The 144,179-nt window shown below is 40.9% G+C and overlaps 1 protein-coding gene across 2 annotated transcripts; it reads right to left on the reverse strand.

Moving 5' to 3' along the window:
• Positions 1–19,976: 19,976 nt before the first annotated feature.
• UACA (uveal autoantigen with coiled-coil domains and ankyrin repeats) lies at positions 19,977–109,351 on the reverse strand. 2 transcript variants are annotated; one of them, XM_080808092.1, is made up of 19 exons: positions 109,068–109,351; positions 62,944–63,077; positions 58,971–59,059; positions 55,742–55,806; positions 54,886–54,943; positions 51,431–51,501; positions 51,221–51,327; positions 48,406–48,587; positions 47,233–47,270; positions 44,391–44,459; positions 40,824–40,931; positions 40,056–40,088; positions 39,457–39,555; positions 34,187–34,223; positions 33,063–33,115; positions 28,165–30,903; positions 26,230–26,382; positions 24,315–24,380; positions 19,977–21,394 (listed from the first exon to the last, which is right to left on the reverse strand). In XM_080808092.1, the coding sequence occupies exons 1-19, from the start codon at positions 109,146–109,148 to the stop codon at positions 21,323–21,325; spliced, it is 4,254 nt and encodes a 1,417-aa protein (XP_080664218.1). In that variant the 5' UTR covers positions 109,149–109,351; the 3' UTR covers positions 19,977–21,322. The 2 variants fall into 2 exon arrangements, with proteins under 2 accessions (XP_080664218.1, XP_080664219.1); XM_080808093.1 differs by lacking the exon at positions 109,068–109,351 and adding an exon at positions 65,280–65,745.
• Between the last annotated feature and the right edge of the window lie 34,828 nt (positions 109,352–144,179).

Below are 144,179 nucleotides of genomic sequence, written 5' to 3' on the forward strand. Positions count from 1 at the left end.
ATCTCAGAATAACACTGCTAACCCACAATGCAAGACAGCTGCCCATCATTTCTTGGGCTCTTACGGTGAGCCAATTCCTGTCCAACACACTCCATGAGGATTATTATCTTCATTTCCCAAGTTAGGTAACTGGCTCTGAGAATTTAAGTGGCTTGTCCAAAGTATTAGTATATAGCCAGTGTGGGATTTGAAACCAAGTCCTGGTTCCTGTGAACACCTGGGACTTTGCCCAAGAGCCAGGGAGGGTGCGCAGGGTGCAGATCTTCTGCCTCCAAAAGCAGCCCGCAGGGCAGAAGGGTGCGGGCTCTGTGAATACAATATGCAGTTCCTATTTCTAACTTCTGTGATTCACACCGCCTTATACAAATACAGGCCTAAGAGGGGACTTGCAGACTATCTTATTTAACTACCTCCATTTGTATTTAATTTTATTTTATGGGCCCTCAGGGCTAGGGTTTTAAGATCCATCCCGGTTTCTAAGTGAACATCTGGTCTGTTGCTTTTAAATGCTTCTAAGCGAGCCTCCGCCCTGGTTCACGGCCCACTGCTGCAGCGAAGGACTCCCAGATCCCAACCCGCTCCACAAAAGACACTGTCCTCACCCACGGTCATGGCTCTGTTTTTAAAGGTGAGGGGGAAAAAGGCGAGGGGGGGGCACAAGGAGGAGAGAGAGGCTGGCAGCCAAGTTCATCCATGGTGAGCATCTCTAGTTAGCTCTTAGCAAGCCTGGGGTGGGGGGAGACGGAGGGGAAAGGCATTTCCCTCTCTCCGAGTCTCTGTGTGTCCATTCAGGAAGGACTCAGAGTGGCCTTGCTTGGGTGTTCACACCCATGATGAGTCCCCAGGGCTCTGGCTTCCTGAGTTGGGTCAGGGGACGTCCAGTGCTTTGGGATGGGTGGAGCTGCTCCTTAGCTCCCTCCAGAGGACAGATGCAATGGGGAAGGGACGCTTCCTTCTTCCAGGAAAAAAAAAAAGGAATTCTGGCAGAGAAAAACAGCAGGAGTCCTCACAGGGACTCGGGATCATTCCTAGGCTGAGACAGCACTGAGAGTGGCCATCTGGGCAGAGCCCTCCGTGGGGACGGAGCGTAGTGGGACTCCCTGGAAGGAGCAGGGGGTGGACGCACGTGGCCAAGGCTGGCGCGCATCTGGAGGGGCGCGCTCCCTGCAGTGAGCTTCCACAGGGGCCTCTGGAGCCCTGAAAGCCTCTCCGAGCCGTCTGAAGTGCTGAGCAGGGAGCAGCAGGGCCCCCTCACTTACCACAAACCCCCTCTCCACGTTGGTCCAGCCGCAGGGAGGAGAAGGTGGGACCTCTAGGAGGAGGGTCACTGCGTCTGCGCAGAAACAGGTGCAGGAGCACTGAGAATCTCCTGCCAGGCAAGCCGGCAGGGAGCTCCGCCCTCCATCCACTCCGGAGAGTGTGGCCTCTGATCCTCCCTCAGGGCTACATCTCTCAGAAAGTGGAGGAACTAGGGTGCCTGGGTGGCTCAGTTGGTTAAGCCACTGCCTTCAGCTCAGGTCATGATCCCAGGTTCCTGGGGTCAAGATCCGCATCAGGCTCCGTGCTGGTTCGGGAGCCTGCTTCTCCCTCTCCCTCTGCTGCTCTGCCTGCTTGTGCTCTCTCGCTCTCTCTGTCAAATAATTAAATAAAATTAAAAAAAAAAAAAAAGAAAGAAAAAGAAAAAGAAAAGAAAATGGAGGAACTAGATCCTGCTTCCGTAGACCTAATTATGGTCAACAAAGCAACCCACGACCACCAGGGACCAGGATTCGGGGCATCCACGGCCCAGCGCCCTCTCCCTCTGTGTGGCTGCTCAGAGGATGCGCTCCAGCGCCTCCCAGGTCTCACCGCAGGGGGACTGAGCCCTCGCCTTCCAAGTGCACATGTGCACTGTAGCCCAGGCTCTAGAAGCTTCCTCCCTCTTTGCCTCACTTCCCCACTTCCTTGCCTGCCTTTCCCAGGATCGCTTTCCAAAAAAACCCACTTTCACTCAAATCTTTCCCTCCAGGTCTCTGTCTGGAGGGACTCTAAGGTAATGTGATAACCAAGAAAGTAAATCTGGAAAGCAACCTGGACGCCTAGTAGCAGAGCGGGGATCCTGCAGGCTGCGGAGTCGGACAGTCTGTGTTTGAATCTGCCTCTAGGAGTGTGTAAACATTTAATAGTAAAATGAATGCTATTTAGAGATTTGAGGAAGTGGATTTCAGAACAGGCAGAGCTGGAAACTAGAGGAACAGGAAGGGAGTTCAAGGATGGGAGGGAGGCTTTTACAAATTCTGAGAAAACACAAATAATCCATTCCTCAGTGGCAACTAGAAAGGCTCTGGCTTCCCAGGATGCTCTGGGGGAGGGAGGGCAGGTGTTTAAAAGGACAAAGAGCAGAAGGAGTGACCCTGGCAAAGCAGAGAGCAGAGGCTCCCACTCCCAGTCCGAGCCGCTGGCATTGGAAGGCCAAACCCCAAAATGCACAGGGACTTGCTAACAGCCCAAGGACAACGGAGAAGGTTCTTCTGTTCAAGACTGTCCCACAGGAGCTAGAGGGGGAGGAAGGGACAAGCCTGTGCTTGTGGCACAGTGGGCTCCTCATGGGTGACAGGGGGAAAGCAGAACCTCTTTCACTCCTGTCTTCCCTATCAAGGCAACCATTTTAAAAACATAAAAGGTGAAGACAGAATTAAAAGAAATCAACACTCAACTAATGTGCCCACAGGCGGGAGGGAGGCTGGCTTGGGCTCTGCAGCCCCCCAACAATTTGGGCTCTGAGGGCAGACGGGCGAGCAGTAACTAGGAGTGGGCTGCAGTGCTCGGTCCTGAGTCCCAGCATGCTCTCCAAGAAGCGTAAGGAAGGTTCCAGGCGTGGTGCTTGTCACACCAAAGGCTCTAAGCCAGCATTCTCTCCCTAGGACATACAAGGTCTGGAGAACACATATGGTTGTCATGACTGGGGTGTGGGGGGGCGGGTGCATTGACATCTAGCAGGCAGAGACCAGGGAGGTTTTACTCCCTACAAGGAACAGCACAGCCCCTAGCCACAAAGAATTCTCTCTCCTAACAGGCTGATCTTGCGGAGGCTGAGAGAGCCGGCTCTAAATGGGCGACTGTTGAATGAATGAGTGAGCCATTGCGCGCCCACAACATGCCCTGGGACTGCACAGATGAACAGGACACAGGCTGTCCCCTCGAGAGCTTACCCTCCGGTAGAGGAGACAGAGGCAGGTGGCTGCTCACTATATAGAATGTGCTTTCGTGGAGGGGACATGAGAACAGAGATACAAGAGCCCCAATCCCATGAGAGCAAAGGTGTCATGTGAGCTGGGCTTTGAAAGATGAATGGAAGTGTATCCAGGACACAAGGCAGAGATGAAGGTTAGAAACGTCTCCGTGCTGGGGATGCCACAAGCAAGCCAGTGAGACGAGGGTGCTCGTAAGGGGGAATGACTGGGGACAGGGCAGGGGACACCACATGCCTTGGTAGGGCCCCTTGATTGAGTCATGCCAGCACAGGGTTCAAGAAAGCTGTTAAGCAGATGATAAGATCAGATCTTTTTTAAATAAGAATATATGCTTTGTCTCTTTGGTTAAAAAAAAAAACAAACTTCCCTTCTGTAAAGAATTATTGTAACATTAATCATGTTCATAAATGCACCATAATGACCAAAACACAGTGATCCCACTAGAATCTTCTAGAACACACCAGAACATAGCCCCATCCATCCTCATCAAACCCTCCCATTGCCCTGTATATGTGCCAGATTAAGTGTACAGTTCAATAATTGCCAGTAATACAGGAGTGTGTGACAGTAGCATAATCCTGTTTTAGAACATTTCTATCACCTCAAAGAGTCCCGCGTGTGCACTGGTAGTCAATCCCCATGACCACCCCCACTCCCAGGCAACCACTAATCTGCTCTCTATTGCTATAGATTCACCATTTCTAGACACTTCCCGTAATGAAAGTGTGTAATGTGTGGTCTTTCGCTAGGGGCTTCTTTCCCTCAGTGTTGTGTTTCACTCAGCTCGTGTGCGAGCATGAGTCAGTCGTCTGTTCCTTTTTATTGCTGACTGATATTCCAGTGAGAAGTCTGAAAGATGGTGCCCATTGAACGAAACATGGGGAGGAGGAGGAAGAAGTGAGAAGCCAGGAGACCCTCTAGGAGACCACGGTGGTTGTTCAGGCTGTAGGTGAAGGTCTGAGCCGCAGGGTGGCAGTGGGCCTGGAGAGAGGGAGGGACTGGAGGCCACAGGCCCTGGAGGCAGTTCACTCACACGAGGCTGGGTGGGCAAGGGGAGAAGCCTGGAGGCTGAGAAAGGGGCAAAGCGAGCCGAGGGCCCCTCTGGGCAGATTCACAGCTGGCTGAGGGGGCAGGGTGTCCACGGATCCAGTCAGCTCTGAGGACCCTTGGGAGCGGCCACCGAGGCTGGCTCCTTAGGCCAGTGGGATGAAGACACTGAGAACAAGTCTGTCAACTGTGCTGATGACACAAAGCCATGAGGGGCAGCAAACTTGGGATGCCCAAATTCAAAAAAATCCTGGCAAGCTCAAATGATGAACCATGGCAGAATCCGGGCAGCTCTTGGGGGAGACCTAAAAATGCCAGGGGACTGTGGTTTTTCTGGATCCTTGTCTGTCTTTTTCCCGCGATGCTGGGAGCTTTGTGAGAACCGGGACAGCGTCTGCCGCATCCAAGGGGGATCATGAGAAACTGACCCCGGTAGCTTGCTCTGGGTTTTGGGGCCTCCTCTTCTCAGCTTCCTATGGGACCAGGACCCCCTGTGCTCCAGCAAGAGGGTTGGTGGCTGCCTGAAACTCCCACAGGGCCCCAAGGTCCCCAAGTGGAAGGCGACTGCTTTCCTCCATCTTTAAGCCTAGCATGCCAATCCATGGGATGCGGGGAAGATGGAGACCTCATGTCTCTTCTTGCTGATCTCTACTTGCGTGTTTCTCCCTATAAAGTCTGTCCCTGAACCCTGCCTGTGTTTTGTGTGGGAATTTATCCCACGCCCTGGTAGACAACAGGTGATCAACAAAGTAGCAATAGCATGACAAGAGTGATTTCTTCATTTCGTCCCTATCCATTCCAGCAGAACGCCTGGCCCATGCTACGCTGACGGGCACATGAGCGCACACACCACCTTGGTGAAGGGTACCTGCCCTAAACGGGGAGTCCCCCTTTCCCGGCAGCAAGCAGGGGTCCTAGTGCTATCATCTAGTCATTGTGCACTAATTCTTGAAAACCGGAAATTCAATGACATGTACTGTAATTTTTTAACTATAGAAGTCGCATCTGCTCTCCAAGGCCGATCTAGAAACTGTAAGCAATGTTAACTTTTTTAGTAATTTCTTTCTCTCTCAATCTAGAACGTGTGTTCAGAATATTCCTTCATTCATGCATGTATAAAACACGTACATAGTATATCTACACGCAGCTCACAGATCTTTACTACAGAATTGAGTCAATAGCAGCATTTTTCAGTTTCAACGGAACATTTTTCTGTCGTTCAGACTCTTTGGAAATACCTTTTATAATTGGGGCAAAGTGTTCCATTGTACGTAGGTTACCCGACTGACTGGACCATCCCCCTCTCCCTGCCTGGGGAAATTTGCCTCTGGGTCTGGGGACTGGCTTCAGGGATCCCTGACCTGTGCTCCCACCCGTGGGGCTCAGGAGTCCTTGCCCAGCTACCTGCTTCTCTCCCCTTTGCCCTGCCCACTCTCTGCACCTGCAAACAAACACCCCTCTTCCGGTTACCTTGCTCAGGGTCCATGAACAGCCTCCCCTTTGCCCTGCTCCCCATCCCGGGGGTCCCTTGGCCTGGATTCCCAAGTTCTCCCCACCAGCTGCTTTCCAGAACTGCACCTCTCCACAGTCCTGGAGGCCATGCTGGTCATTCCCGGCTCTCTCCTGCCATCTCCTGCCCGTTTGCAACACGTCTGGCAGTGGGCTTCACTCCCACGGTGTTGGAACCAACTGGGAAAGGACAGGCTCGAGCCAACATGATGCCATTTGACATGTTTCACGGTAAAGTCCCGTACTTACTTTGTTCTCAGTTATCTACATATTCACACTACGAGAGGCCTGATCTCATTGCTTCTGAAAATAGTCCTAAAGGTTTTCCTTGGTAATAAGCCCAGGAAGAATCAATAATGCAATGTGGCTGTCAAAAAAAAAAAAAAAGAAAGAAAGAAAGAAAAAAGGCTAATTTCATTTCCAGCTAGAACCGACAGGGGGATGTCACAGGAAGGCAGTTTCAGGTCAACATAAGGAAAAAGTTTTTTAACGGGAGTTGTCCTCCTATGAAAAGGACTGGCAGTAAGTGGCCCAGAGCTGGCAATGTTCTAGAAAAGATGGGATTCCCTAGGCCTCCAAGATTTTATTGCTACCCCCACATGCTCATTGTGCACACTCAAGTGACTACAGAGAGAGAGAACACTCAAACACCTATGGAAAGCGTGAGCTCTGGTGAATCTTCATTATGCAGCTCATACCCTGGAGTCACTGGCGCCCAGAGGCCTTGGAAGACCCAGCAGGTCCTGAACAAGCCCCACTCAGACTTTGCACCACAAGGAGCTGGGCATGGCAGAGTGGGGCAGCCCCCGGTCTCATTCACTAGGACAGTCCTGGGGTGGAGTGAGGCACAGTGTCCTCCACTCTCCCTGGCAGGCAGGCAGAGCTCACGGACCACACGTCCCCTCCCCATCAGCTCTGGGATGCTTTGCGGCTGTCACAAAAAAAAAAAAAAAAAAAAGAACATGTGCAAAAATAGGGAACAGGGAGGCGGAGGGGCTTGGGACAGGTTGTTGGGGAAGAAAGCATTCAATATGGCACACGGCCACCTGGCTGGGGCTGCGGTGGGGATGACACGAGGCTGCAGGGACAGACAGGGCTCCTAATGAGAACAGCCATGCTAACGAACTTGGACTGCAACCTGAAGGCCATGGGAGACACAGAGAGCTGTATGAAAAGCCTGAAGAATTCAAGGACTATGACGTGAGGTGTTCCTTTTAAGGGTGAAGACCAACTGAAAGGATGAAAAGCTTTGATCCCTACATTTTTTTTTTTTTTTTTTTTTAGGTAGCTTCATGCCCAGCGGGGCTTGAACTCCTGACCCTGAGATCAAGATTCAGATGTTTAACCAACTGAGCCACCCAAGTGCCCCTGATCCCTACATTCTTGATCTCATGGGCTCCCCTTGCTGTCAATGACCAACCTGAGACATCAGACAGCGCCATATGGAGAGGGTGATGCTTTGTTCTCACTGAAACACATTTTGATTTGCTTCCTGTGCCCCCGATGCTTCTGCCAGCATAGCTGTCCGTAGACTCACCTTCTACACAGACTTCATATCAAAGACAACATCGCTTCTAAGGAACTCATTTTTCTGCAAAATTAGAAAATCGGTTGATGGTCTTCACTGATTAGTTTTTGGCTGGTACCAAATCACCCAGAGGCCATTGGCCTTCCAGAAGGGTGTCACCTATTGAAAATCCCAGTTACAGCATCATTGGAGAAACAAGATCTTTGAGATCAGTGCGCTGATCTCCAATACACAGCACATGTCTTAAGCCAGTGACCGCTTCATGGTGCCCAGAACCGAGAAGTGGAGGGGAACCAGCTATGGCTTGTCAGTATCATGTCAGTATTGACCCACTCACAAAGTGTTTGCTTCCCACCCCAAACTCAGAGCTCTTTTGGTTGAAAGCTTTCAGTCTTGAAAGAAGAGTGCTTCCACCAGAAGACAAAACAATGGCTTCTCGTACATTCGCCATTTCACCTCCTCGTGCTGCTGTGGTGGTGGAACGGAGCTACTGCATCATGCAGGAGGAGAAAGGGGAAGTTGGATCGTAGAAGATCCCATGGGACTCCTCTGGACACTGCAATGATCAGTGGTAAAAATGAACGGAAACCACAGCCAGTGGTACGATTGTTGTGTTTGCCCATTTCCTTAAAGACTCCTACCAGGGCCAATTTCAAGCTAGCAGTATAACATCACCACATTAGGAATGCATACGTGGGAAAAGGTGAACAGTAACACGCCGTTATATGGCATTTCTACCACGTATATAAAAGATAGAACTGATCTCCAAAGGATAGAGTGGTCAAATAATTAGGAAGTAATGAGTTTGGGGTATTTATTGCATTGTTTTTAATGTAAGTTATTTAATTGTGATTTTATATAATTTAATTCTTAATAATGGCTATTTTTAACAAGCGAGTCCTACCATTGCCAAAAATTTACCACTCTCACAAGGCGGGGCAAGGTAAATCCAGCACACCACTGATAAGCAATTCCCTAGAAAAAGGGTCATTAGCCTCAGATGCCTCAGAAGAAAATGAAAGTTTGGATCACCTTTCCTGGTTAAACAATCCAACCGAGGTTCTGGCTGAAAGCAAAGAGAACCTTAAATATTGTGGAGGAGAAAAGTCACAAAACCCAGTTCTGGCCTTTGGTCCATTTGCAAAAACTAAGGCTAGAGCGGTTACCCGTTTTTACTTCCAGTCCATGTATACATTTGTGCGTTGTGATTCATTTCCTTGTCTTTGCTCCACTGTCCCCAGCTGGGGTAATGAACTTCACAGGTTAGTCTCTAGGTCGGGTCACAGAATTCTGGGAAGAATGTGTCAGGACTGGAAGAGGAGGGCATCCCCAGAGACCTGGGATGTGGACTTGGAACTGGTTACAGCCCTTATGAGATGCTGGGTGGTCTCCCTTTGACAAATGGACGAATGCAATTTTTATCATATGAGGGTTAGGACGGGAGGGGGCGGTTTGTTTTGTCATACTTTGTTTTTGAAGCAATCATGTGGGAAGAAGGAATGATATTGATATACAGTGACACGTGATCTCATGATGCAGCCCTGGATATAGCATGATTAACAATTGCTCTGTCTTCTGCCCAACCTCTGTTCTCGAATGGGGGCAGGTATAACTTATCTTCTGCTTCTGCAGCAGGACTGAGGAACACGGAAGGAGGACCAAGCCAGGCCCGGGAACAGCAGGCTACCCTGGATGGTAAAGGAGAGAGACAGGGGGTACTCTGTTCCATCATTGGTATTCCTTCCAGATCAGGACAATGAAGTGGAGGGAGGTTTACAATCACTGCACCTGTTCTGGAATCCCTTCCTGCTGCAGAATCCAGAATCGCTGCCTTGATGTTTAAGCTGGAGCTGACGCCTGTCCCAAATGGCTCCGTATGGCAGCCAGGACCTGGACCCAGCTGGGTCATGTCGGGGGGGGGCTCTCAGAGCTGCCACCCAGCCAACCACTGCCTCACCGTTATGTAATTTGTTTCACGGACATACAGTTCACATCTTATAAGGCTTGAATTTTCTTGGATAATGTATTTGCATTTAGTACACAATGGTACACATAGTCAATACCTAGTATTACAACAGGGTATTATGGTATTGGACACCAAAGGGAAGTTAGTGGATACTCGTGTTCTGTTTGATTTTTGGCTTCCCAGAATTTGAGCCCATGTCTAGAATTAGGAAATTCCCACCCTGTGAGTGTTAGACTGAGCCAGTGCTGACGAGGCCCAAGACCCACTTTCTAGTCTCCCTCCCATTTCACACAGGCAGGTGTAGCCAGGACCAGGCACTGTGTGATAATGACAGTGAGCGTCTATGCTGAACCAACTCTCGATAATGACAGTGGCGTCTACGATGAACCAACTCCACAACATGGTTTGCTGCATAGGCCTTGCACTTTGTCTTTCCATCTTTCCAGGGATTCTATGAGCTTCCTTATATTTTTTTCAATAAGTTATGTTTATTCTTCAATCAGGCAACTGTTTTTGTAACTAAAATCCTCGGTGGATACTACATGCATAATTTCTAAGGGGAAGTAACAGTCTCATTCTAACTCCCAGACTAGTGGCCCAGGATGTAGGGCCACCCCCCAACAGAGTTCTGGGTTGGAGTGAAGTGATGAGCCAGTTTGAGCTACTGTGGAATCTTTTTTGAATGAGTCTGCTTCCAGCATCCATTTGCTACTTCATTGGTGAGCTCTGTGAACTCCCGGGCTTTAATCTCTCCTCCTTTCATATGGCTTGTCTCCCAGCCACAATTGGAGAGGCGGGAGAGACGCCCTTGTGTCTACAGCGGCTTGTTTTATCCCCTGAATGTCTCCTTTCTTGGTTAATGCACACAAGCAAGGACTGACCGCACAACACCAGTGGTGAGGGGTTCATAGACACGCATGCAAGCACACACACATCTCAACCAAACAGTGTCAGAAAAAGCAACCTGAAATCCATAATTCAGAGAAAACAGTAAGAGCATGATTGGTCCAAATGCCAAGACAAACCAACAATCACTCCAGGAATAGAACCTCATAAAACTTTTAGGCTGAGAATTACTTATGTAAGAATCAAAGCGTCTCTTTTCCATTCAGGTCTAGATACGGGAGTTAAAGTGTTTACCTGAGGTCTCACTGGTAATCAGGAGCATACCCAGGACCCAGCACCAAATCGTGCTTCTATCTCTACTTTCACAAAATTATACATTCTCTTCATTAAATGTGTTAGCTATGACCTAATAATGTAGTCTCTCTCTCTCTCTCTCTCTCTCTCTCACACACACACACACACACACACAGTGTCCAGTAAGATGAAACGATTTTCTACAGAAAGGCAAGCCCAATTTCCAACTGAGCCCACACTAATCTTTAAAAGACACCCCTCACTTGATTTACAGTTAATTTCTCTCCCCAAGACATGAAACTGTTCTGCAAAGTGCCATTTTAGAAGGATCTCGGCAAGTTTCGCACTTTGGAAATTTTATTGGGCTGGTTTTTCCACCATGGGCCCTGGCTTTTCCTGCTGATCTCACGGCCATGGCAAAAATAGGGCCATCCAAGTTCTTGACTTCATCCCAATCCCCACACAGACAAGAAAGGATTGATATGGGCCAATGTTTTCAATGTAACACACAATGACAGAAAAGGCTCTTCGATTCGCCCAGGTCCTAACAGCGCTGTCCTCTGGATTAGAGAAGTAGCTTGGGGGGCAGAGACAGAAAACCCTAGCAGACTAGTTTTCCTTTGGTCTTTAGAAAGCTCAGAGTTGATTTTGCAGGCTAAGTGTAGTTACCATATGAGGACTATAGCCCTACCTTTATCTGAACCTTCAATTTCCTTATGTAATTACTTTTACTTTGTCATGTATGTTTCTGCAAGTCAGTGCTTACTTTTCTGAAGAACAAAGTGAATTTATGTTTATGATTTTAACATTGTGAAATAATTAAAGTCACCAAAAGTTTTAAAGATATACAGAGAGGTCTTGCTTACCGTTTACTTAGTTTCCTCCAGCAGTTACACTTCAGCTGAATAAAATATCCAACCCAGGGACTTGATGTTGGCACAATGTGTGTATAGTTCCAGATCAGGTTATCGTGTGTGTGTGTGTGTGTGTGTGTGTGTACGTGCGTGCGCAGATCTGTGTAACTATGTAATTTCCACTGAGGTCAAGACCCAGAACATTCCACCCCAGAGAGACTTCCTTTGTGCCATTCCTTTCTAATCACTTCCCCACTCCTAAACTCAATTCCTGGCGACAGCTAATCTGTTCTCCATTGCTGTAATTTTGCTGTAATTTCGTCATTCTGAGAATGGTATGTGAATGGGTTCATGCAGTATGGGAAAGTTAATGTATTTTTGAAGTACATTTTGTTCACGCGTCTCTTCTCCAGATCATTTTCATTTGCTATTTTATCCGTACATTCACTTATTCAAGCGGAAGCTTCTGGGCTAGGGTAGCCACTGCTGCAGGGATTCAAAGTTTTCTGAGTATCCCTAAGCCCAGCAGTTTATAATTTGGTTTAGGAGATAAAAAGACAGTAAAATGGATGTTGGACGTCTGGCTTCCAAAACTGTGAGAGAATAAATTTCTGTTGTTCTAAGCCACTGTGCTTATGGTAATTTGTCAGAGCAGCCATAGGAATCTGATATCTGCCCCATCAACTAGGACAGTGCCTTTCAGATACATGGCAAGTACTCAAGAAATGTTTTATGAATATCTCGAGTTCAGAATAAAAGGAAAGACTAAGACTCTTCCAGGGGTGCCTGGGTGGCTCAGTTGGCTAAGTGTCTGCCTTCGGCTCAGGTCATGATCTCGGGGTCCTGGGATGGAGCCCCTACTCAGCAGAGAGGGAACCTGCTTCTCCCTCTCCCTCTGCCCCTCTGCTTGGGTGTTCTCTGTTTCTCAAGTAAATAAATAAAACCTTAAAAAAAAAAAAAGTAAGATTCTTCCAAAAGGGGATTCCTTGAAAGCTTCATGGAAATAGGATTTGGGGATGTTCCTTGAAGAATTAGGTAAATTATAATGGCAAGAAATAGAGTAGGGGATCATTTCAAGTGATGGGATAAAATGGGCAAAGCAAAGAAGCACGCAAGCCCAGGACGATGAGGGCTGTGACGTGGACCCAGTTGGGCTCGGATAGAAGATACAGATGTCCTGACTCCCTCATTTACCAGCCCTTGTATGGGTTTTCATTTGCTTTCCTCCAATACGATCAATTCTACCAAGGTGGGAAACATGTACAGATTATTCTTCGAAGACTGTGGTGTACTATAGAAATCCAAACAGGTCCCCTTGACTCGCCAGCAAGGAGGCTATTTGGAACCTAGCAGGATTGAAAGATACTTTTCCCTCCTCTGGGAACTGGCTCTCTAAATTACCCACCAACTGTTTATGATTGTTTAGCTAGTGTTCTGTAATAGTTCTAACTCACCAAGTCCATTCATCAGCTTCGTGTGAATGTGATAATTTACATAGCAAACTGATAGACTTGTCCTCAGTCTCCGAGGACCCTAGTACTCACTTCACTCCTGGCATCCAAAAAGAAAATAGAGTCAATTCTATTTTATCCAATATTCTGTTCGGACTCTGTTAATGAGCACATCACTGTATCTATAGCATAAGGATAACCAGTGTGTGTGTGGTGTTGCTGATGACCCTGAGATACCATAAGGTCTTGACAGGTCTTGTGAATTCTCAAAGTTAAAATCAAATTACTTCAATACAACTGTTTATTTGCAAGAATTCTTCATTAACCAGAACATTCCATTCCCTGTCTACATTAAAGAACAGAGTTTTCCATAATGACAATCCCCACCTGATAGGTCCCCCCAAATCCCTGCCTATTTAACCTAAGATTGTCTGCCCCCCGCCCCGCAAGAGCAACTACAGAAAGATTTGGAACTTGAGGGAACATACAGATTTTGAAGTGGAGGTAAGAGATAGGTAGACCGGGGCACCTGGGTGGCTCAGTGGGTTAAAGCCTCCGTCTTCAGCTCAGGTCATGATCTCAGGGTCCTGGGATTGAGCCCCACATCGGGCTCTCTGCTCAGCAGAGAGCCTGCTTCCCTTCCTCTCTCTCTGCCTGCCTCTCTGCCTACTTGTGATCTCTGTCTGTCAAATAAATAAATAAAATCTTAAAAAAAAAGAGATAGGTAGGCCAACGAAACAGAACAAAAAGTCAAAAAACAACCCCAGATAGGAATTTAGCACGTTCCTAAAGTGGCATTAGAAATCAGTGGCAAAAACACAAATTACTGCATTGAAGATAAAAGATAATTGAATTAATCAAACTATGTAGCAATATAAACAATAATTAAACTGAATTTTAGCTCACGTGATATCCTAAAACAAATTCTGAGTGGATTGTGTGTTTAATATAACCAATAATACCATAAAAGATAAAATGTATATCTCTGTGTTGGCAAAGGATATTTAAGGCATGACACCAATGTCACAAACCACAAAAGATGGCCAAATTTGTACACAAAATTTAAACTTCTGAATGGGAGAAAAAACAAAGTTAATTAAGCACAACTGACAACATTAGAGGGGAAAAATTGTCAACCTACACAGCAAAGAGGTGCCAGCCTTTTGTAAGCGATCCTTTCATTAGTTATGGGGCTTAAAAGCAATTCCAGCCCACACAGTCCAATCCGACTAAAGCACTCTTAACCCTAGGCTCTTAAGACAAGAGTAGGAAGCCTATATACTGGATTCCCTGGACAAGGAAGAAAGTGCCCTCCCAAAATCCTGTATCATTATTTTTCAACAGCACGGTCGTCCTTGAACTGAATATATACAATGGTATTAGAAAAGATACTTTACCAAAGCATTAAAAATATTGATATCTGGGTTTGGGGTGAATTGAGTTCTCCTTTTTTCCTGATTGTATTTTCTAAGTTTCTAAATTGAATATACTTTGCTTTGGAGATAAGGGGGAAATTTTTATATCAGCTCAAGTTTTTATTTGCCAGAAACAGAAACTCATCTTGTCGGTTATAACCAAATAGGGGATTTATTATTTATTACGAATCTACTAGGTTAGCTCACTAAATTATAGAGAAGGCAGGAGACCAGGCTTGGGCCCAACAGACAGAAAGAGCTTCCAAATCATACAGCAGAGTCTGTCTGGGTAGAAAACAGCGGCCGTCCCAGCCAAGCAATAGATGCTGAGCTTTGGGCCCCTCCATCTCTGCACCAGGAACTTGATCTTGGAGCACACCAAACTGTCCCTACTACTGGAAAGACGTCACCTCTGCCTCTTACCATCACTTAGTGCCCCGAAGTTGAGGGCACAGTTGGCAAAATGACCTGGCCTGGGTCATGGGTCTCCATCCCGAGATGCCAGGGAAAAGCAAACATCTCTCATTTCTAGCCTCTCTAGTGGGCGGACGTCTCTTCTCTTCATCTCATTAAGGCTCATAAGACAATTTCCTAAACACGCAAGGACGGTTCTTATGTTGGGTGGTCAAGAGAACAGTGAATGTCCACTTCTTAATACACTTTAAAGAAAAGATCTTCATCAAAGATAAGAGGGCGAGGGAGGACTCTATGAAAAGTAATAATAGTTTAGAGGGAATTACGAAGATGGGGTGAGCAAAATTCAACCAAGGACAAAGGCCTCCTCTACCTGCTGCAAATTTTCTTCCTCACCCCTTAAAATGTGATTTCCTCTTAATTTTATTATTCCCCTAAAATTATCCAGTTAGTACATGATGGGGAGCTAAGCATGTTGTTTTTTTTTTTTTAACTAAAAAATCATTTATAATGGAAACACTGGGGACCGAGAATAAGAGGAGAGGAAAAAACCTTCTTCTTCATGGGCCCAAATGGACCACAAATGTGGGCCATTATCGCTGACTCCATCATCTCACCAGCTACAAATGATTGCAAACCAAAAATGTTATCCTAAACTAGCGTCCGCTTCTTACCATCCAGTCTGATGCAAACACTTAGTAAGTAAGACACACTGCCAGCCCCCTGCACGTGCCCCAGAGGGAGCACACACTCCCATGGGGGGACAGGCTGGCCTGCCTGAGCACCAGGGCCAGCGGCGCTCTAGGGAACAGATGCTGTGTTCCCATCCATGATGCCCAGTCCTTGCGGTGGCTGCTAGGAAGTTGAGTCACATCAAGGCAGCTCCAGAAAAGTAAGCGGTATATCACGGTGTCTCTGTCATGTGTTCTGGATCCCAAGCTGCTGCTTATTTTTCCTCTCCTTTTGGTATTTACATCCCCCCTTCTCCTCTCCCATATTAAGGGAAACACTGCAAGCCACCTTAACTTCCTTTTAGTAATGAGGCTGGGCAAAAATAATAAATGTGCATATTGACATTTGTTTGGGAACCTCGAATTGTAAATTCGAGGCACCAGCTCTTTATGCTGGTTAGACATCAGATCACAATTAAATCTTCCTCAAATTCTCTGTCGTCCTGGTAACTGCTCTCTACTTAGAACATGAGGGCGAGATTACCCAAAAGGGTCTGGAAGGGGAGCAAGAGCTTATTAAGTTCTTTCCGATGCTCAGAACCACACGAGCGGTGCTGGAGTTGTAGCGAGGCGCCGGGAGAAAAGCCCCCGCTCAGGTTATCCCGATTGCTGCGATGTATTTGCGCTCTGCTGCCGTTAAGTAGTTATGTACATTATAATAACAAGATTGGCTATGGCACACCAAAAATATTGACAATGAATAGTATTTTGGATAATCACAGATTGCAAATCCTCTTAAACGCATTCAACTCTAACAGATATATTTAGACTTAGATGAACAGTAGTTGGAGGAATTTCTTAAAGCGTCAATTGGTGTGAATGAATAAAGATGGTTTTCAGGGAGCCATATTGCTTAGGGATTAAGGCCAACTGGAACAATTCACTTGGGAAAAAAAAAAAAAAAAAGAGGCTCCAAGCTCAAGAGAGCAGCTCCCCTTTATCTGATGGAGGCATGGAGGCTTCCGTCCTCAGGACTGCTCCTGGCAGCCCTGCCGTGATGGTTGGGGCCTCTCCATTTGCGTAGAGAAGAGTTTGTAATTGTGCATAAATGGGAACGCACGGCTCCTGTGAGACAATGTTTGCAGCAAGGATGAAGAAAACAAAATCTCAGGAGCAGTCATTTTTATTTTGGCTTAACAGATTTTAGCAGGAAGACTGAATATGAATGGGCTTCATTTTTAAATCCTGAAGACAATTTTTGAAGCAGCCCATAAGGTGCCACTTTAGTCGGAGGCAATTAAAAACAGCCTAGAATAGCAGGAAAGAAAAATCACACCATTTGTTTGGACATTGCAAGGGGGAAAAGTTACGCATGAGATGAACTCCATTCCTACATCCTCCCTGTATCTTTTTGCTTTTATACTCTTCCCGGGGTTTTGGAGGTGGGAATGGGACAGGAGGCATGGCGGAGAAACAAGTAAGAAACGTTTCGAATGCTTAAGATATTGCTTGTCGTGTTTTAATTACCATAACGAGAGGTATGTTACAAGCACTTAATTAAAAGAAAGGCGCGGACTTTATCCCCATGGGTCTTCTCAGGAGTGGATGCCCTCTTTGGTAAGTTGGGCATTACTTTAAAAAAGTAAACACTTATTAGAAGTAAATTCTCTTTTGTTTCCTTTCATTGTCCTTAAAGACCACTAGATAAGGCATTTTTGAACTTAAATTCTTTATGATCTAGAGCGACCTGGAAACTACTGGAAACCTAGTTTCTCAAAGTGAAATATCCAGAGAGGGTGCCCAGGTAGTTGGATTTCCTGCAAGTCCACTTTTAGAGTGCCCTTCACCATCCTCTTGTAGCCTCTGAGGCGGCCACTTGATGAGGAACAAAACTAATTAGTTTAAAGTCACACTGAATCTGTACGGTAGCTGTTCACAACGTGGAAAATCACTCTTTTTTCACAGCTTCTTTTCTTTTAAAATGTATGCCCTTTTCCTCGTCCTTAATGCGTTCTATATCTATGACACAAATACTCTTCGCCACGGGACCTGGACTCAGAGGCGTCGGAACCCAATAAAAGAGTCCTGTAGCTTAATGGTCCTTAAATGCTCGACATCTTTGTCACTTAATGTAAAATCCATCCGATCTAATAGCCATGACGGAATTAAAGATATATAATTTTTTTCCTATTAAATGTTAATCTTCTGACTTGGCAGAGCAATAGAAGCTCTAAATTATTAAGAAGGCAATAACCTCTCAAAACACTTTCCTAAATTCAGAATACTCCCAGGACCGCTATCTCAAAAAACAAACTGCAAAGCTGTTTAAAATATAAAAATCAGGCCCATTCAGTACAACAGTTTGAGGCCAAAAAGCAATTATAATGGGCATTATTTTTACCGATGTCTCTTCTACTATTTCATGGAGTCGAACGTAAGTATGTATATGTAGGTGCACACACACAGACACACACGCACACACACACAGCTACTGGGGAAGCAATCCTCACAAGTCTTGGCTCTTTCTCATTTACATATGACATTTTTGTAACCTTCCCTTTTTGGTTGAATCCATCCCTCACCGCGGTTTGTTCCTGCGGGCATAAATAACGAACCTGGCCTCTAATGCATAAGTGACACCACATGTCCAGTAACACTCACCACGAGGGCACTTGGTGCTCGTGCCCTGCAATGCCACCCCTGCTGCAGCTTCTGGGCTTTTTTTTTTTTAAATCTCTACCATCATGACTCTTGCAAGGTGGAGGCCCCTACATGTGGCCAGAGACATAAGCCGTGCTAAGACTGCAGGTTACTATTTACCTGGAGAGGTCTGATCAAGAGGTCTGATCAAGTCGTGTTTCAAGTCGCCAAGGCCCAAACCTGGGAAAGAACTTCCAACAACAAGGACTCTGACCCAGCTCAGCTGGGGAGATCACTGAATGGAAGGGAGCGGAGATGCCCGTTTTCTGTGTTGTATTTTGCATATACGTATTTGATGGTGCCATTTTTTCCCTTTTCTGAAACGTCATCGTTGCTGAATATCACTCACAGCACGCAGCAGCCAGGAGCGAGGCCGAGGCTCTTCCTTCTCTGGCAGGCGTGGGCCGCCATATTTTTGCCTGCTCATCACAGGCAAGTCTCTCTCTGTCCCTATGTTGGTACCAGAGGTACCGCCATTACTCTGACGCACAGAACTTGTGAGAAGAAAAAAGATCACGCGAGGCTGCAGAGTCCAGTGATGAGGAGAATGCAGAGGCAGTAAGGAGGAGTTGTCTTCCACTGGGGTGAAGTGGACCTCGAGAGAAGCTTCTGGCCATTGCCACCTAAGGTTTAGCTTTATGTGGGCAGGCACCAATAGGCCTAGTCATCGTGGGGACCAAAAACGAACATAAAACCCTTCCCTTTTCTACTTTGAAGCAAGTAAACCAAGAACAGGAACCCTCCAGGTAGGTGAGAAGCATGTGTAGAACAGTTTTTAGGTGCTTATTCGAGGAAAGCTGGTAATGCACTAGTGTTCTGAAACGGCAAGATTCCTAAAGCAGCAAAGATCTGACGTCTAAGAGTTTTAAACCATGGAATATTTGGCTAGGGTCAAGAGCAAAGGTTGGAATAAAAAGCAAGCCATCAGAAAGATGAAGCTACATTCACCTGGAGTCTTAGAACAGCGCAGGTTTAGCTAGTGAATAAGTCACTGTAATATTACAATTTAAGATGTTTGTTCAATGAATATTCGACTTTAAAAGTTCTTTATAACATGGATCCTCTGGCAAAAGGAATGAGCTTTCCCGATGAAGCAGGAATGGTAAGAATGAAACAGTGGGAAAGTAATAAAGCTTTCAACAAAGGAACGCGCCCCAGTAGGAATTTGGTGACTTTTTCCCGTTCACATCTCAGACACAACTGATCTTCCTTCAGATGTCCTAGTTCTTCTGAACACAGAACAGCAGAGACCAGCATCTATCTACTCTGTACATTTCACTGTTTACTATCTAAAAAGCTTTAGCCTTCAGTGTCATAAAGGCCAACTCTGCCTCTGATATCAAAAGGTGGGTGAAGGAGACCATGGGATTAATTCAAGAGGGTTCCTTGTTCCTCCATGTGGTGGACTGAAAATGGGCGACACCATCGGTGGACCCCGTCGTTCTCTACACCAAATTCTCCAAAGTGGCACATGGCATAAATGACCTTGTAAATCTTTTACGAGGATGCTCAAAACAATATTCCACATTTTACTGGTGATTGGTGACAAAATAAAGCACATATGAGGTTCCCTCCCAGCTCTATTAAGGAAAATGCAGCACTGAAATGTGACTATTCAGTAAGGAACGTTTTCTACTTTAGAGCTTCAAAGGAGACCTAAATAAAACTGATGAAACAGAACTCATGCCAAAAGACAACATCAAATATGAAAATTAAAGAATCCAATTTTTTTACATGAAAAAATATTTAAAGAATTAAAAAATAAATCCAATTCTGACTTTTCACTGTTGTTCCTACACTGAAGAAATGTGATGGTTTCTGGTGGAAGAAGCTATTTTGATGGCTCCTTGTCCTTGTTACTATACAAAATTGGAACCAGAAAATCTGGGTGCCTGGCTGGCAGTCAGGGGAGCATGCAACTCTTGATCTCAGGGTCGTGAGCTCAAGGCCCATGCTGGGCATAAATAAATAAATAAATAAGAAATCTGGTCCAGAATGTTCAAAGATTATTGCTAAGGCACATTTTGCAATGAAAAGAAAACTTGGTTGAAAGGATTCATTTGTTCAGTTTATTTGCTAACAGTCAAATTAGTAATCTTCAATCTGAATGGTAAACAAAATAGCAAAACACATAAACTCTTCTTAAGGAGATGTAGTTAATAAAAATGATTGGTTACAATATTTACTAAAACATGGCCCATTTTATTTTTTCCTTGTGATCTACATTCTTATGGTTTATTATTGCCCTTTCACCTAAAACCTGAAAAATCTGTTTTTCTAAAATCTGTTCTCTAATTTTGCAGGAAAACTGCATGTTATTAATTTCATTAGTGCAATTTTCCTATAAGTTAAGTACAAAGCATTTGGAGAATGTGTGTATAGTGAGTGTTTGGTTACTATAGTAGCAAATGTCAAAGTAGTTGCTTAAAAAAAGCCTATAATTTTTGACACTTTGAAAAATCTAGTATACCATTTATCATAGTTCTCTAAATACTATGGCAAGAGAAATCACAAGTGAAAATTAAAATGCTATTGTGGATATTATGAGGCCATTTTAATATAAATTCCTGATACATTCTACCCTTGCCTGTTTTTAATCTAAATGTAATTTAGCACTGCACACCGCTTTATAAAAAGAAGTGTATTTAAAGGGGCATAAAAGTTACTAGGTAAGAAGAAAAAAATCTGTACCTCTAAAACAAGTTAAAGGCACTCATGAAGTTACTTCAGTGAAAATGCAACTTGGCCAGCCAAGTTATGATGCATTCCTTAAAATCACATTCGGTCTCATGGCTTAGCTGAAGACCAGAAAGGTCTTTTGATCCACTTACCAAATTAATTTCTCTAAAAGGAATCTTTAAAAATTATTTCAGCCTGACCCCTCTTCATATGGCCCTACGAAGGTGGCGTATGCTTTATTACAGACTCAACAGTTTAAAAATACATAGTCCATCTGAGGCAGTGTTAGGTTGTTTGCCTGACCATAAAATTAACATATATAGAATATAAGAGTTGAACTGATAGGGAAAAACTCAGTAACATACCCATCTAATTTAAAAACAAAACAAAACTGGGGCGCCTGGGTGACTCAGTGGGTTAAGCCTCTGCCTTCAGCTCAGGTCATGATCTCAGGGTCCTGGGATCAAGCCCCACATCAGGCTCTAAGTTCAGCAGGGAGCCTGCTTCCCCCCCTCTCTCTGCCTGCCTCTCTGCCTACTTGTGATCTCTGTCAAATAAATATATAAAATCTTAAAAAAAAGAAACTTGCTGATGAAACAAAATATATTTTATTTCAACTATAACCAGCACAAGCCAGCTGAGGAAGGCCATGGAGTTGTACTGGGACTGCTGAGCACCAGCAGCTAAAGCAAGCCCCAGCTGGTCGGGACTGCCTTTAGCACACGAGCCCCTGCCGCATCTGTATGATCTGGAGTAAGGCCGCCTGCACGTCTTCATCCATGTGACCCTGGAGAGAAAGAAGAAAGGCAGAAATATTTTATGTCATCCTCACGGACACAAGAATTCTAAAGCCCGAGGCTTTGAAACAGGGCCTAAGTGGTTGTGATTCACCAAATGCTAAAGCCTCATCATTGCAGTGATATTCTAAAGGATTTCCTGAAAAGGAGGGCAGAGCTGTGTGATGGAAAGAAAGAAAGTCCGCTTAAAAGTAGTAGAAACCAGCTGCTCTCAACACTTATTATCAGAAGACAGATGGACAAACTTCTCTCCTTCTCTCTTTTTTAATAATGGCTCAGATAATAGGGGCAGCATGAATTGTAGATAAGCAAAGTCAGCTACAAGTTAAGTTTTTTTCCTGCTCCTGCTGAGAAATGTTTTTGTAATTAGAAAAGTAATTAATGAGAAAGACCCCATACTTATATTATTATCCTAAGTAGAATCACATGTATGATTTTCCAACTTGCCCTTTCACCTATTGTCACAAAGTCTTTCCCCAGCTGTATCCCTAATTATTTTAAGTTATTGGATAATAACACTTATGGATATATCATCATTTCTTTACTTGGTCCTGCAGTGATGCCCATTTAAGGTGTCGCCCATCTTTATAGGCAGATTCCTAATTGCCTGTTCAAAAAGCAGGCTCAATTGCTAATTTTGCTAAGCACTACAAAACTTCCCCTACAGGCGTTGTAACAATTCACACTCCCACCAACAGGGTATAAATGCCAATTTCCCAGACACCTTGGCCAACACTCCAGACGATCATCTTGTTTAGTATTTGCCAATCCTCTCGGTGAAAAATGGTACCTCCTTTGCTTATTCGCATTTCTCCATTATCGACAAGGTTGAGATCTTTTTTATACGTATGTTAGCCATTTATATTTAGGAAGAAACACTTTGAACTTAAAAAGATGGCAAGAGGTTGATTAAATGCGAGTCAATATGGTAAGCTTACAACACCCTCTTCCCCTTTTTCTTTGCTTGAACACTTGAACAGGTTTTAGCATAACACTTCCTATTAATATAAAAAGTTATGCTTCCAAAATCTGTTTCTATAACAGCAGGATGTTTAAATTTCAAACATTAGCCATAGTTGACTAAACTGAATTTCTTAGTTAACTTTATGATGCCAGAAGGCAAGACTATTTCAGATGCCAGTTGTTTTTGTTATGTTTCATTAGGAGTCAGTAGAATTTCAACTTTTGGAAGCAGACATTAGACAAAGTTGAAAGGCTCGTTAGTTTGCAGTGTCTCTTGGCGAGAGCACACTTTTCCTCTTCTGGCCAGTTACCAGACCTGAATGAGTTCCTCATCCTCTCTGATACACATCTTCAACACTTTTCTACCCTCTCCCTCCTAAAGGTCCCATTCCACTGTCTGTCAACTGTCCTCTCTAACGACCGCAATATACAGTTCACCCTTGAACAGCAGGAGTTTGAACCATGGGTCCACACAGACACATATTTTTTTTATTAATATCATATGGTATATGATATTAATACAAAATACATTATTTTCTTTTTATGATTTTCTTAATAATATTTTTCTCCAGCTTACTTTATTATAAGAATATAGTATATAATAAATATAACATAGCAACTGTGTATTAATTGAATCGACTACTTATATTATTGGTGAGGTTTCCAGTCAACAATAAACTATTAGTAGCCAAGTTTTTGGAGGGATCAAAAGTTATACGTGGAGTTTTCGACCTTGCAGGGTTCGCTCCCCTGCCTCCCACTGTTCACGCATCGATGGCACTGTGAAATCCCAGCTCATCTTCTAGCTCCGCAAAAGAAAGTAGCCAATCATACCATAATCCATTCTTTTCCTTTTGTTACCCCTTTTATCTCCTATAGAAAAGGAAGGCTTTTTGGTTTTAAGAATCTGACACTGTAAAGTTTCTTCCTTTTTATTATTTTACCTAGTTCCTTTTATTAAAAAATGACCTTCTTGGAAGCTTTCTCTCATCTCAACACCTCTTTAAAACAAACAAACAAACAAACAAAAAAACCATGTGGACTGACACTTCAAATTCTAAACAAGTCCTGTTACATCTCACCCACCATTCTAACATTGTCTCTTTTAATACGTCTTCCTCAAAAATCTATTCTGAGAATTTTGGAGATGCTGATCATAGGATTTCTACAGAGCATTAAGTATGGCACTCTTCATATGTCAAACATTTTCTTATTCTTCTAAAAAAAAGCTTTCTCATTATACCCCCAAAGAAGGGAATTCTTAATCTTATGCTTCACTGAGTTTAAGCCTCAATAAATAAATGTTATTGGTAATCTCCTACCAGAAGAATTTTTTCCTTACATTCTTACAATTTTGTGCACACCTTGTCATTTTTGCACTTTTATAGCACTACATGTCAAAGAAATACTCCCGAGAAACAGTGAAGTCCTTTCCACTCTCTTTAGTTGAGAGCCAGGTATGGATGTCAAGGCGCTATCTCCAGCTAACAGTACCACTAGCACGGGCTGCCATCAGATGTTGCCAAACTGTCTATAAAATGAGTGACAAGCAGATGGAGAGAACACGAAATTTAAGATGTTGTGTTACCATACAGCTTTGTAAATTTTGCTGGGAGATACACAAGCCATGATTAAAAGACACACAATTATTTTTAAATAAGCATATGGGGTACAACTACTTTACACATCAATGACTTTCTCATAAATGTACTTGCAAATAAAAAATGGTCTTCTCCAAAATGGGATCAAGAAGTGCGGCTGTACTGAGCACCAGATGATGTATGGAACTACTGAATCACTGTATTGTACATCTGACACTAATACAGCACTGCATGTTAATGACACCGGAATTTTTAAAAAATAAAATGGAAGGACTCTTAGGATGAAAATAAAAATGAAATGAAATCTTTTCCAAAGGAGGAAGAGTTTTTGTTTTTTGTTTTTTACCTGTGCAGCACTAAGAAGATGTGTCCGATAAATTGCAATCACCTCTTGGTGCTGTCTGTCAGCATCCTAGAAATGTGAAAAGACAGACAGGTCAGAGCATCAGCATTCACATTTTCAAACGTACAGAGGCTTGTAGGAATGCCACCTTCAGGCTTGCCACTACATAACAGTAGTGTGCTCCCACCATGTTATGCTCCTGCCACACCTTGTAACAAATCACCTTGGGCCCAGTGATGCAAAACCTTGTAGCATAACAGTAGTATAGACTTTCCTAATCAATGTGTGGGAACCTAGTGAAAGCAATGCCACTTGTCCTCCGTACTGGGAAATCATTGCCTTAGTTGACATCTCATGCCACGAGATCATCCAGACACCTACTAACTTCTACTTCGGATTATTGCAAAAGCTTCCCATTTTGTCTCCCTGCCTCTAGATTTTATTTTCTTTCATGCTCCTGAAATTAAGGTAGCTCTTTGCTCATATCACTTTTGGCTCAAAAACCTCAGGAGAAACTTCACTCCATATAAAAGAGAATCCAAACTCATCCACTTGCTTCTCAACAAGCTCGGCAGTTTTGCCACAAATGTTAACTCTGGTGACTAGCCAGGCTGAGCAGCCTCTCACTGCCTCATGGATATGCCCCTTGCAATCCACTCCACCCCCTCCTTCCTACAATTTCCCTTGCCTGGTAGATTCTCTATGTTCCATTCACCTACCAAAATGCCATCTACCTTACAGGTTCAGGCCAGTTGTTCCCTTCCTCTTTGACTAGCTCCCACCACTACACCAGGGATCCTTCCTTCCTACGAATTCATAACCACTTAGAATCTGGGATCTTATTCTCAATTCTATATTTGATATTTTGGGGTTTGTTATTTTACTTTTCGTGGATCTGTGTTTTGCCTCTCTAACTTTCCAGAACTCCCTGGGACAAAAACTATGTACTTTCTCTATCCCTGACAGTGTTTAGCACAGTGTCATGAACATAATGAATAATAAACCAGTATTTCCAATTATTGAAGGGACTACCATAGCCTTTCAACAAGATCCAAATCAGTAATTTGTCATCATTAATTTATAGGCCAGGGGTGTTAATAAAATGAACCCTTAAAAAATAGCTTTCTTCTGTTCAAAAACAACTCCTAACCAATTCCTATAAAACTGGAATTTATTAGCAACAATTTACATTTGAGCGGGCTACATTTTCCTTAGCATTTCCATGCACGTTATATTATCTCATCTGATTAAGAAAAGCAAACAAATAAGTAATCAGTTCTTATTAGCCTATTTTATGGATAAGGAGGCCAAGGATTAAGGGGAATGTTTCATGTCACTCACTTTTAAGTGGCAGAGTTTAGAACAAGCTCCCATCTTCACAGTTTCTCAATTCACTTGCTTTCTTTCCCATAGAAAGGAGATATATATATGGATATATATATTTCCAGATGTTTTCTTTTAATATATAAGGTTTAAAACCAGAGGGATGCCTACCTTTATTTGTAAGCATAAAATATCATACTCCTTTAGTTGAGTGGACCAGTATTTTAGAGACTGTGCTGCAGTTAGAAAGATACCAGATTTGGAGTCAGACAGTCCCAGATTAAATTCTAGCTGAATGTCCCTAGGCCTCAAGTATTTTCATCTTTGCTCCCTTAAGAATAAAGTGGGGGGCGGGGGGATAAAACCTTGTAGGGCCGTGATAAAGATCAAGGTCAAAGTATGTAAAGTGTTCAGGGCCATGCCTGGCATATCAAAGGCAGCACATCTACCACTAGTACAAGTAACTCTGAGCAAACGTGATTACCTTCCTGGACCTGAGCATAGCCACAAATTAATGTGACTTCTAAATAAACTTTTACCAACTAACGTGAACCCGCACATGCGGGCATGAAGCCTCCAAGGGAAGGCTACTCACAGCCAGCTGCTGCTGCAGGGACTTCACTTGCTGCTGCAGGGTGTCGACCAGCTGGCTCTGCCTTTTGCTGGGGCCCCCGCTCGGGGACGTGAGCTGTGAAAGGCCACTGAGTGCCTGCTTGAGTCTTTCCACGTCATTAAGCAGTTCTGTTATCTTATAAAGAAAGAAAAAAGGTATGGGAGAAACCTGTATTATTCACTTATTTGATTCTAATGAACACCTTTACACAAAAATCCCTCCTTGAGGCACACAATTCATCTTTATAGACCAGAATATTGAGGAATGGATATTGTCAAGATTATGATCAATAGTACATAAACTATATAAGTTTTTTCATTAAATTCTTCTCAGTAAATTCCTTATAAAAGCATTACCAAATTGAGAATAAATATATATCCTAAGATTGGACTGTGACCTCAGTCTTTTTCTTCTTAGATAATACTTAAGTACTTATGAAAGTCTGTAGATTATCTTCTAGGTCATCTGAAACAGGAACTTATGGGGCACTGCCTCCAACAAAGTTTGAAAAGAGAGCATGGCTCATTTAAGTCCAGCACTAACTCATGTCCCTAGTTTGTGTCAAGAACGTATGATTTTAGACTACTTTATCTTAAAAAGGGGAAAAAAAAATCAGGAGGCTCTTCAGACCAGTGGAGAGAGCAAAGGCTTTATTTAAGATCAACCTGATCTGTTAGTGATTAGCTCTGTGAGTTTGGTCAATTTCCTTTCTTTCCCTGAGCTTTAGTTCCTTTATCAGTGAAAGGGGGGGAAGTTCTTTCATAGTTAAGAAAATCAAATGCAATCATAAATACATGCCTGGTATGTAGTATAAGCTCAATTAAGTGGCAAAAATGTTAAGCAGTTATTAAAAACTTGCTCTTGTAATTATTCAATGTTACATTTGTAACATCCTTCTGAATAAGCGGAGCATTTAAATTCTGGGCCCTCGGAGATGGGTCAGGTTAGTACTGGCACTTCTCCAAGGAGGAGGGCTGGGATGTGTCTGCTCTCAAGTGTCACTGTACCTCCAGAACTCAACACGGCACCCGGCACATAGAATGCATTCAATAATTATTTACTAAACTGATAAAAATGCACCCAACCTTCCTGATTTCTTGTCTTCACAATATACACTTTACGCCAACTACCAGTTTCAAAAATATCGTTGGGCACCTATTCTGTAGATTGTAGCATGAGAATGAAAGAAGAAAAGGTAAGTTACAAACCTGAGCTTACAAGCTGGTTGAGACAATCAAGCACATAACTCAGTAATCAAGATATATGAAATGGATGGCAGCACTAACAGAAACCACGCATTTTGGGAGAGGAAGAGTTTACTGGAGGCTAGACGAGACAGAGAAGGCTTCAGGAAGGAGGACACGTGTTGAAGTGGGCATGAAGGAATGTATGGGACTTAACTCAGGAGGCATGAGGGGCAGGGCATTCTGGGTGAGGAGATCAGGGTGTGGAAAGACACAAGGACAGACTGTGCAAGGAACTGGAGGGCTCGGTTATTGGTATGAGTAAGTGCCAAGATCAAGTCTGGGGTGCTCCCCCATGTCCTTCATTTCTCGGGGCCCCGAAACAGCTTTCTTCCCCCTCTCTCTCATCATCCTTCCATATCCTAAAACCCACTGCACTGACCACTCACTTATGAGGCCCAGGAACCTTGAGTCTCCCCATCTTTCCTCAATTCTTGGCTCTACCAGTTGAGGAAACCAAAGGAGAAAAGCTTTGCCTGTATGACTTGACTTTTCCTTCAATCCTGAATTTCTTTGCATACCAGCAGTCTAACCGGAAAGGTGGCATTTAGTGGTCCCATAGTGAATGCTTTTGTAGTCCCGTGGGATGCTGTGGTAAAGGGCCCTGTCCTACTCCGGCAGCTTTGCCCTGGGGCCTGCCAACACCAAGCCATGCACACGCCTCAGAGCCTACCTTATTATCTTTGGCTTCAATCTGTTTGGCAGATTCTTGTATTCTTTTCTGTAACTCCGCGATTGTGGTCAAGGACTTATCGCACCGCTCCTGCTGATCCTTGATTTCTTGCTCAATGCTGAAATGCAGTAATTCCTTCTCATCTTTGGCACAAAGTTGCTTCTTTTGGGCCTGCAGCACCTCCTCGCAGGCTTCCTCGTACTTTCTATTCAGATTGGCCAGTTTTTCGTTGAGGCTGGAAATCTGGGTCTCCAAGTCACTTTTTGTTGCTTTGTATTTAGACAAATCTACCACCTCTCTTGTCTCTAGCTTTTTTAATGCTTGTTTAGTGTTCTGAACCTCAGACTGGAGTTTGGAGACCTCTTCCGTTTTGTTTTGGCTCTCCTCTTCTTTCTCCCTCAGGCTGGCCTTCATGATGCCCACTTCCTTCTCAAATGCTTCCTTAATCCGCAAATGCTCTGCCAGGGGCACCGAAGAGTTCTTTTGGTTCTCCAGCAGCTGACGCAGATTGGCCACCGTCTGCTGCTCTTTCTCGTAACACCTCTGCTTAGTCTTCAGTTCCTCCCTGAGATGCTCGATGGTGCCGTTCAGAGATTTTTTCAGGGCCTCAACCTGCTCCAGGGGAACATGCTGCTTCTGCAGAAGGGTCTGGGCTGTGAGAAGCTCCGAAGCCTGTCTGGCATTTTCGTCCGCCAGCTTCTCCTTCTCGGTCTTCACCTCTGTGTACTTCTGTAACAGGTCTTTCAACTGTTTGTTTAGCTCTTCTGCTTTCCTGTTCAGTGCTCTCTCTGTGCCGTGAGAGTTCTCAACGAGAACGTTCTTATCCTTTAAATCCTTCTGAAGAGCGCAAATCTCCTTCTTCAGCTTGTCATTCTCGTGCTTGCACTTCTTGGCCTCTTCTTCCCTGACGTGGTATTTTTGCGTCTGCTCTGAGAGCTGTTCTTTTAGTTCTTTCTCTGCTGCTTTAAATTTTCTCTCACACTCTTCGAAGCTGACGATTGGAGCGTATTTGAGCTTAATGCATTCCTGTATCGTGTCAAGTTCCTTCTTCTGGGCTTCGATTTCGGCATGCAGGGTCACAATCTCGTCTTGGCCCTTTCTGTAGTTGGCCAGTATTTCTGCACTGTCATCCTGTACTCTCTGCAGGCTCTGGTTTACGGCACTCATCTTCTCCTCGTGCTCTCGGAGGCTGATGTACTCGGCTTTTATTTGGCTCTGAGTGTTTTCCAGGTTTCTCCTGAGGATTTCATTCTCACCTTTAGTTTTTACAAATTCCTGATTGAGATCTTCGAGCTTTTTCTTCGTGTCTAGTAACTCTCTGTTGGCCTTATCCACTGTGCCACTCAACGCGGTTTTCACCTCCTCATGGGTTTTAGCCGGCACATACTGGGTACTCAGGGTTCTTTTCAGGTTAGTGTTTTCAGACACAAGTACATTTATTTTCTCTCGGTCTTCGCCGCTCTTCTTACTCAGTTCAGACAGCTGTTGTTTGAGGTCAGCGACACTGGATTTTAGAGCCGAGACCTCTTTTTGGTGCTTCTCGGGAGGCACAAAAACGGTTTCCAGGCGGCTAACATTCTTACTTAAACTGTCATTTTCCATCAGCAACTTCTCCATTTCCAGCTTCCTGTCTGCATATTTTTGTGTTACATCTGAAAGCTGTTTCTTCAGCTCATCAACAGTGATATCATATGACTTTTTCATCTCTTCGCTGACTTGTAGAGGAACGTAATGACTTTTCATTTCACTTGTTAAGTTCTGGACTTGCTGGTTGAGGGCCTTGTTCTCCAGATAAACCTTTTCAATGTCCTTTTGCAAGGTCTGATTTTTCGACGTGAGTTCGGTGACCTTCTTCGCCAGCTCTCCTGCTCTCTTCTCCAGTCTGCTTCTGAGCTGCTCGTGCTCCTCTGGCTTGATGTGCTGAGCAAGTTTGGCCTTACAATTCTCAAGCTCTCTCTTCAACTGTCTGATTTCCGTAAGTGACTTTTCATACTCTCTTTCTGCCTCTCCTATTTTTTTCACCTTCTCGTTTACTTCGCTTGACAACAAGCTCTTCATGCTTTCAAATTTTTCCGTCGGAACTGAGAGGGCCAACTTGGCTAAGAGTTCTTTCACCTGGCCTTCCGCCTCGGCGACCCTCCTTCCTTTCTGGTCTCGCTCCGTTTCACACGTACTGAGTTCCTTCTGCAAGCGCTTATTCTCTTCCACCAGCCTGTCTTCGTCCCTCCTCAACTGTTCTACTACCAGCTCATTTTGTTTGATTTGGTTTCGCAATTTCCCCACTTCGGCGGACACGCCCTCATACTTCGCCTTCATGTCCTTCAGCTGGTCCTTCAGCCCCTCGGCCAGCCTGTGGCTCCCTGTGGCTCCTTCACTTGTCAGGTGCTCCTTAAGGGCAAGAAAGTGCGTCTGCATCTGTTTTACTTTACCTTCGGAGTCATACATTCTCTTCTGCACGTCCTTCAAGGCGTCTTCCAACTGCTTTATCTGCTCATCGGAATCCGCCTTGACCCGTTCGCACTCCAGCGCTAATGCCTTGCACTCGGCCACCTTGTGTGCCAGCTCGTTCTGCAGCTTGAGGCGGTCTTGTTTTGCTGATTCGCAGAAAGTTCTCATTGCCTCTAACTCTTTCTTTAAAATGTCATTTTCGGAATATGAGGTTTGATTGGTTAATGACAGCTCCAGTGGTCTTAACATGGACCTGCTCTGCATGTAGGCTGGGACCCCTGGGGAAGGACACTGAAAAGGGAAACAAAAAAAAGATACTAATCACAAAAGCCTAAAGAAGAAAACAACTTAATTGCGAAACTTACAAAGTTCCCACATCATCAGCAGTCAAGGGGTTTTCAGATAAGCACACTGGAAAACTACAGTAGTGATTCTGGGTATGAGTCCCTTCATATGCTCTCAAACAGTGATACTTAGAGAGTCTGTTCACTTTAAGTGTATTTCTGGCAGAACAAAGAAGGTAAATAGTTGTGACCTCTGGAGACTAATTCCTCTTCCTTTCTCCATACACAGTAACTACCCACAAGTGATATCAACTTTATCAAAACTCATTATTATTTCTATGCTTTATGGCACATAATGTGCTTAGAACTTCCAATTCTGAACAAAGTCATCAGAACCCTCGAATCAAAACAAGTATTGCAATTTTAAATCTGCAAATTATTTCACAGAATGATACATTATATAACTTCTAATAAGATATATAATTTCTGAATATCCTCGTTAACTCCAATGTAATGTTCTCTAAGTTATAAAAATACCACCAAAATAAGCAGCACAGCTAGTATGAGTTGTCAAGAGAATATTAGCTCACAAAAATGAAAACAAGTTTTCTTCAGTCAAGTAGGGTGAATGAGAACTTAGCATATGATCTTAGTACAAAATCTGACTGACATCTCATTCCCTCCACTAAGAGTTGACACAAAAAAATATAATTAAACTTCTCATGAAATAGTTCATAAACAGAACATATAAGCACGAAAGACTAAATTCAATTATTTTATTTTTTCCCATACAGCCTATCACAGTAAGGGCCTCTTACAGGTACTAATTCATTGATAAAACCTATGTGCTGTGCACACATTCCACTATTTTAATAAGCAGGTTCCACTGTTGTTTAGTTAAATCTATACTGCCTTCCCCAGGATCAAGAAAGAAAATTAACAACATGGAAGAATTTCCCAGCCTCTCTGCTTCTAAATTATCTTTCAATTTGTCAATGATCTTTGGACTAAAACTGCAAAAATTTACCAATTACTTACACATCTTTAAAATTTCCAGACTTGTTTTATTATAATCAAATATTTATCTAATCTTAAATACTTTTCAGATGATATCCATTTTCTCAACTTAGAATCTTAGAGGCTTCCAGCTTAAAATGATCCTTTTTTTTTTTTAAAATATTGTACTTATTTATTTGAGAGAGAGAGCACACACAAGCAGGGGGAGTGGCAGGCAGAGGGAGAGGAAGAAGGAGGCTCTCCACAGAGCAGGAAGCCCGATATGGGGCTTGATCCCAGGACCCTGGGGATCATGACCTGAGCTGAGGCAGATACTTAACCGACTTAGCCACCCAGGTGTCCCTGCAGCTTAAAGTGATCTTAAGACATCATGAAAGCTAACTCATTCTGCTTATAAATGACAGAAAGTAAAAAAGCCTTTAAAAGCCCAAATATTGGGGCACCTGGGTGGCTCAGTGGGTTAAGCCTCTGCCTTCGGCTCAGGTCATGATCCCAGGGTCCTGGGATCGAGCCCCGCATCGGGCTCTCTGCTCAGCGGGAAGCCTGCTTCCTCTTCTCTCTGCCTGCTTGTGATCTCTGTCTGTCAAATAAATAAATAAAATCTTTAAAAAAATAAAAGCCCAAATATTATGTCTTCAGTCCACGGGAGGTGCTAAAAATGCAAACTTCTATCTACTGGAAAGTAAAGATGAGAAGGGTATCAACAAGAAAATCAGACAACACTATCTCTTAGAAGGTTTTCTTATTTTGAGGTGAATTTCCAACACATAGAATAGATATTTGAACATAAGGAAAAATACACTTCAAAGCCAAAAAAATTACTTCCGAGTTATTCATAACCTGTCGTCCCCTCTATATGGGCAAATATGAAGAGATGACCAATCACTGTTAATAAATACAAGGCTTACTATCCAAGACAATGAAATTGTAATTCAAATCTCTTATTTAAGCTACTGTCATCAGAAACACTCTAGAGGGCACTAGAAACAGTAATATCTGCTTTTATTAAACTCAGAACACCAACAACAACTTTTCTTTGATAATGAAAACCTTATTCAATGTATATGTACTAATATAGAATGCTGTTTTCCTCTTTTTAAAAAGGCACAAATGTTTTTAATAAATATTTTTAAATTAAAAAACAATTACCTGTGAATCTGCCATGTACATTTGACCCTGTTTGAGAAGCATATCTTCTTTTCCTACATAAATCCAAATAAATGATATCTTAAATATCCATACCAAAGTAGGCTAAGAATTGATTTGGTGTTATTATCTCTCCTCTATTAGTCAAACAAAAGCATGAGTTACAACATAAAATTATCCTTGTTCTAAAATATTCCCGTTTTTCATTATTATTTCTATATATATAAGGAAAGTACCCATATTCTTCTGACTAGATACTAAGTTGGTTTTTAGAAATATGTAAGACTGGGGCACCTGGGTGGCTCAGGCGTTAAGCGTCTGCCTTCGGCTCAGGTCATGATCTCAGGGTCCTGGGATCAAGTCCCACATCGGGCTCCCTGCTCGGCAGGGAGCCTGCTTCTCCCACTCCTACTCCCCCTGCTTGTGTTCCCTCTCTCTCTCTCTCTCTGTCAAATAAATAAATAAATAAAAATCTTAAAAAAAAAAAAAAAGAAATATGTAAGACTGTTAGGTTACATAAGCTACATGATTATTATAAAATGTATCTTATAATCAGTCAAAAAAATGGTGTTCTTTATAATTTATAGGATAAATGAGCTTGAGGATAATTTAGTATTTCCTAGGAAGGAAAAAATGGATTTTCTAGAGGAATTACTTAGAATTAGCAAACAATACACAAAAGTTAATATTAATTACACAGTCTTAAAATAACTAAGAAATAAGTACTTATGTAACTTCTAATTTTTAAATGCCTCCCTGCATTGAAACTACATCCAAAGATTTCTCCAAATCAGAAGTTACGTTTCTTTTCATAAAAGACAAGCTCCAAATATCACAAAATAAATGTCTACTAATGAACAAGGTAAGTTTGGTAACTCATATAAGATACAACTTAAAAATACAAGTGGCTAGGGAAAATCAGAGCCTCGGCATTACCGGATGTTATGCTAGAGGCTACAGTAGTATCATTACCTCTTCCTACTTCCATGTGTTGAGGTATAACACACAAGTGGTTGAAATTGAGTGGCAAGAATGTCATATACAGTTAGACAAAATGAATAGGTATAAACATTCTTCTTTGTTTGAACTGGGTGAATGGTAATAATAATCTATGATTTTATACTTACGGTTACTGAAATGACTTCCTGATCCTAAATGATCGGTCTGAAATCAGAAGCATAAATTTATGATGAATATTGCTTCATTTTGTTAAATTCTGTATCTATTTTAGCTCTTAAATGATCCAATTATTAAAGCCACATTTTCAACATTCCTTGTTTCTCTTGAGTATGACTCTACTTGAAACCATAAAAAGACACAGCATTGATGACAATTCGAGAGACCAGTTGGGAATAAACTACTTCACTGAGCATTTTAATAAAAGCAGCCAAGCATTTCAAGGAAAAACTTCTCTGCTCAAAAGAAAAAAAAAGTGAGCCCCAAATGAACTAAAACAACTTTCAATACATAATCTTCACTGCTTCTTTACCTCAAAAGGAAGAAAATACCTTCCCTATCAAATGCAATCTATATCAAAATACCAAAGCACTTGTCACAGAAGTAGAACAAATAATAGCAAAATTTGAATGGAACCACAAAGACCCCAAATAGCCCAAGCAATCTTGAGAAAGAATAAAGCTGGAAGGATCACAACCCCAGATTTCAGGATATACTATGAAGCTATAGTAATCAAAACGGTACAGTAATGGCAGAAAAACAGACATGCAGATCAATAGAACAGAACAGAGAGCCCAGAAATAAGCCCAAGCTTATATAATCAATTAATTTACAACGAAGGAGGCAAGAGTATATAATGGAGAAAAGACAGTCTCTCTTTAACAAATCATGTTGGGAAAACAGGACAGCTAAATACCAAAAAAAAAAAAAAAAAAGAAAAGAAACTGAACCATTTCTTACACCACACACAAAAATAAACTCAGAATGGATTAAAGACCTAAATATGACATGTGAAACCATAAAACAGGTAGAAAAAAATAGGCCATAACCTCTTTGACATTGGCCATAGAAATAGTTTTCTAGATAGGTCTCTTCTGGCAAAGGAAACAAAAGCAAAAATAAATTGCTGGGACCACATCAAAACAAAAACCCTTTGCAGAGCAAAGAAAACCATATAAAGACCATCTAGTGAAAGGGAGACGATATCTATAAATCATATATCTGATAAGGAATTAATATCCAAAATATAGGAAGAACTTATACACACTTCCAAAAAATAATCCAATTAAGAAGTGGGCAAAGGACCTGAATAGATATTTCTACAAAGAAGGAATACAGATGGCTAACACATGTAAAGACACTCTACATCACTAATCATCAGGGAAATACAACTGAAATCACAATGAGATATCACCTCACACCTGTCATAATGGCTAGTATCAGAAAGACAAGAAAAAACAAGTGTTGGCGAGAATGTGGAGAAAAAGGAACCCTGTGCACTACTGGTACAAATATAAATTGGTGTAGCCACTGTGGAAAACAGCATGGAGGATCCTTGAAAAATTTAGAAATACCGTATGATCCAGTAACTCCACTATTGGGTAATTTACCCAAAGAAAACAGAAACACTAATTTGAGAAGATATATGCGCCCCTATGTTTACAGCAGCACTATTTACAACAGCCAAGATATGGGAGCAGCCCAAGTGCCCATCAATAAAAGAGAGTATAAAGAAGATGTGGCGTACACACACATACACACAAAGAAATATTAGCTGTAAGAAATGATGAGATGTTGCCATTTGCTAAACATGGATGGACCTCAAGGCATTATGCTAAGTGAAGTAAATCAGACAGAGAAAGACAAATACTGTATGATTTCACTCCTATGTGAAATCCCAAAACAAAAAAATGAACGAACAAACAAAAAGCAGAAGCAGACCCATAAATACAGAGAACAATCTTACGGTTGCCAGAGGAGAGGAGGTAGGAGAACGGGCAAAACAGATGAAGAAGAGTGGAGATACAGGCTTCTAGGTATGGAACGAATCACTCATGGGGATAAAGGGTACAGTATAGGGAAGCAGTCAAGAGTATTGGGAGTGGCGTTGTATGGTGGTAGCTACATTTGTGGTGAGCACAGCATAATGCACAGAGTTGTCAAGTAGTACACTTGAAACTAATGTCCCATTGTGCATCAGCGATTTTAAGTTTCTAAGAAAAGATGGGCAGATGTAGTTCATGTTTGTGTATCTGTGTGGATTAGTACTAAGAGCTGTATGTCAGACTCATAGAGGTGACCACAATAAAAACGGTGCACAGTTCTGTGACTAAATCAATGCCACCTCCACTAATCCACAGTGCTCCAAGGGTACGGAAAAATGTCTGCAAATTTAGTTAAGCTCATTGTTCTATGTAATATTGAATACAAGAGCTTGCAATAGTTGCTAAATCGGCTTCTACATGTATGGGTGGGGGGAGGCCTACATACATAAGGAGTTCAAAAAACTTGGTTTGGGTTTATTACCTTTAGTAGATTACTCAAATAAACAGGGACAGATGAGTTGTAACACAAAATCAGCTTCATTCTAAAGTACCCATATTAGCCTATATTTTCCCTATAAACATAAGGGAACTGCCTATATGTTATATATTACACATAAGGCAGCATTTCTGTTGGCAGCTTATGAGGAATTTTTAGCACACTGAGATGATTTGGGAGTGAGTACTCAATATTTATAAATAATGCATTTTTAGTTTTTTTTTTTTTTTTTTTTTTTAAGATTTTATTTATTTATTTGACAGACAGATCACAAGTAGGCAGAGAGGCAGGCAGAGAGAGAAGGGAGGAAGCAGGCTCCCCACTGAGCAGAGAGCCCAATGCGGGGCTCGATCCCAGGAATCTGGGATCATGACCTGAGCTGAAGGCAGAGGCTTTAACCCACTGAGCCACCCAGGCGCCCCATAATGCATTTTTAGTTTTAATGGCCGCTTTCATAAATATTGGGTCACATATAAAGTGCACCCTCCAATTTTCTTCTTGAAAGTAAAAAACTTATTTCTAGTATAAAAATTCATCAAAATGAATATGTATCGACTGGAGAAAATGTCCCCATTAGCAAATGTGAAGAAAGTTACAAAACAATATTCCCACCTGTTGAATGTGTATGTACCACTAGCTATGCACAAAGGAAGTTGTCAAAGGAGATCAGTCAGGGGCTAAGAGTGCTGGCATTATAGGTGTGTTTATTTTCTGCTCTTAGTTCAACTATATTTTCTCAGCTTCCTAAAATGTGTTGTTTTTATAAGAAAAAATGTGTTATTTTTCTACAATATATTGTAACCTCATTCAAAGTTATAGACTTGGCTGAAAGTTTGTTGAAAGCTACAGAAAACAATTTTATTCTTGGGGCGCCTGGGTGGCTCAGTGGGTTAAAGCCTCTGCCTTCAGCTCAGGTCATGATTTCAGGGTCCTGGGATGGAGCCCCGCACCCGGCTCTCTGCTCTGTGGGAGGCTGCTTCCTCCTCTCTCTCTCTCTGTCTGCCTCTCTGCCTACTTGTGATCTGTCTGTCAAGTAAATAAATAAAATCTTTAAAAAAATTTTTTTATTCTTAAGATGTGAGAGCCCACTCTTAGCAGAAAAGTAATACATAAATAGTACCCAATTTCATATATCCCAACTTTGACGGACACTTCAAAAATCCCATATGCACAAATGTATTTTCTCATTCAAGCTACTCTGAGCATAAAACTAGTCAGACTGCCTGAGTTCAAGTTCTGGTCCTGCCACTTCCTATTTATAGAGCATCGCATGGGTAGACTGCTCTGGGCCTCAGTCTCTTCACTCACAAAGTAGAGATAACAGTAAGATCCACCATACAGGGTTGATGTGTTTATGAAATACAGGGCCATTTCTTGGCACGTGGGCGAGGCTACGAAATGTTAGCTATTACTAGTTTCACTATTAACCTTAAAAACAAACATCTTCAGATGTGAAAGACAGAAGCCACTCCACTAGTTCATTAGTTTATAAACCTGTATTTCTGAATAATCCTCAGAATTCAGTCATATCAGTGTGAACATGCATCAAGGCAAAACTCGCTTGCCTGCAGTAAAGTACATGAATGTTACATGTACATTGCAGTAAGTGCCTGCATACGTATACCCCATGTCATCACAACCCAGATGAAGACAGAGAACATTCCCAGTGCCCTCAGACACTTCTTCATGCCTCTCATCAGTAAACCCTCACCAAAGGGTGGCCTCTACTCTGACCTCCATCACCACAGATCAGTTTTGTCTAATTCTGAATTTTTTCACAGTTGCACACGTTTTTCATCTCCAAAGGAAAAAAAAACTACTTTCATCACGTACTTTGGAGTTATACTCCCCAGTAAAGATAAAAGATTCACACTGGGGGCACCTGGGTGGTTCAGTGGGTTAAAGCCTCTGCCTTCAGCTCAGGTCATGATTCCAGGGCCCTGGGATCGAGCCCCACATCCAGCTTTCTGCTCAGCGGGGAGCCTGCTTCCCTCTCTCTCTCCGCCTGCCTCTCTGCCTACTTGTGATCTCTGTCTGTCAAATAAATAAATAAAATCTTAAAAAAAAAAAAAAAAGATTCACACTGTATCAGCCACCTTCTTCAGTGGCATCAGTGATATATAATATATATTATAAACATATATAGTAAAATGTATATTATGGCCTTGCAAAACAAACCTCTGCAGGTAAAAAATCAGGAGAGTGGTCACCATAGGTGCTGGGAGTGTGGGTTGTGACAGGAAGCAAGTGTCAGGAGGCTTCTAGGTACCAGGGATGTTCTATTTCTTGATCATGGTGTGTCTGACTTACGAAAATTCTGCAACATGTACACTTTAACATGTGTGCTTTATAATGTACACTGTATTTCAATAAAAACTGAAAAATACCATGACTTTGGAAAAACTAAGTGCTAAGTTATCCAACCAAAGCTGAGCATATGAACTGAATCTTACTGACACACTCCGCTCAACCTTAAGTGTTGTAACTAATGCAAAGATACACAAAATTCTTTCTGAGATAATCCTAGAAATATACTATTCATTTATGAGGCTTTGTTCTTTTCACCGTCATACACATTGCAAATTTACAGGTACAAGTGTGAAGTTTTGTAAAGGTAAAGATGGACAAAGAGGAAACCAGGGAAGAGAAACAGGTATGGAATGCCAGGCCCATGCAGGTCAGTTTCAGTGGTGTCGTTTAACATTTGCAACAGCTCTGTGGGGAAAGGGACGATCACCCCCATTTTGCGAAAGTGGCAGCAAGCTCAAAGACTTTAAATAAACTGCCTGAGGTCACATAATAAAGAAGAAAGCGATCATTCAAATTCAAGTCTGACTCCAAGCTCCTTCCACTGCCCATTATATGTTATATAAAAGAAATTTATTTAAGCTTTCTATACCTCAAAATATTTAAATCTATTTTTCAGAGTCTCAATAGTTCTTAGGCTTTCTTCATGTTGCTTTTCTTTAGCCACCAAAAGGGACTTCAGCTTTTCTTTCTGAAATGGAAAGGAATAAATACAGAGCAAAATCACTCCGTGCTTGCAACTAGGTTAAAAATATGTTTCAGAAAATGTGAATTAGAATAACTTTGATTTTTTAGTATTTTTAACTATTAACAGAGTTGAAAGTTTCTACAAATATACAATAAAATATAAAATATATAAAAATACTATGAAAAATTCACATTTCTGCATATGTTTCAAATCTTACTATTTTCAGACATTTACAATGTTTAGAATTTTATATCTTTTTGTTAAAAGTTTCAGAGAAAATGAGGCATTCAGAGGCAATAACAACAAAATACTTACAATAATCCATGCTACTATCCTTAAAAATGTATTTTTATAGTCACATGTAGGTTTTGTTTTTCCCTTTAACCAATAACCAGAAATCGAATCCTCATCCCCATCTCAACACGGGACTCAAAACTCTACTGCAAGGTCATCTTCAATTGACATAACATTTTATAGCTTTAAAGTAAAATTTATCAGCCTACCTCACTTTCCAGATCGTCAGCAACCATCACTTCCTAAATTTAAAAAGAAGAGATGTATTTTCATTATTCGAAGCTTATTTTTGAAAGGCATGAGCTCAGCGAGTAACTTTGTAAAAGGCCAGCACATATCTTTAAGATTGGGAACAAGGGGGCACCTGGATGGCTCAGTGGGTTAAGCCTCTGCCTTTGGCTCAGGTCATGATCCCAGGGTCCTGGGATCAAGCCCCAAATCGGGCTCTCTGCTCAGCAGGGAGCCTGCTTCCCCCTCTCTCTCTGCCTGCCTCTCTGCCTATTTGTGGTCTCTGTCTGTCCAGTAAATAAATAAATAAATAAATAAATCTTTAAAAAAAAAAAAAAAAGATTGGGAACAAGGAGGTGAGGAGAAAATGTCTCTGGATGACCAGCTCTGTGGTCTGAGCCATCACTCATTCTTCTCACTGACCAGGTTCAGAAGCACTTTGATTCTTCTGAGAACCCATCCATTATCAACTCCTCTCTCTCCAATCCCATAGCCCCCAACCATAGGTCAGTGCTTTGCTATTACCATACACCACCAGTAATCTCTGTTCCTACGTGTGACACTCCAAGTTTCACATGAAGATCCCAGGAAGAAAGAACTTTCTTGAAGGGCAATGACCTCATTGTACCTCCTTTTGCATCTAGCACCATGACTTGATGTGGCAGGCGATCATTAATGATTTGTTGTCAATGATGATTATTGGTAGTAGAACATTTTTTTTGTTTTTTTATATTATGTAGATTATTTACCTCATTCAGCTGTAGCTGTAAACCATTGACTTTATCCAGTAATATTCTCTGTTCTTGCTGAATTTTTCTCAACCTCTCTTTCAAATCTTCATTTTCAATCTCCAGATCCTTAAACAGTAAAGATAACAGGTGCCAGACCAGCCTTAAAAGAGCAATTCTTATGGAAGAAATTTTCAAAAGCAGCTCACTACCATAGTCAGATATATACCTATATAAAACAGTTTTAAGTCCAAAGACACAATATATTGTGGCTTAAATATTTAATGGCTTAAAATTGATAGATCAGAAATAATATACAGGCATACTCATTTTATTGCACTCTGCTTTCCTACGCTTCACAAATACTGTGTTTTTTCACCAGTTGAAGGTCTGCGGCAACCCTGCATCCAGCTAGTCTATCAGCATCATTTCTCCACCAGCTTTCACTTACTTTGTATCTCTGTCATATTTTGGTAACTCTCACAATTTCTGAAACTTTTTTACTATTCTGTTTGTTATGGTGACCTGTGATCAGTGACCCTTGCTGACACTACAGTAACTGTCTTGGGGGCACCATGAACTGCACCCATGAAAGACGGCAAACTTAACCAGTAAGTGCCAGGTGTGGTCTTACTGCTCTACCCACTGGCCATTCCCCCATCTCTCTCCCTCTCCTCAGGCCCCCATTCCCTGAGACACAACAGCATTGAAATTAGACCAATTAACAATCCTACAATAGCTTCTATGTGTTCAAGAGAAAGGAAGAGTCACTCATCTCTCACCTTAAATCAAAAGCTAAAAATGATTAAGCTTAGTCAGGAAGGCATGTCTCGAACTAAAAAAAGCCAAAAGCTAGGCCTCTTTTACCAGTCAGTCAAGTTGTGAATGCAAAGGAAAAGTTCTTGAAGGAAACTCAAAGTGCTACTCCAGTGATCACATGAATGACGAGAAAGCAAAACCAACTGATGGCTGAAACAGAGAAAGTTTTAGGTGTCTGGATAGAAGATCAAACCAGCCACGACATGCCCTTAAGCCAAAGCCTCATCCAGAACAAGGCCCTAACTCTCTTCTATGAATTCTATGAAGGCTGCTAACCCAAAATCCATCTTGCAGCCCATGGATCAAGGAGTAATTTCAACTTTCAAGGCTTACTATTTAAGAAATACATTTTGTATGGCTGCCTTGAAGGAGATTCTTCTGATGGATCTGAGCAAAGGAAACTGAAAACCTTCTGGAAAGGATTTGCCATTCTAGATGCCATTAGGAACATTTGTGATTCATGGGAAGAGGTCAAAATACTAACATTAACAAGAGTTGGAAGGAAGTGTTTTCCAACCCTCATGGAGGACTTTGAGGGGCTCCAGGCTTCAGCAGAGGAAGTAACTGCAGATGTGGTGGAGACAGCAAGAAAACTGGAATTAGAAGTGGAGCCTGTAAGAGATGCTTAATGTCACAAAACAAACTGAGGGTGGCCGGGGGGAGGCAGGTAGGGAGAGGGTAGTGGGGTTATGGACATTCGGGAGGGTATGTGCTATGGTGAGTGCTGTGAAGTGTGTAAACCTGGCCATTCACGGACCTGTACCACTGGGGCTAATAATACATTATATGTTTATAAAAAAATTAAAAAATTATTAAAAAAAAAAACGAAATGGAGCCTGCAGATGGGACTGAACTGGTAGCTACTCCACAATATAACAAATGATTGAGGAGTTGCTTTTACAGATGAGCAAAGACAGTGGTTTCTTGAAATGGAATCTACTTCTGGTGAAGACACTATTAAGATTATTGAAATGGTGACAAAGGATTTAGAATATGACATAAAGTTAGTTGATAGGGGAGCATCAGGGTTTGAGAGGATTGGCTCCAATTTTGAAAGGAGTTCTATTGTGGGGAAAATGCTACCAACAAAACTTTTATTAAAGGAAGAGTTCATCACTGTGGCAAAACTCCTTGCTATCTTACTTTAAGAAACTGACACAGCCTCCCCAACGTTCAATAATTCACCACCCTCATCAGTCAGCAACCATCAACATCAAGGCAAGATGCCCGCCCAGTAAAAAGATGACAACTCACTGAAAACTCCCATGATGGTTAGCACTTCTTAGCAATAAAGTATTTTTATTTAATTTTTTTCTCTTTTAAAAAATATTTATTTAGGTAATCTGTACACCCAACATGGGGCTTGAGCTCACAACCCCGAAATCAACAGTCACATGCTCTTCTGACTGAGCCAGACAGGCACCCCAGCAATAAAGTATTTTTAAACTAAGGTATACACATTGGGTTTTTTTCTTTCTTTTTCTTTTTTTTTTTTTTTAAGATATAATGCTATTGCACACTTAACAGACTACAGTATAGGGGCACCTGGGTGGCTCAGCCAGTCAAACGTCTGCCTTCAGCTCAGGTCATGAATCCCAGGGTCCTGGGCTACAGCCTCATACTGGGCTCCCTGCTCAGCAGGGAGCCTGCTTCTCCCTCTGCCTCTCCCCCTGGCTGGTGCTCTATCTCTTTCTCTCTCTCCCTCTCAAGCAAATAAATAAAAATCTTAACAACAAAAAGACTACAGTATAATGCAAATATAACTTTTATATGTACTGGGAAACCAAAAAATTCATTTGACTCACTTTACTGTATTTGCTTTGCTACAATACTCGCTTTATCGCAATGACCTGGAACTGAACTGCGCTATCTCCAAGGTGTGCCTGCAGAAGGTTATGGTCCTGTTATCTAATTAATATGAGTATATACAAGACAACAAAGCACCATGATTCTAACAAAATAAATAAATTACCTAGAAATAGAAAATAGCAGAAGAATATGCCATTTTAACTTTTGCTTAACACCTCTCAAGTTTATGAGCAGGTTCTAATGCTTTCGCTACACTAATTATTTCCATGCTCTGATGAAGCCCTTAAGGTTCCAATTTAGAGTTCACTTTCTTAACACTACACAGTAACTTTTAAAAGCCCAAATAAAATGCTTTTGCCTTATCATATGGAAAACAGCTATACAACTTATTTTTTGTTGTTGTTGTTTTTTTGCAACTTGTATTTTAATGGTGTTTTAGTCATAAAATAAACCATTCAGTTATGGAATCTTCCTCCCACATAATCCACATAAGAATTATTTTCTGAACACTCTGATTAAAATAGAACATTGCATGGTTAAACAAAATGATTTTTCTTTATCAAAATGAAAAAACAGTTGTATTAAACTAAACACATTTATTTACATTAGTAACCATCATTTTTCATCACAATACTTAAGTTTTCTAAAATGAATACAAATTTAGGATTTATGGCCCAAAACAGATTTAAACCAACAGAAAGTTATGTAAAGTTGTTTAATTATTTCCTTTCTAATACATATTAAAACAATAATTTCTGTAAGATAATATGACCCAAACATTCCTAACAAAAGTCAATTCTTCTGGAAGGGACTGGGCAAGAAAATAGAATCACAAAATATAGCAGGCTGCTCTTCCTTCCCCTGTTCATTTCCCCATTTCATGCTCCTCTTCCCACCCGACCCCACTACAAACAACACAGTAATTCTTTACAAAGAGGATACCAATTTTCTTTTTTTTACCTGAATGTTCCGATGCTCCCTCTGACTTGACTTCATATTTACTTCATCTAGTATGTATGGCAAATTTCGCTTTGGTGAAACATAAGAGAACACGGGTTAGCAAGTATGAAAATACAGAAAAGTACATTTTCCTCAGTAGGCAACATACCCAGTTAGGGATGTGTGGCTTACCCAACATGACATTTTACTGTATACAACACAAGGTGGCAGTGTTTCCACTTCGAACTCCAAGTGAAGAGCATCTTTGATTATAGGTTTTAAATAAATCAAGTATGATTTAAATAAATCAAGTGTGATTTATTTAAAAATACGAAGACATAATCAAATTTAAAATCCTAACTGTTAAACATTTATTTTTACTAAAGTTACCAAGACTTGGAAAGTAGAATTTGTACTCGACACAAACCTAGAGTTGCACTATAAGACATCAGCAACCAACCCCAAAGGAAAAATCTAGTACTTAAAAAGGAGGGGGAGTTACAGTAATGTTGAAAAGAGATACGGAAATTATTTATTTCTTTAAGCACTGATAAAATATCAAAGGATGTGGTCAGGAAGAGACAGATAATCCTCTAAACAACTTAGTTCAGTACATGTTCTGTTTTGTACACTTACTGCTTTGAAACCGTATTCCAGCCTAAAGATTTGCTTTAATAAAACCATAACACAATCATTAAACAAGAGAGCATATAACTTTTTTTTGGCCAAACTGACCTTTACTTCTACATAATAATTTAGAAAGCTATGGTCTTTCTGAGAGCTTTAAAAAAAAAAAAAAAAAAAAGCTAGTGTTTTAATTTTCCAAGAAAATTTTTTTATGTTTTACATTATTTGTTGAGTCTTGTTTTAACTGTTATTCTAATCAGTTTGGATTTAGAATTGGAAAGGAAAGGTCCTATTAGGAAGATATTCCATACCCACAACTTGGCCCAAACTACATTTCTAGCTTCATTCCTTCCAGCAAAGGACTGTTCTTTGTGTGGGATCTGACCCATTTCCTTATTATACCTTCATCCCCGCCTTCCCTCTAGAGGGTCTTTCATCATCTGGTAGATGTTTCCCTCACCTGCCTTTCCTCCTCGGTCATGAACACATCACTCCTCCATGCTGTCCTTCTACTGCCCCGTGGATGTGTTAAACACACTCCTGCATCATGGGGTTGGCACCTGTCCTTCCCTCTGCCCACTAAGGCTTCCTCTACAGAGCCCGGTGGCTCCCTTCTCGCTTCTTTCATGCCTCTGCTCAAATGTCACTTCCTGAGAGAGGCCTTTGCTGACCACGCCTTCTAAAATAGTTTCCCGCCCTCTCCCCTCTTCATCCCCTAATCCTGTTCCACTTTTCTTCAAAGCAGATGCTATGATACTAAATACTAGCATTTGTTTATTGTTCATTTCGCTCACCAGGCTGGGAGCAACGTGAGACAGGAAATTTGCACACTATGATTCCCCAGCACCTAGAATAGTAATTGGCATATTGTAGGTGCCCCAGAGAGGTCTGTCAAGCAAACAACTGAATAAGTCTTATTTTTAAAACTATACTGCACTCTTCTTGATAACAGGGACTCTATGTCCTTTAGCACAGGAACAAATGCTATCTATGGTAGCTATTTTAAAATGTATTCAACTAAAGAATGGAAATATTGAGTTTCACTGTTCCTAGCAGAATATTAACTCCGTGTATTCATTTAGATAACTCCTAGAGCCCTAAGCAGAATACCATTCCCATATTAATATTCAATAATTCTTTATTTTAAATATGTGTATATTTCAGAAATCACTTTCTCTGCTTCCATATAAGTTTGCTGGTATAGACGTTACAGGGTGCATTTTTATCTACTCTACTCCTACTTAGATCGTCTGAGGAACAGGAGAGAAGGTAGAAACGGCTGCTCCAGATAGAAAGGTAAAGTGATGGTAGACATGACCCATGCATGAATGTATTACTTAATTCTGATGGACTGGAGGAGAAAACATGCTTTCATATAACTTTCAGATTCCGGTGAGAGGTCAAGGAATGATGTGCAGAAAGGATGATGGTCAGAATTTCTCAGCAGGTACCTGATTACTCTCCTCAGGGTTTGGAAGGGCTCAGGTTCCTCTCACTAGAGAAGAGCTGAAAGCCTGGAAGGGAACAGCCAACGGAAGAGGAAAGGTGCCTACTACGCTAGCTCTTGAGCAAGATGGTGACAGTGCAGAAAACCAGCCCCACTTACGCTAACCTGAAGAGATTAGGGGAAAACAATAAGATATTTACTGAGACTGGAACACAAAACCAGGGTTACATAGTGATTTGATAATAAAGTTAGGGCAAAGTATGAATTCTTTCATATACTGCTTTTTTTCCGAAGTCCTACCAACAAGGTGGAAAAAATACAAAGAAAGCAAAATCGTAACAGCGGTATTGAAATCACAATATATAATCAGTTTTGAATTCTGTTCTCTTCATTTCATAAGGCACTGGAAGAATTTTCCTATAACAGTAAATATTACGCTCTATTAGTAAGGGAGAAATGTTTATGTTTATGATCTACTAGGCTAAAATTAATCGTTGAAGAATGTCAACAAGGTACCATATCCCATATTTGAAAGTGCTGGAGGCTCAAGGCCAGCAATCAGGAGGATATTTCCTACTGGATGTCATTGAGGTCCACTGTCTCATGCTGAGGGATTGCATCAAAGCCTCAGGATCTTAATACCTAGGTTCTACATGGGCAGGATTAACTGAGCAGAGAGAACAACATGCACTTAAACTTGAAACAGCTGCATATAGTCATTAACCTATAAACTCTTTACTGAAATTGCACAATATATATAATTTTTTAAAAATTTAAATTAAGATCTACCTGCTGTAAAGATGGTCCTTTCTTCCAAAGCTCTCTCCCTAAAGATTTAAAGAGAGAGAAAGAGAGGAGGAGGGGAACAGTAAAACAGCAGGTTACCTTGGATAGATTACAGATTATGAATTCTCTAAGTATATAATTAAGTCACTAAAGAAATCAGTTTTAAAGCTCCCTCTAAAGCTTAACTGCTCTACAGTTAAAATGACAGTGATCTATTTTTACCTATCAAACTGCAAAATTTTTTTTTTGTTAGGATTACATTCAGATGGATAATATTCAATGCTAGAAGGGGAAGCAGTTGAAAATAGAAAATTTTAAACACTCCTAAACAGAAGGCAGTTTGTCAATATATACCAAAAGCTTAAAGAAATGGGTATATCCTGAAATATAGGATTCAATTTCTAGGAATTAATCCTAAAACTATAATAAAGAAACGCTAAAATATTTACACATCATGACAGTCACTAAGTTGTTATGTATATTAGCAAAAACTGTAATCAACTTAAATGAATGTACAGAAAATTGCTTAATTCAATTAAATATATGGAATTTTATGCATTAATAAAAATTTTACACAAAATGTTTATCTATGAGGGAAAACCCTTCAAAATCTATTACACAAAAAGTAATCTGCAGCTCACTACAAGTGACCTCAATTTCCCGCATAGGGTAAAGACAAGGATATTCCTTCCTGCATAGGGAAAAGACTGGAAGGATATTTCTCCTTAATAAACACAGAAAAATACCTGATACAGGTATCTGATAAATACTGATTGAATATTTTATACACATTTTCAAACAATGATTCTTTCTTTAAAATTTTGTATCAAAGCTAAGTATTACAGTCCTCCTCATCAAAAAAAAAATATATATATATATTTATGTATATATATATATATATATTAGTAAAACACACTTGATTGGGCTCTTTCTCCTCATTCCTTAACCTACTCCATAGTACAGTAGGGTCTACTTGATAAACTAGCAAACATACACAACAGGCACTGCCTCAAAGTGACTAACACAAATACACAAAGCCACAGCACAGAGGGAGAAAGACCAATGATGTGTAGCATTAAGGACTGCTTTGCTTCTTAAAACCTGTAGTTCCATGGTCTGAGTCTCTAAAAGCTGTTCTTTATTAAGCTAGACTTTTCTAGCTACTTCGCTACCTACCTTTGTTGGTATTTTCCGACGCAGTCTTCAATAAAGTTAGAATGTCCAGATTGTCCCCGATTCTTGCATAGTAAGAACAGTCATGGCCCAGGGCATCCAGCAGGCTGACATCAGCACCATTTTTAAGTAAGACTTCTACAGCATCTTTACAACCATACTCGCAGCCTAGCATGAGAGCAGTTCTAAGAGGGAAGACAGAAGCATAAAAGATGTTGAGAAAGACCCAAGAAAATACTCCAGAAACCTTCCAGAGGCCCCTTCTTAAAGAATAGATATTACTTTAAAAAGTCATAGTTGTTGGGCGCCTGGGTGGCTCAGTGGGTTAAGCCTCTGTCTTTGGCTCGGGTCATGATCCCAGGGTCCTGGGATCAAGCCCCGCATCGGGCTCTCTGCTTGGCTGGGAGCCTGCTTCCTCCTCTCTCTCTGCCTGCCTCTCTGCCTACTTGTGATCTCTCTGTCAAATAAATAAATAAAATCTTAAAAAAAAAAAGTCATAGTTGTTATACAGATTTTATTTCCTATTTTTATCTTATAGTTTAACTTCATCATATTTATAAAACATTTGCTTTCTTAGTTTGCAGAGCTAAAAACCTGGCATCACTTATAGACACGTGTTACTTCTACTACCAAACTAACCTCCTTTACTCCAGTCCTTCTGTGTTCTACAAGTAAATTACCACAATATTCTCCCATCACTGATACTGTTACTCCATCTGCTCAAAACCTACAGCTATAAACCCAAACTATTCAAGTCCTTCATGAATAAACCTCATCATGTAAACCTCTTCGACCAATCCCTTCCACTCCAAAACAAGAATCAGATTCCAGTTCTGACTAATCTCCTTAAAAGAGCTTTCCTTCTCCTAACTGGAGACCTTCATATCTTCACACTTCATTTTAAAACCTGCCTCCTCCATAAACCTTCCTTAATTATCCCCATTATCATGGACCACTGGTTTATTATGCCTTGGCAGGATCATCAGCACTGAAACACTTAACAAATAGCAATAATGCAATTAAACACTTGAATCATCATGGAAATTTAGAAGTAACTTTGAAATTATTTTGTCCCATTCCTATTTTTATTGCTGAGGAAACCAAAAAATACCTCATGAAATGAAGTGACTTATCCTATACCTAACGCAGTCTTTGTGAATATTGGATTTCATAAGAAAACGTATCCTTGCTTTTATTCTATGCATATCCTATTTCTCTTTCATACTCCCCAATAGTTGCTGGAATACAATTTTATATACACCGGGCACCACCAACAAAGTTTTTTTATTAGAGAAAAAAATGTTATAGATAAGACCAGCAAAAAAATACAGAGTTTTAATTTATTTTTCATTTCTTCTTATATTTAAGATTTTGAATTTGAGAGAAAGAGAGCATGAGTTGGGGGGTGGTGGGATGGACAGTGGGAGAGGCATAAAGAGTCTTAAACAGATTCCATGCTGAGCATGGAGCCAGATACAGGACTCGATCTCATGACACTGAGATTATAACCTGAGCTGAAACCAAGAGTCAGATACTCAACCGACTGGGCCACCCAGGAATTCCAAATTTTAAATTTATTTTTAAAGCCATCTGCTACCTAGCCTATTTAATACACATTGTCCTACCTCATCATGTGTGTGTGTGTGTGTGTGTGTGTGTGTGTGCACGCGCCATTCCAAAGTGCTTGGGAAAATATAGGATCTTTTAAAAAAATTAGGCATTATACATGGATCAACCAGATCATCCCTCTCTGATCCTAAACTTTATTTTTAAACCCAATTTTCTTAGTAATGGTTGAAACCGGATTATAGTATCTGCAAAAACAAAGTAATGCAAAAAAGCCACTTCCTTAATAATCACATTAATGACTTAATTGCTTAAGAATTTCCTCCTTTGAGAGGTCTAAACAATAAAAACAAGTAGAGCTATAAAATCTGACATCTAAAGACTTTTATTATACCTATTTACTTCCAGTGAACTACAAAAAAAAAAAAGGATACATGTTTAGAAGAATAAAATTAAGTCAGAAGAAACCAACAGTTTTACTAGTAATCATTTACAAAATCCCCAAAATTTGTAATGAATTATTATAATGCTCCAACTTGGGGATAGGATGTATTTCAGATACATCACTGTTGGAAACACTAGAACCATAAACATGAAAATTGTAATAGCAGCGCCATGATACACTGGACGTGGAGAGGGGAAGGAGAAAGTTACAGACATAAAAGTATTAGTGTGCACCAACTAAAATGACATGAACACAGAAGCAAAAATAAGTGTAGGGAACCTCAGGGTGTGGCAATGAACTTGGTTCCAGAGAAGGAGATAGCACTATGCCTGGGCAGGGTAAGCAGAACCAACACATGGAGAAAGTCTATATGGAAAAACGGAAAAATGGAAAAACATCAAGCTCCAGGACACCCAAGAACATTTACTCCCAAAAGACTAACTAACAAAGAAGCAGACCGTAGGTGTGATTTTTTATTGTTCTCCCTCATCTTATCTGACCCCATTTTTCACAAAAGATTGTTTCAAAGCTTTAAAATAAATAACTGGGATATAATTCCTTTCCTCTGTTTTCTGACCTGAAGACAGGCTCTAATCACTGCTTGTATTCCACATTTACCCTATTTCCCTCTTCTTCCTTCATCAGACTCTGGGGAAAAAAGAAAGAAAGAAAAGAAAAAAAGAAGTGGGTGCTAATTCCAAGGAAAGAGAGATCCAAAGGGGGATGGAAAAGACAAGTCACAACGGCAGAGTTTCAGAGTCACTGTGAATCCAGCTGGTGTCTGTAAAGCTGTGATAAAAGAATTACCTGTTTTGTTTGTCTCTGGAATTAATCTCTGCTCCTCTATCTATCAGCAGTTGACATATTGTTGGCCTACACATCTGAGTAGCCAGAACCAGTGGTGTCCGCCCATCCTAAGCAACAAGAAAAATAAAACAGCATTAAGACAACAAATCTCCCAAAACATAAAAGTTTGAATACACGAGTTGAAATGACAATAAACATACACGGACTCACCACATCTTTGGCATTCACGGAGGCCCCATGGTCACAAAGCAGCTGTATGCTGGAAGGACAGTCTGCCATGGCTTTGAGGAGCAAAGGAAAATGATAAATGGTGAACATCTGTTGGTAAGACACATGGTGCTTTGCTACGTCCATATAAGGCATAAGTTCTACAATTTCTAAACTACCAAGCTTCACATCATCCACTTCTTAGTTTAGCATTTTAAGTACCTATTGTAGAAAATGGGTTAGACCAGATCATTTTATAAATGTTGTACAATTTATTGGGACCAATGAATATTGTCACCTTTAAGGGTGACAATATACTTCTACCCTAAGTGGAAACATAGAAATAAAAATCAAATTTAAATTTTCTACTTAGAATATATTCTTAAATGTGGCTACAACTGACTTGATCCTGGAAGGGTTAGCTCAATTTTTGTCTTTTTTTAATGAACCATATTCAGGTCTTTATAGAAGAGTCACAGTAAAAAAGGTTTGACTCATATAGTTCATATTTTCTTTTAAAATCAGAGATTGCAATGATGCCTTTGATGATGCAAGGCAGGGTCATTTTGCTAAAAATTATATTGTAAAACCACACACTGCTTTTTTTCCAACCAACACTAGAGTTCATATTTGTATTAGGAAAAAAATTATTAACATCCTAAAATAGGATAGTGTTTCAACTCCCCATGATTTCTTATTAAAAGTTTTTATATTATTATTAACAAATACTTCCTTTTATATTATTATTAACAAATAAATACTGTGAGTATTTATTATGAGTTGAGACTAGATTATTAGCCACAAAAAGTACTGACAAAGTCAGCATTCTTTTGTGTGTGTGTGTGATATTCCACAGACTAAAACAAAATACACATAAGAAAATCAAGTAAATTTTCATTTCTGCTGTCTTTAATCCAACAAGTCTTTTATATAAAATATAGTTTTTTAAAAAAAGATAAACTGAAACTGAATACATTAATCCAGGAATTCTAAAACCAACAACCATTCAGGCCCAATTGAAAATAAGAATGAAACAATGTAAAGCATAATAAATTCCAGAGCTACAATATATTGAACTAGTAAAGTCAGCATTAAAGGTGCTATGGTGGAGAGTGGCAGCCATTCACCCAAGTGTGGTCACCCTTTCTTCCATGGTAACAAAGCTGGGGGGAACTGGGGGCTCACTTGGAGACCACAGTTCCCAGACTCCCTTGCATGCTTGCATGCAGGCATGACCATGTACATTAAATCTCACCAGTGGAATGTGACAGGAGAGATGTGTGCTACCTTCTGACTCTAGGGCTTAAAAGAATGGTTTATACATTCCTCCATGATTTTTCCCCTTCCTGTGAGCAGGAAAACAGAAGTCCCTGCTATCAGCTTCAGCCTTAAAGATGAGGACAACACCCTAGCTTAAGGCAGAATGGAAAAATGGAAGGAATCTGGGTCCCTGAATGGCCACAGTGAGCAGAGGCACAAGCCCCTCTGAACACCGGGACTATGACATGAAAGAAAGCAATCCTGTGGGGTTTGTTAAGCCAGTGTTCTTTTATAATGTCTTTGTCACAGAAACCTAGTCTTATCCCTAACTGAGACAAAACTGCTATCAGGAGTTCGGTGCTGTTACAATAAATCCGTAAATCATAATGGCACTGATTTAGTGGTTGGGAACTAAGTAGTAACTAAACATATTTCAGGCTAGAAATCTTGTGATTTTTCTCACACTGTGGCAAAACATTTGAACGAGCTACATCGTCCACCATTATTTAGAAGGTGTACCACGTGACGATGAAGCCTTTCAACGTGAAGCCATAGAAAACAGCCAAAAATTTAGTGCACATTACTTTCAGCCAGGTCTGGTGAGAAAGAGACAGGTCAAGCAAGAATTAGCCAGTTTATGAACACATATATTTGGGACCGCAGAGATGCGGGGAAGCCAACTGCTTCTCTGTGTCAAACAGCAAGATATACCATTATTGTTGGTCACAACTTTTCTCCCACTAAGGAGAAAAAAAAAAACCTGGTCTTGCAATAAATATCATGGTAAGGACATTATAATCCCATTCAAGAGTATTATTTCAGATGGCTGTGAGGTGGCAGCCATTAAACGAGGCAGAGTCATGACTCTACAAACAAGGACGAGAACTAAAGGATGGCTAAGAACTTCATGTCCAGAAAATAACTTTGGAGATGGACAAATGGAAAGAGCTGGCAACAAATAAACCAGAAAGCCGACCAAGGTTTTATGGGAACCGTACTACGCAAGGTCCCTGAAGGCCCTTGCTAACACTCATGATTGTTCCAGCCCTTAAGCTCCCTCTACAGAGGACATGCTCGCTGCCATGCAATTTACCTGTGACCTTAGAGAATAATGGACAAGTTAGAACCTCCCAGAAGGCAGAGCTAGGGCCCATAGAGAACAAAGGATAAGGCATTTCTCATCAAACACAAAAATCACACTGGGGTCATTGTGAGGTTCAAACAACAATGCATATGAAAATACTCTGCAAATACCACAACTTTATACAAACAAAAAAACAAAAAAAACCCTTGTGTAAAAAATTAAACTATCACAAAAGCACGTAAAACATAAGAAGAAAAAAGCTGAAATAAATTAAGGTCCCGAAGTTTGAAGGAAATTTGCGGTCTATTTCATTTTTAATGAAGACCACTTTTATTTACTTCAGATATTCCATAAATATGACAAGAGAGGGTAACTACTTTACTTTGGCTTTCCAGTAAACAGTAGGAATGTCAGACTAAGAAGAGTCAGGCCAGAGGTCAGACTGTGGTACAGTCCAAAAACACTTAATATCTAACTTTTGTCTTTAAGACCACTGAAGAATAATGCAGATAAATTTAAATATACAAGTATGATCAATAAAATCTATGAAATTATGAATATAATTTTTTTTAAATACAGCACATAACAGTGATATGAAACTTAGCACCAAGGCCTAACCCAACAGCTACCGCCACCATTAATTACGAAATTATGACATACCAGGCACTATTTATAATTTAATTATAAACCACTTACTGCAGTAGTATTAACTTTATTTTGCAGATGAGAAAAATGGTGTTCGGACACGTTAATTAGGTAAATGTAGTTTTTAAGGAAAAAAATCATCTTCCCATTTCTCCTACCAGATCCCTCCCCACCCCCCCCACCCCACCCTCCGCCAACATAGAGTGACACAGTGCTTAGAGCTTCCTTGAGAGCAGGATCATGTTTATTTATCTCTGGACTTCTAGGATCTAGCAAACCAGCCTTGGCCAAATGAATCTTTTTAAGCTGTACAATCAAATAAATTTCATATTCATGTATACAAAAACTTCATAATATAATGTTTCTCCATGAATTATACAAATATATGCATATTAAAACTTGGAAATGAATTTCAATGCCGAGCCGTTTTAACAAATACTGGCTATATCCCAGTGAAACCCTCACTTACCTGCATCGTGAAGTGCAGTTCTTCCCTGAAGATCTACGTGTTCAGTGGGACAATTGTACTATTAAAACACAGAAACTTAGCTGGGAGAGTTTTACTTTAAAGTTAAACAACTAGACTCAGATGAACAGCTGTTATTTAATCTTAAAATATTCCATTTATCAAAAAACCTAAGGACTACTAGACAAGCTACTAAATATTTTGACATGAAACAAATCTAATAACATTATACTGTAAATTCAAGTTTTCCACCGAACCGGAAACCATATGGTACATTATAATAGCATGGGATGTAGAAACTGTTATTGTTTGGGGTTTTTTTCTCACCAAGAGTTAAAATTTGAACAACTGAATCAGGAAAAACAAAGGAGTTCTGCTATGAAACTTAGTGGTAATAATGTTTCTAGAAATGGTGGACTGGACCCTTTAACTGAAAACTTTCTTCAGCCCACTAGTTCAAGGAGTTCTGTGGCTGCCTGACTACAAATTTAACTAGCGGTGTCAATATCATATCACGTAGTCTAAGTGACTGATGTTTACAGAGAAATATATAGCTCCTATGCCGTATCACTTTATGTCATAGACCAGACAACAGAAAATTCCAGTCTCCTGCTAATGTCAACAGGAAGGTCAAGCCTTTGTTATTTATTTTTAATACAGTGAGTTATGTGATTCACTTCCCTCAGAGTTTTTGCTTTTTATTGTTCACATTCTTTCACAAATGATGGAAAAGAAATTACGTAAGCTAACAGTCAGAATTAACCTACTATTTTCTTTGATCTCAAATTCCAAAAACACACTGAAAACACATTATTAGCAGTCAAAATAGTAAAGCCAAAGTATTAACCACTTTTACTACCTGTAGAAGTTTTTGTAGACACAATGCATGCCCGTATTTCGCAGCCAGGTGAAGAGCATTTCTCCCTATTAAAAAATAATTTAAGACATATATGAACAGTTATTTTCTCCACAAGCGAATTTTCCATAGAAATGTGATTCATTTTTCCAAGATTAGTTGACAAGATACTTAATTTGTAAGCACGCTTTCACTCAGGTTGATATTGTAGTATGAGATAATGTACACACCAAAACAATGAAGGTGGGAAGAAAAATTAAATCTACAAACCCATAAAGAGCAAGAACTTTCTTATTCACCACTGTATCTCCAATACCTAGAGCAGTGCCTGGGACAGAGTAAGTAATTAAAGTCAACCAGGAAAGACGGGAGGGAGGGAGAGGAAGAGGAGAAAAAGAGAATGGGAATTGGAGAGCAAGAAAGATACCTAGATTTCTCATAATATTTCTAAACAGGCAGTGTGGACGCGAAAATACAGGTAGTTAAGAGAGGTAAGTCAAAGAAACTAATTTTCAACTTAAATTCAAAGTTCACTAAGACTGTGTCTCTGAAAATCAGACAACTCGTTCAAATATAATGTGTATTAAAATGTGCCATTTTAAAGGAAACAAATCATCGGAAAGGTTAACTCTGAACACTGAAAAAGGTGAAGTTGCAGACAACATTCTACCTCCAAACATGATTTCTCCTAATTGTATTTCTTCACGCATACATCTCATTGGATGGTGAAAGATAAAAGGGTTTCACCAGGCCATTCCATCTTTCAATGTTTCATGCTCTTAACTTTCCTCTCACTTCACAAACCTCTCAAAAAATGATCTGACTTCACTGACAGACCCTTTTGTTAGAAGAGAAGTCATTTGTATTCTGTTCATCCTAGGTGAAGGAGTACACTGACTTCAACTTCCAACCTTCACTCAGTTTTATATGAGTTTAGGTAAGTGGATTAAGTTTTCCTGGATCTGATCACTTCTGTGTACTGACCAACCAGGTTCTAGAACAAACAGCAGTGAGTCCAGGCCTTTTTAACCAAGTACAGGTACAACACATTCATCCATACCTAAACATTCTCTAGTTACAAATAAGTCAGATGTAATGATTTCAAATTTCAATTTGCTACTGACTGTGAAAAGTGACAAAGAAAACTATCATTTACATGCAAAGTAAGAGAGAGTATGGAGTAGAATGGTAGGGACAGTCCCTGGTGTTCAACACAATGGATCACATAAAAACGTCCAGTGGGGTATTTCCTTAGCCAAACCCAAATCCAGCCACTTGAGATAATGCAGTAAAAAAATGAAGTAAATATCAAATCTAAAGCACAACACTATGAATTACACCCAAGGTGCCTATCTGGTAAGACCTGAGTCATAAATACCTCAAAACCAAAACCACGCTTACTTGAAATATGATTATTTTCAATATACTTTCGTACTGCTAGCAAATGAAGGAGTTAAGATAAAATACATAAATTTTTTTATCAAATTATTATTGAATATCCACATCTGGATTATAATAGACAATATTACAGCAAATAAGACAAGGTCCTTGTCCTCAGGAAAGGACAACGCTAAAGACAAAAATAGTAAAACAAGGCAAATACAAATATAACTAAACAACAGCAAAAACAGAAGACGAAGACTTTAGGCACAGTATGTCAGGCTGCAGCATACAAAATGATGTCTGCTGCGCCTGGGAAAGCATTTAAGCTTGATCTGCACTGAAGGAGGGAGGGCAAAAGTCACTAGGCAAAAATATCCAGAGCAGAAAAAATACAGACAAAAAATAAGATAGATACTTGTTTAAATTAGAATCAGAACAACAAATAAATGAAGTCTAAAGAGGTATATGGTTAGTCCAAAATTTCTATAAATATTCCTCTACATCAATGGAATGCTTTGGTAAGTAATTTACATTTTTTTTTTTTTTTAGATTTTATTTATTTGTCAGAGAGAGAGCCCACAAGCAGGGAAAGCAGCAGGCAGAGGGAGAAACAGGCTCCCTGCTGAGCAAGGAGCAGGATGTGGGACTTGATCCGGGGACTCTGGGATCATGACCTGAGCTGAGGGCAGATGCTTAACCAACTGAGCCACCCAGTCGTCCCAGTAATTAACATATTCTTTTGTTCCTCCTTCAAAAGTGGCAGATAGAGTTTGGTCTTCAATACAAAATTTGATAGACCTTTTGGTAAAGATTCTCCTCATTGAGATCTCTCTTTTCCTCTGCCTCCCTTCCATTTCTAAACACAGTGCTGGTTTTATTGTAATGTGTTCATTATTTGTCTCTATATGGAATCATAGAATAAAATATTAAAGTTGTTAAGGAAATTCTGGTTCTAGGTCACCGCCTATATTTGATTGAATAACAAAGCAGAACTGCAGAGAAAGAAGCTGTCAAGAGAATTGAGAATGGTTATTCTAAGAAAACCAGCACACGAACTGAAGAGGTCTATCTTGTGCTGTGCAGACAAACTTACGCTGTAAGATTTTAAAAGCCAGACATGTTACAACTAAGTTTAAGCAGAAGGCACAGTAAGATACAGACTTAAAACTGCCTACAAGAAATAATTTTTTTACAAATAGAGCTAACCAAACACAGAACAGATCTCCTTGTAAAAAGCATCCCATCCCAGATAAGGACACAGACTCCGACTGCAGAGCATCTACTGAAGGACCCCGGGCCAGTTACTGAATGGCTGGCTAAGGGCCTCGCAGCCTCACTGTGAAGGTATGAGGAAACAGGGAGTTAGTGCGTGTAAAGTGCGCAGCAGAGTGCCATGTGCCATGTCAGCTCTTCTTGCTATGATCATTCTTGGTCATGCTGTGCTGTTGCGAAGCAATTAGGTTCCCATCATGAGAAATGTCCAACCAAATACCAAACGACCTCATGACAGCAAGGATTCATAGAGTCAAGAGTATATGAGTACAAACTAAATGGCCCCTAAAGGTTCTTCTAACTCTGAGACTTTAGGATCTTATAATATTACGAAGACCAGCACTGGACCTCAGGTCTCCAAATGCTCATCAGATCAGCAATCCTGTCTCAATTTCCTGTGCTTTACCTCTCCAAGACCAACAATGATACCTCAGAAGTGAACTTTTTCTAAACCATTTTAAAAAACAGAAAATTGAGGGTGTCTCTCTCTAAATCACAGTTTGGTCTGAAGAACGCTGGCAGTGGACAATGCTTGTCCTCCCTTTCTGTTTTATAACCGACTATGGCGGCAACCGACCTGCAGTGTCGCTGGTGGCAATGTCAACTCCATGCATAAGGATGGCATTCAAACATTCAAGATTCCCCTTGGAGGCCACAACATGGAAGCTGAACAAAAAGAAAATATACGTTATGCCACAGAAACTATGAAACATCAACATAAATGTTACAGAATGTCACCTTTTATTCAACACACACATACACAGACACACACACACACACAGACACACACACACATTTTAAAGTCTACATAAAATATCTATGTATTTTCTACTGGAAAAAAGAAACCTATCCCTTATTGCTGAAAAATTAATTTTAACCCAAATTTACATAAGGAGTCAATACTCTCCAGAAATACCTCCTTAGAACCAATGGAATGTTCCAATGTTCAACAGTCATAATAAAAGAAAATTTATACAATAATACCACTAACTCTATAGCTTATTAGTACTTGGTACTGCGGGCACCAGTGCTGGAATGCACTGAATGCACTCAAAAACTTCTACCAGTTCGTTCTGCTTCATTTCAAGTATACCAAAACTGCCAAAACAAATGAAGTTATAGCAGAACGCTAAGGCCAAACACAGATCAAACACTTATCCCTTCTCTTTAGAATTATCAAATTAGAACTCACATGGAAAAGCCTTCAAAACAACAAACTAAGCTACACTTGGAAAGCCGTGGAGGAGCTGGTGTCCTCTTTCCCCAAAGTAGCCACAACTGCCACCTAATTCTTCCCCTTTGTTCACAGACCTGTATGAGTGGGTGAAGTTTTGCACACACAGCCATGACAAACTTCCTAATAAGGCAAGGAAAGCCTGCTTAAAAAACTGACTTTAAGCCATCAGGTATTCAAGATACAAGAGAAAATATCCCATTGTTTCTTTGATCATCTAATACTTTATTAATTAACAAACATTTACAGAAATTTTTTGTGTGCCCTAAGAATGGACAGTGACTGACTGACTATACTCCACCAAATCCAAACTGTTAAGTAAGGACAGGAGGGCTTGCCGACAAAGGATGCTGACCTCAGGTCAAAATACAACTGACCCCTAACCGAGTACAATGACCACTATGAAGATGCCAGGAGATAAAGGATATACAAGTGCTCGGCAAGGGGCCTAGATACAGACAAACTCCGTATCACACTCTAAGGAGGGGTCTTCCCTAACCATCCTGTTTAAAATTTACATTTCCCCATTCCCTGAAACCATAGTATTCCAACTTTCCCAATCCCTGCAGAAACACATATTTTCAAAATGATATATAAATTCAAGATTTCAAAATGATATATAAATTCAAGATTTATTTTCTTTATAGTCTTTCTTTATAAGTGTACCAGTCTCTTCCCGCTAAACTATACATTCAGTGAAAGTAGGGATTTTTGTCTGTTTTGCTTCCTACTATATTCCCAGACCAATTTACGTACCAGACAGATGATGGGCCCTCAAATATTTGAATATCTGAACGCTTAGAGACAAAATCTGAAGCTAGGTTGCAAATTCATTTCCAGATATTACAACACTTGGCCATGTATCTCTACTCGTATTACGACGGATGTAAATGCAAACCAGAGACCAAGCACTACTAAGTAAAATAAAGGAGGTTTGTGCATAGGTTGAATTAGAGAGACAGAGATGCTTCTAATAAAAGGAATATAATGTTCATAGGAACCAAGAAAGTTCTTCTTAGAGTGGAATTAAATTGCTGTAAGGCTAAGGGTATTGATCTCTGCGACACCAAAGTATGGAATTACACTAATTATACTATGCCATGCACTGTTAGAACCTTCTGAGAAATGGTAATGTTCTTCAAGCAAAGGTTTCACAATCTTGGAGGGAACATTTTTTTGTTTGCTTGTTTCTCTTTCTTAGCTCCAAAAATTTGGAAGACGTTTTTCTTCAAAATAAATCAACATTACGCTGATATTGTCCTAAAGGGCAGAAATCACAACACATCTACAATACATTATTAATGCGGATGTGATATAAATAGCAGACTTCAGAAGGAAGATGTATCGATCACTACAGTGTATGCGAAGAGCTGTAAAGGAAATCTGAAAAACTACTTTATAGAAATACTCTTTTTTAATCTAAAAAGTCAACTTTGTCTTTTTTTAAACTAGACGCATGTTACTGCTTCCATAATACGAAATCCAGGTAATGTGGACGATCTCTAACAACAATGAGAAGAGCCATGTAAACTGTAAGACATATGTTGGAAGGCATCAGTGAGCTAAGACAGTGAAAAACCACTAGGCCAGGACACGGGGAGGGACAGACGCCCTGAGAGGTAAGCTTGGTATCTGAAGCCATTTTTTGCCGAGGAACATTTGCTGATTCCACAGAAAACAGCTAGGATGTCAAATAGCACTTCTGACAGCCTGAGGGGACGGCGAGACAGGAATTGGTATCTGGCTTTCCAAGTGGCAGTGGGGATTCCTGGTGAATCTGCCCTGTTTTGCTTTAGCAATGGGCTATTCCCCAGGAGAGAGGTGAACAGGAAGAAAACAAATCCTTGCAGTGACTCTGGCTAGGCTTCAAATATTTCATTTTTGAAACTGGATCGAGGTCAAGAAGCACATATTACTTGTGTCTTAAATTTCAGAACTAAAACAAACCAAAAGTCATTTGAAATAAAAGAAAGTGTGTTTGTAACATGTCCCATACTTGACTAAATACAAAATGCTCTAATTAAGGAAGAATACAGTCTGTGTGTGCAAAAGGAAAATATCTTATCCCATGAATCCTAAAAGAATTCTATTTCCTACAGTGAAAACCTCAGAGACTAATACTACTCATACATCTTACAAACTGAAGTTCACAGTTCATCAAATTATACCAGATTTTTATAACTCTGACCATTAATACAAATAATATCACTCAAAACTGAATCTCAGATTGAAAAAAATATGAACAGCAACTCAAGCAACCATTCACTCGAAACATTCAAAGCATGGTTGGGCAGAATTGAAGAAATAAGGTTTCACTGATGATTTTCATCCCAAAGATTTCCTTCATCTTCTAACATCTTGACGTTTGGTAAAAAAAGAAACACAAAAAATAAAGTCACTTTTAGATATTAAATTTTCACTGCTTATACTGTGAGCCCTACAGAAATAGCTCAAAGTTTAGCAAAAAGTGGAGCAGGACTCAAGCAATGTTTCTGTGGCTATCAAATCGCCTACTTGATAAAATTGAAACAGTATTTAAAAATTCGAACTTCTCAAACTTTATTGGTATTAAAAGCTACTTGATTTTTACATCATGCTTTGCTATTTTTCCTATACTTGAATATTCAAGCATCCTAAGGTAGTGATCTACATTAAACATTAACTATCCACTTCCTAATATTCATTTCTATATTTAGTATCTGGTTTCCAGTTATAATATTCTAAATAAACTCATGCAAGACTGAGAGGAACTTTAGGAAATGAGACTTTTAACCTCTAACTTTGGAAGGTTTCCCAGATAAGGTTTTGACTGCTGTAATTACAGAAGGCAGTAACAGAATGTACACCTACCCTTTAACCCATCCTCAACAGGAAGGGAAGGGAAGAAGATGGGGAGGGGTGGGAGAAAAGCTAAGCAGGGAAACAAGCCAGTAGTCCTTCTCAGTGACCCAAAAACCAAAGGATGAGATCACAACCTATGCTTCCCTAAGCCACTCTAGTTGTTCTGCCTCCCTTTCTGTTCTGAACATTCTCACTTAGAATAATGACCCAAATATAAAAACAGATTGGGAGTTCAGACTAAACAACTAGACCACTGGGTAGTATTTTAGTATTCTCTCTAGATTGAAAATCTTACACACTGAGAACAAATTATTAGTCCATAATGTTTGAAAGCAATGTTTGAAAGATTTTATAGCGTGGGTTTTGATAAAGCCTTTTTAAGTTGATACCTTGACAGCCACAATTCACAAATTTCACTTGTGTCCCAAGGGTCTACCCAAATTCCCTTGAGGCAATTATCATCAGTAATACTTACGCAGATCTGCCTTCCACATCTAGTTTGCCTGGATTGATGCCCTTTTTAGCAAGGATTGAGGAAACTTTTTCTACATCTCCCCTTTCCGCGGCTTTCATCAATCGGTCATCATATTTGTTCCAATCTGCTGCATGCTACAAAAAGGAAAAACATAGATAAACATGGCCTACTCTCTATACTATATTAGTAAGACTTTCTCAAGAAGGAAGGAAAAGAGAACGGAGAACAATACTGCACAAAACATCACTCAATCTCCACTGCACCCCACATTTCATGAGAAGAGCCTCTCCAAAGAACATGACCTTCAAGAAATATTTTAAGGTCTAATTTTGAGAAAAAGCATGTTTCTCATGTCCTCTGTTTTCTTTGCCTTCAGAACAAAGAAATTAATAATTGTTTAACACCCAACCTGTGCCAGGCGTGAATTACCCAAACGACCCCAGTGAACTAAAATCACCATCCCCATTTAACAGATGGGAAAAGTCAAGGCTCCAGGGATGTTAAAAGACCTCAGGAGCCAAACCCAACCAAGACTTCTCATGATTTCCAAAATCAGTGTGCTTTCCAAAGTGCTTTCCAGTGATTTCCAAAATCAGCTCTCCTAGTCTCTAACTCCTGCTTTCACATTTGGCTCTGGTCACCTATCTTCCAAGACCTTAGATGCAATGGAATTCTGTACACATTTTAAGACATCCACAGACTCACACAGCCTGCTTAAAAAGTACTGTTGGAAATATATTTATGGAGGCAAATTAGACACATACCTACATTCACATACACTCTGTCTCTGTCTCAACAGAGGAAGCAATTCATTAAGCTTATACACTAGGATAAAAAGAAACTTCTACATAGAAAAAACAAAGACTCTAAAGTATTAACTATTTTAAAATCCCAAGACAATAGGATTACAGTGACTTTCATTTTCTTCCTTCTTTTTTACATTCAACATATATTGTTTTTATTTAAAAAAGATTTTTGGTTTTAACAAAACCTCAGTACATGCATTTAAGAGGAAGATCAAAGGCAATTTTTTAAATAGGAGGATGTACCACATGATATATATTTTAATTGTATCAAGGTTATTTTTAACTTTGGAGAAAACATATGCAAGACATTTTAAGGCCAATAACTTGGATTTTTTTCTTAGTAGGCGGAAATGTAGAACCCAGAACTAAAATACACACCTTAACCAAGTTAAGGTTTTAGCCTTTTAAAATATTATACGTAAACTTATTGCTAAATTCTGTACTAACCTCAGTACTATTTCTAGAACAAAGAAAGATGTACCTATTTTTCACTGAAACTTACAAAGCAATTCCTGTGTCCGCAAATAGCAAAACAAATCTCTGAGGGAGAAAAAAAATGAATCTGTTATATGAAGCATATCCTCTGTCTGATCAGTGGGATTAACTTTCTATTACCTCTCCCCTTCAAACAGCAACACAAAACATCAACTTTCTAGCTAAGTAAGCAGTGTCTTCATTAAGTACTTAAAGTGAAAATAAGTATGAAAATTGAATATGAAAAAAGATAAATACATTAAAATTTTAACCTACTCCTGAAAAGCAATGTTTCCATGGAATCTGGTTCAAGTACCTACAAAGGCTTCAGCATTGTTGTCTCCAATTTAGTTAAATTTGGAGATAAGCCCACTTCCTTCTAACTTCAAAAGCTCAAATTGTCAACTCGGAGACTAGGCCTATTTACTGGCTCAAAGGCTCAACTACATTTGAGGTATCCCCCCTTCTTTAGCTTTAAAACAAAACAGTTTACAGACTCTAAATTGGGGAGTGGTCGTAGAAGCAGGCTTAAGATAAGATTCGGTTTTCAAATGCATTAGGGATTAAGTCCTGTTTAACACAGAGATACTTGCTTGAAATTGATGAGTTTATCCTTGCAGTTAAAACCACCTCAACTTTATTTCCAAGTAAACCACCAGCAGGAGCAAGGAGCTCTTTAAAACAAGGGGAAAAAACCTGTAAAATCCTAAAGCAAGGCTTTTTAAAAGATAATTAAACATTATCCAAGTCTCATATTGTCATGGGATTTTTCAGTTCCACTTCACCAAGCACCGTTTTCCATCCCCGTCCACTGTCAGTTAACAGAAATACTGCTCAATTACTAAGATTCTATTGTGTGCTTTTTAAAACCCCAGAAAAAGAAACAAGAACTGTCGTTTGCTATCACTAACCCCAATCTGTTGCTCATCAAATACATCAGAAAGAAGAGAAGGCAGAGAGACTAAAATTAATTAAACAGCAGTACATTTTACAAGAATACAGCTCAGAAAGCCCAAGCGGGAGTCCTTCGTGACACTGGACAGCAGGGATACCTACTCTGTTCTTGGGAGCACAAGAAAACCAGCAGTTCATCATAGACAGGATTTAGTCTCTGGTTGCGAGCAGCAAACTACTGGGCATTAAGTTACAAAGCTCTGTGGCTCACAAAGCACGCCCTCAGACAAACTCCTAACCAGTGACTCCGTCCCTCGCTTTACAAATCTTCCTGTTCCACAATCTTCATGCTGGGCTACACTTAGCTTGGATCTCTAACGATATTTTCTTCGTCTTCGGGATCCTTCTCCGCTTTCATAACGCTTGAAGATTATCTTCCTTATGGAGCAGCCCCAAGTCAGGTACTGTAACTCCTCTGATTTCTTATTGTTTAGAAGCTGCCTTTCTATGAAGCTGTCCCCTTCACGGACTCCACTGGAAAAGCTGACCAGCCCTCTACATCCTGCTGCCTCAGCACTGCAACACAGAGGCCGCTGTGCATGACAAAAGCGTCCACCTCCGAATCCTCCCTTAAACAGTGCGGAGACAGCCTCCCATTGGTCAGGTTCTATTTTAGATTCCATAGGACTTGACAGCTGAGTGATAGAGAGGGGCAGCTAAGAATATACTGTAAACGCATGCTTCTCCTCTGAGTAATAGATTTCAGGTCTACAGGAGACAAACGACTCAAAACACATTGTAAAACGTGCTTATTATACATCGAGTGACGTTATGACAATACTGTTAAGAGGCAAATTTGGCTATTCCACAAGACGGTGTTTAAAACCAGTTTCAGTCTTAGGATCTATCATGAAGTTATAATTGCTTTGATAAACAGAATATAAAATGCTATTTTAAGCAAATGTGTCATACTCTAATTTCACACACACACACACACACACACACACACACACAGAATAATGTTTTCAAATTTTCTCCATTTTCCTTCATAGCCCTATCAGGCTCACTGCATACAACCAGGTTTCAGTTTACAACCGCTGCCAGTCTGTCTTCTAACATGAGAAATGAGAAGAGCCAGAGGCACTGCCAAGACACTAAGGAGACTGCGTTATGATGAATACTTTCAACAAATTTTAAATTTAACTCACTACTCTTAATTTCTAAGTTTAGCACCCTGGCTGATATGACAAGTAAATATTTTATCAGTTGAAAATCAAATTATCTGGATTCAGGAATTATAAAAAAATAAGCAGATTTTTACTAAAGGAGGCAAATGCATATTGAACACTGGGCCAGACTGTAAATACAACTCCATTTGGGGACAAAGCAGACCACTTCTCTACATTCTTTATGACGTTTAACAATACTTGTACCAAAGTTCCTTCCATTATCAAGGAAAACAACAAACATCTGCGAGTTCCAGGCTGTTTTTTACCTTCTGTTACCATGGGAGCATGACAGTAATTTATACTTCCTCCGAAAAGATGAATTTGGGAAAACTGTTTCATGGCAATGCAAAACATTCCAACACAAGTGTTTATAGGAAGGAGGTTAACTGCTATACTATAGATCATGCCGCCAGTTAAAAACTGTTATGAACTTCATCAAGCAATCCACTTCCTACTAACTTTATAATATTAAGCACATATTCTAATTATAAAATATGTAACTTCATACACCGTAATGTATTGAGACAATTATTTCTTTTCCCCAAATCACATTAGACATCACAATGGAGTCTTGGCTAGACCTTGAGACTCCACTCATTCTATTTCACTCTTCTACAAAGGAAATCTGGGATGAAACTCAGGCCCTGTCCTTAGGTTAACAAAGCAAGCACATTCTATCTAGAAATAGGACTGCAAAGGTAAAGGAAATAAAAAGGAGGAAATCTATAACAAGTAATAATAACATGTAAGGAACTGTCCATGTTAAGCATCAGGAAGACAGGATTTATGTGCCCTCCTCTACTGTTGACGTACTGAGCCTCTCCATTCTCTGTCACAATCTCCTGTTCCTACTCTCACACCCTCCTTGCTAGCTATTTCTCAAAAGCTCTAAGTCCCATCTTTGCTGTCCCCCATGCCTATAGATTCTTCTCTCACTTTCTAAAAAGACATTTCCTCAGGGGGCTTCCCAAACCTCATATCTAAACAACCCCAGCCTCACTCTACTCCTACCACTTTTTTTAAATAAGCTCCACACCCCACGTGGGCTTGAACTCATGACCCCAAGATCAAGAAACGCATGCTCTACTTACTGAGCCAGCAAGGTGCCCCTGCTCCTACCACTCTTAACCTTCTTGCCCTGTTTTACGTCTCTTCATAATACCCATCAGTAACTGCCATCGTATCATGTTTATTTATCAGCTTACTGCCTATGTCTGCTTTTTGCTTCAAAAAGAAAACAATCAGAGGTCTGACTGAATTCAACAGCACATTATAAGGATTACACACCATGACCAAGTAGGGTTTATTCCTGGAATGCAAGGATGGTTCAACGTATGAAAACTGATCGATATAATACACCGCATTAACAGAATTAAGGACAAAAACCACATGAGCATCTCATTTGATGCTGAAAAAGCATTAGACAAGATTCAAACATCTTTCATGATAAAAACATTCAACAAACTGGAAATAGAAGGAAACCACCTGAACATAATAAGGGACATATATGAAAAGCCCATATATGGGCTTTAAAAAGCCATATATGAAAAGCTGACAACTTAGTGGTGAAAGAAGAAAGCTTTTCCTCTAAGATCAGCTTTTCCCATTCTCACTACATTTATTCAACACAGTTTTGGAAGTCCCAGCCAGAGCAATTAGACAAAACAAAAAAGGAAATTTTATAAAAACTAGAAAGAAAGAAGTAAAATTACCTCTGTTTGTAGATGACATGATCTTGTATGTAAAAACACCCAAAAAAACTCCACAAGAAAAAGAACTGTTAGAATAAACAAATTCAGCAAAGTTTCAAGATACAAAATCAACACACAGAAAATCAACCGTGTTCCTATGACTAACAGTGAACAACCCAAAAATGAAATTAAGATAACATTTCCACTTAGAGCAACATTAGAAAGAATACAATAATTTGAGGCACATGGGTGGTACAGTTGGTTAAGCATCTGCCTTCAGCTCAGGTCATGATCCCAGAGTCCTGGTATTGAGCCCCACATCTGGCTCCCTGCTTAGCAGGGAGCCTGCTTCTCCTTTTCCCTCTGCCACACTCCCTGCTTGTGCACTCTCATGTGCTCTCTCTGAATAAATAAAAATATTTAAAAAAATACAATCATTAAAAACAAACTTAATCAAGGATGTGAAAGATCTGTACACTGAAAACTACAAAACATTGCTGAAAGAAACTAAAGAAGGCACATATAAATGGAAAGGCAGTGTTTGTGGCTTGGAAGACTTAATACTGTTAAGATATCAAAACTACCCAGAGCAATCTACAGATTAAATATAATCCCTGTCAAAATTCCAATGCCTTTTTTTTTTTCCAGAAACAGAAAACATCTTAAAATTCATATTGAATCTCAAGGGAACTCAAATAGCCAAATAATCTTGAAAAAGAAAACCGAAATTGGAGGTCTCATACTAATGATTTCAAAACATATTATAAAGCTACAGTGATCAAAACAAGTGTGGTACTGGCATAAAGACAGACACGTAGACCAATGAAACAAAATAGAGAACTACTGAAATAAGCCCTCATGTATGTTGTCAAATGATCTTCAAGGTTGTAAGGCTACTCACTGGGGAAAGGAGAGTCTCTTCAACTAATGGTGCTGGGGAAACTAGATATCCGCATGCAAAATAATGAAGTTGGGCCCCTTATCTTACACCATATACAAAAATTAACTTAAAATGTTTAAGACCTAAATTTAAGATGTGACCACAAAGCTGTTAAAAGAAATTATAGAGAGGAAACTTCATGACACTGGATTTGACAATGATTTCTTAGATAGGACACCAAAAGCAAAAATAGACAGACAAATGGGATTACACTGAACTTAAAAACTTCTGTACACCAAAGGACACAATCAATAAATTAGTGCAAGGGCGACCTATGGGATGGGAGAAAATATTTGCAAATTATATTAGATACAGGGCTAATACGCAGAATATATGAAGAACCCTTATAACTCAGTAACAAAGAAACAAATAACCCAATTAAAAATGGGCAGGGGCACCTGAGTGGCTCAGTGGGTTAAAGCCTCTGCCTTCAGCTCAGGTCATGATCCCAGGGTCCTGGGATCAAGCCCCACATCGGGCTCTCTGCTCAGCGGGAAGCCTGCTTCCCTTCCTCTCTCTGCCTGCCTCTCTGCCTACTTGTGATCTCTGTCTGTCAAATAAATAAAAATCTTAAAAAAAAAAAAAATGGGCAAATGACTTGAATAGACATTTCCCCAAGGAAAATACACAGATGACCAACAAGCATACAAAAAGATGCTCAACATGATTAATCATTAAGGAAATGCAAATCAAAATCATGAGCTATCACTTCACATTCATTAGAATGACTATCAAAAAACAGAAAACAGTAAGTGTTGACAAGGATGTGGAGAAAGTGGAACCCTTGTGCACTGTTGGTGGGAATGAAAAATGGTGTAGCTACAACAGAAAACAGGATGGCATTTCCTCAAAAAATTTTTTAAAAATTTAAAATGGAACTAGTACATGATTAATGCAAAGTCTCAGAGAGGGATCTGTACAGCGATGTTCACAACAGCATTATTCACAATAGACAAGATGTGGAAGTAACACAAATGTCCGTTGATGAATGAAAGGATAAACAAAATGTGATATATACACGCAATGAACGTTATTCAGCTATAAAATGGAAGGAAATCCTGTCACATGCTATGACATGGATGAATCACGAGGACATTATGCTAAGTTAAACAGACCAGTCCCCCAAAAGACAAATACTGTATAGTTCCACTTATATGAGGTATCTGAAGTAGTCAAATCATAATGAGGTAAAATAAAGGAAGTAAAATGGTGATAACCGGGAGCTGGAGGAAGAAGGAAGTAGAGAGTTATTGTTTAAAAGGTATAGCTTTTCAGATTTGCAAGATGAAAAAATTCTGGAGACCAATTACACAGCAATGTGAATATACTTAACACTACTGAACTGTACACTTGAAAGTGGGTGAAATGGTAAACGGTACCTATTTTTTAGCACAACTAAAAATAGAAATAATAAAATGAAAGAAATGCAATCTCTCACAATAACATAATAATTTTAAAAAAACAAGGCAGAGAGGGTATAGACTGAACAAGATTAGCTATAGGTTATAGCTTGATTGTTCCAGCTGAGTTATAGGTTCATCTGGATTCATTATAGTAAGTTATTCTCTCAACTTTTATATATTTCACACACTTGATACATGGTCCAATGAATCTGGTTGGCGTATAAATTTGTAAACTATATTACATTATATTGCTTAAACACCAATGCCCTTTGCAGACTCATTGATATGGCAGGAAATGCAGCACATCCTTTCTACTCATTAAGCTATTAACATTTCAACATACCTTTGTGAGTCCACAAGCATATGCTAACAAGATAAGCCCTGTGATATCAAACGGAAGCATTCTAAAAAGAAGCAGTAAGTTTTTTAAGGAGCACTAATGTTTACTAGATATTACAACAAATATCTTTCTAAAGTCAGGGACTGCATGCAGTCTTTTGAAAAAAAAAAAGATATTCATCAAACTCAGAATGCAGAAAGCCAAAGTATGTATAGTAAATGTCAAAATACAGCTGTTTCTAGAGAATACACAGGACATTCTAACACAAGTAATTATTTTGCTTTCTAGACCTAATGGGATGTTAACTTTAAACTCCAAATCAACATAAAAGAAGTCACTTAAAAGTTTTGACAATGACTCCCTCATATTAACATCAATTGTAAATTCATACCTTTTTTGAAAATTATGAAATGTTTAAAAATGCTTCAGCACTTTTCTATTCTTGTAGGACAAAGACAAAATTCCTTAATGGAGTCTATGACTTCCTGAGCAGTGTTGCCCCTACAAACCTCCTAAGCCTCATCACATGAAAACGTTAACACTGTTTCTTATGTTGTAAATGCAGATACTGAATCACTAGGAGATCATGGAATTTTGTCCATTGTAATTAGTTGCAGAATAATTCGAGAATCCTATTATGTCCAGTGCTTTCCATTAATTATGTTGTTTCCACTTTTCTAATCACCTGAAAAGAAATTTTTGATGTAAAAATGCAAGTGTATTTTAAACCTAAGTTTAGATGTCCTTTATAGCAAAAAAAAAAAAGGATGAAAACTTCCACATTTGCACATCTAAACTTTTTAGAAGCATCCACTACATGTCATGAATGGCACTAGGGATACAGCAGTGAATAAACCAGCCTAAGTCTCTTTTTTAAAAAACCACTTTATCGAAGCATGACTGACATGCAAAAAGCTGTATATATTTAATGCATAAACTCAGTGAGTTTGGAGATAAGTATACACCCATTTGGGGATAAGTATACACCCGTAAAACCATCACAACCATCAAAGCCTTAAACTACCAGAGGCTCTCTTCTAATGGAATTTGATGTTCTAATAGGATAAGATAAGGTAAACAATTAAGGAAATCAAAAAGTATCAGGTGAGAACAGAGGGGGAGATGTGATAGAATGCTGGCGATTGATTAGAGTGGATAGACTGGTAACCCCAAAGTTGTGAGAAGGTGATATTGAGGACGGGATTCAAATGAAAAGTAGCAGCCGGCCTGTGAGAATTTCCATCTCTGATGGAGGCATCAACTAGTGAAAGGAGTTTAGCGTATTTGGAAGATGGCCAACATAGTTGACCTATAATGAGTACAAAGGATCACAGAATGAGATGAGGGAGGGGAGGGCAGGTACCACCAGACCTAAAAGTGGGTTTCCCCATGTGTCTTACACATTTTTCAAAAGAGATTTCTTCAAGAACTAAGACCATTCTTTTTCATAGGGATCTTCTGGCCACTTTAGAATCAAGACTAAAAAGAAAAGTTCATCCCAGCTTACTATTTTTTTTCACTTCCAAGAATTTAAAAATAACCAGCTAAATCTCAACTTGCCTTGAAATGTTTATAAGATTAATCAATTATTTTAACATCATAGATATTAAAATCTACCTCGCTCACATCAGACCTAGGAAGCTGAACAAACCTGGCAATGAACTACACTAAAAAATCCTCCATAAAAGGAATAACAGCACCTCCAAAAATAGGATTTCACAATCACATCTACAAGATAAGGCTCCTCAAATAAAAAGAACATAGGGGCAACTAAATAAAGTCTTCTCCAGTTGGAAAAAAAAATCCTAAATATAAACTCAACAACATGTACGTTTAGGCAAACTGCCCTAAATACCTAATTGAACCAATGAAAAGACACTGATAGTACTCTACAATTGTCAACATTCCAGGTTACTAAACCCAAGACAAGCTCTGCCGCAGCTGAAAACTGAGCAAAGAGCACAAAGCAAAGCTCACGAAGCATAAACATTCCTTACAGATTAGGCTGTACAATTAAGAACTGTTCTACAGTTCATTGGATTGGTGATAATTAAAAATATTTCCCCCATTCCATGTGGTCCAAAGGTTATTTATCACCCCCCAACGCCTTATATAACCAGCAAATTAGAGCTTACATAATAGAAGAAGCAAAGAAGAATGTTAAAATAAACCAGAAAAACAAAAGCTGTACATCCAGCTTCTCTATCCCTGGCCCCTCTCTCTTCCCTTTCTCATTTTTCTTTAACCTTTATTTAATTATGCCCCATCCGCTTTTCTTTATCTCTCGAGGCTGCCACTGCACCACTAGAAGTATGTACTTAGGACTCAGTGAAACAAATAGGGGAAAGGGAAAATTATAAGCCATCGAGCATGTTTCTGACCAAGACAGTAACAAGCAAAATCCTTCTTTAATGGAATTTCTCTAATAAAAATACCATGGAGACCAAAAAGGTAATAATAATATTATTATTACTATTTAAATAATAAATCTAACATCTTCAGGACTGAAGGTGGGTATGAAATCTGAAAGGGGAAAAAAAAACTTTGAAGAACTGGAGAAGAAAGATTTAGCAAGCACTGCTTTGATAAGATTTCCTGACCACTAGGTTTGGGCCTATTCTAGTTTGCTGTATAAATACCCCTCCCTATTGCAGGGGTTCCTTAACAAATTCCTGTAACAAGTTCCTATAAGAAATGTCCCTTTACTAAAACTTGTCTAGGCACCCAAAAGAGTTTATGACAAATACAGACAGGATATCACCTCTCCGATTTTACTAAGTATCATTCGTTTTGTAATATCATTTATTTCACCTTCCTTCACTAGCAGAAGCATTAAATTCCAAATAAATGCAGATCTTAAACACAATAAATGATGTTTATCACACAAGAATGGAGCTCTCAAGCCGCAGAAGTAGATTTAGAATGTTAACCAAGTGGTTATTTGGGAAAAGTAAACTTTGTCCCTAGACAATGTTATAGAAAAATGTATTCAAATTAGAGTTCTTTAAGTGCCTAAGTGCCCTGAGTGAAATTATTTAAATATAAGGTTTATTAGGAAGGTCTATTATGCCTCCTACCCAAACCTACACACAACCAATGAACAGAGTAATACTTCTGGTGAGTTTTAACAAACATTTTTGCCAATGTCTGAGATATATATAAATATATATATATATATATATATATATATATATATATATTTATCTCAAAACAGGACAGATTTAGAAAGCATTCTGTGTTTATTCCTAACAAAGTCAAGAGCAAAACAGATACTTATAAAAAAAGCCTCTGATGAGATTTGACCCCAATGAAAAATAAGAGCTATTTTTTTGTTCGCTTGGCTATTTTTTTCTTGGCTTTGCAAGGAAACATTAGCTAAACAAAAATATGTTGCAAGTACTCAAAAGACTCATCAAGAAGTAACCTGATAGAAACCTTACACTACAGGCCAGTATTTTTAAAATCTAAAATGAGAAATATAAACACACAGAGGGTTATAGGAAAATGTGTAGTTTTGCAAACACACCAGAAGTTAATTGCTTTCTTTTTACTTACTGAATGAATAATACAGTTCTACACAAAAGTCTAACTCCTCGTACACACTTATTTTATGCAGGATATCCTTCCTTTGAGTCTTAATAAATGTCTCCCATGTTAAAAATACATAGCCAAGGTAATAATTACTCTCATAATACTTATATAAATAATAAAAAGCACAATATTTAAAGATTCAATATCAAAATTGTTTCAGAAATACCTTTAAGTGCATTATATATACATAATTGTTAAACTTTAAGAAGAACTCAAGTCATACTGTTTTTTCTAGTCTATTGTTATTTCTTTCCAAATAGGGCATAAAGAAACTAAGCAGTTTACAGTGGTGAATTGTGCAGCTACTATTTATTTATTTTTATTTTTTTTTTTAAGATTTATTTATTTGACAGAGAAAGAGAGAGAGCACAAGCAGGAGGAGCAGGAGAAGAAGCAGACTCCCTGCTGAGTGGGGAGCCCAATGTGGGGCTTGATCCCAGGATCCTGGGATCATGACCTGAGAGATGCTTAACTGACTGAGCCACCCAGGCAGGCACCCTGCACCAGTACTCATTCCTTTCACTCCTATAAGCCCATCTTTGTGCCATGTGACTTTGCCATGGTTCCCATCAACAGATGGTATTTATTTCTTCATCCCTTAAATCTGAGCTGGACTTGTAAATTATTTTGACAAATAGGATGTGGCATAAGACCTTATAGGACTTCTGAATCTAGGTCTCAAGAGACCTTGTAGCTCCCCATCTGGACATACTACCAGCACGGCAAGAACAAGCTATCCTAGAGCACAAGAGATCTTGAGAGAGCAGGATCCCAGTCACCCAACCATGACAGCTAGCAGTGCTGGCTAGCATAATATGCCAGATATATCAGTATGGCCATTTTAGACCAACCAACCCCTAGAGGAGCTTCCAAAAGACAACAGCCACATGAGTTATCCCAGAGAAGACCAGTGGAACAACCATGCAACAGAGCCCAGCTCAAATTGCTGACCCATGCAGTCAGCCCCAAATAAAGTAGCTGTTGTTTTAAGCCACTAGATTTAAACCTAGGGCTGTCTGAAGCCAGGGTTTAGGCTCTCTCCACTAACTAAAGCTGCAATTTCCTCTTTGGTTTGGAAACATATACATCTTGTATCTGATTCAATTTTATCGATAGTATACAAGTTGAGAAATAATACTTTTTTACCCATTATCTTAAAAAAGAGCATGAAAAATAAAAATAAATAATTGAAAAAGGGGATGAGTTGGGCACACTAATATACCTTTCTATCACCTTAAAAGAAAATAGATACATTGAAATCTGTAATTATAATATGAAACTGATAAAATTTTGTACAAAAAGTACTTTCCATTTCCAAAGATACACCAGTATTCACCTAAACTAACAGCATTCATATGCATTTTAGCCATAAAAACTAAATCTATATGTGATCTAAAAGAAAATCTGAATGGCAATGCAATAAAAATTAAGAAACCACTAAATTTTATGAATCTAATAAAATTTGTGACTTTAAACAATAAAATACTGCTACTGTAGTGTTTAATGAGTATATACTTATCCTTGAATAGAGATACTGCGCTAGGAGTAGGCCATGACAAAACAGGAACCACAATATTAAGGGTTGGCAAACACTTCTATATATTAAGGGTTGGCCAACATTTTCTGTAAAGGGCTGGAGAGTAAACATTTTAGAATTTGCAGGCCATGCAGTCTCTATTTTAACTACTCAACTCAGCCATTATGGAATAAAACAGCCATAGGCAGTATATAAAGAATAAGCATGGTTGTGTTCCAATAAAACTTTACTTCTAAAAACAAACAGTGGGCCATAGTTTGCCAAGCCCTGTTTTAGGTGCTCAATTATCTTCAGCCAAAACATACTGAGTTTATTAGCTATGATCAAGCTAATTTGTTTGTCGTTTACAATGAGAGAGAACACTATGTTCATATTCTACTATCTGCAAAATAGCACTACGTATATATGGACAGTAAATTCTGTATCACCTTGGCTCAGCTATGGTGCCCAGTGTTTTGTCAAACATGAACCCAGATGTTGCCAGGAAAGTAGTCTATAGATGTGACTGACATCTAAAATCTGTTGCCTTGAGTGAAAGGAGATTATCCTTGATAACGTGGATAGGCCTTATACAATCACTTTAAGACCTTAAGAGCAAAAACTGAAGATTCCCTGACAAGAAGCAATTCTGTCTCATTGACTGTAACATAGAAATCCTGCCTGAGTTCCTAGCCTGCCCGCCTGCCTTACAAAATTTCGGATTTTCTAGCCCCCACAATTGTGTAAGCCAATTCCTTACAGTAAATAAGTATCTCTCACATAGATAGATATAGATACATAAACAAATATCTCTTACTAGCTCTATTTCTCTGGAGAACCCAGATACAGTATATTAAGGTAATATACGACTAAATTTAAAATATATATTCTGATTTTTTGTCCATCATCCAGAATTACGTGACAAAGTTGTGGTAGACTGTATTATTATTATTGAAACTATTCATTCCTGTTTCCTTGCAAGATTATTATTATACACACACACATATATATTTATGTATCTCTCCATATGTAGATGTGTGATTTGTGTATCATCTCATAGGGAAAGAATGGCCATCCCTAGGTTATTGACTTGGGGATCACCCAGGAGATATGATTTGCCCAACAGAATGTGAACAGATGTGATACATATCACCTCTAAGCAAAAACTTGAAGCAATAGTCCAAGTTTGTGCCAGCCTTCTTAATTCAGTCAAGAGACTAGCATAATAGCTCATATAAGGGCTTTTTCTTTAGCCTTGGTTCTGGAGGGGAGCCACAGGCTGCTTCTACAGAGCTGACCCACAGTCTACAACATATAGTAGGAAATGTAAACTTGTTATTCTGAAAAACCATGGTTGTAATTACTGCAACAAAGCTGAACCCTGCAGACATTGCCACCAGAAGCAGGGTGCAACCTTAACAATCTACCATGACCAAAAATAATAAAAACATGTGATGTGGGCTTCAAAGCTGGGTGATGGACAGCAAGGAACGGTTATTGGAGGTTGGCAAAATGGCAAACCACATCATGTAGTGGTAAATGAAACTGTTTAACATGTAAAAAATGAAATAACTTGGTGAAAAGACTGGACTTGTGATTGGCGTCCGAAGTTAGAGGGGGACAGTCTCATAAGGCTGAGCCCTTAACCTGTGGGGTCTGAGCTAACTCTAGGTAGTCAGTATCAAGATTAAGTTAAACTACAGAACACCAGGTTGATTCTCACAGAGAACTGGAGAATCGCCTGGTGTGGAAAACACATACACACTTGAAGTACAAAAGAACCATTCAGTGAAAAGCGAGGAAAGGAAACAAGTGTTTTCCTTTCACCCAGTAAACCCTTTCAATGAAACAAAATGGCTCAGAGGGGGACTCCCCACAGGAAGAGACTAAGGATGTGGTCCCACAGAAGCCCAATAAGCTCAAGATAGCTGTATTGAAGTCTAGAGAATAAGGCATATGCCAAAGAATCAAGGATATAGTAATTAGCACATGGGTCTGACTCAACCAAATAGTTAAAAAAAAAAAAAGACATAAGGCAACTTCCAAAACAACCCTCAGCCTGGGCTGAGTCTGTTACTCTTCTAGATCATAGAAACCTGGGTCCCCAGGTTTCTATAGGCAAGAAGCGGGCCAGGAAAACCTGTTCAACCCTTACCTCATTCCCCAGCCAACAAGAGCATACCCTTCAATACTCGATTCAAATACGGAGAAGGATGATATATTAAAGGAAACACCTTACAAAGGGCATGGTCGAGAGCCATGGAAAACAATGGACTAGGGAGCTATACACAGGAGCATAACCAGGGCAAAATCAAGGAGCATCCCCTAGTGCCACAAAAAGGAGCCCTCGTTATATTTACCCAACACGACTTTTACAATTAAACATCAGGGACCCAGTGACTGCTGGGTGTCTCCCTCCTTCCCACTTCTTTACAGGAATGTTTACTGTCAATGTCCCATCACTGTTCCATCACTGTTATGTTGGAAAGATACAGAGTAGAAGATAACTGGTTTCTGGATCAAGGAAATCTATATACATAAAAGACATACAAATTCTAATGAGGTTCTAGATTTCAAAAGTAATGTGAGTGAAAGAATTCTTGAGGTATTTCCCGTAACAAAGGGAAAAATATATTTTGTAAGCAGAAGAGAAGAAAGTTGGCATTTGTGATGAAGAAGACAAATCATGGTAGGTGACATTATTGTTCACTTTTTACCAACCCCATCCTTGGAAGAGGCTTCCACATGCCTGCCTCTGATTTAGAACTTGTTTTTACTTCCAGTGGGAAGAGTATCTGTCCCTATGCCTCCCTGCTCAGAGCCCAGTCACGTGACATGCTTTGGCAGTCATGACGCACTGCATACCTGAGCAAAAGCTTTAAGAGCCATCACTTAAATCACAACCACCATCACTGGCTGGTTGCAGCCAGCTCTCTGAGTTCTCACTACCATGCAAATGGCAGATCCAGACAGAGGCTACTCCTTCAGTCTGGGTCTCAGAATGAAAACGTGTGGAGGTGAGCAAACCGCTCTGTACAGGTAGCTCAAAGGCTACATGTAATATAATATTGTTATAAACCACCAAAATTTGTGGGTTGTTTGTGCAGGAAAGCTGGTTAGTACAGAAATTGAATGAAGCAAAAGGTTAAGAGGGAAAGAAATATGTGATGCATGGCTATTATTTTGGTAGTTGACTGTAGTATGAGACGCCTACAGTTGTAGGTGAGTACAGTTCATGATGGATCAATGTTTCTGTGACACCTATTGGTATGGGTAAATATGGATTCTGTAGAGGATAAATCAATTCAGTTTAGTTGCTGGAAGTGAGGTTGTGGCAAAAATAAAACTAAAGTTGCAAACCTGATAAATTAACACTCATTGTTAATAATAAACACTTCAGGGACGCCTGGGTGGCTCAGTTGGTTAAGCCGCTGCCTTTGGCTCAGGTCATGATCCCAGGGTCCTGGGATCGAGTCCCACATCGGGCTCCCTCTCCCTCTGCCTCTGCCTGCCTTTCTGTCTGCCTGTGCTCACTCTCTCTGACAAATAAATAAATAAAATCTTTAAAAATAATAATAATAATAATAAACACTTCACATAGTCCTCAACTATAATCAAAAAAGACTTTTACTACCATCTTCATTTCCCATATAAAGCAAAAGAAACCTAGGGAGGTTCAGTAACTTGCCAACATTAAATAACTATTAAGTGGCAGAGTTAAAATTCAAATTCCAAGACTAACTAATTTTAAACTTCAATTAAAGGAACATATTATTTAGTAATCATTCCACTGAAGTGATAACTGGATTTTATACTTTTTACTAATTCTATAAGACAGATGCAAGAGAAAGCTGATACCATAAACTCAGTTCTAAGTCTAAATCCTATTAAATATGTTATTGATAATGAATTGTTTTCTTTTATACTCTATAATATTCTTATTAGTGTGACAACCAGGAGTCTAAAACAATACATTTTTTATTTTTACTTGGTACATTTTCTTAAATTTAGGCTATAGTAATTCAGAATTTTAAAGATTCAGATAAGTAATGGCCTAAATTTACCTCGTCAATAAGACAAAGATTTCCCAAGTAAATTAATAATGCATTAAAATGAGTGATGCATCTTAGACTAAAAAAGAATACTTTAAAAACCATTTTGTAGCCCCTACACTGCTCAAATAAACCACAAATAAGAGTTATTTCTTGCTACATAATACATGTTCATTGTAGAAAAACTAGGTAACTAATATGTATGCCCCCAAAAAAGGTGGAAAATAAGAAAAGATAACCTAGCAAAACCACTGCTGAGATAACAATAACTGTATTTTCTTACGTCTCTTCATACACAATACACATTTACTTTTAAAATCAAAATGAGAACATATTATATACATATTTCATATAAACAATTATTCTTAATAGGAGTTCGACAGAATTGCTTATGAATGAATACTCCTAACCTGGAGAATTCCAAATCTTTATTAAAGTATCAACCTTTCTGGCTCCCTCTGCTGGCAACTAAAAGCTTTTTTTCTTTGCAAATAAATGTGAAAAATCAAAGGAAAAGCAGCATTAATTTATCATTATTAAAAACATCATTAAAAACCTGTCTGAATGTACCGTTTGGCCAGAAAGTGTACAGTGGACAATTTTTGAGTGAATTCCTATCAGCCAGCAGGGATTTGGCATCAGAAAACCCTGGAATGAGTTCCCAGCTTGATCACTTATTTGCTAATGACCTTGGTCAAATTACTTAAACCTTCTGAACTTCAGTATGCTCATCTGTAAAAGTTCAACCACTTCACTAGTTAGAAAAATTAGAGTTAATATATTTATGCCTTGGGTCTGCTCCAAAGTACTGAAACAGTGTAAGTGCAAGATAAATGGCAGTTAAGTATTACTACCACTACTACTACTACTACTACTACTACTACTACTACTACTACTAACTACTTCTATCACCACCAAGGTGCTCAGCTGTGGTTAGAAAGAGTAAGTACTAAAGAATTTGAACAGGTCTACTTTCATAATATAAACTTACTGTACTTAAGACTTTTAAAAAACTTCCTATTGCTCTCAAGATCAAAGTCCTTAACATGATCTCAAATATTCTTCATGGTCTGGCCCCTGTTGACCTCTGAAGTATAATAATTGAAGTTGGATATTCTCTCTCCAGCCCTCCAATCTCTTTTCAGAGGGAAGTTCTTCAGAAGTACCGAGTTCTCTCACAACGTACCTGAGAACACCCTTCCCTTCCCCTATGCTACTTAACAATAACCTGGTTTTTTAGGTTTTCTCTGAAAAGCTCAGCTTTTTCAGAGAAACTTTCTCTGACTTCCCAGGCCAAGTCAGGCCTTCCCTGTTATGTATTCTGGAATACCTCTCCTTCATAGGGCTTATCACCTAGAGTGGTAGTTTTATATGTAAGTGTGTGAGCATTGTAACAAGGTCTCCCCCATTCGTCTGTCTACATGTTCCTTAAGAGCACTGTGTCCTCACAACCTAGTCACTTCTCTGCATTAAGTAGGCAATTAAGTATCCGTTGAGTGACTAAAGACACTGAAATTAACAAATACTGAAATTAGAGAATTCTTTCTAAACCTAACTACTTCAGATAGAAGGTGACCGTATAGATAATATTTACGAATATTTGGCTTTGTATTGCTTCTTAGGTCAGGGTAGCTGATAGAAAATAAATATATACTCAGAAAAAATTGTGTCCTTCCAAGAGGGGAATCTTAAAGGACACAGAAACCTAATATATGACAGTCCTTTAACACTTCCAACTCAAATTTTTAAAAATTTTAATGTTTGTGGTTTGTTTTTTGTAACAACTATCCAACTGAAAATGTGTCTGAAACTAAGTGTTTTATACTGTACTAGGGAGTTTCACTTTTCAAGGAAACCTGTGGTAAATGAATTCATAGAGCTAACAATAACCAGCTAATAGGTGTGCTTCGTGGTTTCTTTGGGAAGTACAGATACTGCACTCTTTTAAACCAAGGTGTACCTACGATTGCCTTAAAGAATTTGACCCTTTTACAGATTACATTCTTTCTTTATATAGTAAGTATTCCCAAGTATATATGGTAAATTTTGGCCCAAATGGCTTTTTCCTCTATTCATTTACACCAAGCCAGAAAATAAAATCTGGAAAGTCCAAACTAAGCAACAAGTTTGCAATACATCTCTCAGATTAAAATCTTTTTTTGATTGACTTATTTGGTGAAAATTAATAAAGAGAAAGCTCACTAAAATAGAGTCAGTAAGCCTGAAGGGGAGCTCTCAGGCTTTACCACTCCTCAAATTGCAGACCCAACAGCAAAAGACACACGTTGCACATCAGTACTATTAGCTACTACTTTACTACCTCAACAGGAGGGAGAAAAGTTTTCCTCAAGTCCCAGCAACAGCCAGCCAGTGAGAGTCACAACTCATGAAAAGCCACTATAGGCCAAACTCCACTTTACTCCAATGGACTTTTTGTTTATAACGGTCCTTCTAACTGCCCCCAACCCTTTCCTTTATGAAAGAGTGTTCCTCTCCTTGGTTATCAGGACTTCCCTGTGGTTTTGCAACAGTTTGCTTACCCTAAATTGTAATTCTCTGCTATCCTCAAATAAACTCATTTTTGCTGGTAAAATAATTGACAGTTTAACTTTTATTTTATTTATTTATTTGACAGAGAGGGAACACAAGCAGGGGTAGTGGGAGAGGGAGAAGCAGACTCCCCGCTGAGCAGAGAGCCTGCCATGGGACTCAATGCCAGGACCCTGGGATCATGACCTGAGCCCAATGCAGATGCTTAAATGACTGAGCCACCCAGGTGCCCCTGCCAGTTTTACTTTTAAGATTAACATTATGATAGATTGTTAGTACATCCTATAACTGCAAAGTAGTTATTTTCTTCCCCACAAGCTACATTATATTTTCTTCCCCACAAGCTACATTATATGTAGAAAATCCAGAAATTAATTGCTTCCCTTGTTATATTAAAGGAAATTAAATTTTAAAATATATCTCGGATTAACAGAAGCAAGACCTCAGGGAATCATCGAGTCCAGGAATGGTAAAAACCTGGTGTGGATGTGACCATTTCCATGGCGAACATGGATAAATCAATCTTAGCACTCCTTCCTCTTGACCAAGAATGTGCACAATCCTCCCAGGTCTCTGAGGAAAACGCAGTAGTCGATAATTTAAGAACAGCACAGCAGCATGGTCATTTTAACTGTCACAGGGAGCATTTGCTGCTAAGGGCTGTGACAGGAGGTAGGCAACCACTTGAGGCAAATTTTCCTCTGTCCCGTTTGGAAAGGAAATCTTTTCAACTTTCACAATGTCCTTCCTTCTGACCGTAAGGAGCACCTCTCAAGACAGAGCTCTTAATTCTCCATGGTCCCCATGGAGGTGGAGGGACTGTGACGCACAACAGTTGAACCAGGAGTGGGGGCACTGCTGAAGGACCTGTAACTGTGCTGGACTGAGAGCAGAGGTATGCTGATAAGGAAGGTTTTCAGGAATTCTGGCACTGATGGGAACAATCCAATATGGAGATGACATCTAGTCATCAAAACACCATGGCTTGAATATTTGCATCCTCCCAGCCCTCCCCGGGGTTCTAATTCAACAAGTAAGCTACTGGTAAACTTGCTTCCTGATTAGGGAGAGACTGGATGGAAGTAGCCAGTCCACTGGTCAGCTATTTAGTTCTCCTTGTATACATTAATAAGATGACACTTAACACCACAGTGAACTTGAGGTGTAACTCAGCATCTTTGAATCCAATCAAGATTGAGTTTCTGCTTAAACAAAGCTAGGCGAATTTATCAAGGTGACAAAAGACCTTCACCTTGCGACAGTAACGGAGTCTCCCCTAACAAACTTCTAATTCAAACTTTTACAAGATTCAGAATATTTCAGAAGCATGGAGGAAAGTGTAAAAACTATAAGCAATATTTACTGTCTCATTAGTTTAGAAGCTTCTTTGCTGATATTTTTATAATGATAAACTAAATATGCTTTAAGAATACATAATCCCTACAGTTTCTTCCAGTTATTCTCATTTCACTTGCCTTTACATTAATTCTCTTCTGAACTACAAATATGATCACACAGAGCTCAGTACATTGAAAAGGCATACAAACTGTAACCAAGGTTGTAAAATCACAATTTTAAGAAGTAAACACTCAAAAAAAAAAAAAAAAAAGGAAGGAAGGAAATAACCAAACAGTTAACAGCTATGGAATATGGGATTAGAGAAGGCTTCTCCCCCCTGTAGTTTCTAAATTTTTTATAATGATTATTATTCTGTCCAGGCTTCTTATAAGAAATACCCATTCAGTTGCCTTAAGAAAAACAGGATTTATCATAAAGATACACAAAGAGCCAAGGGAAATATCACAGAAAACAAATAGTGGGAACCACAGTTGAACTGAGCCCAAGTCTGGAGTTAGACAGTGGCCTGAAATTCACCTGCCTTCTAGAAACCTCCTGAAGAGAAGAATCGGAGCTGCTGTGCACACTGCCCAGCGCGAGCCCAGGTGCACTCACCCTCAGTCAGGGACATTCTTTGTTTCCATCTGAAACTGAATTTCTTTCACTTTATGTGTGGGCTTAAGGTTAGGAAAACAGGCAGCTTTTGCTTAAGGATTTAGCTAATGGATTTTGGATTAAGAATTATATATACACATGATTTTTAGGAAGATCCAATTATAGGTAAAGTTTCCTTCCTATTCACCGGCATTTTGGGGGTGAGGGGCATAGTAATCTATAAAAGGAAAATTTACATTTATCTTTTCTAAAAAATCATAAAAATATCATTTAACAAAGCACAATACTGATAAGGTTTTTTCTCATTTTATTACATAAGTAATTATTGTATAACAATAGCACATAATCAAAGAGCACATAATCAAAAAATAGGTTCCTTCAAAACTATTTGATATCATTTTACACAGAAATAATAGCAAGCATTCTAAAACTGATTGCTTCTACTTTAAATACTTTTCTCAACTCTACTGTCCACAGAGCAGATAAACTTATATTGGAAACCTATTTATAAATTACTTGAGATACTTCATCATTATAGAAATATTTCAAGTCCTATTATACTTTCCATTTGTCTTGCTCAGGTTTAATTGGCTAAAATTTTTGAAAAAATTGTTGAAAGTATTCTCAAAAACTAAAACATCCAATAAACATAAGGTAGTGATGTTTAAGATTTTGAAGTTATTGAATACCCTCAATGTGTTCTAGAACTTCTACTGGATATGGGCAGTTATTTTGGATGGTGGTTTTCAAATCTTTTCAATTTCAGAAATTTTCCTCAAAGAAGCCAAGAATTGAACAAAGAAAGAGGAGTTGCTCTGTTTGAAGGTAGGGTCCCTTTATAGCCTGCATTTCTTCCTTGGTCCCTGCCCCACAGAAGATCCTTCATAGGGCAGCTCAAGGTATAGCAGGCAAACCCTCTCCATTAACTGTGTGTGGTTTATTCAAAATGCAGATAGCCACCATTCCAAACCTTCTAAATTCATTTCTTCAAGTGTGGCCCAGGAATGTTTGAAAACCTCATATTCCTGAACTCCTTAATCATAGGAATTTACTTTTAAGAGTTTGGTGAAGAATTTGGCATATATTTTTCTAATTAAAAAAAAAAAAGTCTCCAGGGACACCTGGATGGCTCAGTCAGTCAGGCATCTATCTTGGGCTCAGGTCATGATCCCGGGGTCCCAGGATCAAGTCCTGCACTGAGCAACTTGTTCATTGGGGATCCTGCTTCTCCCTCTGCTTGCCACTTCCCCTGCTTGTGCTTCCTCTCTCTCTCTCTGACAAATGAATAAATAAAATCTTTTTTAAAAAAAACTCCACTAATCAAACAGGGATTATACTAATGGACCATGCTCCAACTTGCTTTTTTCACATAATAAATATATTTTGGACATCTTGAAAAGTCTAAATGATAATTTCTAAAGATTTTTAATTTTCCATGATCAGAGAAAACAAAAGATTTTTTAAAAGGAGTAAATAACAAATGTTTTAGTTTTACTATCTTTGTTATTTCAGGTATTCTAAATTGATTTTAAAATTTAATGTTGGGTGGATTATAATACTAATATTGTACTGGGAGATACCTTTATGGGAAACACCTCTGCCTTGGGGTTTGAAAGAAATTGCCAAATTTCTAAATTAGTTAATTTTCATGTTTTAAAAATGTTTAACAACTATTAAAAGCAATTTTGAGTGTTTCACATTCTATTTTACATCATTCCACTAAACAGCTGTCTAAGAAGAATAATTTAAATATAGCATGAAGTAATAAGTAGTTTCCATATTTGGTAGGATGTTTTAAGTATTTTGTTTTTATTGTCAAATTCTTATAGTGAACTATTCTAAAAATTATATTTTATTATACAACTGGAATTAAAATATTTTGTACTGATTTTAATAGAATGCCAACATAGGGGCGCCTGGGTGGCTCAGTGGGTTAAAGCCTCTGCCTTCAGCTCGGGTCATGATCCCAGGTCCTGGGATTGAGCCCCACATCAGGCTGTCTGCTCAGCAGGGAGCCTGCTTCCTCCTCTCTTTCTCTCTGCCTGCCTCTCTGCCAACTTGTGATCTCTGTCAAATAAATAAATAAAATCTTAAAAAAAAAAAAAAGAATGCCAACATAATCAAAGGTCTTCAAATAATATTTTCTGTACTTGAGAAATGGAGCTTCAATATCTTTATTGTCAATATCTTTATTAGTCTGTTTTATTATCATCTCTATTATCTTTATCTTAATTATCTTTATTATCATCTTAACAGAGGGACTGTACTTACTTAAAATGAGGTGATTATTCTTTTATGTATTGAAAGAGAGAGAGCGCATGCATATTCAAGCAGGGGGAGAGGGAGAGGAAGAGAATTTCAAGCAGACTCTGCTCTGAGTGTGGAGCCCAACTTGGGACTTAAGATCAGGACCTGAGCCAAAATCAAGAGTCCGACGCTCAACTGACTGAGTCACCCAGGTGCCCCTTGGGGTGATTATTCTAATTGTAGTTAACAAATGCTTCCGCTTGTAAGCTTTTGGCTGATGGTGACAGAGCACACAAACTTTGCTAATGGCAGGGCTAGGCACTGTGCGTCACAAGAGTTTCAGCTCACGGGTTCCCAAATGCTGATGAGTGATACTCTTTGGTATTGTGAGAAATATCTCACAATCATGTCTCACAGACATTACATTCTTTCTCTGAATTTCAAGGATGTGGAAAATGTTTTATAATGAGCAGATCTGAGATCCAGAATAGTTGTGGTGATTTAAAATCATTACTCTTCAGAGCCGGTAGACTAATTTGAATCAGTGGTCTCCTAAGTGTCTGAGGCACAATGTCTTGGAAGGTTGTCCCTTTTGAATGCTAGCAGTACCCTATTTGAGAACCACTCTTATATCGTGAACAGATTAAGAAGAATGAGATGTTTCATATGGAGTCTTATAAATGTCTACATTAGAGAAGAAAAATGGTGTTTTTCTTGAGGTCAAAATCTTAAATTTTATGTTAGAGTCCTTCTAGTAAGTTTTATTCAGTTTTTAATTTGCACAGTATTTCTTCTATATTTAAAAACACCTGTTAGTCTATTTGCTTATATGTATTTATGAAATATAATAATTTTGTTATATAGAAGATGTTTGGATCTTTTAAAGGAATATCTTTTGTACTTCAATCACAGCTTTTTACTTAAAAAAAAAAAAAAAAAGCCACAGTCCACAGTCCTTAAACAGAGAACCAAGCCACATTTAGAGGCCAACTACTACAAATAAATAATTTGTTTAAGTTTTTCCCATAATACAGGTAATAACAGACCCTCACAATGCAATTTATCCTTCCCTTCTCACACACCTCCTGAACTTGTCATTAATGTGCTGGGGAAAGATGAGTTTTTTAAAAAGACCAAGGAGTACATTATTCTAATAGAACAATTTTTTTAAATTGCATTATTTCTCAGGTGACAGTATGTGGAAGATGCAAAAGAAAGTTTTAAAAATAGCCTAGTAAAAAATTAATTTAGATTAATCAATGGCAATGAGACCTATTATAGATTACTTTTTTTCTAGTGTCTGTCTGCATCCTGGACTGGATTACGATAATCTGTTAATTGGTCTCCTCACTTCCACCCTTGACCCCTGCTCCCCACAGTTATTCTGACAAGAGTCAGAATCATTTTTAAAACAAGTCAGATCATGTCACTCGTTTGCTTAAAACCCCTTAGTAGTTTATATTCTCATCACAAATATTGAACCTAAAAGTGATAATTAGGCAGCAAACAAACCCAATATACGGGATGTTCTGTGGACAAGCAAACAAACAAAAAAAACTGGCCTGCTGAATTCTTTAGATTGGGATCCAAATACAGTCTGAAACCATTACCAAACATGATCCAGACACCAAGAGATCACTGATTTAATCTCTTTCCACTTTCTCCCTTTTGCTCACCTGACTCCAATCTTAATGGCTTTCCTGTTTTTAAAACATGAAGACAACAAATACAATCCCATATCAAGGCTTTTTTAACAAGCCCTCTGCCTGGGATTAGTAATAATTAGACAAAAAAGCAAGTATGTCCATTCCCCCACAAAAGCATTACTATATCATAATGTATCAGTTTTCTCTTGCTGCAAAACCAAAACACAGTGATTTAAAATAGCTCCATTTATTATTGCTCACGAGTCTACAGGTCAACTGGGCAGTTGCACTGTGCTGGGCCAGACTGAGGGATCTCAGGACTATGCATGCATCTACTACCAACTGCCCAAGTTGGCTGGCTGGGGCTGGGTGGTCTAGGATGGCATCTTTCCCAGGTCTGGTGATTGGCCTGCTGACAGTCGGGGTAACAGTAACAACTGCTAACTAGCAGTCCGGCATGGGCTTGTTCACAAGAGAGAACAGAAGCATGAAGGATCTTTTGAGAGCAGGCTTAACATCATTTCCAACACTTTCTATTGTCCAAAGTAAAGCACAACCTAGAATCAAGAGACAGGAAAACCGTCACATTGCAGAGTGTGGATACAAGGAAAAGGAGAGAAGGGCACCCTTTTTCTGATCAATCTATCAAATCTATCAAATATCCTAAGAACACTTTTTTTAAAAATCCGCTTCACCTAAGATGGGGGAATAATGGAAAATGCAAAGGATGACATAAATTATACTTTGTTATGACATGGCACTACTGACATTCGGAACCCCAGAAGTTTCTGTTGTGGAGGGGCTATCCTCCACATTATATGATGTTTAGCAGACTCCCTGGCATCTACCCACTAGACAGCAGTGGTACCCCCCAAGTTGTGACAACCAACCCAGATTTTGCCAAATGTGCCCAAGAAAACAAAACTGCCTGCAGTCAAGAACCACTGCTATAAAGAGATGAATTAAGGTAAAGATAATATGGTCTATATTTGCCAATAAATTAATTTTGCTTTAAAAGGCTATTCAAGTGATTCTAAAAATGCAAACTTTATAGATATGTAAGATGTATACCAACTTTCAAGGGGCTACATATTAAACATTCAAAAGTCCATTGATGATAGATTCCTGCTAACTTATATAATTTAACCAAAAACGTTACCACATTGTTAAGGTCAATATGAAAGATAATTGTGTCAGCAGTTAAACTAAATTAATACTCTAGAATTTGGTATGTAATGCACATCTAAGTCCCAGGATGATTCTTATTTGTTTCTCTGAAGAACAATCAATCAGTCGTGTTATTTCTCTCCCAACCTTCAAAATTCTGTCTCAGAACTATGTCTCACGTCTACTCCTCTTCCCATTTCACGACAATGGCAATGCACCTCCCAATTCCACCTCTCAGTCCAGCGCCAGTTACAGATGTGAAACACACCACAGAAAGGTTCTGTAATAAATTACAGAAACAGAGCATATTCATTTAAAAAGCAAGCACAACAAATCAGAGTACCGCCTTGACAATTAAAAAAGAGACAAACCCAAACAATGTATTAGAAAGGCTAGCAGTCAGTCATGAAATACTTACCGATCTAAACTGTTTTCACAATACTTACATTGCTAAAATGATATATATAAATCAAACTACTTGAGCTGCGTTAAAAAATCTTACAAATCTTTGTCAGCTGAATATGCTCTTACATTAAAGTATAAATCTGTGATAGCATTGGCCAGTCAAATCACATATACAAGAACCAACCAAGTCATATATACAAAAACCATATATACAAGAACCTCATTGCAGATTCTCTGAGCAAAGAAAGAGTTTCTCCTTCAGAGAAAAGAAAAGAAGATAGGATAACTTGCTACTCCCATGATGCATCAATGGGCAAAGCCAGGACTAGGGTTTGGGGAGAGATCTGTTTAGGGTACCAATTTAAGGAAAGACTCATTCTTAGAGGTAGAAGATGAGCCAAAATATGAGGCAAGAGCCTGTTGTTTTAATCTGACCTCCAGTCCAGCAGGAACTGCACTTAGCAGAAAACAGCACCCTGATTCCCACATCCCCAAGGTCTGTCCTGTACTAAGCCATGACACTTACGCCCTACTTATCTTACCATCTGCGTCCCCTCAAAGAACCACGGGGTCTGCTTAGCATGTTTAGAATGATGATACCAAACAAGGATGGGGGAACTCAGCAGAAAGGGTTACCAACGAGCATACAATCGGACCACTTAAATTAAGTTGTGAAATTATGAAGGTGGAAAAATCAGGCATTCCAGGAAGTTTCTAGAACTGTCCTTTACCAAGTTGGCCTGGTGTTTAAAAGTGGTTTATAGGGGTGCCTGGCTGGCTCAGTCAAGCCTCTGCTTTCAGCTCAGGTCACGATCTCAAGGTCCTGGGACAAGCCTGTGACATCAGGAACTGCATTGTCAGGTCTGCTGGGCTCCCTGCTCAACGGGGAAATTGCTGCTTCTTCTCCCTCTGCCCTTCCCCCCTGCTCACACTCTCTGTCTCTCTCAAACAAATAAAATCTTCTAAAAAATAAAAAATTAAAGTGCTTATCATTGTTAACCATGTGTATTCACACTTCAAATTGAAATGTTATCATTTTCATCATTTTTTCCAGTTATTGCCATTTAATGGAATCAATGGTATCACCCAGGAACAATGAAAAGCAATAGAATCCCATGTGGTTAGCAATGCTAGTTTTAAGAAACCAGTTTGATTTAAGAAAAACTTAAGAGGATACGGTTTCACCTTCGTGAGGCAACAGCATTCCTTCCCCTGTTATCCTTTTTGAGGAGGATCAACCCTGCTCAGCAGTCAGGAGCAGACACAGGAAAGTTTTATCTTACAGGTCAGACCCAACAACAACAAAAACTCTCCAGGATAGCCTCATTGTGTTAAATGAGACACTTCATTTGTCTTGGGGAGTACACCCAAACACACCACACCCAAAAATCTTTATGCTGGGTCCTAAGTGGAGTTCCTTCCTCTTTTGTGACTCATCCTTTCCCACGCCCTCAGAATAGCTGCACAGCAGGAATGTAATTAGATCTAAGCAATTAAGAAAACTGCTGTTCTGCTTGCTCAGTGTGTATCTAGAAAACGCTCTGACTTATAAGTAAGAGTTTAACTTACAGGACTCCTTGCATTAAATAACGCTTTAACGTTAATAAGGCTGAAGGACTTAAAGTGGCTTGAAGACAAGTAATAATAAGGGGGAGTCCTTTCACATCTTTATCTTAAAGGCCATACATGACAGCTTTAAATCTATCTTTCCAGGGGCCATTCCTAGACCTCTACTCAGAAACTCTTTAAAAAACGTACAGGCCTGTGCATTCTCCTCATCAATACAAGAGGGGCCACCAAAAGCTATTTCCTCAGCAAATGAGTGATATGGTAAATGTCAGGAAATACAAGGGTTCTTGCTACCAATGAACTTCATGATATTTGATAATTAAGCAAAATTAGGAGGAACATTCAGAACTTTTTCACATGTAACACTTGCCAGTAAGGCTGTCAGGCCCATGAATTTGCATGTTCCCAGTAATAAATTCCCAAATAAAATTAAGCTCCTAGTTTTACATAGATTTATTATAAATTCTAATAAGATAAAACTATTTAAATTATAAAAAGTAACATGACAAAAAATGGAAAATAAAAATGTCAAAATCCGTAGTGATGATCATCTTTGTATATCCCCCGCTCTCTTCCCAAGTGAATGTTTTATATCATTATTATCAGGCTGTAACTACATTTTTTTATTCTGATTTTTTTTCTCTTATAAGAATTCCATCTCTTCCACAGAACTTCTTCATATGGTTGCAAATGCTCTTGCATAGTAGTCTTCTACTACTGTGTAAAAATACACCACAAACTTAAGAGGCTTTAAAACAACACTTAATTATCACTTCACGTTTGTGTAGGTTAGAAGTCCAGGTGGGACCGACTGGGTTCCTTGTTTAGGGTCTCACAAATCAAGGTGCTAGCCAGGCTGGCCAGTCTGGGCTCCTACCTGGGGATGGATTTGCTTCCCCAGGCTCATTCAAGTTGTTGGTGGAATTCAGTTCCCTACAGCTGTAGGACCGAGGCACCCATTTTCTTGCTGGCTATCAAACCAGAGCCTCTTTCTCACAGCTCCTGAAGGCCACTGGCATTCCTTCTCCCACAGCCCATACACCCTCCAGCCAGCAACGACATAACAAATCTCTCTTGTCCTTCAAACCTCTCTTTCAGTTCTGCTGTGAGTCAGGGAAAAATCTGTTTTTAAAGGGTTCATGTGATTAGAATAGGTCCACTTGGATAATCTCATTTATTGGCTACCTCAAAGTCAAGTGATTACAACCTTAAATTACATCTGCAAAATCTCTTTTGCCATGTAGCAACATAATCATAGGCATATTATCTCAACATAGCCAAAGTCCTGGGTTGGGGGAGGGGGTTCATGGGTGGTCATCTTTAGAATTCTGTCTACCACATCTCTGTACCACAATAGAAAATGTACTTCCAACTGGGTTGTGCCTGAAAAGCTTGAAGGTAATTTTGCCACTGGACCAGAAAATCTTTAGGGTCCTTTCCAATTCTAAAATGCTACAAATCAATTATTAAATGCATTAAAGAAATAAAGTGAAGGTTATTTTAAAACTTGGAGAGAAAATAAAATAATACAGATTTTTATATTGGTTAAATAAAAAAAAGAACTGAAGTTTCTCCTGGTTTAAAAACAGAAAGATGTTTTTGCAAAACTGTCACCTTTTGGGGGGCCAATGTTCTAGTCACAACAAGAGGTTGAACATTTAGGAAATAAAGGACCATAAAAATGGAAATAAAGGTTAGTGCCACTTAAGTGACAAATCATAATGAATGCCTGGGGAAATGAGAAGCAAAGAACTCTGAATCCAGTGGCAATTTCTACAACACAAAACTCCAGTTTCATTCTAGATATAAAGATTAGAGGAGGTAAATGAACCAAAAGAAAAACCAGGGGCGCCTGGGTGGCTCAGTGGGTTAAGCCTTCGGCTCAGGTCATGATCTTGGGGTCCTGGGACTGTTGGGTCCGTTATCAAAGGAACAAGACTGAGGCAAAGTGAAAGTTATGCAAAGCCTTATTCTACGCCAAGCATTAGAAGTTAGACTGACCAGCCAGGGGAACGAGGCTGAGACAAAGTGAAAGTTATATAAAGGTTTATTCTATGCCAAGCATTAGAAGTCAGACTGACCGGCCAGGGCCTCCTCCAAAGAGAGCGACCCCCGTTTGGTCTTACAGGCTAATTTTATAGGGCACAACCGCAGACCTCTACGTATGTGGGTTTGGCTGATTGGATGTCTCCTACCTGTGTGTTTTAGTAACTATTACCCAGAACCGATACTAGTAACTGCTGAGGTGTTTATTAAACAACAAAATGGCCTTGTTTTGGGTATGTGTTTTAGCAACAGTTACCTGGAACTGATATCAGTAACTGCTGAGGCATTTATTAAACAACAAAATGTCTACCTAGGCAACATGGAGTCACTATGGCTAAGTAGGCCCAGGCAGGCCCTAGGGGTTTAACAGGTTTTAATGTGGAATTGGCCCCAACAGGATCAAGCCCTGCATCGGGCTCTCTGCTGAGCAGAGAGCCTGCTTCCCCCCTCTCTCTTTGCCTGCCTCTCTGCCTACTTGTGATCTCTGTCTCTCTGTCAAATAAATAAATAAATAAATCTCTTTTGAAAAAAAGAAAGAAAAGAAAAACAAGCTCATATACTGATTATTCCACAAAAGTTCATTAAAAACTAGGACTAAGGATACAACTAAGGATTAGGCTAGAGTCAGCTAACTGACTTTGGTATAAGACCGTTCCCATCCCCAACACACAAATCTAGTGACAGAGGAGGAGGAGGAAGGGGAAAAGAGGAGAAAAAAGAAGAGGAGACAAAGAAAGGAAGAAAAGAAAGAGGAAGAAAAAGAAGGAAGAGAGGCAGGCAGGCAAGCAAGAAGAAGGCAAGGAAGGAAAAAGAAAAGAACCTGGCATATAGTGGGTGCTAAATAAATAAATAAATGTGTTGAATGCAAGTACAATGCAAGTACAGATCATAAATATGTTTGTTAGCCTTCAGAAAATTCACCCTCCTTGCCAGGGAAAAGAAGTCTTTCTAAATCTCAGCTGCTCTTGAGCTAAAAATTGCCCACAGCCTGCCAGGAGGCTGATAGTGGACCCAAGGTGGGACAGTCTGCAAGAGGCTGGATAACTGTCCTTAGGAGTCATAAGAAAATGAGTGCAGGCAATAAAAGTGTTAAGACCAAAAAAAAAAAAAGTCTGTTAAATATTGGTAGAACTGATTTTTGCTTAAACTTTAAGTCAGAGTAATTGTAACTTAAACAGTGGCAAATATACAAGTAGAGTGTCTCTCAACATAATTCCAAAGACTGGCTTCCAGCAAAATAAGCCAGGATTCTCCCTATTGATACTAACCAGTAGAAAGAACACATTGATAGCTGTGAATGACACCACAGAATGAGAAGCTCCTAACAGCCATGAATATAAAATACTAGACATAGCTTAACCTCTTATCAAATGCACAAGTGTCATGTTTTCCACAGCTTGCAAGGTTCTCATTCATTGTGCTACTCTACAATGAAAGTTTCAGTGCGGAAAAATAGGCATTTTGTAAACTTACAAAGATTTTTCCCTGTCAAGTGTGATATTCAGATAACCAACTCAAAACTCCTTTGTACAAAACAAAAGTTGTACTCTTCTTATTCTCCACTCATGCAATTAATAGGAAAAGCGATTCAAATTAGAATTCAGAAGATCTTTCCATTCTACAAATAAATAATAAAGTTGACTCTTCATCTCATCAAGATGTGAGCAACATCTTCTGTATTTTCAGAATGGCTCAGTACAACTTGAGGAACACCTAACAAACACTAATGTAATATTTTAACTGACAGATAATAACCAATGCTTACATTTCCATTTATATTGTTCTATAGCTTCCAAAAGGTTTTCATTCTTTTTAGTACTTAAAATCTCTGGTAGGGTAGAAAGGCAAGTAAAATTATCCCCATCTTACAAGAGAAAGAACTGAAACTTAAAAGTAATTTGCCCAAGGGAATGCGTGGGTGGCTCAGGTCAAGATCCCAGGGGGAGCCTGCTTCTCCCTTTGCCTGTCACTCCCCCTGCTTGTGCTCGCTCGCTCGCGCTCTCTCTCTCTCTGACAAATAAAATCTTAAAAAAAAAAAAACCTAATTTGCCCAAGGCCACAGAGTTTTTCAATAGCAGTGCCTGGACTCAAACCAAGATTTTCTGACATCTTGTTATTCCTGATCTTTTGCCTAAGAGTATCTCTACTTAAATGGTGGACACTAAAATGAAAGATGCTTCTAAAATTGCATCACATTTTTTTTAATTTTTTTATAAACATATAATGTATTTTTATCCCCAGGGGTACAGGTCTGTGAATCGCCAGGTTTATACACTTCACAGCACTCACCATAGCACATACCCTGCATGACATTTTTTATTTACACAAGGAAAAGTAAAATCATAGAATAATTTGTCAAAGAAAAGCACTGATTTTTATAAAAATTCTTATGAAATAGACCAATAAAAAAACCCAAAGCTACAAGAAATACAAAAAAACAAATGGCCATGTAACTAATATTCTAAACTAGAATATTTATTTAGTAGTCAAATAAAATATTGGACACATTAGTAACTTACATGTTCATAAAAGAATTTAAGTATTTCAATAAGCTACTGTCCACCCAAAAATGGTACTATGTTCTTAAATATAATTCCAGGTGATAGTTAAGCTTAGAGAAAAGGAACTGAAGAAAAACTCCAAATAATCTTGAATATGATTATGAATTTTGTGTTTACATTCCATAGGCAATGCAGGGTCTGAGATACAGTAAATACTTAAAGAATGTATGATTTTTTTTAATGTGCATTCTTCAATTCTAATGACTGAATAATTATTTAATTAAGAATTTCAACAAATTATCATTCCCTATAAAGGGAAGTTAAAAAAAAAAATCTGGGGCACCTGGGTGGCTCAGTCATTAAGTGTCTGCATTCTGCTCAGGTCATGATCCCAGGGTCCTGGGATGGAGCCCTGCATCAGGCTCCCTGCTGAGCAGGAGTCTGCTTCTCCCTCTCCCACTCCCTCTGCTTGTGTTCCCTCTCTCACTGTGTCTCTCTCTGTCCAATAAATTAAAAAATCTTTAAAAAAAAAAAAAGAATCATTCCACAAACAGGAAAGTATTTACTTAGTGGCAGAATACTGAAATTGACATTTTTGTCAGTATAGTCTATTCAATGCATACGGTATATATACCTCACTGAGAAAAGGACAGTCTACTGACAGGTCCTCCTAAGGTTTCAGATCATTCAGGATCAGCCTGCAAGCAGGGACAGATATAGCAGTGGAGCCTGGAGAATGGAGAGAGAAATCAGAGAAATAAGAGAAGCCCAACTTAAGAAAAGTAAGAAAAGGGCGCCTGGGTGGCTCAGTGGGTTAAGCCTCTGCCTTTGGCTCAGGTCATGATCCCAGGGTCCTGGGACCAAGCCCCACATCAGGCTCTCTGCTCCGCAGGGAGCCTGTTTCCCCCTCTCTCTCTGCCTGCTTCTCTGCCTACTACTCTCTCTGTCAAATAAATAAATAAACAAAAATCTTTAAAAAAAAAAAGACAAGAAAAGTAAGAAAAGGTTCAATAGGAGGAGCCAGCACCAATGCCCTGATACCTGGATCAGTCTAGAGACCAGACAGGCAGAGCACAAATACTCACACCCTGCCTGCAGCCTTGTGCTTGCACACCAACCTCCTCTTCCCACCTGTCCCCATCCTTTTATTACTCCTCCTTCCCTAGAGATGCCTTTAAGAGATAATTTCTACATCCCAGAGGACCACTAAGACTCCCTTTTCTTTCTATCCTTCATCCAGTTTCCTTCTAAATAAATATATCAATATTTCAGTGTTTTTTAAGTGAATCATTTTAAAAGAATACTAACCATTAGCAGGAGCATTTCAGGAACGTGACAAAAATCATCAAAATAGTGCATTACTATTACTATTACTAAAATTTGAGACAAAGTATTATCATGTACAATGTAGGATAAAGGAGTCTAAGGAATTGGAAAACATTATTTCTTCCAATTTTGCTTCAACCTCATAAGCCACATAGTGCCTAAGTTTCCTATCTATAAATAAAACCTACAGTTCAAAATATCACTATTATATTGTAGATAAGTAGGATGTCTTATTCTTAAGTGATGGATGCTACAGTATTGAAAGGTAAAATATAATGTCTACAACTCATTTTCAAAAGGCTCAATGAAAAATGCATGTCTATTTTCTATCTTTATATACATACACATATATAGATAGAGCAAAATACAGCAGAATGTTAATTGTTGAATCTAGGTAGTGAGCAGGCAGATCCTAGTTCACTGTGCTATTCTTTCTAATTTTCTATTTCAATTTTTCATAATAAAAGTTGGAGAAAACAAATTAGATATATACTCAACATCTGTGTTTATGATTATTAGCATCATAAGTTAAACTTTCAGAAATATTTTTGCAAGCAACACCATCAGAACATTGAGCTACGCATCCAACCTGGTTATACAGCAAATCACATGAAAACAAGGCTAATGCACTAGCATACAAGAAGACACAGGTGGTGTTCTAGAACACAATTACCTCTAGCCAGGGACTGCACCTCCGGAACACTGCAGCACGCCCCAGAAGCTCAGTGGGGCTTACTCAGGGCCAGCAGCCAGGGGCTCTAATCTGTTGACCATGTGTGACTTTGACAAGTCACAACTTCTCTGGGGCTCATATACCAGTTTCTCTCATGGTGCCCTCCTCTCTGTCGCTTGCAGAATGATTCTGGCCCTCACGAATTCCTGCCTAACTATGGTAGCAGCCTCATACACCAGCCATCTGCTGCCAAGTTTGACCCCTTCAAGATCCTGAACAGAGCTACCAAGTAATCCACCCAGAAGAGCTTTGATCCTGTGATTCCCAACTTCTGAACACACAGGACAAAGTCCAACACTCTGAAAATATGGCATATTTTAAGCCATTCTAAGATTTAGCCCCAATCTCCCCTCCTATCTCCTACTCCATTCCCTTGCCTATTATTCTAGGGTTCACCAATGCTAAGCTGCAAACTAACTACCCTCTCCCCCAACTTATGACTCTGCACTTCACGCCTTTGCTCTTGCTGTTGCCTGCGAGAGCAGTTTCATCCTTTCCTGGATCACACAGGCAACTGCTTAATGGGTACAGGGTTTCCTTCTAGGGTGATGAGAATGTTCTAGATCTGGACAGAGATGGCAGTTACATAACACTGTGAACATGCTACATGCCACTGAACTGTTCACTTTAAAATGATTAATTTTAGGGGCACTTAGGTGGCTCAGTCAATTAAGCATCTGCCTTTGGCTTCAGGTCATGATCCCAGGGACCTGGGATAGAGTCCCTGCATGGGGGTCCTTGCTCTGCTTCTCCCTCTCCCCCCGCCCCTCCCCACTGCTTATGCCCTCTCTCTGTCAAATAAATAATAAAATATTTTTTAAAAAAATTAAAAATAAATAAAATAAGTAATTTTATGTTCTGTGAATCTCCCCTCAACTTTTTTTAAAAAAACAGCAACAGCAACTCATTCTATTTAAAAAACAAAAACAAAAACAAAACCACCTTCACCAACTCCTCAGCCCCGGACTGGAACAGTCCCCTGTCACATCAGTTATGACTTTGTATTACCTGTTTATAGAACTCCCCCACCATACTTTGACCTCTTGTCTTCTCATTCCCTCATGCTCAGCCTAGGCCTTCAAGAAACTTTTTTTTTTTAACAATGAAAAGTAGAGACACCTCTTGCGCAAGAGGCTACAGTAGATAGTCTTTTGAAGATCTCAATCTAAAAGTCTACAAGAGCATGTATTAATGGGAAAGGAAAAGATCAGGAAAGATTGCAGTTCATCTGGTTATGAAAGATAAAAGTGGAAAGACCCTTGGTGAGATTTTTCAGTTAGTAATAAAGAGAACAAAAATTTACTGAGTTCTTAACTATAATTATTAATCCCATTTTCCAAATGAGGAAACAAATATATTTCAGTAACTTCCCTAAGGTCACAAAGGGGCAGCAAGACTCAGACCCAAGTGGCCTGACACACTGCCCCGCCTCCATTCTGCCCCAGGCAGGGCTGCAGGAACTATGAATGGACATTCTTTGGCCCACAATTTGGCTTTTCTTAGGCTGAGGAAACACTCCATTTTCCACCTTTATCTACTTAGCCACTACCACAAATATTGTTTCTGTATCATAAAGTCCTTTTTTAAAGATAAAATGTTAATTTTTAAAAAGAATCCAACATTAAAAAGAAAAGAGATGAATCATAAAAAGAGTTCTCATTAAAAATCTCTCTCACATGTAAATCAGCAAGTGTTTGTGGGCTTTTCCTCCCTTACAGGGCTAAAAAGATCAGTGTGTGATACCCTCACTAGAACCCAACTATACTGACTAGGCTTCTCCACTGGAGACTCTTTTCAAAGGACCCCCAACCTCTGTACAAGGTAAGTACCCTGCAGATGAGAAAATCATGGAATAACAAAAACAAGCTAGAAAAAAAATTATACACTCACTTTTTTAGTTTAGAAAGCATGATGTACATGTCCTTCCCCTCTTCCCTCTCTTTAATTATGTCACAATCTGGTTAAAAAAAAAAAAAAAATGAACCAAAAGTCATTGAGATTGAAAAAAATAATTATTTGTGCACCTGAACGGGAAAACCTTATCACAGAGGTAATGTCAAATCCTGACATTATCAATAAGGTCAATATTAAAAACATATCACCCCCCCCAAAAAAAGTATATACCCCATGGTACGCACTTGTACGTGCACATCTCCAGACAGTAAGCCCACTTTTCAGTTCTACTGGATTCTCAGCACTGGTTTCACCCATACATCCTCCTAAATATTTAAAACCAAGAACTGTAGGATACTGTGTTGGGCAAATATACACACACACAAAAGCAAAAAGGCAAAACGGGTAAGAATATCACAGATAATATGACAAAGTAGAATTCAAGACAAAAGTTTAATGGGACAAATTAAGGACTTTTATACCATTATTTACACTCCACAGTGAATATAAAATAGCCAACAGTCTTAATGTATCAATTATCACAAAATTAAGTACATAAAACAAAAACTGGAATACAAGGGAAGGTGTCAGCAACACAGGTATAGTGAGACACACACTACTCTCAAAGCTATAATAAGCCAAGTCGCAAAAATTAAGATGTAACGCCCTTAGAGATCAACATGAACAAGGCATTAAAAAGAAAAAACGGTCAAACACAAACAGTTCCTAAAATAAGAAGTGGCAATAAGCATAGAAATGTATGTCCATACTGCCTAGAAATCAAAAACACAGATTAAAGCTGTATTTTGTTAAAGCTGTACTATTTTTCCAATCAAGTTGACAAATATGTTCTAAATCATATTACTGGAAAGGTGTAGTGCATGCAACAACTGTATACACTGCTGGAAGGAACACAAACTGGTTTCGAGACTTAACATAAAAGGTCTTCCTTCCCCCTAAACACGCCTCCCTCGAATTTTCTTTGGTATATAGCTCAAGATACAAATGTCATAGCTTTAAATTTGAAATTCTATCATTTCACAATAGTTAAAAACATGGGTTACAGGGTCGGGCTACCTGATCTCCACTTATTAGGTATGGCACTTGAGGCAAGTAAACTATTTAACTTTGTCTGTAAAATGATGGCGATGGTACCCACTTCTTAGGCTTGCTGTGAAGTTTAAGTAAGCTAAGGTAAAGCACTTGGAACAATGCTGGGGCATACATGCTCAATAAATATTGGCTATGGGCACTTGGATTTCTTATAACTAACTTCTTTTTAAGTAATTCACTAGCATTTACTTAGTATTCCTAATGGGACATTCACATCTGCTCCAATCATTTCAAATGACTTATAATTTTAAATATGGGGTTATTAGAATCAAATATGATTCAAGAAATTATACATATATCATTACTATAGCATCAAGGTAATTAAATGCTGATTGAACAACAAAGAGGCAATCTGGAAAATTTAAAAAGAGCATAAGCAGTGGTTTATGATATGGCATGATGACATGTTTTATTCTTTATCTTCAACTGTATTTTGTTTTCTACCCTGAACATGTATGACCTTTGGAGGGTGGGGCAAGATTTTTAAAACAATAGACAACCATTTACCTTGACGGGTTCAGTCACATACCCACTCTCTCTCAAGGGCACTTAGCAGATCTGATTCGATTGTATAATTAGAGCTCATCATATCACATCTTTTGCCAGAGCTTTAGTAACTCAACTATATCAGTTCATCATTTGCACATCATTTCGGAGTACAACTATACCATTCAGGAATAAATTAGTCAACGTCAGTAATATCCAAGATTTCTGAGGATAACAAAAATCCAAAAGAGGAAACCATTTTTGGGACAACAGGTAAATTTATTCCTGTATTTTTGTGTTATATATTTAAGCCTAGACATATATAAAGCATTTAGTTATTTTATGATTTAGGAAAATGAGGCAATAAGCATATATTAGCCTACCTTTCTATTTACAATTTCAGTCAGTGCATTTCAATCAACATTTTTTGGCAAATTAAATTCCCTACAGAAATCAATTTGATTGCTCTTGCATAAATAAGCTTGGGCAGGTGGAAATTTTCAACCATTTTTTACATTCCTTAGGTGTCTGGGCAAATGTTTGCATGATTCCCAACAGGATACTTAAATCCTCCATTATGATAGAGATAAAACACATGAGTTATAATGTTTAAGTCTAAAATTCTTGGATGTAGATTTCTTTACCAAGCATTCCACTGTAAATTAAACATGGCTGATAAGAATAATGTTGCTGGCTATTAGCTAATTCTAGAAGGAAGGAGAAAAGGGTGAACTTGCTACCTCACCAACAGAATAACTTCTTCAGATGAAACTTTACCCACTCCAATTAGAAATCTCTCTGAACAAGGATTTAAACTTGTCGAGGAATCCAAACTTTTAACTCAGGTTAAAAAAACAAAAAGGCAAAGCCTTCCTTTAACTATTTCGCCCAGCTGCCCTGTCCAAATTCTTGTCCATACCTCATCTGCACCACCCCCTACCAAAACACCAAAGCTCCTTTCCAAACCTGGTGCTCCCTCAGAGCATTCTCTAATTTCACAGCTCCACACCACTGCACTTGGCTGTTCTCTTGCCTGGGAAGCCCTTCAGACTGTCCATCCGGCCCAGGCTCGCCTTCACCTTCCAGCCTCTTCCCTGACCCCACCCTACACATCTGCGCTCCCACAGCAATTTTATATACACCTCTATTGATGGTTTTAACATAAGGTATTATTATTTTTTGTTTAGCTCTCTTAAAAATTTGAAGGCTGTGGAACACCTTGGTGGCTCAGTTGGTTAAGCGGCTGCCTTCGGCTCGGGTCATGATCCCAGGGTCTTGGGATCGAGTCCCACATCGGGCTCCTTGCTCGGCGGGGAGCCTGCTTCTCCCTCTGCCTCTGCCTGCCTCTCTGTCTGCCTGTGCTCACTCTCTCTGACAAATGAATAAATAAGATCTTTAAAAAAAAAAAAAAATTTGAAGGCTGTGACTAGATTTTTCTTATTATAGAAATTTTAGAATATACAGAAAATACAGCAGCATCACAAAAAGTAAATACGATAGTATCATGAACCAGCCAACTACAACAATTAATTCATGACCAATCCCATTTCAACTTGTACCCCCTACTCACTTCTCCTACCCGCTCACTCACAGATTATTCGGAAACAAATCCCACTTCACATCATTTCATCTGTAGATAGTACACTTTTAAGTGTTTCTCTGAAAGATAAAAACACTTTGCAAACATACCACCACATTACCCAGAGGAAGCGAGAGAAGCTGATCTTCCCCTGAGCAGGGAGCCCTATGTGGGGCTCAATCCCAGGACCCTGAGGTCATGACCTGAACAAAGTCAGATGCTTAACAGACTAAGCCATCCAGGTGTCCCTATTTTTATTATTAATCAAGGTCTACATGAAGTGTATCATTATAATCAGTTAATATGTCTCCTAAGTCTCTTTTAATCTCCAGATTTCTCCCCCATTTTTTTCTTCTTATAAGAAACTAGGCCATTTGTTCCAAGAGTTTCCCACAATCATAATTACACTCATTGCATCCCGTTGTTCCTCCATCCCTGTATTTTCTGTTAAATGGAGGAAAGATCTAGAAGCCTGTCATATTCAGGTTTGGTTCTTTTGGCAAGACTATATTCATAGGCAGTAATGAATATTTCCATCAGGAGATAAATTACATCTGGTTTTCTTTCTTTTTGAGACATTAGTAGCCAAAGATAATCACTGTCTCTGCCCTAGATCCATCAATTCATTAGAAGGTATAAAATTGTGATATACTAATTCTGTCTCCCTTCTTCTCTTAGCTGGGATAAAACACCCTGCATAAAAGAGGAACTTCTCTCATCAAATACTCGGTTAGCCTGAGGAAAAGCATACCTCTTTCTTTGTCTTTATTTTCTGGTTCTTAAAAGAATACATCAGCTCTCTAGCATCCTCCAAAAGTGACAACTTTCTCCTGTTTTCCTAATCATAATTACGAAATCACAGATTTCAAGATTTTGATACACTGTCATATTATCCTTATTGCTGATGGAACTGTCCCATCATGGGTCAAGGGGGAACCTCTTCAAGTTGACTCCTGAGTCCTAATCTTTGATAGTCTCCTTGCTTTCAAGGGGGACAAAAGATTCCAGGCTCAATTGCACATTTTCTGCTTCCAACTTGGAATTATCTATTTCTTAACAAAAGATCTAATTATTAATTCACTCTTAAGTCCAAATTATGTGTTCCATAAATGTTTTCCAAATCAAATAAGGTAACTGCTTACCTAGGTCCAATTCCTGAACTAATCGTTTTAAATTTCAGAATATGTACAGATATATAATCACTGTATCACTCTTATTTAAAGAATTTAAATTGTTGGGGCACCTGAGTGGCTCAGTGGGGTAAGCCTCTGCCTTCGGCTCAGGTCATGATCTCAGGGTCCTGGGAACGAACTCCACATTGGGCTCTCTGCTTGGCAGGGAGCCTGCTTCCCCCTCTCTCTCTGCCTGCCTCTCTGCCTACTTGTGATCTCTGTCTATCTCTCTCTCTCCGTCAAATAAATAAATCTAAAAAAATAATAAGAAGAAGAATTTAAATTATTAATTACTCATCATTTAAATTATTGGCCCCATCGTGTACCAAAAGATGTCCCAAAGCAACTCAAACATTCTGCTTTGGTATTATAATAAAATTCAGCAATTCAAATCACCATGATGACCTGGGTTGACTTCAAAAGTATAAATACAGGTCTTCTCTACTGCGATCTTCCTTCAAGAACACAAGAAATACAAGGCAGGGATAACTCTAGGAAACTGTCTGAATAAAACTTTAAGTTAAACATTTTTTTAAGATTTTATTTATTTGACAGACAGATTACAAGTAGGCAAGAGAGGCAGGCAGGGAGAGAGAGGAGGAAGCAGGCTCTCCACGGACCAGAGAGCCCGATGTGGGGCTCGATCCCAGGACCCTGGGATCATGACCTGAGCCGAAGGCAGAGGCTTTAACCCACTGAGCCACCCAGGAGCCCCTAAGTTAAACATTTTTAATCAAAGGTTGGCATCGACTTTAAATTGAGTAAACAGTGCTCAATTAAGTAACATGAGTTTAAACATAATGATTTGTGATCTTATTTACATTACCCCAAAATCATTGCTATAATATTAACATCCTTTCAAACATACTCCAAACCCTAAGAGGGAAACACAAAACCTTCATTTTCAAAACCACAACTGAGACAAAACATAATCCTTTATGCTTTCTAAACATCTCGAACTTCTATTTTTTCTTAAAGATTTATTTATTTATTTGAGAGAAAACATGTGAATGCCTGAGAAGGCAGGGTTGGGGGTAGGGACAGAGAGCATCTCACTTAGCGGGGAGCCCAATGCAGGGCTCCATCTCATGACCCTGAGATCATGACCTGAGCCAAAATCAAGAGTAGGACATTTAACCAACCAAGCCATTCAGGCACCCCAAACATCTCAAACTTCTGTTCTTAGTGGGAACCAAAGGAATTTTTTTGAAGATATTTTTCAGTTGCTATATTTGTAACTCTAAATGTTTTTAGAAAAAGCAATATTTTTTCAGGGTCCTGAAACATTAACAAGATGCTTTTGCACATATTTGGTTGCTCATTTACGGAATTCATTGTTCCAAAGTCAGAACAGCCTAGAGAAATGGCAGCAAAAATAACCACAGACTCCCATATCAGAGATAACTAACAATCAAGCGTTTCCTCCACTACAAATGTTAAGTGTAGGTACAGTTTAAGTGGAACCCTCTTCCAAAATGTCTGCTTACAATATTTGTTTGCAGTACATCTACTAGTTCTTGAAATACACCCCCTTAATTTTAATTACTCAATTTTCCTAGTCTGAACTAGGTGAAAACGGAATAGCCTATTCTCACTGTACATATAATTGTACATATAATTGCACATATAATTGACTAGATTTGAAATGGCATTTACAGTCATTTAATTACCCCTTTCAGAAATCTGAAGCTCCAATTTAGTAATTAAGATAAATGTCAACAACAAAAATAGTCTTATTTTATGATTAAAAGAGGCAGCTATCTCCAGATTCAGTTAGTACAGGACAAATTCTCAACTGTATTTTACCCACAGTTGATAATTATGAACTACACTTATATATATGTGTATAAACATAACTTCTGTTGAGTGAGCTCTAAACTATGGTACTATTCAGACTATTTTAAATGATTTTTTCCTACGTATAATTTAGCATGTTAAGATTCTATATTTCACATACTATAAAATATATATGTCAGTCTATTGCTAACGCATCTCTTTCAGATACATAAGCTTAAACAAGAAAAAATGTTTATGAAATACACATCTAAGATTTTTGTCCTCAAATCAAAGTTGTGCGGAGCATATTGTGATTATTTCCAAGACAATTAAAATGACTGCTTTAAGATTCAAATTCAGTAATCATGGCGGAGAAAAAAAAAAGCAAGATATATGCCCCTTAACTTACATCAGAATAGATTCTATACTGATCAAACATTTAACTTAAATGTTAAAAAAATGAAACAAATTAAAAAACTGAAAGAAACGAGGTAGAAATTTTTTGCTTTTTAATATTGAAGAGTAGAAAGACCAAGATACTATGTAAATATAAATCACGGAGGGTTGACAAATTCAATTGGATAAAAATAACCACTTTCTGCATAGCAAAAGCCACCATAAAAAAAGTCATAAGACAAATAACCAATTAAGAAAACATACTATTCATCTTAAAATGAGTAACTGCCTTGATATAGAGTACATACAAATGAATTTTAAAAAATCAACAACCCAACAGAAAAATGGAAAGGATAAACTGTTAATGAAAAAAAAGAACATGCAGTGGGGTCTTACAAGCATGGAAAAAGTAATTTCTCACACATGGGGTACATGATGAAGGAAATTTAACAGCATTCTTCAGTATAGCAAATGCACCACATCCTTTAACGCAGCAATTCCACTTTTAGGACACACACACACACACACACACACACTTGAAATACACACAGGCTTATTCATCATTGTATATTAGAGCAGGATTTGAAGGGAGATGCTCTGAATGGGCCTAATTATTTACAGTTTTAAAAAAGGATATAGAACAACAAGCACAGTGTGCTACCATTCTAATAAAGGGTGAATATTTACATTCATATTGGCTTGCATATGCTAAACTCTCTCCCTGGAGGAACATGCAAGCAACTGGTAACACCAACAGTACATACACATGTGACCAAATCTGACATTAGGGATTATGGTATGGATTGAAAGCAAAAGGAACCTACTTCTCCTGTACATTCATTTTATTCTACCTTGGGTTGGTTTTATTAGTCATCAACTCAATTATTTTCATTTAAATATTTTACAAAATTTATTCTAGTATTTAACTTAAACAGAGATGTTCATGTTTTCTAAGCAGACAGGTTCTACCTTTTTATACTATGCATTTCTCTTTATTTTTATGCTATTTTAAGAAAAAGAATGCTCAGTTCAGTAAGTGCTAACTAAGATTTAAGTTGATAGAGATGCACTTAATGTTCCAAATGTATACGATGCAAACAGGCGTGCTGATAATAGCAATAAAAATACTCTGCATTTCTAGAAAACAGGATAAAATTAAGGTATAAAAATCTCTAGGTGGAATGTGGATCTGTAGTGCAAGCCAAAGAAAATGGGAAAATACAGCAAATAAATATAAAAAAGCTATCTTTTATAAAAATGAGACACAACCTGCACTACAAAAGAGCTGAATCTTTAACTCAACCACAGTGACCTCTGACACACTGAACAACATTTGTCAATTATTATCTAAAAAACAATGTGAAACAAAATAATCTCTCCTATGTGCTTATAAAATAATTTCATGCTTTATTAATCAACATCAAATCATCAAATATCATGCCACCTACAGCTTTCTTTTTTTTTTAACTGGAAACTAAGGAACCTAGTTTTGCCACAATTTCCTGTTAAGTCTAAGTAAAATCATCCCAGAAAGTCAGGCGGCGAGTAAGCCACAATTCTGAATTAACTCCTAACCAAAAGCAGAGTAATTAGTATTCTCATAAAAAGCATATATAATCATTTGGTAAACTTTGTGCAAAATTATAAAGGCCCTTTTTAATTACTCCAAAGGGGAACTGGGCAGTTTGAGCATCACATCTCATTGGCATTTCTGACCCTTCACGACTTCTTAAGTAACGTTTAATACTATAGAATGCAGATGACATTGCCATTCTTCTGACTTGCCAAATTATCTAAATCCCCAGCATCTGCAGTCAGGCTGTTTCTCAAGATTTCTGATCTCCAGCCAACGAAAGAGAGGCCCTGAGTACTCCTTAGCTTGCACGCACGGAGGCTAGGCTGCAGATGAACCAGCGAGTGCCTGCCCCGCACGGATCTGTCCCACAGGTGAAACTCGGCCCCACAGGACAACCAAACTCCCCAGTTTCACCACCGCTTCCAGGATCACCACCCAAGGGGCTCTGTCTGCATCGCCGCCCGATTCCGTCTGCCTCCGTCAGAAATCAAACTTCCCCCGTGATACGACGAAGGCGGCCCGCACACGACGACACCCCCCACCCCCGCCCCGGCGCCACCAGCCTCCGAGTCCCGGGCCCACGGAGGGTGCGGAGAGCGGCGGGCCGGCGCGGGGTCCGCTTCCTGGCCCACCCGGACTGCGGGGTGCAACTCCCCCGTCTGGCCCCCGCGGGCCCGGCCGGACAGAGCGCGCGTGGGAAGCCCGGCCACCACCGGGCGAGGGGAAGAGCCGGGGTCGCCGGGCGCAGGGGGCAACGCAGAAAGCCGGGATGGCGGAGGGGGCCCACTGACCCCCAAAGCGCCGGGGTTTCTCCCGGGAGCTCGGAGACCTGGGGGAGAGGGGCGGGTGCTGCGCCGGACCGGCGACGGGGAGGGTCCCCAGGGTCTCCGCGCCGACGCCCGGCCCCGGCCCCAGGAAGGAGTCCCCGGGCCGACAGAGCGGGACGGCCGAAGGCTGGCTGAGGAGAGCGGCGCGCGCTTCCGAGCACTCGACCCCGCGGCTCTCGGGAAGGCAGCGCCGGCAACCCGGGACGCGCACCGGCCGCGGGACTCACAGCGCTGGCAGTGGCGGCGGCGCCAGACGACGCGGGGCCGGACGCGTCCTGCCTCCTCAGGCGGGACTTCAGACTCTTCATGGCCAAGTCTTCGCAGTCCGGCTCCCGGCGGCGCAGCGCGCCTCTGCCGCGCGCGAACCTTCAAGCGCGCGGGCGGCGAGCCCTCAGGAAGGCGGAGGAGGCGGCGCCGGCGGTCCCGGCCCCACCTGCCACCTCGGGGCTCCAGGCTGCCCACCGCTCCCCGGCCGGCGACGGGACTCCCGTCCCACAGCCAATCCTGCCGCGGCCCTGGAGGGGGTGGGGCCGGCCCCGACCAATCGGAATCCGGGAAGAGGGCGGGACTTCCCTTTCAAACTTAATAACACCCTTCCTCTCCCGGCTGGAGAAAAAGTTCTGAACTTCGGCTGCGCAAGTGACTTCGGTGACCGGCGGGGGCTGGGGCGCCCGCGAGAGCCAGGCTCCAGGGCACTGGTGCCAACCTGCTTTAGTGATGGAGCCTCGGGTCGAAAGAGAGCATAGGGTTCAGGCAAAGCCGGCTGTCGTCTTGGCCGTACCCACCCCCCTCCTCCCCACGTGCTCTTTCCCAAGATGAGTTCCCTTCCTCTCTTGTGGTCCCAGGAAGGACACACAACAGCTTTCAACTTCCCTTCCATTCGCCGACCTTTTACTACACAGATCCCAGTGCCTGGAGACAGCACGCATCAAAAACTCCGGAAACAAACAGCAGCCTCTAAGGAATAAGGCGCTGGCGCTATGGAAAAACAACGAAGAACATACTTTGAAAGACGCTACAGTAAATATCAGATCCTCAATAATTACTTGATGAGTGAAGAACCCGCTGCTTTGGAGAGAAAGAGATGGTATGGAGGGACGGGGAGAGCATCAATAAAATATAGTGGTAAAGACAGTGGTTTAAAAAAGAGAGAGAGAAAGACAAAATTTTTGAAAAACAAAAAAGTATACCTGGAGCCCTTTGTGCTGTGCCAGACAGAAGAGGAAACAAGATCTAGCGCTTTCCATACGGTCACATTCTGCTATACTTTTTCCTTTCTCACTTGATCTTCCCTCTCTGCTGTAATATTCCCTACTTAATCTGCTGAATTAATTTATAAGCCTCAAAAAAAAAGTGTGGTCTTTCAATGAGAATCTAGGCTTTCAATAATATTATTTCAGCTAAAAGTTTATAAATTAACTCGGATAGTAATATATTTCTTGATTCTTAGCTATAATTGCCCTGCCCCCAAAAGAGTATTAACTAATACCTATTAGATGCCTTTTAATAGCAGTCTGTACAGACATCATCTCATTTTGTTTCATCATCACAGTTCTTTGAAATAGACAATCCAATCCATTCATTCATTCATTCATTCAACCTACACATATGTTTAAGGAGTACCATACATTGCTAGTTACCAGAGGAAAAATGATAACCATAAGTCCTTTGCATCCAGGAAGCTTTGAATCTACTGAGTAAGACAAACAAAACAGGTAATATCACTAAAGTATGCAGTTTGCCTCAGTTGCTAGGAGACAACATAGATAGCCAAGTTCTCTAGTCTAAGGGGTTCAAGGAAGACCTGATGGAAGAAGCAAAGCCTAATTTGATACTTTAACTTATATATATATTTTTAAATGATCCACATAGCCAAAGTGATAAAAAGTTGTCAAAACGTATCATGGCCTTTTCTTCAAGAAATTTTTCATTTTCTGTAAAAATACATTAAAGCTAATTAGTTAATTCATCCTATGCAGAAATTTGGATAATTAAGAATCATTTAAAGGAAGGATGAGCAGCACCCAACAATTTGCTTTTAAAATGACATCTTCAGAAGTCTTGGCTGGAGTCAGTTTTTCACAGCAAAATATTTATTCTAGCATGTACCCATTTGAAAAGACAACAGTCCATGTTTCTGACTAACAATGGATGCTCTTTGTCTGGAAGTTCAGTTGCTTTCTTTGGAGTTTCCTTAGAGTATCTCACGGTTTTATTTAAATACTGTAAATAGGGCTCCAGGGTGGCTCAGTCAGTTAAACGACTGACTCTTGATTTCTCCTTGGGTTGTGATCTCAGGGTTGGGGGATCTGGCCTGGTGTGGGGCTCCATGCTTAGCAGGGAGTCTACTCCTCTCCCTCTCTGTGTGCCCCTCTCCCTACTCATGCTTGCTCTCTCTCTCTCTCTCTAAAATGGATAAATAAATAAATACTGTAAAAAAATTTTTTTCGGAACTTTCTTGGAGAAGCAGCATTCAAAGACTGTGGTAGCCCTTAATAAAAAAGTAAATAACAACGAACTACTTGAGAAAATTATTAAATTTTGTCTTGATTAGTTCTGATGAGGGAGCAGGAGGCTGGCTGAGGACAAAACAAAAGCTGGCACCTTGCACCCCCTCTCCACCCACTGCCCTCCCCTCCGTAGTATGTGTGACATTCCTCAGCCACCCCTGGCTGCCCTAAAAGGAAAACAAATAGTTAACTTGCAGAGATCACAATCCTGCAAGATAGGAGTCTCCCTTGGTTTACCAACGTCCTAGAGATCTACAAAAAAAGAAGTTACCTTATCAATAGCACAATTTCCAGAGGCAAATAACTCAGTTCCTCAAGCCATAAATAAAGTTAAATTTCTTCTAAACCCAAATCTCACTAACAACTTGATAGGAGAAATGTGAAACTTTATCTCTAGATCTCTAAGATAGTGTCGAGAAGCATTCCCAAGCATATGGCCCACTGATACACATCTAAAGGGTCTCACAAGAAGATTTTTACTACTAGTAATAAACAACCTTTCTCCCAACAATAGCTAGCCCCTCAAGGGCCTGGAGACCTTGCTTCCAAAATTCCTTAGAGACTAACATCACCCCCTTTGTTCTCACCTACCCAACTCCTGTGTATATAATCAGTCACTCCTCAGGATAACGGGGCAGCAGCTCTTCCTGCCCACGGGTCCTGTCCCCATGTTTTAATAAACCACCATTTTGCACCAAAGATGTCTCAAGAATTCTTTCTTGGTCATCGGCTCCGGACCTTAGCCCACCAAACCTCACCTAGGTTCTAGAACTTAATCAGTTCTATGGAAGGAAATTTTCTTGACTCCTCCTCCTTCCTCAAGATCCACAGTCTTTCAGGTTTTGGTGGCACTTTATAGCATCTGTGGACAGTTGTGTCTCTGTCCTCACCTACCACTGCAGAGCCCAAATTATCCCATATCTGGATACTATAGAAGTTTTCCAACCAGTCACCCAACCTCCAGATTCACCTCTCCCATCACCAGTAAATTACCAGTCATCATCAAAAGTCTTACAAAATATTCCTCCCTTGCTCAAAAACTTTCAGCAGTTAATAAAATCTAACTCCTTTGCATGGCATTTAAGGCTCTACAACATGGACCCAACCCTGTTTCCCAGCTGGCAATCCAAACAAATTACTCTTCCAGCCATTCTTCAAACATGGGTCCTGCCTTTGAATTTCCACATCCTATGAGGTCTTCTCCACTAACATTCTATCTACATTCATCCAACAAAATCCTACTCCCTCCCAGAAGGATTGGAAGAAGGCTCCTGGAGTACGGAATTGGTCCATCTGGTTACACAACTAGAGTGCTGGTTATGGAACTAGTGTGTTCATTCTGTGAAAACTTAGTTCGCTTATAGCCTTTCTAGGTATACTTTTATGTGTGTACATTATACTTAAATAAAAAGCTCTCTTAAATCATACATCTGTTCAAAGTGCCTTTCTTTCTAATAGAGCCTTTTCTGGTCACTCCACTGAAAGCGATGTCTCCATCTTCCAAATGGCTAAATTGTACATCTCATGGGATACTAATACATAAGTTCTGAACAAGCATTATTTCACTACTAGATGTCAAACTCCTTTAAACCAGGAAATAACCAACATATGTTTGAATTTCCTTCAATCCTTAGCATGTAGTAAGTGCTCAGTAAGTATTTCTGAATGAACTGATGTTTTTTTTTTTTTTCCGAGTGAATTATGGTTGATTTTTCTATGCATTCATGTGACACGGAACTGGTACTCCCCCTGTTGTGAGTACTGGCTGTCTTCTGCAACATCCAAGTTCTCATAGCCCTGGCAACTGGCTTCTTTTCTGTTGTTACTGCCTAAAGTCAAGGAAACAGACAGAGCCACAAGTCCAGCTTGCATCAGTTTCCAAAAATGTTGGGCAAGTTATTTTTATGAACTGTCTGCATGATGTCCTCATGGTGTCTGTGTCCAGTGGCCTGTATGGATTTTTCCAGGCTAGAAACTTGATAGCTGATGTCTGCTTGTTCCCATTTGAGAACAGCTAAGTAAATAGCAGAGGTTTGAATATGGAGTAGGGCTTTTTATATTGATCTGGAAGCCCCCACATGAAGTAAGCCACTATTCTTAGCATTCAGCCAGACAGGTTTGGTTTGGTTTCATTAACTATTATCACAATTATTTATTTTTATCTTCCCTGCAGAGCCAAAGGCACTTACCAACCTACATGGATTTTTATTTGTTACCATACTGAATCTGTACGAAAGGGGTTTTTTGTTGTTGTTTATGTATTATAATTTATGAAACCAGTAGGGAAATGAAATTTTAAAAAATTATTTTAATAGGTTATACATGCACAATGTAAAGAAATCTCAAATAATATGAAAGGGCAAAGTTAGTCTCCTTACCACCTCTGGCCCTTGGTCCCTGTTGTCAAAGAACTTGTGTTCTAGACCAGGGAACAAGGTTCAATTGAAGAATGACTACTTACGGACACACAGAATAAGATTGCAGATACGGATGGTATTCAGGGAAGGAAAAGAGCAGGAAATAAGTGTTCATGAAGGGATGGTGCCCGAGGCTGGATGGAGCTTCGGTGAGTGCACACAGGTGAGAAGGAACACCAGCGGGGAAGAAGATACCCAGGGGACCAGCCAGAGCAGGTAAGAGAGCACAGTCAGGAGATGCTCACTTATAATAATCTGATGATAATGGCAACAAGATGACAAAGACCATTCCGTAGAAGAAGAATAAAGAACTGACACACAAAATCAGAAACGTACACATAAAAAGATCCTTTTTGGAACAGGAAGATCTTCCAGACAAGCCCCAGATAGGAACCCTGTGTCCAATGACCTCCCTCTTCATTTGCAGAGCTTCCCACCACTGCTGGTAGCCCAGGGAACCCAGCCAACAAAGCCCGTCAATAATTCCTTGGAGGGAGCCATTGTCTCTCCCAGCTCAGATGCCAAGACGATAGCTGCCAGAGCCACGTGTGGCCTTGGGGTCATAAGGAAGGGCACCCCCAGCCACAACTCCTACTGCAGCCCCAGGAATGTGAGGCCCAAGGCAATTCTCACACCCTCGTGTCTTGCCACATCCAAAACTAAAACACATTGCATAAGACATTTTAAAAAGTAAATAGGTCATCTTTGGCACTCATTTAAAACCCATCTGCATTTTTAGGGAGCTCTCCAATGACTCCATCCTGGAAAACTAGAGTGGGAAGAAGAAAAGTGGGAAGAAGGATAGCTTCTGCCCCATAGACACTTGTGTGCGTTTTCTTACTCAGCTTAAAAACTTCCAGGGAGGTCAATCCCTCTTAAAGAACCTTCTCTAATTTCTCCCATGGAGAGTTGTTCTGTGCTCTGCTCTAGAGATCTTAAGCCTGCTAGCGATCTCCCAAAGAGGGCTGCTTTCCATCTCTCTCTCTCTTTCTCTTTCTGTCCTCTGTGGCATTTTACAGAGTGCCTTCGACCTGTGACACACCAAGTGTGCCCTTGGTTTCATAACTGAAAGAGGGAGCAAAAAGCAGGGAGTGGCACAGTCAGGAACTTCCTCCCCGTAATTGCGCTTACACGTAAAAACAGTTAAGACACTCAGTTATTTCCTTGAATTCAGGTTTAATATATACACATTTTTTTAAAAAGGACCAACCTGTTTCATTTGCTGAAAATGAACATTTGTTATTAAGTCTTGATTACACAAACCCTAGAAATACCATTGGCTTCTAGAGAATGAGAATACCATTGGCTTCTCACGTTAATGAGATCGATGGCCCTGCGTGTGCATGGTTCAAAGGGAGAAGCTTTTGATTGCATCTTTTAAAGCAGTCTCACTCATCCTGGAGCCCAGATAAATGTAAGGAATTTGGTTCAGGGATCAGTAACTGTCTGACTCCATAGTAAACTTTCCTGGACCTTGGAGTTTTGTTATCTTAGCTAGGATACCAGGATACACACAAACAATGAGACAAAAGACTCCGGAGATTCCAGCACTCCTGGGTAAGTAGAGTAGAAAGGCGAAAATATGGCAATTAAAGAAAATCTCCGTAGAGTTTAAATGAAAGTTTTACTTGTCCTCCTTATAATTTCCCTCTTCCGGATCTCCAGGGGGACTTTTAAAATTCTGGCAAGGTATTAGTAAATACTCTTCATTGAATAACTAAATTACTGGTAAGTTATGTGACTAGTATATCACCAGTTACTACATGCCAATCTTTGCTACTCATCCTAATGAAAGAACATTGCAGACAAAATAAGTCAAGATAAATCTCATGTTCAAATGCACTTGGTAAATGACCCGAGATTTATGATGCACTTTTTATTTATTTATTTTTTTTTTAGATTCCATTTATTTACTTGACAGAGAGAGAGAGAACTCGCACACAAGCAGGGAGGAGGGGCAGAGAGAAAAGCAGGCTCCTCACTGAGCAGAGCCCAGCGCTGCGTGGGGCTTGATCCCAGGACCGTGGGATCATGACCTGAGCCAAAGGCAGACACGCCCAACCAACTGAGCTGCCCAGGCACCCCTATGATGCACATTTAATAATGATCATGTTGTCACCTAAGTTAAAATTACTGTTGACTATAGTGGTTTAAATTATGACAAAAGAAAGGCTACAGGCAACATGCTGGATATGTAGATGTTCTAAGAAAGTTGTATGTAAACACAACTTATATGTATTGTGTTTTGTGTTACATAATATTGTATATTATATATCTTAATGTACCACTTGGAATTATTTCATAAAATGTCTTTACAATTTACTTTATCTCTATGTAAGTCCTGATTTTTATGTAAAAAATTAAATCCATAAAAGTGTAGATAAAATGTGTATTTTAAAGGGTTAATCTTAGGGCGCCTGGGTAGCTCAGTGGGTTAAAGCCTCTGCCTTCAGCCCAGGTCATGATCCCAGCGTCCTGGGATCGGGTCCCGCATCGGGCTTTCTGCTCGGCGGGGAGCCTGCTTCCCCCTCTCTCTGCCTGCCTCTCTGCCTGCTTGTAATCTCTGTCTATCAAATAAATTAAATAAAAAATTAAAAATTTTAAAGGGTTAATCTTAAAAATTAGTTCCTTGCACAGTAACACACAGGATTTATGGTTGGATGGATGGATGGATGGATGGATTTGGTTACCAGAAGAGTCACACTTTTACTTCCTAGAAAACAGGAGCTGGGGAAAAAATTTTCCTGCATGCCCCTTCTTTAAAACCACTTGCATCAGTGTTTACATTATCATAAAAATGAAAATATAATCTGTATCAAATTGGCAAGTAATATTTAACTACAATGCTGATTTGAGAAAAAATTTTTAATGATGTTGTACACAACATCATTATTCCACGTTGCTTAAAAACCATTAGGGGCTATTTTAAAAGCATATTTTATTCAGGGAGATTCGTCCACTATCCTACCCTCATGGATAAGCCACATATATATTCTTTACATCATCTATAATGGTTTAGAACAAGCATCAAAATATATTCAGTAATAATTGACCAATGTATGCTTTCCATTTTATGAATGTTGTTGCCACAACCAAAAGATATAAAATAACTAATAAACTAAAATACCAACACATTCCAGACTTCAAAAGAGTTACGTTTAATTCTACCATGCTAGGGAGAAACACGTATGGATTATGCTTCACAAACTTCAAAACCGCCCCTAACCTAAACAACAATTAAGAATGGTTCCTTTGAACCTTAGAGGGTGTGGTCCATGAATTTGCCACAGATCAAGGCACAGCATTTTAAAGCTAAGCTAAAAGGCATGTTTCTTCCACTACCGAGACGTGGACCTCTGGGAGAAATATAAACTCCCAAGATCCATCAACTCCTTGGCTTATAACTCCAAAGTGACATTTATCAGGCCACCAAGTGCAAATAAGTCTGAAAGCCCTAACATCCAGAGGGCTGGGCTCTTATTAGGCAAGTGAACCCTAACCGAAGTAACCTTGGGGAATTCCCAAATATGAATCATAGCAGATCACCTGCTCACACTCTCACATCAGCACTTAGAGCCAGTCATCTGTTGATGGACATGGGGGCTCTTTACATAGTTTGGCCATTGTGGATATTGCTACTATAAGCATTGGGGGTATGATGGACTATTACTCAGCCATCAAAAAAAAAGAAAAGAAAAGAAATCTTAACCATTTGCAATGATGTGGATGGAATTAGAGGATATTACGCTGAGTGAACTAAGTCAACCAAAGAAAGACAATTATCATAAATTTCACTCATATGTGGAATTTAAGAAACAAAACAGAGGATCATAGGGGAAGGGAGGAAAAAATAAAAATAAGATGAAATCAGAGAGAGAGACAAACCTTAAGAGACTCTTTTTTTTCAAGATTTATTTATTTATTTATTTGACAGACAGAGATCACAAGCAGACAGAGTCAGGCAGAGGGAGAAGGAGGGGAAGCAGGCGCTCTGCTGAGCAGAGCCCAGATGCGGGGCTCGATCCCAGGACCCTGGGATCATGACCTGAGCTGAAGGCAGAGGTTTTAACCCACTGACCACCCAGGCGCCCCCATAAGAGACTCTTAATCATAGGAAACAAACTGAGGGCTGCTGGAGGGGAGGGGGTGGAAGTTGGGGTAACTGGATGATGGACAGTAAGGAGGACACGTGATGGAATAAGCACTGGGTGTTACATGATGAATCACTGAATTCCACTTCTGAAACTAATAATACACTACATGTTAATTAATTGGATTAAAATAAAATTAAGAACTTTTTTAAAAGATTCATCGCGAGAAAGCCCCCATTCACTACTCCACCATCCTGGTCAACACTACCCAGTTTATGCAGGAATATTAACACTTTACACGATTTTTTTTTTTAAGATTTTATTCATTTATTTGACACAGAGACACAGTGAGAGAGGGAACACAAGCAGGGGGAGTGGGAGAGGGAGAAGCAGGCTTCCTGCTGAGCAGGGAGCCTGATGTGGGGCTCAATCCCAGGACCCTGGGATCATGACCTGAGCCGAAGGCAGATGCTTAGCACCTGAGCCACCCAAGCACCCCACGTGCTTTTGTTTAAATCCCACCTCTCCAGAAAGAAATTGAAGTGACTTACAACAAATGTCATTACCATACTTCCCATAACAAAAGTAGGAAATGAATCTGAGGAAGGGAGAATTTATGTTTACTGTTAGAACAACTATTATTGCCGTCCTTAAGTGTGAAATTTGGCTTTCGGCTTCCTAAAAGCCAGGGCAAAACAAAACAGGGAACAATCTGTGACGGCTTTAATTCTGGAAAAGGAAAAGGCGCAGCAAGTTCTCCATCGAGGTAAAGTTTTCCCGATGTTGCATTCTACCACAGATTTCTCCCATGGGTATGGCTTTCTCTGTAGGGCAGTGAGCAATCTAGCAGACCGGCTCTTCAACAATCCTTCCTGTTATAGTATTTAAAAATGCCTTTGTGGGTGTCCAGAATGTTCACTCAGTCACACAGCAGTCGCTGGTTCATCACAGGTGATATGCAAGGCAGTCCTGGGGGAAGCCTAATGAGAGACAAAGCACCTGCTTACTCTCACGGAGCTGGAGTCCAGCAAGAGTGGTGGGAAGGAGACAAAGTAAACCAATACGTAAGCAAGATAAATGCAGATAGTGGGCGGAAGGAATGTGCTAGAGAACAAGCTACTGTAGACGGGCGCTCAAGGAAATTCTCTCTGGAGAAGCGACTGAGCTAAGGTCAGAATGACGGAAAGGACCCTGCCAAGTTCAGATGTGGAAACAGAACACTCACGGCAGACAAAGAACAAAGGCAAAACCCCAAGAGGAGGAGCGTCAGGAAGGCCAGGGTGGCTGAAGCATGATGGGAAAAGAATATGAGCCAAGCCAGTTTGGAGAGGCGGCCCGGGCCCAACAGTAGGAACTGCAGGCCAGAGTAAGGGTTTTTGGATTGTTTTCTTATAGGAAGCTCATTACGTTTTTCTAGTAGGAAGCTAAGTAGACAGGGGATGATGGATCTTATTTAGATACTGAAAAAAATCTTCCTGCTTGTAGGGAAAGAATGGATCACAAATGACTAAAAGGGAAAGCAGGAGGGCATAAACAGGACTGGGATACAGACTAGAAATGAAGATGATTTGCTGGTAGACCGGGTATGGAGAGGGAGACCTCAAGCAACTAGACATATGGAGATACCGTTTACTGAGCGGGGATGATACTGGGAGCCATGTTTTGAAGGAAAAGTCAGGGGTTTGGTCATGGTGGTTGGAGGGGCTCATTGAGGAGCCAAGAAGGGAGATATTATATATTTGGCCTAAACAACAAGAGGGAAACTCATTGGAAAGATTGAGCTAGAGACACAGTCTTGGGGATCATGAGCAAGTGCATGGAGCTTAAGGCCATGGGACAAGATGAGATCTATTACAGAAGAAGAGGGTCAAGGGCCAAGATGTGGGTCCTACAACATTTAGAAAACAATCAGAGGAGAAGACACTGCCTAGGAGATGGAGAAGGGATGGCCTGAGGGCAGCCAGAGCCGCAGAGCGTGGTCCAGCAACAGCCAGGGGAAGGCGGTTTATCAAAGGCCAGCCCTGTTGAACACCGCTGAAAGATGGACAAGCACGAAGACACATGAGCGATCGTTGGGTCTGGCCTCGTGAATGCTGCTAGTGACAAAACAGCTTCCATCGGTTTGGGGGAGAGAAGGCCGAGGAAACTGGGTTCAAAGAGAATGGAAGGGAGTGAGGTGAAGACTGTGACCACTATGACCACTAAGGCAAGCAGAGAAACGGGGGTAGTAGCTGGAAAGAGGCAAGAAATCAGTAGAAGGCTTTGCATTTTGAGGTGGGAGCTACTAAAACTTTTTTGGAGGCTGGGAGGGGAATGAGCCAGTCCAGGGGAAGGACTGAGGAATCAGAAAAGAGAGACATGTTAGAAGTTAAGACCTTAAGAAGATGAAAAAGGGTGTGATCCTTTAGCTAGGAGGTTGGACACCTCGTCTCTACTAACACGAGTGAAAGCAGAAAATATAGGGTCAGATGCACATAGGTTGGTATAGAAGGCAAAGAAGAAGGTCTCAACTAGATTGCTTCTGTTTTCTCAAGAATTATGACCATCAGTTAGAAGGAAGACGAGTAATGAGGAAACTAGGCTTTTGGATGTTCGAGGAGAAGAAGGCATAAAGTAGCCAATATTTTTCAGTCTTACAGCTCTGAAATACCAAACTGGTCTGCTGATCTATGGAATCCCCCACATGATTCTGAGACTATGACGATAATTTCTCAACTGATGTCTTTCTACCAGCAAAGTGATCAGCTGACATAGAGACCCCCAATATCTAAACTACCAAGCAGCAAACATTGATTAATTTGTGTTCCTAAGCTAGACAGGGATTGATCTAAATATTTGTTCACCAAAGCACTCTTGTGTATGTAGGCACCCCATTGCACAATGTACTATTACCACCGTGATAACACGGTAACTAAAAGTTTTTGAGTTATTATCATGTACCAACCACCGTGCAGAGTTCTTTACATGTGTTGTTTCTCTTAATACTCCCCGCCAGTAAACGAGCATGATGCATCATTAATCCAGTTTTATGAATGATGATGCTGAAGTTTACATAAGCTAAATTGTATCACTATTAGAGAAGGGGCAGATCAGAGAGTCAGCCATTATAATCATGCCATGTAGTCATAGACCAGAACCTAATAAGGGATTCACACTTGTAAATAATTTGCTTTGGGGAAAAGAAAACCAAAACTATAAAGCCAAAACTTAAACAGACCTGTAAATGATTGGCTATAGAAAGTTAAAATACTTCAGAGAAAAAGTCCAAAACGGAAAAATGGGAATTTAGAAACCCTTGCTGACACAACAAAGTCGGTTGAAAAGCAAATTCAACCAGTGATATACTGGTACGATGTTTCTTTCATAGTAGCTGATTTTTTCCTGGTGGTCAGTGGAGGAAACCCTGGGTTATAGTAACTGTCAACTTCCATGTGTAAATACTCTCACCATGGGGAGACAGCAATGTGACATCAACCCGCTCAAATTTCCTCTGAAATTGATTGATCAGCCCTTGTGAGGTCGCTCCAATACACCACTGAAAGCAGCTAGTATGAATCCTTCTAGGACCATCAGAACTCGTGTTCCCTGGAGCAGATCTGGCAAGGGTAACATTGAGATCTCAGAGCATCACTTGGTCTGAGATGATCGTTCCCTCCCCATGAGCCAAATAAATGGAATAAAAAGGGAACTCCTTGAATTATGCTGACTCTAATATATTTTTGCTATCAGGGTTAGGAACAGGTGTAACAGACCATCTTGTTTTAGGCTTTGCATTTTCTCTGTATCTTCTCTTTTTTCCTAAAATATTGAAAGGATTAGATAAGACATAACCACATCTAGAGATTCAGAGTGGTCCCTTGCTGGGTTTCAACACACCTGTGGAATTACAGGCCTGTGTTCTCAAGCAGTAGTTACATGGTTTCATCAGGCAAGGGCCCGACCAGTCAGTGTTGATTTATGGGATAATGAAAGTGACTGAGTTTTCTGAATGAAAACAATTCTTACACAAGGGATTTAGCTTAATGCCATTTTAAACAAAGGATTCATTGACCTTCTGGTTTCAGTTCGAAGAACATGAATAGTCGCAAAAGTGAAGCATTTACAAAGTCATGGTGATTTCATGTGAACTTTCAGAATTACGTCTCTCCCATTTCATTTCTGATTCAAGTCAGAACAAGCATGGTTTAGAGAGCCTGGCGGAAACAAGACTCTAAGGTAGAATCAAGCTTTCAGACATGATCCTTATAGGGGTTTTGTTTTGTTTCATTTCGTTTTTTTGGTTTTCAATGTCCATATTCCCAGTATTGAAGGAGCAGTGCATTTTAAATCAAAAACCAAAACACTCAAAAGTCTAGTCAACGCCGTCCATGGGGCGTTTGGGTGGCTCAGTGGGTTAAGCCTCTGCCTTCAGCTCGGGTCATGATCTCAGGGTCCTGGGATCGAGCCCCACATCGGGCTCTCTGCTCGGCAGGAAGCCTGCTTCCCACCCCCTCTGCCTCCTGCTCTGGCTACTTATGATCTCTCTCTGTCAAATAAATAAATAAAATCTTAAAAAAAAAAAAAAGTCTGGCTAGTACTGTCCAAAATTGAGATTTAGATAAACATCTCCTACAACCAGTGAAGTGGTAAAGAGCTTCATCGAAAACAGAGAGAATCAAGCAACACGAGAGCCTGTGATTAAGAACATTCATTTGTTCATTCACTAGATATTTACTGGGTGCCTCCTGAGTGCCAGGCATGGTTCAGACTCCTCGAAACTGATGATTGTTCCTAAAGGACAAAGATCCAGAAGAGAAAAATGCCGGTGTGGCTGGAACAGAATGGAATAAAGGACAACGGATAGAGATGACCTGAGGGATGGAAGGTAGAGCGGGGATCTCGACCAGGTGGTGCCTGTTGGATATTGTGAGGGCTTACAGCTCTTTGGAGGGATATGGGAAATCATACCACAGTTTTGCTGTAGTCTGGGCAAGAGACAATGGTGACCAGACCAGGGTAGTAGCAGCAGAGAAGTGATCCAATTCTGAATATACCTTTTTTCTTTAAGATTTTATTTATTTGTCAAAGAGGCAGAGAGCACAAGCAGGGGGAGAAGCAGGCTCCCCACTGAGCAAGGATTCCCTCCTGGGACTTGATTCCAGCGCCCCAGGATCATGACCTGAGCCAAAGGCAGATGGCCAGGCAACTGAGTCCCCACCCAGGCATCCCCAATTCTGGATATATTTTGAAGGTTGAACCAATAAAAATGTTCAATGGATTGAGATGACATGTGAGAGAGTCAATTATGAATCTTCTCACCTGGAAGTTGTATATGGAGATGAGGGAGGCTGTGGGTGAAGCAGGTTATGATTGCGGGGGATTAGGGAAGGTCGAGGGTCCATGTTGGACATGTTTAATATAAGATGTCTATTACATACCCAAGTGGCGATGGCAGGTAGGAGGCTGGATAAGTCTGGAATCCAGGAGAAGCTCTGGGATGGAGAGATAAACTTGACGGTCATCCGCACATACTGTGAGACTATACCGTGAGAAGGAAATGCAGATAAAGAAAAGAAGGCCAAGGACACTTCAATGTGAACACATTGGGAGAAGACAAGGAAGAAAGGAGACAGATACAGGGAAGTGACATCCAGTGAAGAAGGAGAAAAATCAAAATGGCCCAGAGTGGGGCATGACGCTAGTGCGTCCAGGAGGAGGGTGTGGTTAGCCACGGCAATGCTGTTGACCAGTCACACCAGTAGGGACTGAAAACTACCATTGGACGTAGCAAGTAGTAGATGGGGTGGTGGGTACAGAGGCCTGACTGCAGTGAATTTAGAAGGAAACAGGAGAAGAATAGGAAGCTATACTAATAGATAATTCCTGCAAGGGGTTTCAGTGCAGGGAGGAGTAAAGAAATAGGGAGTAGCTTGTGCAGCAAATAAGGTCAAGAGAAGTTTCTCTGAAGTTGGAGAGATTAACAGGAAGTTTCCAAATAAATTTTAGGGTTAGGGCTTCACGTACCCAAATCAATCTTACCACTTTTATTATTCTGTTCACATGTTTCTCTCCCACAATAAATTGTAAGTTTCTTAAAGATAGCAACCTTGGGTGCCTGGGTGGCTCAGTTGGTTAGGCTCCGGTCATGATCCTGGAGTCCCAGGATCGAGTCCTCGTGGGGTTGGTTGGGGGGGGGTTCCCCACTCAGCGGGGAGTCTACTTCTCCCCTGACCCTCCCCCCTCTCATGTTCTCTCTCTCTCTTATTCTCTCTCAAAAAATAAATAAATAAAATCTTTTTTTAAAAAAAGAAGAAGAGATAGGGACCTTGTTTTATTCAAATTTATATGCCCATAGGTTAACCCAGTGGTATATTGGGTTATATTGGTTCAGTATTGTGGCGATAACAAATGACCACAAATTTAGTCGCTTAAAATAATACAGCTCTGGGGAAAAAAAAAAGGTAATATAGCTCCGTAAATTTGAGGTCTGACACAGGTCTCACTGGACTAAAATCAAGGTGTCTGCAGTGTGTTCATTTCTGTGCTTTTCCCAGCTCTTGGAGGCTGCCCTCATTCCTTGGCTGGTGGTCTCTTCCTCCTTATCCAAACCAGCATCACTGCAACTCTCAGACCATTCTTCCACAGCCACCTCTTCCTCTCACTCTGAAATCAATTGGGACATACTCTCTGATTTTAAGGAGGCTTGTAGCCACAATGCGCCCCCCAACTTCCCTCCCCCACAACGTCCCAGGATAACATCTTCATCTGAAGACTCTTGATTTAATCACATCTGCAAAGGCCCTTTAGCTATACAATGTACAGTATTCATAGGTTCTGGGGATTAAGACGTGGTCATCCCTGGAAGTCATTATTCTGCCTATCACATTAAGTGACTGACACATAGAATAGAAACCTTATACAGGGTTCCTTTTGACCTTTTTTCACACTGCATTAGAAAGGCCTACATTTCTCAGAAGTCTACCATCTCTTCAAGAACAGACACTGTATCACTTTGGCCCTTCACTTCCCAACAGTTAACACAGGGCAGGGAGTGGGTGCTTAATTAATATTTGTTGAATAAATGAATGAGAGACCTATTCCTTTTTTTTTTTGAAGATTTTATTTATTTATTTGACAGATAGAGATCACAAGTAGGCAGAGAGTCAGGCAGAGAGAGGAGGAAGCAGGCTCCCTGCCGAGCAGAGAGCCCGATGTGGGGCTCCATCCCAGGACCCTGGGATCCCGAAGGCAGAGGCTTTAACCCACTGAGCCACCCAGGTGCCCCGAGAGACCTATTCTTTCATGGGAGCTGCTATAGGGAAAGTCTCTTCTTTGGGCTTAGCAGATGATATCTGAACCTTTCAAGAGAAATAAGGCTCTGCTCTGGGAGCAGGGTGTTTATTTCCTCGTCCTCCATTACATCTGATCTAACAGGTTATGCGTGATCTAGCTCTGCAGAGACAACTTTCCTATATAAAATGGAAGATTCCCAAGACAAACTTTTCTGCACCTTGCTTTTTTATTGGACGATGTCAGTCTTTCGGACAGCTGCTTAGGATACCATACAATTGAAATGCAAGGACTTAGGTAGGCCTTTATAAATAGGGCCGTAAGGAGGGGGACTCGAATGTGGTAGAATTTTGGGCATCTGAGGCAGAGAGAATGTGACTGGTCCTGGGTGGGAAGGGATGTGGAGGGAGCTGGAGCACAGGTGAGGCACCTGGAAGCCCAGGTGTGTGTCACAGGCAAATCTTAAGGAACGCAACTTGGAGAGGGTTGCAACAACCACAAGGCAGCCAAAGAAATCTGGACGTGGGAAGGCCAGGAGAGCAGAAGGAATGGGCATCCAGGGCTCTTTCCAGCCTCGCCATCCACTCATACAGGTGCACCTTCCTCTGCTCCCTAAATACCTCCACCCCTTGGAGCAGACACACATCCTCTCCCTGTTCCCATCCTTCAGTGTGCACATTCCTGTACCTTTGCTCACAGCCTCCTGCTTCCTGGAATGCCCTGGAAACGATGGAGCACGCCCTCCTGCCTGAGCCCTCACCTATCCAGGTTTCTGGGTCACCTCACCTGACGGGTATCCCTGTCACCTCTCTGAACTTTCTCCAGTCACTGTCCGAATCCCCTTTTGTATTCGTTCCCTAGGACTGCTGTAACGAGGACGGCAAGCTTTGTGGCTAGAAACAAGAGAAATGTACCGTCTTGCAGTTCTGGAGGCCGGAAGTTCAAAATCAAGGCATCTGCAGGGCCAGGCTCCCTCTGAAACCTGTAAGGGAGGTTCCTTCCTTGCTTCTCTAGCTTCCAGCATTTGCTGGCCATTCTTAGCTCATTGATGCATCGCTCCGGTCTCTGCTTTCCTCATCTCGTGGCCATCTCCCTGGGAGTCTCTACATTGTCTTTTTTCCTGAGCATCTTTTCCTCATTTAAGGGTACCAACCATATCAGATCAAGTACCCACCTGCTCCAGTGTGACCTCCAGTGTGACCTCTTCATGATTTATCTGACTGCACCTGCCATGGATCTCTTTCCAAACATGGTCACAGTCACAAGCGCCAGGGGTTGGGACTTGAACATATCTTTGGGGGTGGGGAGGCGGAGAGTGTACAACATCTTCCTAGAAAACAATGGTCTGCAGAGACCACTCAGAGTGCACGAGATCATCCTTTGAGGAAAGAGAAGAAAATGTTCCAATTCAATTTCTTTGTGATTTTTCTTTAAAAAAGGAAGTAGGCCTTATTGATATCTAATATGTGGACTGATACTGGTGATTTCTCCTATATTCTATTTGTCAGAGTCCCAGGCTCTGAGGGAGTAGCAGACTCTCCCAAGGGCAGGCAGGCTGAGGGAAGTGCCCCCGCTCCTTGTGCGATTTCGTTGTATCGCTACTTACCGCCATTTATGTGATTCAAGATAACATCAGTGGGACTACTCTTATAAAACAGCCCCTCTAGGTAGTAGAATCCTTGCAATACTTGGTACTGACATAAAGTGTGATTATGGTGTCACTCTAAAGTCCAACCAGGTGATGGAGTTACACTTTATTTGACAAAATTAAAGATTTTCCAATTTTGCTAACCTTTTCTGTGATGACAGATAACGGTGCATAGTATCTTACCCAGCAAATATTGTTGGGAAAAAATGCAAGTCTGGGAGTTGGAACTAGAAAACCACCATAAAGCTGGGTCTTGCATGGAAGCATGTACCAGAGAGAGTCACCCACCGGCAGATGGCCAAAGATGCATGGAGAAAGCTGAGTCAGCCTGGTCATCAGGTGGGAGAAAGTAGTTCCAGTAAGGATCTTTACTTCATGCCTGGTCCAGCGCCATTTGGGGGTTTGAAACTATATTAGTTGCATGAACTAGGTACCCTGAAGCCAAGACACTGGCATGAAAATTGTCCTGAAGCCACTTTCTACCCCAGGCAGAAGCAAATTAAAACCATCTCAGAGGGGCACTCCCTCCATGTAGGTCTGGCCTGATTCTTTCTAATATAGTTTTTTAATGAGTAAAATATTTGCACGGTTAAAAATTAGTCAAGAAGTTGTGGGAGTCCAGGCTAGAGGTTCTGGCCCATGGACTGGAGCGTGGTGCAAGCTAGGAGGTAGATTTAAGGATTTTTGGACAATCATCAATACCTTTTGATGACTGATGTGGATGTTTGTCGAGGAAAGGAAGAACGGAAAGATTCAAATGACTTCCTGGTTTTACCTCGAACAGCTGGGTGAAATAAGGTTGCCTTTTAGTAAAGGGCAGACAGGAGCGGCAACAGCTTTGTGGGACAAGAAAGTGTGGTCAGCTCAGGATATGTTGAGCTAGAATTGCCTATCACGCATCCAGATCCAGCAGCAAAAAGGATACTCCGGTCTGGAACTGAAGGGATAAATTCAGATGTTGTCAGCAGGCGTAAATGGTGATCTGAGCCATCGGAATGGATAAGAAGGTCCAGGAAGCATGTGGAGTGAGTCAAGACTAGCAAGAACCTGGGGAGTGGTTGCTTTTTAGGGGAAGAGTGGAGAAACACTGACCAGCAAAGAGAGTTAGAAGGAAAGTCAGCCAATTCTCGGGTCACAGAGGCCAAATGTCGGTAAATATTAAATGCAAGCAATAGTGACAGATGTCAACAGCCACTTACCTTCTGCCATCCTCGCAGAGAACATGGCTTGTCCAAACACTCAGATCACTTCTAAGCCACACCTCTGCCCAATTTGCACTCATGAGAGAGCAAATAGACCCGAAGCGCCCAGCGCAGCAAGGCTGTGTTTGCACAGTTGATCGCAATTATTTGGGATATTTATTTGCTCTCCTTTTTTGGTATTTCAATATTTCAATTAAACTATATGCAGAGCAAAAGTGATTATCACAGCAGTGAATCCTCTATCTTAGCAGAAGCTCACTCAGCCCATAGCTATGAGAACCCCAGGTTTCTCTAAATGATGGGGAAGGTCTGATAACGATGTTTCCTCCAACGAGGCTATATGGGGTCCAGAGACCCGGAGGTCCCACGGGCCGATCTCCCTGGCATCAGTCTGTGTGTGATATTTGCTGATAACTGGTTGGTTCAGCTCAGACATTAGCAAATTTGGGGGCAGGGGACTTGTGGCCGTATCTCGGCCTATTCCCTTTGTACTTCTGTGCAAATTTCGCCCGTTGTGTGACATTCTTCTCGAATCAGGATGCTATCACAGATCTTTCCTTGACGTTTTCCCCCTGTGGATGTTTCTCCTTCCTATGACCTCTTATCACATTTTGTCATCCACCTGGTTCTTCATGGCATTGGGCTTGAGACTAGCTTCACTCTTGATCTTAATTCTTCTCTGAGTTATTGGCTGTCATTTGGAAGGATATTGAAGGCCCTGACAATTTGGATCCATTCCCTTGGAAGCTCTGATGTCCCTATATCCTAGGCATAGTTATCACTAATACCTAATCACAACTTATACAATTGTATATAACACACAGACATGTTTATAACCATATATAAACATAATTATGGCATGCTTAAAGTTTTAAGGTCAAAGGTCTTCCTACCCAGGACTGGTATTGTTTGGGTTTTTTTTTTAATTTTTATTTATTTATTTGACAGAGAGAGAGAGAGATCACAAGCAGGCAGAGAGGCAGGCAGAGAGAGAGAGAAGAAGGCTCCCCGCTGAGCAGAGACCCCCCCCCCCGCCCCCGCCATGCAGAGCTCAATCCCAGGACCCTGAGATCATGACCTGAGATGAAGGCAGAGGCTTAACCCACTGAGCCATCCAGGCACCGCCCTCCCACCCCCAGGACTGTTTTTGGTTTTGGTTTTGGTTTTCTGAAGCAACCCGTTCAATTGAGGAATGGGATGAGGATAGCATAGAATGGGTTAAGATCACGTCTAGGCTAGGTATGACACAAATGATTTACTTGTTTCATACATTTTAACGCTAAAACGGAATGAATCAAAGAATCGTATATTATAGAATGATACTGTGCCCGTGATGGGTTTGTTACTTTTCGTCTGCAAATCTGCCCTTCCTCACACAGCCTGTGCTACTGGAGCTGGACCCTGAAGCCATTTCTCTGACGGCATGATGTTACGCTTTGTCAGTAGAAGGTTCTGGAGGGACACCACCAGAGAGCAAGAGAAAGGGACTTCTCTCCTTGGTTCTGATGTGCCTTCTTCTCTTCCTTACTCCTGTGGCTCTCCCGGGGCAGGGGCAGAGGGTGGGGCACGCCCACCTCAAGCGGGTTTCAGGCAGCCCCACAGGAAACTTCCATGGAGTTCCACAAGCACCCTCGCTGGCTTCCCAGCAGGACTGACAGCACTCCCAGGGGCAGTTTCTCAACAGGTTCCTCTAGTGCCCCGGTGGGTGATGACTCCTGGCCTGCCCACCCAGCCCAGAACGCCTCAGAGAATTTCCATGCCAGTCACTGGATTATGAGGCTACCCGGTCAGCCTCGGGGGTGGGGTCGCTCCCGTTTGTCCCTTCCTCAGGGACTCTGTGTCAGCCCGAGGGTAAGCCCCAGGCTGCTCCCTCTGCATCTGCAGAGTTCACTTAAATCCCTCAGGAATTCACTCGTTCTCTGTTGTGAGTTAATAATTCTTTATATGGCACTTTCTCTGTTCCAAGTACTCTGTGATTTGTCTCCTGACTGGATCCTGATAGAAGGAAAGGGAACCATTGCATAAGACCAACCCCACCCCCCCCACCCCCGCTTTATAGGTGATGAGATGGGGCCACAGGTACAAGGAGGTGGACCAGAAAATTCAGCGTCTTGCCCAAGTCACACAGCTAGCGGGCAACAGAATCAGAGGCGGGAGTCACACGGCGGTCAGTGCACGTAGTGACCACACTATACCCACCCTGCCCAATGGATGGGCGCTGAGTGAACCGAGTAATGAATTAATCGGCTGTGAGGGTAAGGCTTTGTTGGGGAAGGTCAGGAAAGAGAGAGCACGAAAGCCCAGAAACCTTTAATAGTGATGAAAAAAATTATCAGTGAGATAAGAAAAGTACACAGGAGAGGCCAAGACCTCTTAGCAAAGAATTTGCCGGTTGCTTCACAACGGAGCAAGTTCAAGTGATAGCTTGACTTCAGTCCACAGATGGTCAGGGAGTTGGGGGGATCATTTCTTGAGAGCATTTGCCCTCCAGATCCTGAGTCTTAAACCTCCTTGGCCAGAAGGCATGTATGTCTGTCTATCCCAGTGCCCACCCACCGACTTTTCAGACCACCCACAGTGCCTAAATATTCACCAGATGGTGGCAGCTCCCCTGGCAGGGTCCTAACCTGATTGCTCTGTGGTATCCTGGGGGAGGCAGCTTTCTGTTGTGGGTGAAAGTTAATGGCAGTGAAGAGGGACCCTCCAGAACTCCCCCGACTCCCACCCAGGCTCAAGAGATCCCTACAATCCACAAAGCAATGGTTTGGGTTCTGTAATTAACTGTCTGTCTTTTACAAGGATGGTTTTGGCTTGGTGGGTGCCAATACACAGTCTCTTTGAAGCCTTGCCCTGGGCCCAGGAGTTGCTTCTGATTTCTAATTAGGACATGTTTAGAAAGCAAGAGAACAAGGGCCAGTATAGCATTGTGATTGGAATAAGAAGGTGGTGGGAAGGGTAGACCTCAGACACACTTATCTTTGACAAGTTTGTTTTTCTGTTTGTTTGTTTTAAAGATTTTATTTATTTATTGGACAGAGAGACAGAGAAAGAGCACAAGCAGAGGGAGCAGCAAGCAGAGGGAGAGGGAGAAGCTGGCTATTTGCTGGGCAGGGAGCCCGACACAGGGTTTGATCCCAAGACCCTGGGATCATGACCTGAGCCGAAGGCAGACACTTAAGTGACTGAGCCACCCAGGTGCCCCTAGACAAGTTGTTTTGACAAATGCAGTAAAAGGAAGGGGATTTGAGGGGTAGCAAGATAGAGCGGAAAGAACACTAACCTTGAAGTCCCGCTCCTAGAGGTTAAGTCTCATTTACAGTAGCAACTGGTAGCAATAGCCTCAGTACTCTCGCTTATAAAAGGTTGACCTAAATGATTTCTGGATCCCAGCAGTAACATTCTAAGAGATTATGGGATTCAGGGACTCTGGGAAGGAACTAGGAAAAATTCCTCTCCTCTTCATCCACCACACCCTTTAAGAAATTGACTCCTGTGTGTTTCAGAGTCAATGTCACTCTTTTTTTAAAAAGAGGGTTTCACCTTGTACCTCTGTAGGAACAAATAACCCAAAGTACTTTTCTTCTGCAGAAATTCATTCAGTTCTCTGAGCACCTTCCAGGGCTGACAGAGGCAGCCATGTCCTGGCTGTCTTTCACTTCACACTCAAAGCTCTCCTCTACAGAGCTGTCCTGCTCCCTGGCACACACCGACTCCTTCTCTTCTGTCTTCATTGCACTTAGTGTCTGTACAACTCCAAGCATAATTAATCCCATAACCTGTACAGTTCAGCCATGAAAGCGCTACTTGCTCCCAGAGCCTTCATTCATTAATTCGTTAATCCATTCACAGAGACGTTTGCCATGTCTTTATAACTAGACCGTCAGATCTCAAGGCTAAGAAATGGATCTTACGCTTTGTACCTCCCAGAGTCAAGTTCAGTGTCCCACGTGTGGTTTGTGCTCAGTTAATGATGCCTGATTGATTGGTCTATTAGCATTATGGATGTACAAAGGCAGGTAAGAGGATATTCTTGTCCTCCGGAAGGATTCAGTTCAACTATGGGCTCTAGTCCAACCCGAAGACTTAAATGACAAACATTCCTTGGTCTATGATTCTCTATATGTAAATGAAATAAGCCAGTGGTTCCCGAACTTTGGACCTTGGTTCCCTCATCATCTATGGGTTATTCTAAGCATTACAAATCTTTGTATCTATAAGATGATTCAGACACAACTCAGAAGGTGCGTACACTTATTTTTTAAATGTGTTTTTTTTAAGATTTTATTTATTTATTTGACAGATAGAGATCACAAGTAGGCAGAGAGACAGGCAGAGAGAGAGAGAGAGAGAGAGAGAGGAGGAAGCAGGATCCCCACTGAGCAGAGAGCCCTATGCGGGGCTCGATCCCAGGACCCTGGGATCATGACCTGAGCTGAAGGCAGAGGCTTTAACCCACTGAGCCACCCAGGCGCCCCTAATGTGTATTTTGACTGCAGGACTGCTGAGTGGCTCAGTTGGTTAAGTGTCTGCCTTCAGCTCAGGTCATGATCCCAGGGATCGAGTCTGGCATCGGGGTCCTTACTCAGCGGGGAGACTGCTTCTCCCTCCTCTACTACCCCTGCTTGTGCTCTCTCTTGCTCTCTCTCTGGCAAATCATTCTTTTTAAAAAATGTATATTGTGATTGCAAAATGCAGAGCCACTTAAAAAGCTAGGATTTCATGCTATCCTTTGGTCTTCATGACCTTTTAAAATAAGTGTTCAGGGGCGCCTGGGTAGCTCAGTTGATAACCATCTGCCTTCAGCTCAGGTCATGACTCTGGGATTGAGCCCTGCATCAGGCTCCATGCTCAGCAGGAAGCCTGCTTCTCACTCTCCGACCTGCTTGGGTTCCCTCTCTCACTGTCTCTCTCTGTCAAATAAATAAATAAAATCTTAAAAATAAATAAATAAAATAGGTGTTCAAAGAACAACTATTGTCATGTGGGTGTGTAAATATTTTTTTGAAGTTAAAAAGGAGAGATTATCATATCCAAGTAGGTTGTTCAAATCACTGGCATAGGTAGCCAAAATTTAGAAGAGAAAGTGAATACTTTAGCAGAGGTGGGTCAAAGGATTTCTTTTCCCCCTGAAAGAAACAGGATTTGATTTCAGCCTTGAATAACGATTAAGGTTTTAACAGCAAGCTCATATCTAAGGTCAAGCCTATTTCAGGTGTCCCGATGTGTATGAAAGGAGAAAGGCCAGGAGACTCATACCCTCATGCTTTAATTCTCTCCGTAGCTGGGCATGCTACTTCAAGAGCGGAAGGTATGCGGATAAACCAGAGTACAGGTGGAGGCACACCTACCATTAATTAACTTACTTTAAGCGCAACCAGAAAATTAGCCAAGACCCGAAAAACCATTCACCCTCATAATGAATACCAAACAGTCAGGAAACTCTGAAACGTAGGTTACTAGAATTTTTTAAAGTGCACCTTCCTGTAGACTCTGTAGACACCTGTTCAACGTCAGCCACTCTCAAAACTTAGGAGGGAAGCAGATGTACCAGGAATCATGTATATGAGGGTTGTGCTGAAGGACGGTGGCTTCTGTCTACCAGCAAAGGTGGATGGAGATATGGGTGTTGGTCCAAGATTTGCCAACAAATGAGCTGTGAATCACTTCTGGGGCAAATGAGGCTTCGATCTGATAAAGTGAGGGCTGGACCAGAGAATCTTTAAGATATCTTCCTATTGGATAGTGGCTATGGTTGGTGGGCAGAGCAGAGCCATCTGCCCCCAGGGAAGCTGGCCACTGCCACTGCTGAGCTCTTCGTCCTCGGAGAAATGGACCAGGAAATCGCCCAGAGAGGTGAGCAGAGGAAAAGCAGATGGTGGCTTCCCAGATTAATCTGGAGTAAGTCCCCATGGGCTCTCCTTCCTATAACCTTTTGGTTAAAGTTGTTCTGGCTACAAGAGGTGACACTTCACTCTTTCCTTTTCTGACCTTTTGCTTTGGGCTAAAATTTGCCAGTGAATCCAATTTCTTTCTCTCTTTCTTCTTTCCCTCCCTCCCTCTCTTCCTCTCTCCCTCCCTCTCTTCTTTCTTTCTTTCTTCCTCTCTCTCTCTTTCTCTCTCTCTCTCTTTCTCTCTCGCTCCCTTCCTTTGTTTCCTTCTTTGAATTTGGTTTCACTTACATCAAAATGCGTAGTCACTCCTCTGCACGGCTGGGAGGAGATCATGTAAGACAGAAAACATTACAGCATGAAAGATCACAATGCTTAAAAATATTCATAGCCTTTTACCTTATAATCCTACTTCTAGAAATTGATGTTAAGGAAGTAATTCTAAATGTCATTAAAGATTCAGGCACAACAATGTTCTTCATCAAGTTGTATAATTCATAATTGCAAAAAATTGGAAGCACCCTCAGAATAAGGGAATCGTCATAGTTTATTGAAACCATAAAATACTGTGTGAACAAATGGTCATTAAAAGTAGAACATAGAGGGGTGCCTGGGTGGCTCAGTGGGTTAAAACCTCTGCCTTTGGTTCAGGTCATGATCTGAGGGTCCTGGGATCGAGCCCCGCATCGGACTCTCTGCTCAGTGGGGAGCCTGCTTCCTCCTCTCTCTACCTGCCTCTCTGCCTACTTGTGATCTCTGTCTGTCAAATAAATAAAATCTTAAAAAAAAAAAAGTAGAACATAGAAAGTTAAAAACTGCAGAATGGTAAGTGGAGAAATGAGATACAAAATTGATTGAGTGGTGTGATTCCAACTCTGCAAACAAAAAATGAATTGAAAAATATTGAAAAGCTTATACAATCATCAGAATAAAAATATTCAGATATAAAGAGATAAGACTGGGCAAAATATAACAAGGAAACCTCTTGGTGAAGGAAATACAAATGTTATTTATTATCTTTTTCATATTTCTCTGCATTTTCCAAATTAGATATTATTTACATAAGCTAAGAAACAATTTTTTAAAATACTTTATTTATTTGACAGAGAGAGAATGAGAGACAGACGAGCAGCGGGGAGCAGGAGAAGTAGAAGCAGACTCCCCATGGACCAAGGAGAGCCTGAGGTGAGGCTTGATCCCAGGACCCTGGGATCATGACACGAGCTGAAGGCAGCCGCCCAACCGACGGAGCTGTCCAGGCGCCCCAAGCTAAGAAACAATTTTAAGGAAGCCCACCGGGCAGGAGACTCCAGCAGGATGACTCCCGTGGGGCTCCCACACCACCCCAACTCTCCACCCCCAGGGTGGCCCCACACTCATTAGCTGCTGGGCAGAGGCCGAGGGTGTTCTCCTGTACTCGGCACTAAATTTAGAGTACAGGTGGCAGGAAGGACACAGGAGGAAGGATAAAGATCTAAGGGGGTGGCTGCTTAGGATATTTCAGGAACCTAAATCTGGGTTGTGCTGTTCAGTGGAAACACCATGTCCCACATCTCGGCCAGCCACGGCTGCACGCAGCCGTCATGGATCATTGTGAGAAGTGGAGGTGGCCTCACGTATCCCCACAAATGCCCAGCCCGTGTGTCGCCAGCGGGAGTCAGTCGAGAGTAAGAGCCAACTGGACAGAGGGCCCCACTAGAGACTTGGGGATATGCTCTGCTGCTTCCCTTGGCTGCTCTGAAAGCTGCCAGGTCAGATTCCCAGCCCATTCCAAGCTGGACGAGACCCAGGGAACGCATAGGAGGTCTTCCCTCCATCTCCAACGTCTGGCGAGGAGGTGAAGACCGAGGGCTGAGCAGCGAGTTCTCTTTGCTGTCCAGCTCTTCCACCGACCATCAGGGGACCTTGGTTAAGCTGCTTGGGCCGTGACTCAGTTTCCCCATAGTTTTGAACATAGGACCTGGCATATAGTTGATGCTTGATGAAAGGTGTTGAATGAACGACAAGGAGTAGGATAGGCTGGGCCCTGGGGACGGTTCACGGGGGCTTGTCCCCGTTCAGAAGAGACCTACAGTGTGGTGCTGCTGGCCGGACCACACCCAGACCCCACTTACGACAGGTGAATTCCCTTCTGCCCGTTCAGGCAACTTTTCCGGCTTCCCTCCTGGCAGGCAGGCACGAATTGACCATCCAGTCCACCATGCGGGATAATTACTCTGTCTTGTCTCCCGTATCGCCATTTCAACTTCGTTCAATGCCTGTATGAACGCGTGTTAAGGAAATAGGTACCAAGTGGAGCTGGAAACATAATAGATAGAAAAGACCCAGTCCTCATCCTTACCAAAGCTCCTTGCTCCGCCAGGGAATCCAGCGCTCCCTGGGGGCCTCGGGTGGTGGGCGAGGGGGGCTGATGGGAAGGGAGAGGCAAGCCTTCACCTTGGCACAGAGGCGGAGGCGTGGGAGTAGCGGCTAACCTGACGACTGAATGAGAGCGAGAGCTAAAAGGGGAGGCATGGGGGCCCCACGGCAGAGGACTGGGTGAGAAAGGGAGAATCTGCCTGTTCTGGGGACAGTGAAGAGATGTAGTGGCAGAGAGAGGAGTCCCTCGATGTGGGCAGAAGAGTGGGGGGAAGGGGGGCTGGAGCCCTCACCCGGGAGGCTGCAAGGGGGTTTCTGAGTTCAAGGGTTAGAGGTTCTGCTTGCAAACCAGCAGAGGGCTGAGGTTAGCCTCCGAGCTGTCCCAGGGTTAAACAGAGACACAGGACAAGGCAGACTGCAGGTGCAGGGAGCAGAGGGCCTCTCTGTGAAGGAAGCCCAGGGCTCTTAAGAACTCCCTGGGAGAGCTTCGTTGTCACAGACACAGGGGTGGCAAGAGCTAGGCTGGGGGGAGCCCGCCTGGTGGCAGCTGGAGGTTGGTGGGGTAGTGGGAACTGCTCTTCTCCGTCTGTCCCACAGCCTCGCTTCCTCTGGCATAGCTGCATCTCCGTCTCAACCATGATGTTGTTGTATTATCTTTAAAAACGTGGAAAAGCCCCCCACCCCCATTTCCCACCACCCTACCCTGCGACACTGCCTTTGGTCACACACAGTGGAGTCCAGACTTAAGCCAAGTGTAACCAGCCCACAGGGTCAAAGGGGCCTCAGGGGACCTTAACCATTAAAGGAAAAATAACAGCACATCAAGGGGCGAGCCAGGAGATGCCGAGGCCCACGCAAACTTCTCCAAGGGTCAAGAGGGGTGGGAGAGCTTCCCTTGAGTGGGCCTGAGGGGAAAGAGAAACAAAAAAGGAAAAGCAGCAAACAACAACAATGAAAAATAGATTGTAAAGAATGTGGTAGGAGGAAGACCACTTAAGAAATTATTGAGGGGAAAAAAAAGGAGGAGAGAGCAGAGGCCACCCCCAAATGGGGCCGAATGTCTGAGCGGCCCGTGAGATAGGACAGTTCAGCCAGAGCTCTGGGTCATACTGAGTCTCTCCACGGCCTCCGACACCCGCACTCCTGTGGTACCCCAGTGGTTTCCTCTCAGCCCCTGAAGTCGGGGCCGGACCGCAGGAGGAGTGCGTCCGTTGGGCCCAGCGACCAGTCCACACCGGGAATTCAAGCAGAGCAGAGCACACGCAGTCGGTTCAATGCCTGGCTGGGCTTTGTGGTTGTAGGGACGAGTGTGCCTGTGTGTGTGTGTGTGTGTGTGTGTGTGTGTACACGATGGAGCTTGCCTGCCGTTGGATCAGGCCCACCAGCAACAACCATGCGGGCAGCTGGGTATTAGAGGGACCTCCGGCGAGGCCAGTGAAGCTAATTTAAGTCATCTGTCTCCTGAAACTTGGTGAAAATGAAGTTTTTGGAGGATTCTTCATGTGGCGCTGTGGTTAAACAGAAATTCCTTTGAAATGATGTCTGGAGAGTGAGTCAAAATAAGGCCAAAGCTAGGGGTGAGTAACGGAGCCCTAGCTGGCTGGAGAGGCCCGAGTGGAAGGAGACGCTTGGCTTCCCGAGCTCTCAAGCCAGGGTGTGGCCCCCGCTCCCTCCCCTCCCCCCCCTCTCCTGTCCCCCACAGAATTCTGGGGCTGGACTGAACCTCAGGAATCATAGCCAAGCCCCCCCACCACCAGAATAAGTTTCTTTCATTGCTTTTTCTTTCTAAAAAAGCACCATTGCTCATGTTAGAAAATTGGAAAATACAGACAAGCAAAACGGGGAAAAATGGTAAAATATCTATAATCTCACCTACTTTAGACAATCACCAGTCACACTATGTTGGGTAATTAAAACAGCCTTCCAGGTAAAGACCATAAATCCCTAATGTTTTCTTTGAATACATTCCCAGAAGTCAAATTGGGATTCTAAAATTTAGATAGTGTTTTGCACTATTAACAACATGTTAGATCATTAGAATACTTTCCTGGGGAAAAATATATATCTGTGCTAATACACATAACATAATGCAGAATATAAAATATGCATCATACAGTATGTATAATAAATGTTATACTATATTTAATAAAATACATATAACATACGTTTTATAGACATATACAAATGTACCTTTTTTATTTTATTTTACTTTTTTAAGATTTTATTTATTTGAGGGGGGGAAGGGACAGAGCAAAAGGGAGAAAGTCTCAAGCAGACGCCCCTGGTGACAAATGTACCTTTTTAAAGCAAAAATGAATTCATCCTGTGGATACTATTTTTGCGATCTCCCCCCTCTTTTACCTAACACTTTCTGTGAGGTAGATACATTTATCAACATCATTTTAATGCCTGTGTGCTATCCTATTTCCTGAGCCACTAAGCGTATGTAACCTGTCCCCTGCAGCTGGACACTTGGGTTATTCCGACTTTCTTCTATTAATAACAGTGCTGTAATGAACGTTCGTGCTGCTAAATATTTGCATAAATTCTTAATGCCTTTTTTGAACACATTCCCAGAAATCAAATTGCTTGCAGCTTCTTGATTTCCATATGTTAAGAAAATGAAACCCAGGGATGGGACTAAAGAACTAGAAGCACGAGGAAAGGTGGTGGGGTCGGGGAGTGGACAGCCCACGAGCCAGAACCGAGACCTATTGGTTCCAGATGCAGCGCTATTTGCACTATCTGAGATCAGAAAGGAACTCTCCAGATTCCCCAGCGGTGGAAAGCACCAGCCGTGAAAATGGGGGCAGCCGCAGTTAAGATACAATTACTTGTAAAAGCAAAGGGGCTCTGAATTCAAAGTCACACATGGGAGTTACTGAGCTTCTAGAACCTCGGGTCTGGATGCTCTTGAAATATATGCTACTCCATCAGACCTGTCGGCATCACCTGCCCTTAGCATGTTTTGACAGTCGGTCTCTCTACCGTCCCTCTCTCCAGCCGTCCACAGATGAATGGGGCTGTGTTTCTTTAAATTTTGCAGGAATTTCTTGGCCCGTTATTACGCAGCGCCTACTTCTTACTTAACATCCATGCCCTGAGATCTGGAGAACAATCCAAGGGCCTCAGCACAGAAACACAAATCATCCTATTTATTAGAAAGTAGGGCAAAATTCCTCTCACCCCAGGTCTCCCACCACACTTTCGCCGGACCGCTTAAAATTGGGCCCCCTAGTGGCTAAATTCGGGAACTAGTAATCCTCCCCGGAGGGAGGGAGGAGGTTGGGTGGGAGAGGTGCTGGAGCAGATTTATAGAGGGCTGCGAGTGGGGGTGTCCAAGAAAGGAGAGATCCTGCCGTGAAGTCCAAAGAATGTTGGCCTTCGAGTGAGACTCCTGGGCTCCAGTTCAGCCAATATGAAAAGCTGTGTGGCTTTAAGGAAGTTGCTTTCCTACTCTGGTCCTGTTGAGTCATCCTTTCACCAGGGCACCAGACCAGGTCATCTGGTACATCTGTTTAGTAACGCAGCAGAGCATTTCTTGTGTGACTCTTGACAGTCTTTTGTGTCTTCTGACTCTTACGGATGAACTACCAGGAATGGATCCTTATGTTAAGGCCGTGGAAAAAACTTCGAGGCAAGCTCTGCTGTTTGGAAGTCAGTGTCAAAGCCCTCAAGGAAGCCAGTGTCAAAGCCCTCAAAGCACCTTTCCCGTGGCAACAAGCTCTTTTTTTAGCACTGACCACGCCCCTTGTACTCAAAGCCTAGCACAGGGGCCCCACGAGCTCGAAGGAAATGTTTGTCCACCGCAGTCACCTCCATAATTCCCACTTCTGCCTCCTTCCTTCAAGGCTTTTGGGTCACCGGGGACTCCAGAGCTGATAGAGAGACTGTATCCATCATGCAAGCCTAAAAGATCGGTGGTGGCGTCCTCAAGGGTCACACTGTGCAGGACTCTAACCTTCCCTTCTCAATTAGAGAGACCACCACACTCAAGGAATGCGGGGAAGCAGTGGTGTCCCTAGTTCTCACTTTCCCTAGACCTACAACCTGAGGATCAGGATATTTCTCTAGTCCCAGCTTTCCAGAAGGTTCCTATGCTCCAGGGTGGAGATAAAAAAAGTCAGCTCTCCTAAAGAAGATGAGCTTGGGGGGAAAGGAGGTGACAGGTGCCATCACAGCAGGCCTGCTTCTCACCCCAAACCTTCTAGCGGCAGGGGGCAAGAGGGCAAGGGGGCAAGGGGACACCTATCAGGTGCACACCGAGCTTCCTTCGATGGCATTCCCCTCTCCAAGCCTCTTCTTGATGTTCATTTTGAATTTCTTCTGGATCCTGTTTTGTTTTGAGGAGATAGGGTGAGTTGTCACAGAGAAATTGGCTCTGGGCCTCTGGTTTCCATCAGGAGGACGCTGGCTGGATCATTTATGGGCGGGAAGTTGGAACTTCAAAGAGAATGCTCTATCCATTCCTGGCAACAGAAGATTTAGAACCAAGGCCCCACCCGCCCACCCCTGGGGTGGGGGGAAGTGTTTGATGTTTTCCCCTCATTCCTTCTTTGTGAATGCAAAGTAAAGCAAGTTTAAAATGGGGATTAGTGAGTAAGGTATGGAGTGGAAAACTCCAGAAGGGATTTTAGAACAGACTTGCTAGGGCTGAGGAGAGCAGGCAGCTCTGTCCACCTCGGTACGATCCGAGGAACAAGCCAAGACCTGGAATGGGAAACTGGGGTTCCTCTTCCAGCCTTGTCATTTACAGGCAAAGTCACTTCCCCCTCTCTGGGCCTCAGTTTCCCCCTCTGTTATCCGCCCCGCCTACCTCAAAGGGTTTGGGAAATGATCTGTTGAGGGAAAAGACACGAACGCGCTTTGAAGTGAAGGCTCAAGAGCGATGCAAATGGAAAGGCTGACTGTTTGTTTTCACAAGTGGAGCTGTCTCTTTGCCATCGCCCCTGGAGAGGCTCTTGGGCCATAAGTATTTGGCCTCTGAACTTTGCTCAGACTGGAGCAGCTGTGGGTGGCAGGAATGCGCGGAGGGAGGAAATATCCGAATCAGCGAGCACATGCCTCAGTCTCAGAATTGGCCAGGTTTCTAGGGGGGAAAAAAAATCTCAAGTAGCTGTTTGTGGTCATAAAGAGTACACTTAAGTGATCGTTTTAAATTTTTCAGAGTCTTAAAAAAAGCTATAAGGGACACATCACAGTGGACAACGATAGAGCTACTTATTTAACCTAGGCGGCACAAATCCACATGAAAGAGAGAATAGAGGAAATTATCTAAATAATTCGATGCCCCTCTAACGTCCAGCTTGCACGCACATACGCAAGCACGCACGCACAGATCATTGCCCCACAGTGATTCAGATCGTGGTTTTAATTCCTCCCTCTCTGCATCTAGCCAGAACCTTTCCAGTCTTCAAAATGCTTCCCAGTCCTTCATCACCTGACCTTTGTCCATTCCTGGCTCCTATAGTCCACACTTGGTAAGTTTCTGATCCAAGAAATGCCACCTGATTGGGAATAGACTGTTATAGAAATGGCCCCCCTGGTGAACGCTGCCTCTCTGAATCTGGTCTCTGTGGCGCCCTTTCCACACTGACTCTGAGCTTGATGTGCCTGGCTGGTGAAACCTTAGTAAAGGTGATACAGACAGAACATTGAAAATCACACTGGAACACTCACACCTCGTGAAACCGGGACCAGCCAGCCTGCTGGGGACAGGTGGCCCGGTCCCCAGGCTAGCTTCAGTTACACATCACGGGAGTAAGGCTGTTTGGACCCTCCAGTCCCCATCTAGCTACCTGAGGACAGCAGCCAGACGACGTCAGGAGGACCCAGATGAGCTCAGTTCAAGCGCTGACCCATAGCGAACCTTGGGTTGGTGTATCATGCAGTCATAAATCCTTGAGATACTAGTTCTTTAAAAAGTGCATAGACGTCTTTAGACCAGGAATGATAAATACGTAATATCTTATCTAACAATTTGAATGGATTGGTCATGTCTTCCTGGAAGGCCATGTTGAGTAGAACTTGAAGACCAAGTTACTAGAACAGAAAGTGGTAATTCATTAGTAATGTGCACAAAGAACGTGAGTGGGAGGAGTGGCAATATGTATGCCTTAGACTTGCCATGTTTGTTCTATTTTTTTAGCCAGGGGTCAACGAACAAGAAAAGAAGAATTATCAAAGTTAAATGCCCAGAGGGCCAGTTGGTAAGGGGATTTTCCAATGAGTTAAGCCACATTTCCCTGGAACAGTGATGGCGAAGATAGGATCCTTGAGTGGACTCAAGCAAACATTATTTATATCACTGGAGAACACAGTTCTGGGATTGCAGACACCCACAATTTGAGACTCTGGGGGGCTCCCCAGGTTTGCTTTCAGACAGTGTATGAGTGTCTTTACTCTGCTCGCAGATCTGGTCATTAGCTTCATCGGTATGGAAACTCAGTGTTACTGATGTGTCCAGAGCTGATTGGGCTCTTGGGACCAGCTGTATGGGAATCACATTCATGAGATATTGTTAGCAAAATAAAATGCAAGGACTTTCCAAGGATACAGCCATTCTTATCGGCCCCCCAGACTGAATTAGTCCTCAGAAAAGCTCCATCCCACAAAGAGGATGGAATGAGAAGAAAGGAAGTGGGAAGGTTCAGAGGGAATATTTCACTCAAATCAGGAAAAGCAGATAAAATATCTCCAACTGATGGGGCGCCTGGGTGGCTCAGTGGGTTAAGCCTCTGCCTTCGGCTCAGGTCATGATCTCAGGGTCCTGGGATCAAGCCCGGTATAGGGCTCTCTGCTCTGCAGAGAGCCTGCTTCCCCCTCTCAGCAGGGGGCCTGCTTCCCCCCTCTCTCTCTGCCTGCTGCTCTGCCTACTTGTGATCTCTCTTTCTGTCAAATAAATAAATAAAATCTTAAAAAAAAAATCTCCATCTGATAGCAGTGCTCTCTCTCTAGCAGTGAGAAACCCTGAGCCTCAGGTCCAGTGTGTCTCTCCCTTGAGAATAAGAGGACACTGACCAATGGTAGACGTCGATGTATCTTCTGACAGATCCTTCGGGGAGATATGCTTCCTCAGACGCATTAATATAATCCATGAAGCCATTATTTTTTGGTTCAAAAGCACCTTCTGGGGATCCCACCTTCTTCACAGTTTGCCTGCCCAAGTTCCTGACTGTCCATTACCACCTTGACTGGTAAGGCATCTTTTCCCACCAAGGATTTCTACATAATGCACTGATTTTGTCCACCTATCCATCCATCATCCTTGCATTATTTCATCTCTTTATGCTATAAATCATATGCCCTCCATTGGTGCCGAGGGACCCAAAGAGAAACAAAGCATGGATGCTGCCTTTGAGAAACCTCAAAGGTGAGAAAGGAGACAGGAGTGGAGGTGAAGGTCAGTCCTAGGCAAGTCCAGGGATGACATGAGGATATTGTAAGTAAGAGTGAAGTGAGCAGAGGTGATGGGGAAGAAGGGGCAGATATCCAAGAAAGGAAGTGTTGCTGAGAGAAAATGGGCTGTGACTGTCTGGTGGGCGGGCAGCGAGAGAGAAGGAAGAGACTAGAATAATAAAAAATTTTAAAAAGAGCTAAGTATTTGTTAGTGTCATCATTATTATCATTAATAGCTGCCATTTTTTGGGTACTTCCACCATGCCAGGTGCCCTTCTAAGCCCTTTATATGCACGAATTCATGTAATCCTCACTTAGGTACCATTGCTATGTCCATATTTCAGAGAGGTAAGTAACTTGTCCCAGCTAGCGTGGCAGGGATAGGATGACCCTCAGGCATCCAGTTTGGTGTCTTCCTGGATGCCTCCCACAAACACAAGAACTATAGGAGGAAGATCCACAGAACAGTTCTAGAAATGTGGGACTTGGGATGTCTGGGACCATCCCGGCGGAGAGCTCCTGCAGGGATGCGGGCCAACGAGAGCATCTGTGCTGGAA

This window comes from Martes martes (assembly GCF_963455335.1).
Source record: "Martes martes genome assembly, chromosome: 7".
In the NCBI taxonomy this organism is placed as follows: Eukaryota; Metazoa; Chordata; class Mammalia; order Carnivora; family Mustelidae; genus Martes; species Martes martes.

Bases quoted from the DNA above. Each gene is read 5' to 3' on its own strand.
- UACA (XM_080808092.1), bottom strand. From the start codon at position 109,148: ATGAAGAGTCTGAAGTCCCGCCTGAGGAGGCAGGACGCGTCCGGCCCC. The intron at 40,089-40,823 runs GTAAATAATCTA...TTTTAAATTTAG, and splicing joins TACAGCTACAGCTGAATGAG to GAAGTGATGGTTGCTGACGA. The intron at 21,395-24,314 runs GTAAAAAACAAA...CTTTCTCTCCAG, and splicing joins ATCTTCTTAGTGCTGCACAG to GGTCACATGGATGAAGACGT.